The 144,179-nt window shown below is 36.0% G+C and overlaps 4 protein-coding genes across 4 annotated transcripts; all 4 read right to left on the bottom strand.

The window, feature by feature from the left end:
• Positions 1-6,755: 6,755 nt before the first annotated feature.
• Positions 6,756-8,211, bottom strand: LOC149420637 (uncharacterized). Its single transcript, XM_089636251.1, has 2 exons — positions 8,127-8,211; positions 6,756-7,993 (listed from the first exon to the last, which is right to left on the bottom strand). The coding sequence occupies exons 1-2, from the start codon at positions 8,166-8,168 to the stop codon at positions 7,154-7,156; spliced, it is 882 nt and encodes a 293-aa protein (XP_089492377.1). The 5' UTR covers positions 8,169-8,211; the 3' UTR covers positions 6,756-7,153.
• A 4,135-nt stretch (positions 8,212-12,346) lies between these two features.
• On the bottom strand, positions 12,347-14,348 carry LOC149420636 (uncharacterized). Its single transcript, XM_089636250.1, has 2 exons — positions 14,267-14,348; positions 12,347-13,393 (listed from the first exon to the last, which is right to left on the bottom strand). The coding sequence occupies exons 1-2, from the start codon at positions 14,306-14,308 to the stop codon at positions 12,554-12,556; spliced, it is 882 nt and encodes a 293-aa protein (XP_089492376.1). The 5' UTR covers positions 14,309-14,348; the 3' UTR covers positions 12,347-12,553.
• Positions 14,349-51,534: 37,186 nt separating this feature from the next.
• Positions 51,535-54,359, bottom strand: LOC149420635 (uncharacterized). Its single transcript, XM_089636248.1, has 2 exons — positions 54,291-54,359; positions 51,535-53,170 (listed from the first exon to the last, which is right to left on the bottom strand). The coding sequence occupies exons 1-2, from the start codon at positions 54,339-54,341 to the stop codon at positions 52,325-52,327; spliced, it is 897 nt and encodes a 298-aa protein (XP_089492374.1). The 5' UTR covers positions 54,342-54,359; the 3' UTR covers positions 51,535-52,324.
• A 5,968-nt stretch (positions 54,360-60,327) lies between these two features.
• Positions 60,328-114,915, bottom strand: LOC149420634 (uncharacterized). Its single transcript, XM_089636397.1, has 6 exons — positions 114,897-114,915; positions 73,852-74,006; positions 72,561-72,717; positions 66,815-66,973; positions 64,697-64,843; positions 60,328-64,020 (listed from the first exon to the last, which is right to left on the bottom strand). The coding sequence occupies exons 1-6, from the start codon at positions 114,913-114,915 to the stop codon at positions 62,309-62,311; spliced, it is 2,349 nt and encodes a 782-aa protein (XP_089492523.1). The 3' UTR covers positions 60,328-62,308.
• Between the last annotated feature and the right edge of the window lie 29,264 nt (positions 114,916-144,179).

The raw sequence follows: 144,179 nt of genomic DNA, 5'->3' as shown, positions 1-144,179 counted from the left end.
AAGTCAAATTATAAAGATAGATTATATGAATTTTTAAGTTTATAGAAATATTCCACATTCCACAACTGGAATTGAACCCTCAGTGCTAATGTTTAGTAGGAGATTAAAATCAACCTTTAGTAGCCTTTTACCTAAAAGTTTTGAAGGAAACGTAGCAACCTCGACAGAGAATTTAGCGAATGCGAATATTAATAGAGGTCAAGAAAATCAGTTTAGGAATTTCGGTGGGGTTGTTTGTAGAAGTTTTCAGATAGGTCAGAAGTGTTTAGCGAGAGACTTCAGACAAGTGAATAAATGTTCTTGGGCAAAAGGAATTGTTGAAAAAAGACTGGGAAAAAAACTGTATATTATTAAAATTGTGGGGACACAGATGTCGTGGAAAAGGCATATTGATCAACTGAGAGGATGTCCGCAGCATAGAGAGGAAGAGGCAGAGAGTGAACCTTTCGCGTCTGATATGACGAAATGCTGGGCAGATGAGGTTGACACGTCACTCCTTTTGAGAGATTTTAACCGGAGTTCTCTTGATTTCAGGTCTCCAGGGAGAAACAGAAGCCCACCACAAAATGAACCAGCACCATGGGCGGGACGACTTCGTCCCAGACGTCTTTGAAATGACCTCCAGGGAAAGAATCAGCTACTTATAGAGTCAACATCTTTTTGGAGTAGAGTCAGTGCTTGATGAATTATTTAATTTTGTGTGTAATGATATATTTTCAAATATTTAGTTCTTGATTTTAATAATATTGATTTTAGTGACATCTGTTTGCGATTGTATAGATTCGTGATTTTAAAAATAATACTGTAACAATGAAATATTGTAGACAGGTTTCTAGTTAACAGGGGGAAGATGTTGTGTATAAAGCTTCGGGCTTTTAGACACAGATGGCAGTGCTCTTAGTTTTAGCCTCCGACGACAGAGGGCGTCTCAGCTTCAGGTTAGGTTTCATTTGGAATCCCTCTGGCAGACCGAATCTAGCTAGTTCCGATAAAGGTTGACCAACGCGGTTGTATTGTACACGCGATATATTGAATAAACCAGTTAATAACAAGTAACCTATCTTATTATATCTTCCATCCAAGGAGTGTTGGAAGTACGTGGCAAGAAGTCCACGGCTGACTACCCTGAAGGGTAGAACATCACAAAATGTAAACTACTAAAACAAATATTTTTAATAGAAATGTATGAACGCGTAAAGGAAACAACTTTAAAAATTATAGTATTATAGCTAAGATTATTTGTAACAGTTTCACTTGATTAACTTTTTTGCTTTCTTACAAAATTATTTACAAAATAAATAAAAACCAGTTTTGTGCTTCAAATCGAACGATTCTAGACTCCGTTTGTCAAGCGATTTTAATGCCTATTACATACAATTTGGTAGGCGGGAATGGGTACCGCCGCCCTGGGAACCATTTATTGGATGACCAACACCTCTGCCACAGGTCACCCCAAGTGGTTCGCTACGTTTGGTGACTTAGCAGGGGTGCCCGGGTTCATGGGTTAAGGTTTGCCTAGGTCTTGGTGGCGGGTGCGTCGGCCCACCTTCTGCGTGGCGGGCCGGTTGGGAGATGCTGGTTGAGGGAGACCCTTTACAACCGGTTACCGCTGTCCGGGCCGCTCGATAGTACAGGGGCCCGACCCGCAGGCTCACGACTAAGGGTGGGCTGCCCCATCAGCGAGTGTAAAAACCCCGCCACTGCTGTTGTGCCGGTTCGTGACCGGAGGGGACCCAGCAGCAGCGTTTGGGGCGCATTGGATGCCCTCTCCAGCCGGACTCTCCCAGCCTATCGCCTAGCACCGCAGTGGGTGGGCTGGAACCAAACGCTCATCACTCCTGGACAGCCTGAACCCCATATTCCTACCCACCCCTCACACCTTTCCATTCCAGACCTTCCTTTCACTTCATACCCTTAAAAAAAAAAAAACAAAAAAAAAAAAAAATTAAAATCATGAATATACATAAAAACAAACATAACATCTTTACAGCGGCGAGTAGCAGGCGTCCCCGGTGCGGGCCAAAACTGTTGGTAAATTTTGCCAACATTCGCGGCCTGCACACAAATTTAAATTCCGTCCATCACCATCTTTTGTCCCAACGTCCCAACCTTCTTTTCCTATCCGAAACTCAGATAGCCGAGCCGCCAGACTCCTCCTATCTGGACTGCCCGGGCTTTACCCTCGCAAGCAAATTCCGACTGAAAGGAGGAGTCTGCCTCTATAGTCGAGCTGACGTCAACTGTGTGCGACTATTGAGTCTGGAAAACTCCAGATTCGACGTAATGTGGGTGCGCGTCAATCTTGCCAGTACGGCAAGATTCTACGCATGTCTATACCGCTCACCGAACCATAGCGAATCAGACACTTCCGAGCTCTTCAAACATTTGAGCGATACTATTGATGATCTCTTGCCCCGCTACCCTTCGGCCGAGTTTATTGTTCTGGGGGACTTCAACGTTCATAACGAACCATGGTTGAAGTTCTCAGGCCCAACGGACTCGGCTGGCCGACAGGCGGAATCCTTTGCCATTTGCTACGGATTAGAGCAATTGGTTCAGGAGCCTACAAGGGTTCCTGATGTCCAGACTCACCGCTCCAATCTGTTAGACCTATTCTTAACTACTGTGCCACACGGTTATAAGATTGACGTCACAGCGCCTCTGGGATCATCTGACCACTGCCTAGTGACGACATCAATCCCCGTTAGCCTCAGACCAACCAATGAGAGGCTGAGGAGAAAAGTGTGGCACTATAGGTCAGCAGATTGGTTCGGTATGCGGGCCCATTTCAATGCTTTTCCGTGGTCAGCTGTTTGTTTTCGGACTTCGGACCCTTCAAGATGTGCCCAGGAGATTGGTGAAGTCATCAAATCGGCGATGGATGGCTTCATACAATCGACTACTAAAGAAACTGGTGTGGGCTCAAAGCCGTGGTTCAGTCGACAATGCTCCGAAGCAGTTCGACGAAAAAACGCGGCTTACCGAGCCTACAACACATCTCGAACGCCCGAAAGCAGATCAGCATACAACAAATCGGCAAAGGAATGCAAGAGAATCATCAATAGGTCAAAATTCGAACACGACCTGCAGATCAGCAAAAAGCTGGCTGCCTGCCCGCATGGCAGCAGAGCATTCTGGTCGCTTGCGGGCTCAATAGGTCGAAATTTTTGCAAACCCAGTTTGCCACCTCTTACCAGACCTGACGGCTCACTAGCAAACACCGCCACCGAAAAGGCAAACCTTTTAGGGAAAATGTTTGCGGAAAACTCGACCCTCGACGACGGGGGTGCTGTTCCGCCGTCGGTTCCTCACTGCGGCTTCTATATGAAAAAGCTGAGGATCCGGCATCGGGATGTACTCCACGTCATACGGGGGCTCGATGTTAACAAAGCTAGTGGACCTGATGGAATACCTGCCCTGGTATTGCAGAGGTGTGCTGCGGAAATAGTTCCAGTTTTGACAAAGCTCTTCAAAATGTCCCTGAAGTGTGGCACTGTGCCCTCTGGTTGGAAAAAAGCGGTAATTCACCCTATTCCCAAGAAAGGTGACCGCTCCAACCCGGCCAACTACCGCCCCATAGCGATCACATCAGTTCTGTCCAAAGTGATGGAACGTGTGATCAACGACAAACTGCTCACATACCTCGAGATAAACAAAATTATCAACGACCGTCAATACGGATTCCGGCGGAACCGCTCGTGCGGTGATCTTCTCGCTTATGTGACGCATGTTTGGGGGCGGTGCCTGGAACGTCACGGTGAGACCCAAACGGTCGCACTAGACATATCCAAGGCCTTTGACCGGGTCTGGCACCGAGGACTTGTCAACAAATTGCATTCTTACGGACTTCCCGCATCCCTGTGTACGTGGATTGCTGATTTTTTAAGGGATAGGTCGATTCAGGCGGTTGCTGACGGTTTCACCTCTTCCTCGCACTCCATAAATGCTGGCGTCCCACAGGGATCGGTTCTGTCTCCGACTTTGTTTTTGTTGCACATCAATGACCTTTTGACATGTGCACCGATTCACTGTTACGCGGATGACAGTACAGTTCATGATAGCTTTTTGTTTGACAAGCCCCCAAAGGGCACACAAACTCCAACGGCTCGGAGGGCTTTGAAGCAGAGAATGGACGGTTATCTCGAGAGTATTTCCTCCTGGGGTAAAAATAATCTCGTCGAATTTAATGTTTCAAAGACCCAATCCTGTCTGATTACGTCTAAAAGGGATCCAAATGATAATCTAGTCTCCTTCAACGGAAGCAATCTTCCGAACAGGCCTTCCATTGATATGCTTGGTGTAACTATAAGTGACCAGCTCAGGTACGGGGGCTCCATCGAAGCTAGAGTAAAGTTCGCCTCTCAGAAGCTGGGCGTACTGTACAGGGCCCGCAGATACTTTAATAGTACACAACTGCTCACCCTGTACAAATCGCAAGTGCGCCCTACTGTCGAATTTGGCAGCCATCTCTGGTCTGGAGCCCCAAAATACCTGAAAAAAACCCTTGACTCTGTGCAGAAACGGGCGGTCCGTTTGATAGATTCCCCAATCTTAACAAACGGACTGCAATCTTTAGAGCACAGGCGTCAGGTAGGTATGCTGTCCTTGTTCTATCGGTATTACAATGGAAGATGCTCTGAGGAACTAGCGTCATTGATCCCTTCGGCACCGGTGCGTAGTCGGGATACACGCCAAACGCGCGCCCAACATTTGTACACAGTTGACACTTGTCACATGAGAACGGGTCGCTTCTACGATTCGTTCTTAAGTTCAACAGCTCGGCTGTGGAACGAACTGCCGGCCTCTGTGTTTCCTCCCTCCTACAACATGGGACTCTTCAAGACCCATGTTCACTCCTTCCTCTCCACAAAAAGACCCTCCACACAGCATCCCCAAAGATGACATAGGCCCTGAGGGAAATTATTTTCTTCAGGGCCTCCTGTGTGGAGTAAATATAAAAAAAAAAAAAAAAAAAAAAATACAATATAAGGTATACCAAGAATATACACATTATTTGTAGCTTCCTCTTAATCTCAAATGACCTATCTGGTAAGTATGGTACTGTATATTATCTGCATATTTTTTTTTATTTTATTTTTTTTTAAGAAAGACAAACATTCTCGGGTTACGAATAACCTGACAATATTTGAAAATCTCCTACTACCACCACAGTAAGCTGAAAATGTTGCTTGTGTTGTGATGGAGGACTTAGCCAGCCGAGGAATTGAACACACTACGCCTGGGTGGGACCCAAACGCGATGTCAACTCGGCCACCGACCAGTCAAGCTAGTAATAACATAGATCTCTATAGAAATGTATTATATTTTTGCATAGCAACCTTGGGGTGATTTTTCACGAAAACAGCGCTATGCAAATCATCCAAATACCATTAAATATTATTATTAATCGGAAAAAAATTTTATCAGTTCTTGACTCGTTTATTCCTAGAAATTTCGTGGAAGAAAATAATGATATACCTATATAGTTTGTTTACAACAAAAGACAATGTCAAACAATGTAAAACAAAGTCAAATTAATAAAAAAAAAAACAATAATATAGATGACTTTCATTTAATAGTTTAATTAAAATATGCTTTTTGCAAGTTATTCTTTACTATATTAAGACGAATTATTTATTTGCGTCCGTACATCGCAATATGGACATGAATATATGGTTTTGTTTATATAAAAAATCAATTGTTTGAAGAAAGGCACACAAATACAATACTGGATTGAATCATCGGTATAATTTTTATTTTACACACAAGCCTAACTTTATTATAATGGTACATCTTATGTCTAAAAATTTTCTATAAGTTTTGTAACATTATTTTTTTTAACAACCAAAAAAAACATATTGACTCTTTTAAATTTGACGGAGAAGTGAGAAAACATAAGTTTACCAGTTCTAAATCTCAATATATTGAAAAAATATATTGTAAAATTATTACATGTTTATTGCTATACAAATTGATTTGTGATTGATTGATTTTTGTTGGTTCAATGTGTGTTTTCTTTTCACATCTGGTTAAAGTATTGTTTTTTTTTCATAATTATCGTGATTGTACTTTCAGATTGCCTCTGCATTAAATTTATTTAAAATACTATAGGAATGAAATTTGTTGTTATAAATAAAATACTATTATTTTTATATAATGTTTGTATGTGCGGCCCTTGGGAAAATTTCAGGCCGTCAATGCGGCCCGGAGTGCACTCTGGATTGGCCAGACCTGATCTAGACAGTTAACGCTTTGTGCAAAGTTCAAAAACTAAAATAACTAACTAACCATCACGCCGTTTCCCCGCAGGGGTAGGCAGAGAGGACGGACCGCCAAATAACTCGGTCTTGGCACACACTTCTTGCCTCATTCACATTCATACAACGTCTCATACATACTCTTCTATTATTCTGACTCTTGACATGGCCCGACTCGAGTATCTGATTCACTTGATCGTGCCACGTCTTCCTCGTACGTCCCCGACTTCTGTTACCATTCGCATTTGCATCGTATATCCTCCTTACACTCCTATCTTCGCTCATTCGCTCTATATGCCCAAACCATCTTAGGGTCCCTTTCTTAATCACAGTTCAAATATCTGATAAATACGCGTTGTGCCAAAACCGTTTTGAAAGTTCGTGTAAGAATGAAAAATTTAAAAAAATAACATTGTTTCTTTTAGTGATTTGTAATTTTTTTAATGACGTTGTATAATATTATGACGTGTGTGATATGGATAAAATAAAACGAAAATATTTCAGAGAATTTTTATAATTATATTTATTTTTAAATGTTTTATCATTGAAGAAGAAGATAATACTAATAAATCTAAGCGAAACGTTAAACCGATCAATACAAATAAACGAACTGGTATAATTATAATTTTAAATCATAGAGGTGTTTTTTTAATATTGTACTATTTTTTTTTGTCAACGTCTGCGCAAGTGTACTCCACACAAGTGGATGTTTTCGATCGAAGTATGTTCAAGTGGCGCATCATCTTTGAATTGCGGTGGCATTGACCATAGAACAGTATTTTATTTTTCCATGTCTGCGCAAGTGTACTCCACAAAATTGGATATTTTCGGATTGAAGTATGTTCAAATGGCGCATGATCTTTGAACTGCGGTGGCATCAACCATAACACAGTATTTTATTTGTCGACGTCTGCGCAAGTGTACTCCACACAAGTGGATGTTTTTGGATTGAAGTATGTTCCAGAGGCACATGATTTTTGAACTGCGGTGGCATTAACCATAACACAGTATTTGTAACCAGAACATCCGATGGGATCTGCAAACTGTCCCACTGCAATGCACCTACCGTCTGTATCCGTGCCTGAGATTGGAGTTGGGTCGACGCACCTTCCAAGGATCACGTCGTATTCAAAATTGTTGAGGCAAGCAAAAATCTGGGGAAAGCTCTCTCCCGGAACAACTGGATCTCCACTGAGACAGATGTAGTACAGAGCGGGGTTGCTGGCAATGACTCCGCGGTCCCCTACAGCATTGCAAGTGCCAGTCACATCGGGACAAGTTCCGTTTATCAGTTTCTTACGGCAGAGGGTCGTTTTGGAGTCATAATAAAAGTCGCCTAAACAGGAGTATGGTAGAGATTTGATAAGTACGTCACCTGGCACACCTGTGGCGGGGTTTGGTGGAGCGCACACGTGATATGCTTGGCAATCGAATGGATCAGGGAACACGCCGACTTGGTGGCAATCAAATGTGTAGTTACTGTTCGGCGGGGTAATAGTGCAGGGTGGGTTTGGGCCGGCTGTGCACGCTCCAGTAGAATTCACACATGTCGTGTCTGCCGGACAAGGGCTCGAAGGGACCTCTAAGTAATCCGTACCGCCGATGTCTATACACTCAACTCTTTCGTAACAATCTACACACACGGTTCCTGGTCTGTCGCAGTAGGGTGCAAAAGGGTTGATGGCTAATTGTTTTGAAGATTGATTGAAGTCATATAATTCATCGCAGATAGCAATCTGGAACAAAATTTTGATTTAAAATTAACGTTAAAGCTGAACACTGAATAACGATAATATATGTCTAAACCATAAAAAACCAACTATAAAAAATCAACAACAAGTTTACATTATAAAATATACAATAACTTACAGAGAATAAAGAAATAACCAAACAAACAATTGATTTGAACATCTTGATTTTACTGTATCGTCAAGGCGAACGCAAAAAACAGTTTGTATCAATTTTTAGTTAGTATTGCATTTTATCCAGTATTTAAACGATATAAGTAATCATTTCATTATCCAGAAAACCAGATTAAATAAAAGCAATAATTAATGACATTGATTTGATTGATAACTTTTATCGGTAAGCGTTACTAAGCAACGTGACGTTTTTAAAATGATGTAATTCAACAAAAAAATGAAATATGTATTTAACTAATTGCATGAAGTGAGTGGCGAATGATTAACAATGTAGAAAATACAATGCCACCATGATCCATGAACCGTCAACGATCTGCCCAGCTCTTCTTCTTCTTTCATATTGTCAGGGGGTCAGATTGGGTCATTGGGTCTGCGTGCCAGTCTAGGGCCTCAGATGTCTAGTAAACTTCGCCTTGTGGGCCTTATTAACTTCGCCGGGGAATGAATGCAGCGGGCAATTGTCGACCATTTGTTCAGTGGTCTAAACCGCACCGCATTCACAAATCTCTGTCTCTCAAGGCCCTACCTAAGCATCACGTAGGCATAGCGGCTGTAGAGCATCCAATTGATGGAGAACCAAAGTTTACGAGACAGTCAGAGTACCCAGGCTGTCTCTTAGTGGGGTCATATTCCAGCCATCCAATGGGAATCACTTAATATCGAGGAATAATTAAATATATCTATAGATTTTTATAATCAGAACTGTGAAACATGAATATTTTAGCGAATGAACTATTTACAATCTGCAGAATTAAACATTTACAATGTGCAGAGTGAACCATTTACATTCTAAATATTGAAGACAATATTAGTAATTTCTAAACGAAAATCTGAAACAGAAAAATCAGAAAAGGAAACGGTCACATCTGGGACTCGAACCCAGGACCCTTGTCTTTCCGTGACAGTGCTCTACCAACTGAGCTAATGGGACCCTATTCCCATTGAAGTAGAAGATAAAACAATTAAATCGCAATGTGACATGATATAGAACTAGATAAAGAAAATAAGAAGATAACGGCCACAACTAGGAATAGAAACCCAGGATCTCTTGTCTTACCGGAACAGCGTCTTAACCACTTGTCCATTGGGACCTAATTATTAATATTAATCATATTTGTCGACCTCATATTAAAATATTATTTATTTAGGAGCGTCGCTTAGGAGCTACTGCATATATTATTTATTTAGGAGCATCGCGTAGGAGCTACTGCATATATTATTATTTTGGAGCATCGCGTAGGAGCTACTGCATATATTATTATTTTGGAGCATCGCGTAGGAGCTACTGCATATATTATTTATTTAGGAGCATCGCGTAGGAGCTACTGCATATATTACTATTTTGGAGCATCGCGTAGGAGCTACTGCATATATTATTATTTTGGAGCATCGCGTAGGAGCTACTGCATATATTATTATTTTGGAACATCGCGTAGGAGCATCTGCATATATTATTTATTTAGGAGCATCACGTAGGAGCTACTGCATATGTTATTATTTAGGAGCATCGCGTAGGAGCTACTGCATATATTATTATTTTGGAGCATCGCGTAGGAGCTACTGCATATATTATTATTTTGGAACATCGCGAAGGAGCTACTGCATATATTATTTATTTAGGAGCATCGCGTAGGAGCTACTGCATATATTATTATTTTGGAGCATCGCGTAGGAGCAACTGCATATATTATTATTTTGGAGCATCGCGTAGGAGCTACTGCATATATTATTATTTTGGAGTATCGCGTAGGAGCTACTGCATATATTATTTATTTAGGAGCATCGCGTAGGAGCTACTGCATATATTACTATTTTGGAGCATCGCGTAGGAGCTACTGCATATATTATTATTTTGGAGCATCGCGTAGGAGCTACTGCATATATTATTTATTTAGGAGCATCGCGTAGGAGCTACTGCATATATTTTTATTTTGGAGCATCGCGTAGGAGCTACTGCATATATTATTATTTTGGAACATCGCGTAGGAGCATCTGCATATATTATTTATTTAGGAGCATCACGTAGGAGCTACTGCATATGTTATTATTTAGGAGCATCGCGTAGGAGCTACTGCATATATTATTATTTTGGAGCATCGCGTAAGAGCTACTGCATATATTATTATTTTGGAACATCGCGAAAGAGCTACTGCATATATTATTTATTTAGGAGCATCGCGTAGGAGCTACTGCATATATTATTATTTTGGAGCATCGCGTAGGAGCTACTGCATATATTATTATTTTGGAGCATCGCGTAGGAGCTACTGCATATATTATTTATTTAGGAGCATCGCGTACGAGCTACTGCATATATTATTTATTTAGGAGCATCGCGTTGGAGCTACTGCATATATTATTTATTTAGGAGCATCGCGTAGGACCTACTGCATATATCATTATTTTGGAGCATCGCGTAGGAGCTACTGCATATATTATTATTTTGGAACATCGCGTAGGAGCTACTGCATATATTATTTATTTAGGTGCATCGCGTAGGAGCTACTGCATATATTATTATTTTGGAGCATCGCGTAGGAGCTACTGCATATATTATTATTTTAGAGCATCGAGCAAGGAGCTACTGCATATATTATTTATTTAGGAGCATCGCTTACGAGCTACTGCAAATATTATTTATTTAGGAGCATCGCGTAGGAGCTACTGCATATATTATTTATTTAGGAGCATCGCGTAGGAGCTACTGCATATATTATTATTTTGGAGCATCGCGTAGGAGCTACTGCATATATTATTATTTTGGAGCATCGCGTAGGGCTACTGCATATATTATTTATTATGGAGCATCGCGTAGGAGCTACTGCATATATTATTATTTAAGAGCATTGCGTAGAAGCTACTGCGTATATTATTATTTAGGAGCATCGCGTAGAAGCTACTGCATATATTATTATTTTGGAGCATCGCGTAGGAGCTACTGAATATATTATTATTTAGGAGCATCGCGTAGGAGCTACTGCATATATATATATTTTATATATTATTCTTTTTATTAATTTATAAATTATGTATTACGAACCCATATTATTATTTTTATATCACCTGCAAATTAAAAACTGGCTATTTTTTTTACAATTGCTACACTCAGGAGGCCCTGAGGACAAAAATTCCCTCAGTTCCTTTTATATCTTTGGGGACGTTGTGTGGAGGGTCTTGTTAGAGAAGGGAAATAAAGTACTTTCTAGGAAGTAAAAAGGTATGAGGGATGAGTAGGAATCTGGGGGTCCATGTGTCCAGGAGTGACGGGCGTATGAATCCATCCCTCCCACTGCGGTGAATGGTGGAGAAAGAGTCCCGCTGGATTGGTCAAAGAGTCTCCCTTAACCAGTCTATCCCGATCCGACCAGGCACGTAGAACGTGAGCAAACGCATCACAATAACGATGGATTACGTTTTGTTTTCAGCTTTGAGTTTTGAGGTTGAGCTTTGCGTTTTGAGCCTAAAGCTTTGAGCTATTAACTTTTAGCTTTTAGCTTTGATAGCTTTGAGCTTTTAGCTTTGAGCTTTAAATTTGCAAAGAAAGTCCATTCATCATTACTGTCTCCAGATGGACCTCATAATTTGAACATCCAGTGTGTAAAATTCATCACGAAATAACAAAACTCTGCTGTAAGGGGTAGTTGTTTGAAATCTTATGTAAACAGTGGCCTTCCTCTTGGTTTGAAGGTCAAGTGTGCAGAAATTCATGGGACTATGAATAAGATTTTAGATTTGTTCAAACTAGAAAGCCATACCGGGACACTTCTTAATATATAAAGATTAATAATATATAGCTGAAGTCTCCGGCGTTGCCCAGACTTTACCTAAAGTTTTTCGAATTCAGATTTAGACTATAATTTTGAACGTCAAGTGTGTAAAATCTCACCAAAATGTATAAAAATACTGCTTTATGGAGTAGGGATAAGGATGGGGGTGGTTTTACGAAATTGCATAATTTATATCATACAATTAAAAAATAACACTGTTACAAAATAAAACATAAAACACTTGCGTAATAGGTAGTAATGTGATACGAATTAAATAAAACAGTTACATAATACGCAGTTTTGTTTTACAAATAAAATAAAACAGCATAATAGGTAGTTATGTGATACGAATAAAATAAAATGACAACAGTTTTAAATACTTTTATAACATTATAATTATTTTTAAATATTTTATAATTGAAGAAGAAGATAATATTGATAAATCTAAACTAAACATGAAACAGAAAGCAACTGGTAAAATTATAATTTATAGGGGTGAGTTTTTATAAGATAGAAGTTTTTTTTCGTATTGCGTTCGTCCGCAAGTGTACTCCACTCCAGTATATGTCTTCAGATTGAGCGAGTTTTTTTTTTAAATTTAAATATATTATTTGTCCACGTCTGCGCAAGTGTACTCCACACAAGTAGATTTCATCGGATTGAAGTATGTTCTGGTAGCGCATGATCTTAGAATTGCAGTGGCATTAACAGCAGAGCATTCTTTGTAGTAAGAACATCCGCTGGGATCTGCAAACTGTCCCACTGCAATGCACCTACCGTTGGCACCTATGCCTGAGATCGGAGTTGGGTCTACGCACCTTCTAAGGTTCAAGTCGTATTCAAAATTGTTGAGGCAAGCAAAGATTTGGGGAAAGCTCTCTCCCTGAACAACTGGATCTCCACTGAGACAGATGTAGTACAGAGCGGGGTTGCCGGCAATGACTCCGACATCTCCCACAGCATTGCAAGTGCCAGTCACATCGGGACAAGTTCCGTTTATCAGTTTCTTACGACAGAGAGACGTTCTGGAGTCATAATAGAGGTCACCTGTACAGGAGTATTCTATAGATTTAGCGAGTACTGTATCTGGCGGAGATGTGGGCGGGTTCGTTGGTGCGCACATGTGATATTTTTGGCAATCGAAGGGATCCGGAAACACGCCGGCTTGGTGGCATTGAAATTCGTAGTTTTCGCTAGGCGGTTCAATATGGCAGGGTGGGTTTGGGCTGGCTGTGCAAGCTCCAGTAGAATTCACACATGTAGTGCCTGTCGGACAAGGGCTCGAAGGGACCTCTAAGTAATCCGTACCGCCGATGTCTATACACTCAACTCTTTCGTAACAATCTACACACACGGTTCCTGGCCTGTTGCATTGGGTTGCAAAAGGGTTGATGGCTAATTGTTTTGTAGATGGACTGAAGTCATATAATTCATCGGAGATCGCAATCTGGAAGAATAGAATAAAATTTCGATTTAAAATTAACGTTTAAGCTGAACACTGAATTACTATTTTCGTCGAAACCATAAAAATCGAACTATAAAAAATTTAAAAAAAACAAGTGTTCATTATAAAATTTACAATAACCTACTTAACAAAATAAGAAAATTATTTTTTAACAATTTTAAAATGTTAAATAAACAATTGATCATCAACAAAGGTTGTTAAATAATTAGCCAACTCACCCAAATCTAAATTTTAAATTATCTAAGCCCATTATTCTTACCAATACCAATCTGATTTAATTTTGTCAAATATTTTTACTTCAAACTTCCTCAAACATGTAGGAATTAAATTTATCTTTCAAATGTACCTGATAATTATTAAAATAGAATATTTGTAAAGTAGTCTCAACACACGATATCCATAGTGAGACAGCCACAGTAAAAACATATGTGTTAACCTTATTTTCAAAGTCGTACTTATTTATTTGATAATATAGAAATAAATTATAAAAATAAAGTGAACTAAAATCAATAATTGTTTTGTTGCTAATTAAATTGCTTGCGCCCTTGAAACCCAACAAGCCCTGGACAGAGCATTAATGCGATTTTGTACGAATGGAATTTGTTATACCTGCAAGTCGCTGAGCCCTAATTTTTACTAAAGTGTGGCCTTTCAAAATTCCGAATTTTCTGGTTGCAAAGGGATAAGAAAAGGTTTTAAAAATATTTAATAAAGAATTCATAGAGATTTAAAAAAAATTTAAATGAAATTTTTTTTTTTACTCAAAAAAATTTAAAAAAAAACTTTTAATAATTGACGTTGTTGGCTTTAAAAATAATATAAGTAGAAAATTTTTGATAGCAAAACAGTACTTACAGCGAATAAAGAAAGAACTAAACAAATAATATATTTCAGCATTTTGATTTGATTGTATCAAGTCGAACGCAAAAAACAGTCTGAATAATTTTTAATTAGGTTTGCATTTTATTTTATAAATGTATATTGTTTTGATATAATCTAGGAAAATTGATGTTTATCAGTGGCAATTAATTGATGAATTTAGTTTGACTGATAACTTTTATCGGCAGGTGCAATTAATCGACATTTTGCAAAAAGATGTTATCCAACAACAAAATTAAAAAAAAAAAAAATTCAATGATGAGCTAAAAATGTGGAAAAACGCGCAAATTACATATTCCGGGCTGAACTCTTTTACAATCTTCGCAATAAACAATTATTTTATATATTCCGGGCTGAACTCTTTTACAATCTGCGCAATAAACAATTATTTAATATATTCCGGGCTGAACTCTTGTAGAAACTCCGCAATAAGCAATTATTTTACATATTCCGGACAGAACTCTTGTACAATCTGCGCAATAAGCAATTGTTTTACATATTCCGGGCTGAACTCTTTTACAATCTGCGCAATAAGGAATTAGTTTACATATTCTGGGCTGAACTCTTTTACAATCTGCGCAATAAACAATTATTTTCAATCTGAATATCTCCTCACTAGTGTACAAATTCACGATAATGAATTTTATCATTAACTAGTTGACGTGTACTCGGCGTTGCTCTGGGTTTTGAATAATTTGGAGATAAGTTTTGAGGTTATGAATTCTAGGATAAAAATCGACGTTTGTCTACTGTCTATAAATAAAATATGTATTATATATATTAACCTTCCGGGATTTTTTTTTAAATGACAGTGAAAATCCTATCAAAATCCTTTTGCGTAGTTTAGAAAAACTAACCGCACAAACAGACAGACGTAGATTATGACTTTATTTTATACCATTTAGAGATTTGGTACTGGTCTTTAAATTATTAATCGTCCTCCGAAAAATTTTGTATTGTCGTTAAAAATAATATAAAATAAACGATTCATTAGGTTTATTTATTTTTGGGGTATTATGCCGTTTTTTGCTACCTTCTTATTTAGTCAACATTTCTGTTAGCATAACAGTGTCCACCATCAGGGCAGATGTCTGAAATAAATATATCACTTTAATACTTTTGGCCGTAAAAAATCAAATCAAATCTAAAGAATTAAATTTAAAAAATTCATGAAAATGGTAAATAAAACTTTTATTCGTTTTGCAGAAAACAGGTACCCGCTGTTTATAATAACATCTTTTTAATTCTTGATCATATACCAAGATACTAAATTTAAAAAAAAACAGATGAACAAAAATCTGTTTTGTTCATCATTCAAGGCCGAGTTGATAAATTAATATCAAGTATGATAATAATTAGCATTTCTGAAATTAAATATTTTTATCTTTTCTTTCTTATCGTCAATAGGTATGTCAAGGGGAACCCAAGTTAATGGTAAACAAAATATTTTAAACAAATTATTAAAATAAATTATTTACTCGCCTGAAATACCCATACAAATTGAAATTATCTCCCTGAAGCTAAATATTGCCCACACTCAAACAATGCATAAAATACAATAATATATTTTCAGACGCCGATATTTTTCGTTTGTTCTTAGTTCAGTTTACTAAAAACATAATTAAATCAAATTGTTAATTACGTACCCCCTCCCCTGCGGTGTGTAAGATATCTCTGTTATTTTCATTAGGTGTTTTTATTAAGGTGTGTAAGATATCTATTATATCTCAGTTATTTTCATTAAGGTGTTTTTATGTGTGTAAGATATCTCAGTTGTTTTCATTGTGGTTTGTAAGATATCTATGATATCTCAGTTATTTTCATTACGGTGTGTAAGATATCTAAGATATCTAAGATATCTCTGTTATTCTCATTGGGGAGTTTTTATTAAGGTGTGTAAGATATCTAAGATATCTCAGTTATTTTCATTATGGTATGTAAGATATCTACGATATCTCTGTATTTTCATTAAGGTGTGTAAGGTTTCTAAGATATCTCAGTTATTTTCATTAAGATGTTTTTTATGTTTTTTTGTTTATTTATATATTTTTTGCACTTTTCACATATCTACTGTGCAAAAAATATCTATATCTATATGGGACGTGTGGGATTGCACTAACCTCCCCACATCCTGTTATTATTATTATTATGTTTTTTTTCTGTAGGAAACGTGAATTTTTTGTGGAAACTGGTTAATGCAACATGTAAACTGTAATTATCTATATAAAGCTGTAATATATAAACGGTTTGTTTCCCCAACGCACTAAAATAAAATATATATAAAATAATTGAAGCTATTTCATTCAATAATTATTGCTCATTATAATGTGTTATCCTTTGTGCTATGCAAAAAAAAACTTGTCTTATAAACATTAGTTTATCATTAAAAATAAATATGTTATTGATTATCATTGAAGAAAAATCTTTCAGTCGCACCTCTTCTCAAGCCATATTTTTGAAAGGCTGCTACGTAGAGTAGTTGCTATGGTTACTTACTACGTGCAGCCTACAATACTCACCAGACATTTTAGGTTATAATAATGAATGTGGAATCACAAACTTTATCCAGTACTGGAAGCGCCAATTCTTGAGGGTTTGATACCCACAAGAATGTTTGTGATCCCAGGGTTCTCAGGGGGTTGGGTTCGAAACCAGAAATGTGTCAGGTTACAAAGTGTAATTTAGAGTCAAGGAAAGAAGGTTTAGAGTAACATTAATGTATATTATTTCGAATACAATATAAGTCTATACACTCTACCGTGTGAGTTATAACGAAAACAATATAATAAAAGTTAGATATAAGCTTACCCCCAAGGTTCCGACCACGCTTTATCTATCTAGCTAATTAAGTAACATCCTACTCGAGCTGGAGCAGCACCTCATCAGGCTGAGCTCCAGGAGGCTCCAGACGGAGCAAGAGGAAGAGTGTTCCGCCTCCTGGCGACTCTCCGTGGCAGGAAACTGGTAATCTGGCGACTGAGGAAGAGGTGTCTGGTGCCCGCGGTCGCATCCGTGTATCCTGGCGAGGATTCCCTTTATGTAAGGAAAAATAGGCCTCCCTACGGCCCTGGTGAAAATGCGGTCGGCGTAGTGCCTAAACGCGAGAAAGAATACTATCCTTAGGTTTCCGGTAACCGGGCACAATATTTTAAGCCACTGGCTTCTTCATCCCATAAAGGATGGGTCGGATTCAAGCAGATCACACGTCTGACTCCGTTTGCGATTCATGATGCCGCGTGGTTACAATATTCGAACGAGCCACGGAACTAATTCCACTATGGAACTTCGTATTTTACACCATTTATACGATTTTATTATGCAATCTCCGCGTATAAAATTTGACTTCGCCACTCCGATTAAAGGGAAACCATTCCCAAACAATTTCACTCCGGAAAACTGTGACTGTCGTCTGCCGAGAGATCAGGCCCACCCTCTGGTTTCTCTGCAGAAGGAAGTGTTTTTGTTTTTTTTCTGTTTCCGCCCGGTACAGATTTTAAATTTTAAATTATGATTCGAAATTTTACCAAAACCAATACCCGCGACAATCGCCCAGTTCCTAACTAGGTTAGAGAATCGGCGAGGATAAATGTGATGATGCAGAATAAATGAATAAATAAAATATTAAAACAAAAGGAGTCTAGCCCTGCATCATAACAAGGCAGAGCGGCAAACAACGACAAATTTAGGTATTTCAATTAAAATACAAACGCCTGTATTACTAAAAATATAGGTATAATGAAAAAAATGTACTTCAAAGAAAAAAATTTGGGATTTCAATAAAAATTTTGACATATCAATAAAAAATAAAAGCATTTCAATAAAAATTTTGATATATCAATAAAAAATAAAGCATTTCAATAAAAATATAGGTATTTCATAAAAATAAAAGTGTTTCGGTATAATTAAAGGTATTTTAATAATAAAATATAGGTGTTTCATCCAAAATGTGTATTTCAATAAGAACCTATATGTATTTCAAAAAAAAAATTGAAAAAATACAGGTATTCCAACAAAAAATATAGGTTTTTACAATAATAATAAAAATAATTCAATAAAAATAAACATATTTAAAAAAAAAAGGTTTTCAAATTAAAAAAAATGTATTTCTATAAAAAATCAGGAATTTCAATAAAATATATGTATTTTAATAAAAATATTAATTTGTTTTAAAAAAAAATACTTCATCAAAAAAATCTCACGAAAAAGTGACTTAGAAAGTATAGGTAAATATAACATTACACAAGTTAATTCATGTATCGTTCTTGTAACGAGTGAAAACATGAAATGAACAAAACGAACGTATCACTGGATGTCAGTTTCAGAAGGCGACAAAAGCATAAATGGAACACCAGCTTTTAAGGCGATGTATACGACGTGTCATATTTTAAATTGAGCCGCTATCAATAACAGCCCTTACATAGATGGCGATAAGGTTTAAATTCCCGCTTAACACCATCCGCCTGTTTTGATTTATGCAAGAAAAAATCATGGCCAAAAAGTGCCTTTTATTTTATTTTGTGGATGTTCAGGCATAAATATTTAATTTTATTCCGATCATTTTATAATTAACTTAATTTGCCACATTATACAATAAAATCACCGAAAATGTGTTCGTAAGTAGAAGACTTTGAACTTTAAAGCAGTTTTCATAGGCCTAGACATTATTTTCTTTTGGGCTCATAAAATACTCCATTATTTCAAAGGTCAAAATGTATTCTACTCATAGTATTTAATTAAGGCATTTGAAACATTTCTAGGCGTCCAAATTTTCAAACCAAAAACACATGATTTTGCATTACTACGTATGGCATCGCCTTAAAAAGCAATCACTTTCTTGACCTCTAACTTCATTTATAGTTGTAGGGTTTTCGGTCTTATCTTTCAACAATTAAATAAAATTATCACTAATGAACTCAAAGTAATGAGGTGGTTTTTTACAAAAAACAGCACTCCACAAATGATCCAATTATTTATATTAGACATGAAGTTTTCCAAATTTTTTAAATTTTGATTTTCTAAAAGTACACGCACACGACACATTTACTACAATGCATCCTTCACAAAATTGTAGAAAACATTTTAACCTAGGTATCAAAGTGTGCTCAAAATTTAAAAGTAAATAAAATTTATATGTCTGATGAGTTTTATCGGGAATAACAGGTTGTCGACATTTCGGTTTAGGTAATCAGTTTAAGATTTGGATTGTAGGTTAACCTTGTGATGTACCAAGGTCTTTTCCAAGGTAAATGGTATAAACTGTCATAGTAGAGACATCTATCGGGACAGTCGCGTATGAATTAAAGGGAACTGCATACATGGCTAGGGATTTTCTATCAGGGATTATCAGAAGAATTGAATTGCCCAATCGGATTACAGAGAGAAAGAAGGAGGTACGACTTTTGACAGGACAAAGGATATCTTAAGAGAGGGGTGAAGTATGGCTTTGATTTATATGACATCGACCTTGAAAATATTCCCACCAAATGATTAGGTTAACGCACTAGCAGAAGCCACTCAGAATTCAAGGTTGATTAACTTGACATTTTGTCACATGGGACGACGCAAGATAGGGTTGCAACAGATCTGTTACTCGAGAAAAAAGGTTTCCGATTTCTTTAAAATTCAAGTGGAAAGATTTAACAGAATTTTTGTCTAAAGTACCCACTAGATTTTACATGGTGGGTATAGGAGGAAGAAAATCCATTAAAATTAATGGCCAGAGATAAAATAAATTTACAGCTTTTTTTGTTATCATTTTCAAGCGATTTTTGGTACATTATAACTTATTTATGTCTTTTTCGTGAATGAAAGAGACAAAAACAAAGGTACACCCCCGAATAAATGAAAAAACACGCCCAAAAGAAGGAGCGTACTAGAATATTTGGCAATAAAATAACGTACAATCAGGAAAAAAATCGAAAGTTGGAGACAAAAAAATCGCGGAAGAATGATGGGTTCACGTAGAAAAGGGATGGGAAAGTGAGTCATCGAAATATACCATTCCTAAGAGAAAGTCCAGTCCAGTTATATTCAATTTTCCAATCGTGTCCTAAATCCTGTATCTAAATTTCGCTAATTAACAATTATATAATGTTAATTGAGTGTTAATCTCAAGTGACCTACCTGGTAAGTGTTGTGGTGTATATTGTCTCCATAAATAGTTAAATAATGACGTAGATCACTGTAGAGATGTATTATAGGTTTGTACAGCGCCCTTGAGGGGAATTTGCACAGGAACGGCGCTGTGCAAGTCATCCAATTATTGTTATTATTATCAGAGGCAAATTGAAGATGATCAAATCTAGGCTCGTGAAAGCGTTAAAAATAAAGCGTACCACATCATAAATAACTGTAGACGGTAGGGGATACTGCTGCAAGTCTACGTTAGATTGTGACATCAGTCAAGGATGATTGCAGTGAGCATTTCTCGGGTTGGACTGGTTAGTATAAAGAGACATTCGTCTATCAGGGTGGCAAACGGCAGTCATTAAAGCAATTTTGCGGACACAAAAGCATTTTAAAATAAAAAGTCCGGAATTGACACTTCAAAAAACAGCTTTCACTAAAGCATTATATTGAAAGCGCCCTATGGGTATCGGAACTCGCTTTTCCAGTCCACGCCTGATCGTTTGATCACATGAGACGGGTTCCAGGGTGTTAACCTTTTTGAAATAACCAGAATGGCCTAATTAGCATGATGCGACTATGACCTAAATAGAAAAGAACATACGAGTCAATAAAGGTTAGAATAGCATATTTTTAACGTGATTAATGGGAAAATACAGTTATAAATAGTCCGGATTTAGAAAAAATGGGAACAGTTTTTTGACAATTTTTGGAGAGTTAGTTGCAGATTAAGTGCGTCGCGAGATTTTTAAACAAAAGTGCTCAAATTAATTTAAACAGTTTTACACAGTTTTGGAAAGCTTCAATAGTTTTTGAGAATTTTTGGGGAGTTAGTTGCAGAGTAAGTGCGTCGCGAGATTTTAAACAAAAGTGCTCAAATTAATTTAAACAGTTTTACACAGCTTGGAAAGTATCGCGAATTCGCAGAGTAAATACGTCGCGGTAATTTAAATAATTAAATTCAGACTTGGGAGAGTTGGAACTCAGTTGGAACTCAGATACCTCAAGATAAAAATCTCAAATCAAAGTAGTAAAGTATTCTGCTTAAATTTAAAGAGTTTTAGAAGTTTCGCGGAGTTTTGATCAGAACGTGTAATTACGACGCGTGTTTTCGAGCATAAATTGTTGTTTAGTAAAAGACAGTCCGCAGGTTTTTTTGATTTTTGATAAAGTCACGGGTTAAGAATAAAATTATAATTAAAAATAATAAACCCCAAAAAGCTTTTCTCTGATAAAATAAAACGCAATTGTTATGATTTTAATAACGTCACGGATTATAAATAAATTTATAATTAAAATAATATGCAAAAAAGTCTTTCTCGAACAAAATAAAACGCAAGTGTTAAGATCTCCCTTTAGGATTTTGATAAAGTCTCGGATACCTAAATGTCTTCTTGAACTGTATAGGAGCGCGAGCGTTAGGCTCGATCAAAGCCGTATTATAAATAAATTTATGATAAACAAAATAATATCCCCGAAGTCTTCTCAAACATAATAAAAGACATAGCTGTTGGGTTGTTTATTTTACAATTATGGGGTTGACTCTATAGGCAATTCAAATATAGATTAGTGGAGGGTGGAAAGTTCGAAGTACATTCATTACGGTGGGTAGTGTGGATAACACAACCAAATTAGGAAAATAAGATTGTAGATATCTCGGATTAAAATTAAATATAAAATACTAATAAAAAAAAAGATATAAAATTTTAGGTTACCATCTCAGGATAAATCTAGTAGTAATTGCGGGGCGCTCCACCCAAGAGCAATGGTCGTGTGATTCCCGACAGGATGTTGCTATTTAGCGGGTAGGAGCTTGGTAAGTGTTTTCCGTTTCCAATAGAGGTGTTCCAGTTTAACTTAGAACGAGCGATACTGACATCTGTCGACTAACAATTACCACTAATCCATTTCAATATGTATATAAAACCAACATGTCAATTTTTCAGGATTCCTCAACAAGTCCGATATTACCTCGGTAGTATCATTCGCAAACTTTTACCTCATTCCCGAATTTAAACCTCGATTAAACTTCATAGTTGGTTTGACAGATAGTGACGCTGTAACAACGTATCCAACAAATACGGACCAATCAGAAGGATTTTTTTTCTCACGCTATTATGTGATAGGGGTTGCCATCGTGGACGGAGCGGACTAACGGGATGTTGAAAACTATTCCCTCTGACGGGACCATGTTGCGTGAGAGGCCTGAGAGAGGAATGAAAAATTGTGATGCCGCCTTGTAATATATTATTATTTAGGAGCATCGCGTAAGAACTACTGCATATATTATTATTTAGGAGCATCGCGTAGAAGCTACAGCATATATTATTGTTTAGGAGCATTGCGTAGGAGCTACTTCATATATGTTTTTTAATATTATTATTTTTATTCATTTATAAACTATGTATTTTGAACCCATATTATTATTTTTATACCACCTGCAAATTGAAAACTGGTTAATTTTTTTACAATTGCTACACGCAGGAGGCCCTGAGGACAAAAATTCCCTCAGTTCCTTCTATATCTTTGGGGACGTTGTGTGGAGGGTCTTTTTAGAGAAAGGAAAGAGATTATTTTCTAGGAAGTATAAAGGTATGAGGGATGAGTAGGAATCTGGGGGTCCATGTGTCCAGGAGTGACGAGCGTATGAATCCATCCCTCCCACTGCGGTGAATGGTGGAGAAAGAGTCCCGCTGGATTGGTCAAAGAGTCTCCCTTAACCAGTCTATCCCGATCCGACGCATCAACGCATAAACACGCATAAACGCATAAACGCATCACAATAACGTTGGATTACGTTTTGTTTTCAGCTTTGAGCTTTGAGGTTGAACTTTGCGTTTTGAGCCTAAAGCTTTGAGCTATTAGCTTTTAGCTCTTAGCATTCAGCTTTTAGCTTGAAGCTGTTAGCTTTGAGCGTTTAGTCTTGAGCTTTAAATTTGCCAAGAAAGTCCATTCACAATTACTGTCTTCAGATGGACTTCATAATTTGAACATCCAGTGTGTAAAATTGATCACGAAATATCAAATTTCTGCTGTAAGGGTGTTATGATTGGCGTATTTTACCACAATGTTATGATGATTGAAAAGTGGGTGGCCAAGTTTGACTTTATTGGTCTTAGAAAGCCCAAACGCACCAGAGTCCCTTCCAGTGGTTAAACTGGAAAAGAACTCGCCAAACCGACCAACCGACGGTAGAGCACAATTCTCCATTCAGGGCGGGAAAAATATAGCCCATCTACATGATGTTTGAAAGGAAGTTGCAAGGTTATAAAATGAAAGTATTCTGGTTGAACTTTGAACTGGCCGTAACAAGTTATATTTTGATAAATTTCACAGAGATATACAAAAATGTGAAAACTTACCCCCATCTACCAGAAAGTAGAATCTATCTACCCTGTCTAAAATAATATGAACGTATATAGTTATGAGGAACGAACACTGAGTGCCGCGAATGGCGGACTAGATGAATCAGCCAAGTAGCTAGAGGACGACGGCTTCAGATGTGACTGGTATCGGCCCAGTGAGTACCAGCCAGGATGAGAAGTAGACGTCAGCATCAGAATGTGGCTGGCCAACGGCCCAGTGAGGTCCAGCCATGTGCCGGTTCCACGGATAACCCGTAAATTGCCCTTCCATGAGGCAAGGTGGGACTTAAAAATACTCCGAATCAAAATGCTCACGGCGAAAACAGTCTATCGGCAGAAATAACCACCGATCACTTGGATAAGCTCTGATAACTTCCACGGCCGCACATGGCGAAATACGTTTTCATTATCCACGCCACCCGGGGCGAATTCCACTCGCGGGAAATATTATTAAACTTCTAAACTTGAAGCACAAACTGAACATTTCGGTATTAATCACAAATCCATGAAATATCTTTCGATCAGATCCTCAGACTTCCAGAAATAATAATTGACCCCCGACCGGACGTTCTCACTCCCCTCTCCGTCCGGCCGGGAAGTGACGCCATCTTCAATTTTAGTCACTTCCTGTTATTGCCAGAGCATAAACAATAGACAATACAAATCACAGATTTGACAGGTTCTTACTTACTGTAATAAGCCTATGTTATTTTCATAACAAGGGGTAGTTTTTTGAAATCTTATCTAAACAGTGGCCTTCCTCTTGGTTTGAAGGTCAAGTGTGCAGAAATTCATAGGACTGTGAATAAGATTTTAGATTTGTTCAAACAAGAAAGCCACACCGGGACACTTCTTAATATATAAAGATTAATAATATATAGCTGAAGTCTTCGGCGTTGCCCGGACTATACCCAAATAAAACTGTACATTTGTACAGCCGGTCATGATTTCGAGAAGTGCCCCAAGAAGGCACAGGCCGCTATCTGCGCAACTTGTACCAAGTTTCAGAAACCAGCCGATCATTGTACTGGTGACCGAGCCTGCCCCGCAAACAGAGCTGCGATCGAGGCTCAAGTTCGCATGACCGATTATGGCCGCCGCTAATCCCCTCTCCATAGACCAGATCAACCTGCAGCGGTCTCGGATAGCCACCCTTGAGGCCCAGCGGGTCATGACCGACCTTGGGATCGACATTCTGCTCATTCAGGAACAATACGTTTGGCAAGGGAAAACACCTGGTATCATTAGTCCAGGGGCGGTACTTGAAGTAGGCAGCTCTCCCGGGGCGGGTGTTCTGGTCAATACTTCGTTGATTAGCCCCCTCCTTCTCGAGGGACTGTCGAACGAATACCAAACCTGTGTTTCCTTTAAATTTGGCGATACTGAGATCATCGTGATATCAGTATATTTTAAATATGGTAATTTAGTTGAACCGCATATTTTGAGCCTCACGCGTGCCTTGCATAAATTAAAAGGCCGAAACATAATTATTGGAGGTGACTTCAATGCGCGCTCGCCTCTCTGGTTTGACTTTAACGGAAATCGAACGGAAAGATCCTATGCCGTCGAAGATCTTATCTCAGCGCAAGGTCTGTTCATCCTCAATGAACCAGGTACGTTTTCAACATTTTCAGGAACCGGTGGCGAAAGCAACATTGATCTCACTCTTTGCTCTGGATCTGTTGCGTCAAAATTATCAAAGTGGACGGTTCATGAGTGTGCGATAGTTTCTGATCATAGATTGATAACTTTTTCAGTGGGAATTACAAAGACAGAAGCTCCACAATCATCTTGGAACTTCAGAACCACTAGGGCGAATTGGGATAGCTTTGGGGATGCGCTGCGTCAATCTTTAAGGGGTTTTCATGACGTAGCCGCTAGGGAACCGGACAACTTGGGGAATTTCTTCAACGCGGCGGTGGTATCAGCCGCTGAAACTTCTTTGGGCAGATCAAACCCAAAGAAGTTAATTAGGACGCCGTGGTGGACACAAGAGCTTACTTTGCTGAAAGGGGCCTACAAAAGAGCCTATAGGGGCCTGGTAGTGGTTAAGCGGAGTATATGCTCGCCTGAAGAAGCGGCTGCACTTCAGGCCCGTTTTAGGGCTTCCCGTGGCGCCTATCGTTCGGCCGTCCTCTCAGCAAAACGAGCTGCATGGCATAGTTGGGTAGATGAAGTGGGTAACGCCAACCCGTGGGAAATCCACAGCGCTCTTGAAAACTCGGGAAAAGGATCAGAACGATACTTATCGAGCGTTGTGCTCGGTAATAGCGAAGGGAACGCAGAGAGTGTTGACATAGTCTCCACTCTTGAGACACTTCTGGGCAAGTTAGTTCCTCTAGACTCAGTTAATGGGGAAAGTGTTCACCATCAACAGGTAAGAAACCTGTCACGGCTTCCACCTAGAGACCTCGCCCAGGGGGACGGCGTACCACCATTAAGTCGAGCAGAGGTTGAAATCATAATTAAGGGTTTGGGTCCGAAGAAGGCACCGGGATTTGACAGATTGAACGGCATAATAGCGAAGAATGTTTGGATCCACGCTAAAGAGGAGCTTTATCAAGTGTTGGAAACGTGCTTGCGTAGAGGAGTATTCCCTACAGAATGGAAGAAAGGCGTGCTCCGGATTATACCAAAGGGGAACAACAAGCCGAGAACAGATATCGGAGCCTACAGACCCATCACTTTTCTTCCAATCTTAGGTAAAATACTGGAAAAAATCATCAAACATAGGCTCCGTCTCACCCTGTCTCCACCCTGCGGCCGCCAATTTGGGTTCATCCCCGGTAAGTCCACTGAGCACGCCATTAAGTATGCGCTTGAATGGGTGAGGGTTTGTACCAAGAAGTATGTAATTGGAATATTTTTGGACATCTCGGGTGCCTTCGATCATGCGTGGTGGCCGATGATTTTAACTAAGTTGAAAAGTCGTAATTGCCCGCCTTTACTGTTCAATATTATTAGTGATTATTTACGTAACAGAAAGTTTATTGTGATGTATGGTGATTTCTTCATCATACGTGACGTTAACATGGGCTGTCCACAAGGGTCAGTCCTCGGGCCTGACCTGTGGAACATCCTTTTTGACGACTCCTCTAGGTTACCCTTGCCTGAAGGATGCATATCGGTCGACTACGCAGATGATAAGTTTCTTTTGGTCTCAGGGGACAGCAGAAAGGAAGTGGAGAGTAAAGCAGAAGAGGGTCTGCGTGAAATTCTTGAATGGGGTAAGAGAAACAGGCTGAACTTCGCTCCCCATAAGACCGTGGGACTCTTGATGAAGGGTATGCTCAGTCGTGCCAGAAACCCTACCATCAGAATGGGAGGCTCCACTATTCGTTTTGTTGAAAGCACCAGGTATTTAGGCGTCACTTTAGATAGATCTTCTTCGTTCCTAGCGCACGTCAAGAGCGTTTCTAGCAGGGCCCAGGCCCTATTCTTGAAATTGAGAAGGCTCTCAACGGCTGAGTGGGGATTGCGGACTCCGGCACTTCGCCTCATATATAGGGGTGTTTACGTGACGCATGTCTCGTATGCAGCTTCTGTGTGGGAGCACCGGCTGGATAATGCATTGATCCACTTGGCCCTCAAGCGGGGCCAACGGACTCCCCTGTTGGCTCTTTCGGGCGCATATAGGACTGTGGCTAATGATGCATTACCGGTTCTGGCTGGTACACTGCCGATTGACTTGGAAATAAGGGAAGTTTTGACAAAAAAGGCATTGACAAGAGGTAAGGCCGCTGTCCACCTAGGAGTCGAACTGACACCCGGTGGAGCGGTGTCCCTTCCTGACTTATTGAAAGCCATGCGAGATAGAACGCTGAGTGTATGGCAAGAGCGATGGGATAGGTCGACGAAGGGTAGATGGACTTTCTCTTTCTTCCCTTCAGTTAAAAGCAGAATGGAAGGGGCGCACATAAAACTGGATCACTATATGACGCAATTGGTGTCCGGTCATGGGGAGCTCAGGGGGCGGCTACATAGTCTCGCCTTGTCTCCTCATCCGAACTGTTCATGTGGTGACACTAACCAGACAGCCGAGCACATTCTGTGGCACTGCGAGTTGATGAAGGATGCCCGAGAGGAAATGTTGGATGGCTTGAGAGGGATTACAAGACCGGCATGGAATGCCGATCTCATGTTGAACAGAGAAAATTTTGAATGCTTCAAAAAGTTTGTAAAGTCCTGGGTAGAGAGATGGCCTGTGCTTAGAGTTGCTGATTTAGATTAAAATCATCTTTGTTTCAGGTGCCAAGCGTATTGTTCCTGTCACTCCACGGTTACTCCTCTTATAACAAATTTAATATTGTTTATGCGCGATTGCTTTATGTTTTATTTTTATTTTTATATACTCATTGGTTTTACTTTCTTTGTCTTATGGCATGATCGCAATGCATTTATTATTTTATTTGTTTGTTTTATTATTTCTTATTCATTTATTGTGTTTACTGGCTTTTTACACCGTTTTTGCCAATTCTTTACACTGTTTTTTTTTTAATGCACATTCTTCCTTTTACTTTTGAATTTGGGCCTTATTTATTTATTAGGAACGCGTTGATAATGATAATACTGTTTCTTTTTGTGTTTTAGCTCTTTAATACTATGTAAATCTTTTTTTTCCCTTCTTTTTTTTCTATTATGAACGGTCAATTTGTTGTTGATCACAACTTATTTTCTACGTTTGTTATTTGCCTTTTTATTTGTTACTAACAAATTGGTTTATGAATAGGTTGTCGAACTGAACTCTACCGTACTGTATTGTTCATTTCCCCACCACGGGGGCGGATAGACCCTGTTCCTGCATCCAGTAAGGTGACATTAATCCGGGGCGGCTGTCCCACGAACCACGGGTGCCTCCCCCGGCATCATGAGCGGGCCTGGGGAATGTTTGCGCGAGCCCGGTCCCCTTCCGTCCTGCCTCCGGTGACCTGAGGCTCACTTCATTCCCTAGGGTCTTTGGGAGTATCTCCCCCCCCCCCCCCTCCCCCCATTTACATTTCTTCGAGGGTACTCTCGGAAAACTGGCTAAGGGACGCGGGTGCTTGGGATCGTTGTGGCCAGGCCGCTTGCCACGCTCATTCTTGCCGGGACCGCCCCGTGATAGTGGGGTAAACTGCCCTCGATACGCGGCTTGTATATTTTTATGTTTCAATCATACTTCCACTTATAAAATTTGTGCTCCTTATTTATTTTTTAATTTTAGATGCCAAACCACCAGGCGAACACATTTCATTTTAATAATTCAGTAATTCAGTGCCGGCAACCCGGGCGTTTATTTATTATTAGTTATGTACATACATGATTTTTCTCCTTACCCTCCTCACTAGACAAAGTCTGTTCTGAGGCTGGTAACTAACAATTTCTAATTACATAAAAACAAATAAGTGGTTAAAAAAGAAAAAAAAACAAATGTAAATATTATAGTAAAAATAATAATAATAAAATAAGAGGAAAATCAGAAATTAGAAACAGAGTAGAAAAAAGAAAATATATAATTTTAGATATTAAGAATATTACTTATCTCTCTTCTTTCTTTGACATTCAACCAGTTTAAAAATCTTTTGAATACCCAATTCAAATTATTAGATGCGACATAGGTCTTTGTTTGGGCTACAAACTTATTGAATATATGTGGTGCCAAGTAAGATTCATGTTTTTTGGCAAAATTTGATTTGATATATGGTACTTGTAATTGATTGTGTGTGTTTGCTCTTGTGTTTTGCGAGTGAGTTATGAAGTGTGGTGATATTTTTATGCAGTTTTTGTAGATGATCTTCTTTATGAATAGTTTATTTATGTCTAATAGGTTATTGTTGATCATTAGCTGTTCTGTCGGATGTTGATAAGGCTTTCTGAACATAATTCTGATTATTGTTTTATGATTAATTTTAAGTGATTTGAGATGAGTCTCTGCTGCTGCTCCCCATACTGAAATACCATACATAAGAATACTTTGACAGAGTGCAAAATATATATTTTTTAGCTGAGGTAGTGACATAATGTTTCGAATTGTTTTGAAGATGTAAGAGAGTTTCCGTATTTTTTTTGTAATTAGGTTGATTTGGAGATCCCATTTTAAGTTATTGTCAACAGTTAAACCGAGATATTTAATATTTTGCGCATAATCAATTTTGTCACAAACACAGCGTGAGTTAGTTAATGAGGTAACTGTGCAGGGGTGAAGATGAAGTTGTGGGTGACTATCTGGCTGACCAGCTAATGTTTTACTGAAAGTTAAGTATTTAGTTTTAGAAATATTTAGTGTCAGTAGATTATTTATTAGCCATCTATTTACTTCAGTCATCCCTGTTTCCGTGTGTTTGAAGACGTTTTCCCATGATTGGGCTTTGAATAAAATTACAGTGTCATCTGCATAACTGATTACTTTGTACTCTATGTTCCCTAGGCTTATCTCAGTTAGACTGTTAATGTAGATGAGAAACAGTATGGGACCCAAGACGCTGCCTTGGGGTACTCCATACCTGTTGCCTACTTTGTCACTTTCTTGATTATTTATTTTTACAATTTGTTGTCTATTTTCAATGTAGCTAATGAACCATTTTAGTGGTGGACCTGTTATGCCAATGTTTTTGAGTTTTTGTTGGAGTAATTTGTGTGAGATGGTGTCGAAAGCTTTTGCTAGGTCTAAGAACACTCCTAACACCTTTGAACCGCCATCTAGGTTTTTCACTATGTAGGTGGTTAGTTCCGATAAGGCGTCTTCTGTTCCCATTTTCGCTCTAAACCCGAATTGACGGGTGGAGATCAGTTTGTGTTTATCAAGGTATGCGAGCAGTCTTTTTTTCATAGTTTTTTCTAGTAGTTTCGATAGCGAATTTAGCAGAGTGATTGGTCTGTAATTTAAGATAAGCGTTTTGTCTCCCGATTTATGTATTGGAGTAATACAACCTATTTTTAGGTGATCGGGGACAATGCCGAGGCTGAAACTTTGGTTGAAAATATGTTGAAGTGGTATAAGTATATGTTCTCGGAGACTAATCAGTATATGATTGGAGAGGTTATCTGGGCCCACAGCGCAATTTGGTTTGAGAGAAATAATTAAATCTGAGATTTCCTTTTTAGTTATTTTGTGAGCATAAAACGAATGATTTGGTTGTATGGTAGAGGATAGTTTGGTTAAAGAGTCTTCTGTTGTGCCGTTTTTTAGAAGAATTTTTTCAGCTAAGTTAGATCCGACTTTTGCAAATTGGGAGTTAATAAAATTAGCTATTTTACCAGGTTCATTTTTTGTAAGGGTTTTGTTTCCATTTATTAACAGTACTTTGATCTTCGAGTCTTTTTTCGGATTGGAGAAAGTAATATCTTTGACGATTTTCCAGATTTTTTTGGGATCGTTTTTGGCGGATTTTATTTCTTTTTTGTAGTACTTGTATTTGGCTTGTTTGATTAATTTATTACAAAGGTTTCTATATAGCAGGTAATTATTTTTTAGTTTGTCGTCATATTTGTGTTCTTATTTTGTGTTACTATTAATGTAAGTATGCATACATTATTTCGTACTAACAATCATGCATGCAGGGACATTGGAGGGTCTAGATTCATTTTAAAATAAATGTAGCTTCTTTTTACAAAATTAGAGTCCTGACGTGTGCGGCTAAGGAGGTTAAACAATCAGTTTCCTCACACAGCCGTCGGGAAAGGGTGGGTCCCCTCCAATGTACATTTGTTTAACAAAAAAGCCACACCGGGACACTTCTTAATACATAAAGATTAATGATATATATAGCTGAAGTCTCCAGCGTTTCCCAGACTTTACCTAAAGTTTTTCGAATTCAGATTTAGACTGTAATTTTTAACGTCAATTGTGTAAAATCTCACCAAAATGTATCAAAATTCTGCTTTAAGGAGTAGGGATTAGGATGGGGTTGGTTTTACGAAATTGCATAATTCATATCAGACATTTAAAAAATAAAAGTGTTACAAAATAAAACATAAAACACTGGCGTAATAGGTAGTTTTGGGATACGAATAAAATAAAACATTTGCATAATAAGCAGTTTTGTTTTACAAATAAAATCAAACAGCATAATTTATTTATTTATATATAATTTGTACATTTATTTATAACAATTACAGGTAATAAAGCCTAAGACGTTATAATTGTACCATTTATGCAATGTATATGCAATGCCAAAAATCTCGCAAATGCGCTATAGGACACAAAAAATAAATCTAATTTCTTATCTACCGCATTCAAAAAGCACGTAGCTCTCCCCACAGGTGAGTTCGTTAGTAAATAAGTGCGGCTTACTCTACTATATAGAAGATTGTGATGACGTCCTCGAGAGTGAGACTCTGGTACAAAAAAATTTAATTGGGCCAGTATCTCATTATTAGATAAGTGACCGTTTATTAGTTGGAAAAAATATTTAAGCAAAGCAATACCTCTACGTGTCTCTAGGGAGTGGTAATTGGTCATGCCTAATATATAAATCGATGGGTAAAGCCAAGGGTAACGTCCATAGAGCCGCGAGAATAAAAACCTTAAAAAATTTTTATGGACTCTTTCAATGCGTAAAGTGTATGTTAATTCATGTGGAGCCCAGATGATCGAGTTTGATTCAAGTACACTTAGGACTAGTGTGTTAAATAATAACGTCAGTGTTTTTGTGTTACGAAACGGATATGAGTTTCTAATTACGAAGCCGAGAAGCCTGTATCCTCTGCTTATTAAATCATCGATGTGTTGGTGAAAGGTTAGTTTGCTGTCGTAAATAACTCCTAGATCTTTGATTTGATTTAGGTGTTGGAGAATAATTTCATTGATTGTATATTCAAATACATGCGGTTTCTTTGATCTTGTATACGAGACGATATTGCACTTGGGTGTACTGAAGTTCAAGCCATTTATTTTGGCCCAGTTTGAGACGCAGTCGATATCACGTTGAAGGAGAATACAGTCAAGATGGTTTTTTATTGAACAATATAGTTTCAAGTCATCTGCAAATAGTTAATACAGCGAATGTGTGATGACTGAACCAATATCGTTGATAAAAATCAGAAACAGAAGTGGTCCAAGGATAGACCCCTGAGGAACTCCAGAAAAAACTGTGAATTCCAAAGAACTGGAACCCTTATAATAAACAAACTGTCTACGATTTCGAAAATATGAAGCAAAAAAACAGATTAGTCTTTTGGAAAAACCAAATGAAGCTAGCTTATTTAGAAGAATGTCGATGTCAACCTTGTCGAATGCTTTTTCCAGGTCGAAATAAGCAACATCCACCTGTCCCCGATTGTCGAGAGTTTGTGATAAGAAATCTGAGATGCATAAGAGGTTTGATGTTACTGACATCTGGGGTCTAAAACCATATTGACGGTCATCAAGAATTGGATTAACGTGATTAAGTATATATTTATGTAGAATTTTCTCGAATATTTTCATGATGGAACATAGAACGGCAACTGGTCGATAATTCCGGATATCGCGTTTGTCTCCCTTCTTGTAGATAGGGGTTATTTTAGTTAATCTCCAGATGTCTGGGAGAATCCCGTTTTTTAGGCAAACATTGAAGAGATGACATAATGGTGGTATTAAAAGGTCGGAACAACCCTTTAGTATAAATGTTGGAATATTGTCAGGACCGATGGAGTGAGGTTTCTTTAAATTTGAGAGTGCCTCCTTAACATCTTTTTCTGAAATACTGACCAGGTCGAATGAGGGCCCAATCTGTACAGTGTGAAGGGTAGAGTCAATATTGAGAGTTGGTTGGACATTTTTGTAAACAGATGAAAAAAAGGTCGCAAAACTATTTGCGATTTTATCATCAGTAGTCAATTCCTCTCCGTCAAGAATCATAGACTTAAATGAGTTGTTGGATTTTTTTAGATCCTTAATGTACTTCCAAAACTGTTTGGGATCGATAGATAATTTTTCTTCCATTGAAGTTAAATGATTTTTAAAAGCTTCACTGATTTCATGTTTTACGATGGAGCGATAGGCTGAAAAACTAGCATAGTCCAAGTTGTGACGTGTTTTTTTCCATCGCTTATGAAAAATATGTTTAATTTTAATATTTGAAATAATACTATTGGTGTACCACTTAGGATATACTCTGTGTGCCGTAGTGCGAGGTGTGGAAATGGGTATACACTTGTCGAATATATTGTAAATTGAATTGTAAAAATTTGTACATAATGCATTTATATCTGTTGAACTTTGGCAGACCGGTTGCCATGAGCATTCAGAAAGCAATTCATATAATAAGTGGAAATTTCCTTTGTTGATAGGTAATTATGTGATACGAATAAAATAAAATATCAACAGTTTTGATTACTTTTATAACATTATAATTATTTTATAATTGAAGAAGAAGATAATATTAATAAATCTAAACGAAACATGAAACAGAAAGCAACTGGTAAAATTATAATTTATTGATGTGAGTTTTTATAACATTTTTTTCGTATTGCGTCAGTGCGCAAGTGTACTCCACTCCAGTATATGTCTTCAGATTGAGTGAGTTTTTATAAAATAAAAATATATTATTTGTCCACGTCTGCGCAAGTGTACTCCACACAAGTAGATTTCATCGGATTGAAGTATGTTCTGGTAGCGCATGATCTTAGAATTGCAGTGGCATTAACAGCAGAGCATTCTTTGTAGAAAGAACATCCGCTGGGATCTGCGAACTGTCCCACTGCAATGCACCTACCGTTAGCACCTATGCCTGAGATCGGAGTTGGGTCTACGCACCTTCTAAGGTTCAAGTCGTATTCAAAATTGTTGAGGCAAGCAAAGATTTGGGGAAAGATCTCTCCCGGAACAACTGGATCTCCACTGAGACAGATGTAGTACAGAGCGGGGTTGCCGGCAATGACTCCGACATCTCCTACAGCATTGCAAGTGCCAGTCACATCAGGACAAGTTCCGTTTATCAGTTTCTTACGGCAGAGTGACGTTCTGGAGTCATAATAGAGGTCACCTGTACAGGAGTATTCTATAGATTCAGCGCGTACTTCATCTGGCGGTGATGTGGGCGGGTTCGTTGGTGCGCACAAGTGATATTTTTGGCAATCGAAGGGATCAGGAAACACGCCGGCTTGGCGGCATACAAATTTGTAGTTATCGCTCGGCGGTTCAATATCGCAGGGTGGGTTTGGACTGGCTGTGCAAGCTCCAGTAGAATTCACACACGTGGTGCCTGCCGGGCAAGGGGTCGAGGGGTATGATGCGTAGTCACCTTCGCCGATTTCAACACATACGATTCTATTAGTACAATCTGTGCACACGAGTCCTGCTCTGTAGCAATCTTCCTCTTCAAAAGGGTTGCCGACTGAACCGAAGGTATACAATTCATTGGAGATAGCAACCTTGAACAAACGATACAAAACGGTAAATTAAAATTATTTCTGCAAAGCTTACAACTTTTTTTTTTAATTTGGGCTTTCATTTTCGATTAAATCGTATCCGATTTTGGAATTTTCGGGATAAATTTGAAAAAAAAACATTCGTTGGTGGGTAAGGTAAATATCAGCTATTTAATAGCATACAATTTTTTGGGGTTTTCTTTGTGAACTTTATTTATCAAATCGATATAAACTATCTGTGTCAAAAACAAAATTTAAGAGCTCTGGCGGTGGTGTTCAATTACTAAACGGCCCTGTATAAAATAATCAATAATTAAAAAATAGCAATATATCCATATATATTAATATCGTCTTTTATAAAATATATTCAATTTGTGGCTTGCCATAATTACAGGTATATAATAGCGTTTAATCTGAAACTAACATTTTAACTGTATTTATTTGAATAAATATTAGATAAGAATTATCGAATTGTCCAGAAACGTAACTTTTATTAATATTGATCAATAATATTTTTATAACTTTAGTGAAAATATATTTCTATTGTTTTACCTACGAATGTATTATCATTGAAAACGTGGGAATTAAATTATTTTACAACTCTTTAAAACTTGCTCCATACGAGCGTGTGTTGAATTGTAAAAATCCTAACAGAAAATATATCTGTTTCTGGGAAAATGGGGGAGGGTACAATTACAAGCACGTGTTTCAACCATAAACCTAAAAGCAAAAATTCCAGGACAGAGCATTAATGCAATTTTGTATGAACGGCATTGAAGCCAAATCTAGGGTGAGGGGAAAGTGCCTGGCAGCTATCTTGAATGACATTTTGTTTTATTTGTATGCAAAGTGGTGCATAATTAACTATTATACTTCTATTTGTGTGTTTTTGATGGAGTTTTAACGGCTAAAATTAAAATAGTTCATTATGCACCACTTTGAATACAAATCATTTAAAATTTTCTCATTCAAGATGGCTGCCAGGCAATTTCTCACCTTAGCTTTAGCTTCAATGCCATTCATACGAAATCACATTAATTCTCTGTTCAGGGATTTTTAGGTTCATGGTTTCAACCAGCAAGTCGCTCATTTCTAATCAAAACTAAAGTGTGACCCTTCACAATACTGATTTCGCTGGTTGCAAAATGATAAGAAAAGGTTTTCAAATCAAAAAATTAAATATAGAATTCATAGAGATTTAATAGTATATTAAAGTATAAGTGGATAAACAGGTCTTTAAAACACGCGCGATTTTTCGCGCAAGCAAATTTTTCGAAATAAAGCAAGTGTTTTAAAGACCAGTTATCCACGAATACTTTACACTATTTTTTTTATTGGTACACTTTGAAAACATAAATATTGTTATTATTATTAAAAATTTGGAAATAAGAACTATTAATGAATTCGTGATGTGACATCACAATATCTTGTTGTCATGGAAATGAAAAACACAAACATTAATTTGAAATCTGTCACATAAGATTAATAGTTGGATTTATAGTTGAAAGTTGACATTTAGACTTCACATTTTGTTGATTTGTTGATGTTGCCATGGTAATTTTAAAAAACGCGCGTTCCATAAAGTGCGATTTAAACACGCTAGAGCGTACTTTAAATGAGTAAAAAAGGGCACCAATAAAAAAAAAAAATTTGTTACTGAAAAAAATTCTTAATAATTGACGTTGTTGGCTTTCAAAATAATATGAGTAAAAAATATTTGATAGCAAAATAATACTTACAGTGAATAAAGAAAGAACTAAACAAATAATATATTTCAGCATTTTGATTTGATTGTATCAAGTCGAACGCAAAAAACAGTCTGAATAAATTTTTAATTTTTTTTTACATTTTATTTTATAAATGTTGATTGTTTTAGTATAATCTAGGAAAATGGAGATTAATCAGGGGCAATTAATTGATGAATTTAGTTTGATTGATAACTTTTATCGGCAGGTGCAATTAACATTTTGCAAAAAGATGTTTTCCAACAACAAAATTTTAAAATAAGAAATTCAATGATGAGCTTTAAAAAATGTGGAAAAACGCGCAAAATACATATTCCGGGCTGAACTCTTTTACAATCTTCGCAATAAACAATTATTTTATATATTCCGGGTTGAACTCTTTTACAATCTGCTCAATAAACAATTATTTTACATATTCCGGACTGAACTCTTGTACAATCTGCGCAATAAACAATTGTTTTACATATTCCGGGCTGAACTCTTTTACAATCTGCGCAATAAACAATTAGTTTACATATTCCGGGCTCAACTCTTTTACAATCTACGCAATAAACAATTATTTTACATATTCCGGGCTCAACTCTTTTACAATCTGCGCAATAAGCAATTATTTTCAATCTGAAAATCTTCTCACTAGCGTACAAATTCACGTAAAAGTACTATGAAATCATAAAAAAACGTTTTCATCTTAAATCTAGATTTCACAATTCTTTTAGGTGAATTTTATCATTAACTAGTTAACGTGTAACCGGCGTTGCTCAGGGTTGTGAATGATTTGGAGTAAAGTTTTGAGATTGTGAATTCTAGAAAGAAAGAAACTTTCTAAATGATAGTGAAAATCTTATCAAAATCCGAAGCGTAGTTTGAAAAAACTAACCGCACAAACAGACAGACGTGGATTACGACTTTATTTTATACTATTTAGATATTTGGAAAGCCATTAACATGGGTCAAAGTGTTTTCGTACTGGTCTTTAAATTATTAATCGACCTACCAAATTTTTTGTACTGTCGTTAAAAATTTATATAAAATAAACAATTCATTAAGGTTATTTATTTATGGGGTATTATGCCATTTTTTGCTACCCTCTTTTGGCCGTGAAAATCTCAAAGCAAATCTAAAGAATTAAATTTAAAAAATACATGAAAATGGTAAATAAAACTATTATGCGTTTTGCAGAAAACAGGTAACCGCTGTTAATAGTAAAATCTTTTTAATTCTTGATCATAGATAGATATGGAATTTAAAAAAAAAACAGATTTACAAAAATCATTTTTGTACACCATTCAAGGCCGAGTTGATAAATATCACGAATGATAATACTTAGCATTTCTGAAATTACATATTTTTTATCTTTTCTCTCTTATCGTCAATAGGTATGTCAAGGGGAACCCAAGTTAATGGTAAACAAACATGTACAGCAGTCGAAAACCAAATTAATAACAATATATTTTAAACAAATTATTAAAAGCAATTATTACTCGCCTGAAATACCCATACAAATTGAAAATATCTCCCTGAAGCTAAATATTGCCTACACTCAAACAATGCATAAAATACAATTATATATTTTCAGACGCCGATATTTTTCATTTGTTCCTAGTTCAGTTTACTAAATACATAATTAAATCAATTTTTTTTTTTTTTTTTTTTTTTTTTTTTTTTTCGTAGGAAGCAATCACTTTGTGGTTCGACATTTTATATTAAATCAAATAAAACACTTTGTTTATTAACCACGACTTTATTATTATTACATCTACCGGTTTCGTTTTTCGTTACCATTTTCCCAGTGGAATGGGATATGTTTGACGATAAAGTCAGATACTTTGCATCCTTAAAAGTTTTTAAAAAACGTGAAATTTTAGAAAACAAACTAAAAAATTTGTGCCTCGTAGATAATATCCACAATAACATACCTGTTGATACAAACCACCAGTTCTTTGATCGAGTGCAGAACCTGTCGTCTACACAATTTGTTCCAGATGAACTGGCCCTTCTGTCGAAAGGCCTAAAATATAATTTAAACTATAACAAAACCAGTTTCAACGACGCAGTTGAAAATGTTGCCGTCGACATAGAGACCGCCCTGCATAACAGTCCAAACCCGTTCTTTTATAAAAGTGCTGATTTATTAAAAAATCTAATACCGAAATTTAAACCCATGCCTAATCCAGAAACACGCCACTTGTTAAACATTCGTAAAAAGTTAGAGAAAGACCAATTAATTCTAACTAAAGCCGATAAAGGAAATACTGTTATTATTATGAATAAATGTGATTATCATTCAAAAATGGGTGATTTCATTAATAATGGTAATGTGGAGACCCTATCACAAGATCCAACAAATAAATTCCTCAATAATGTTAAAAATGCTTTAAAATCATGTAAAACTCCAATCTTTATAGATAACTCACATAACCAAGTAAAATTTTTGACAAAAAACCCTAAAGTCCCCAAGTTATATGGAGTTCTAAAAATCCATAAAGCTAACACCCCTATTAGACCTGTGGTTTCTTCCTGTGAGTCACCAAATTTTAAATTAGCATCATTTATTACTAATGTGTTCAATAATTCTAAAGTGTTTTCCCCAAAACATACTATTAAAAATTCATTAGAACTAATTAACGACTTAAAAGACCTAACTATTCCTAGTAACAGTAAACTCATTTCTTTTGATGTAGTGAACTTGTTCCCTAATATCCCAACAACAGAATGTAAATCTTTAATTAGTGAATTACTGTCTAACTCTAAATTACCATGTGACTTTAGTAATGACCTCTCTCGTTTGTTTAATGTCTGCTTAAATCAAAATTATTTTAAATTTAATAACATCATCTATAACCAGACTACGATTGGCGATGGGTTCTCCAACTTCACCCTTAATCGCGGATTTATTTATGGATAATTTAGAAAATAAAATTTTTACTTGTAAATCGCCGCTCCTTAAAAAATGTGCAAATATGGAAAAGATATGTTGACGACATATTTTGTATTTGGTCAGGTACGGATCGACAGTTAAATATCTTCCTCCAGCTTTTAAATTCTTTCCATACCCAAATTCAGTTTACCCTAGAAGTAGGTGTCAATGCTTCTCTAAATTTTCTAGACCTCACGCTCACCCTGATAAATAATAGAATTGAATTTAACATATACCGAAAACCGACCTACACTATAACCATCCACAATACTTCTAATCATCCCATCTCCCATAAACATGCAGCGTTCCATTCAATGATACATAGGTTAATTTCCGTCCCTCTATCTACCAATAATTTCTCAAATGAATTATCAATAATAAAACAAATAGCAGCAAATAATGGCTATGATTCGGCCTTAATTGATAAAATTCTTAATAAAAAACAAAAACATATTTCCACAAACAAATTTCTATATAGCAGTATTCCGCCAATTAATATCAACACCCCTATTCACCACTGGCGTAGGATTTTATTTATAAATAATTTTTCAAATCAAAGCGTCAGGAACCTTCCTTTAGATATTAAACCTGCCTTTTATACAAACAATACCCTAGGAAAATTTTTGATTAATACTAAAGACAAGGATGACATACTAAGCCATTCGGGTATTTATAAACTCAACTGTAGTGATTGTCCCGCCTTTTACATAGGTAAAACATCGCGCAATGTAAACACCAGAGTGAAGGAACATGTACGTTGTTTAAATGGTAAAGGTTTTTCGGAACTCGCCAACCACTTAATATCAGCAGACCATAGATTTGATAAAATAACAGGTACTAGCCTCTTACATAAAAATAGTATAGGCATTAGGTTAGACAATTTAGAATCATTAGAAATCAGGAAATCTATAAACAGTAACTTATCAGACCATTTATTAAATACACAAGTTAATTTATCTAATCAAAAAAACACATTCTATAGTCCTATATTTAACTTGTTTCCCAGAATCCTTTCCACTCTTAAATAATAAGTTTATGCTTTTTCTTATGTCTTTAAAATGTATTATTATATGTATAATTCATGTAAAAATGTTAATTGTTATTATATATCTTCATTTCACTATGCCTATGTAATATTTGACTCCTCCCACTTTTATAATGTATTATATTCTGTCTCCCTCTGTTTTCCTATAAATACGCATCACCTCTGTCTTAGTGTTTAGTTATATTTCACATCCTGATGAAGCTCGACCGTAGCGAAACCGGTAGATGTAATAATAATAAAGTCGTGGTTAATAAACAAAGTGTTTTATTTGATTTAATATTAAATCAAATTGTTAATTACGTACCCTCTCCCCTGCGGTGTGTAAAATGTCTCTGTTATTTTCATTAAGGAGTTTTTATGTGTGTAAGATATCTAAGATATCTCAGTTGTTTTCATTACGGTGTGTAAGATATCTAAGATATCTCAGTTATTTTCATTAATTTGTGTAAGATATCTCAGTTATTTTCATTATGGTGTTTTTATTAAGGTGTGTAAGATATCTAAGAAATGTCAGTTGTTTTGATTACGGTGGGTAAGATATTTATCTATTATATCTCAGTTATTTTCATTATGGTGTTTTCATTAAGGTGTGTAAGATATCTAAGATATCTCAGTTATTTTCATTATGCTTTTTTCATTAAGGTGTATAAGATATCTAAGATATCTCAGTTATTTACATTAAGATGTGTAAGATATCTAAGATATCTCACTTATTTTCAAGGTGTGTAAGATATCTAAGATATCTCTGTTATTTCTGTCAGTGTCACTGAAGGCGACAAAACCATAAATGGAACACAAGCTTTTAAAAAGCAATCACATTCTTGACCTCTAACTTCATTTATAATTGTAAGGTTTTCAGTCTTATCTTTCAACAATTAAATAAAATTATCACTAATGCACTCAAAGTAATGAGGTGGTTATTTACAAAATAAACAGCACTCTACAAATGATCCAAGTTTTCCAAATGTTTTAAATTTTGATTTTCTAATAATACACGCACACGATATATTTACTACATAGCATCCTTCACAAAATTGTAGAAAACATTTTAACCTAGGTACCAAAGTGTGCTCAAAAGATTCATGTGCCGTTTAAATGGATGAAAATAAAATTAATATGTTTGATGAGTTTTATCGCGAATCACAGGTGGTCGACATTTCTTAGGTAATCAGTTTAATCCAAAGAGATATACTTAAAAACACCCGCGATAACATCAAAACATTTTTTTTTGATTAATTGTTAGAATTACACGTGTAGTGATAATTTCCGTATTAACTAGAAGGTCCAAAAGGACAACAGTACCTAATAATGGCTTAAGGCGAAGCTTATTGCTAAATCGCTAATTTGATTAATCTTTATAACGAATTGGTATACATAGTGAACACCAAAAAATATGCTGTAGATAAATTGAAGGTTATACTATCGCTTCGCTTGAGTAGAATACAAATAATAAAATAAATTACTCAATTAAAAATATAAACGTAAACTACTAAAAAAAACATTTTTCAATAGAAATGTATGAACGCCTAAAGGCAACAATTTTAAAAAATACAGTATTATAGCTAAGTTTTTTGTGACAGTTTCACTTGATTAACTTTTTTTCTTTCTTACAAAGTTATTTACAAAATAAATAAAAACCAGTTTTTGGCTTGAAAGCGAACATTTCTAGACTCCGTTTGTCAAGCGATTTTAATGCCTATTACCTACAATATTAGTTATACCAAGAATTTACACATTTTTGGCTTGTAGCTTCCCATAATTCCCTGGTTTAACCCTTCTGGCTTTAAATTATTCATTATTCGCAGCGATACGGTGAAATGGAATTTCGGAGTATTTTAAATGTGCTAAATATTTCTTGGTTTTAAAGAAATCTTCAAAACAAATACCATTTAAAAAAACTGATTATAATTATCTTGGAAATGTTTGTAATTGAAATAAACATTAGTATTTCTAAATAATAATATTTTAATTTCAAACATGAAAATTTTAGCAAAAAACTTTCAGTTGAAACATCCATAATTTTGAAAGAATTCGATATATAGAAAACTCATTCCTTTTGTATGGGGAATTAGTAAGAAAACTTTTATTTCACTCTTTGTGCTATTTGTATAATAAAAAACGTAAAAATATAACTTTAACTTTCAACCGTTAATGAAAAAATCCCACCAATTCTAATCATACTCTTTGAAAATGTTTTGGATTTTATTTGTGGAATTAACTTTACATATTTAAAATAAACTGAGAAGAATAATAAGTTCTATTTCCAGGGATGAACAAATCACATTTATCACATTATAGAAAAAAGGTTTAGTAAGAATTATTTTACAAGCAATAATTATTCGCCTGAAACACTCATCCACATTGAAAAATCTCCTGATAAAAGATACATGACGCCAACGGGACTCGAACCCGTACTAACTTATTATGTGTGGACGCCCAAGTCAGATCTGTTCTTGAGAGGTTCTAATTGAATATGATGTTTGTGGCTAGTAATGTACTTCCGAGGATTGAGAGGTTAATGACTGCGCGGCTTTTTTTAAAACAATACTTAATTTTGAATAATTAGTGGATTTAAAAAAAAACGAAGAATCGAATTCTTTGATGACGAAAAAGGTCAAGCAGTCGTTCCTCTTAAGAAATAAATGTGAACAATTTACAGAATTATTGGCTGTGCAAAATATGAACATTGTCACTGAAGCGACTTTTACTCCATAAACACGATATCCAGAAAATCGTGGTACAAGCGGGAAACTTGTGAATCTGTATCATAATATAGAGAACCCTTTTTTCGATCTAAGCTTTTCGATTTTTTTCTTCTTTTTTTACGGTTAAAAGAGGTTAGAAAACTTTTGCGGCCGAGTCTGCGTATCAACACATTATTAAAGACAGATGGTATTAAACCCCGAGTGAACGATTTTTTATTCAAATTGACCTAAAACATTGAAAATTTAGACTCGATTTACTCAAAAACGAAAGCTCAAATCAAAAAAGTTATACTACATAGTCGACTCCAACTATTAAGCTTTACCACGAGTTCCTGGACACTGTGTACAGCTTGCTTTGCTGTCTATATGACAAATTTAAAATAAACATTTCTTAACACTTAATTTTGTCTCGTACCAACTTTTTTCCACATCTGCGCCGGTGAACTCAGCACAAGTCGATGTCTTGGGGTCGAATTATTTCCTTGTGGGACATACCATTGAAATGGCAATAGCATCGATATTTGAACATATATGGGTACCGCCGCCCTGAGAACCATTTATTGGATGACCAACACCTCTGCCACAGGTCACCCCAAGTGGTTCGCTACGTTTGGTGACTTAGCAGGGGTGCCTGGGTTCATGGGTTAAGGTTTGCCCGGGTCTTGGTGGCGGGTGCGTCGGCCCACCTTCTGCGTGGCGGGCCGGTTGGGAGATGCTGGTTGAGGGAGACCCTTTACAACCGGTTACCGCTGTCCGGGCCGCTCGATAGTACAGGGGCCCGACCCTCAGGCTCACGACTAAGGGTGGGCTGCCCCATCAGCGAGTGAAAAAACCCCGCCACTGCTGTTGTGCCGGTTCGTGACCGGAGGGGACCCAGCAGCAGCGTTTGGGGCGCATTGGATGCCCTCTCCAGCCGGACTCTCCCAGCCTATCGCCTAGCACCGCAGTGGGTGGGCTGGAACCAAACGCTCATCACTCCTGGACAGCCTGAACCCCAGATTCCTACCCACCCCTCATACTTTTCCTTTCCAGACCTTTCCTTTCACCTCCTACCCTTACAAAAAAAAAAAAAAACTTTAAATTCATGAACATACAACACAACAATTGTAACATCGTTACAGCGGCGAGTAGCAGGCGTCCCCGGTGCGGGCCAAAACTGTTGGTAAATTTTGCCAACATTCGCGGCCTGCACACAAATTTAAATTCCGTCCATCACCATCTTTTGTCCCAATGTCCCAACCTTCTTTTCCTATCCGAAACTCAGATAGCCGAGCCGCCAGACTCCTCCTATCTGGACTGCACGGGCTTTAACCTCGCAAGCAAATTCCGACTCAAAAGAGGAGTCTGCCTCTATAGTCGAGCTGACGTCAACTGTATACGACTATTGAGTCTGGAAAACTCCAGATTCGACGTAATGTGGGTGCGCGTCAATCTTGCCAGTACGGAAAAATTCTACGCATGTCTATACCGCTCACCGAAGCATAGACAGCATCAGACACTTCCGAGCTCTTCAAACATTTGAGCGATACTATTGATGATCTCTTGCCCCGCTACCCTTCGGCCGAGTTTGTTGTTTTGGGGGACTTCAATGTTCATAACGAACCATGGTTGAAGTTCTCAGGCCCAACGGACTCGGCTGGCCGACAGGCGGAATCCTTTGCCATTTGCTACGGATTAGAGCAATTGGTTCAGGAGCTTACAAGGGTTCCTGATGTCCAGACTCACCGCTCCAATCTGTTAGACCTATTCTTAACTACTGTGCCACACGGTTATAAGATTGACGTCACAGCGCCTCTGGGATCATCTGACCACTGCCTAGTGACGACATCAATCCCCGTTTGCCTTAGACCAACCAATGAGAGGCTGAGGAGAAAAGTGTGGCACTATAGGTCAGCAGATTGGTTCGGTATGCGGGCCCATTTCAATGTTTTTCCGTGGTCAGCTGTTTGTTTTCGGACTTCGGACCCTTCAAGATGTGCCCAGGAGATTGGTGAAGACATCAAATCGGCGATGGATGGCTTCATACAATCGACTACTAAAGAAACTGGTGTGGGCTCAAAGCCGTGGTTCAGTCGACAATGCTCCGAAGCAGTACGATGAAAAAACGCGGCTTACCGAGCCTACAACACATCTCGAACGCCCGAAAGCAGATCAGCATACAACAAATCGGCAAAGGAATGCAATAGAATCATTAATAGGTCAAATTCGAACACGACCTGCAGATCAGCAAAAAGCTGGCTGCCTGCCCGCATGGCAGCAGAGCATTCTGGTCGCTTGCGGGCTCAATAGGTCGAAATTTTTGCAAACCCAGTTTGCCACCTCTTACCAGACCTGACGGCTCACTAGCAAACACCGCCACCGAAAAGGCTAACCTATTAGGGAAAATGTTTGCGGAAAACTCGACCCTCGACGACGGAGGTGCTGTTCCGCCGTCGGTTCCTCACTGCGGCTTCTATATGAAAAAGCTGAGGATCCGGCATCGGGATGTACTCCAAGTAATACGGGGGCTCGATGTTAACAAAGCTAGTGGACCTGATGGAATACCTGCCCTGGTATTGCAGAGGTGTGCTGCGGAAATAGTTCCAGTTTTGACAAAGCTCTTCAAAATGTCCCTGAAGTGTGGCACTGTGCCCTCTGGTTGGAAAAAAGCGGTAATTCACCCTATTCCCAAGAAAGGTGACCGCTCCAACCCGGCCAACTACCGCCCCATAGCGATCACATCAGTTCTGTCCAAAGTGATGGAACGTGTTATCAACGACAAACTGCAAACATACCTCGAGAAGAACAAAATTATCAACGACCGTCAATACGGATTCCGGCGGAACCGCTCGTGCGGTGATCTTCTCGCGTATGTGACGCATGTTTGGGGGCGGTGCCTGGAACGTCACGGTGAGACCCAAACGGTCGCACTAGACATATCCAAGGCCTTTGACCGGGTCTGGCACCGAGGACTTGTCAACAAATTGCATTCTTACGGACTTCCCGCATCCCTGTGTACGTGGATTGCTGACTTTTTAAGGGATAGGTCGATTCAGGCGGTTGCTGACGGTTTCACCTCTTCCTCGCACTCCATAAATGCTGGCGTCCCACAGGGATCGGTTCTGTCTCCGACTTTGTTTTTGTTGCACATAAATGACCTTTTGACATGTGCACCGATTCATTGTTACGCGGATGACAGTACAGTTCATGATAGCTTTTTGTTTGACAAGCCCCCAAAGGGCACACAAACTCCAACGGCTCGGAGGGCTTTGAAGCAGAGAATGGACGGTTTGAATGGATCTCGAGAGTATTTCCTCCTGGGGTAAAAATAATCTCGTCGAATTTAATGTTTCAAAGACCCAATCCTGTCTGATTACGTCTAAAAGGGATCCAAATGATAATTTAGTCTCCTTCAACGGAAGCAATCTTCCGAACAGGCCTTCCATTGATATGCTTGGTGTAACTATAAGTGACCAGCTCAGGTACGGGGGCTCCATCGAAGCCAGAGTAAAGTTGGCCTCTCAGAAGCTGGGCGTACTGTACAGGGCCCGCAGATACTTTAATAGTACACAACTGCTGACCCTGTACAAATCGCAAGTGCGCCCTATTGTCGAATTTGGCAGCTATCTCTGGTCTGGAGCCCCAAAATACCTGAAAAAAACCCTTGACTCTGTGCAGAAACGGGCGGTCCGTTTGATAGATTCCCCAATCTTAACAAACGGACTGCAATCTTTAGAGCACAGGCGTCAGGTAGGTATGCTGTCCTTGTTCTATCGGTATTACAATGGAAGATGCTCTGAGGAACTAGCGTCATTGATCCCTTCGGCACCGGTGCGTAGTCGGGATACACGCCAAACGCGCGCCCAACATTTGTACACAGTTGACACTTGTCACATGAGAACGGGTCGTATCTACGATTCGTTCTTAATTTCAACAGCTCCGCTGTGGAACGAATTGCCGGCCTCTGTGTTTCCTCCCTCCTACAACATGGGACTCTTCAAGACCCGTGTTCACTCCTTCCTCTCCACAAAAAGACCCTCCACACAGCATCCCCAAAGATGACATAGGCCCCGAGGGAAATTATTTTCTTCAGGGCCTCCTGTGTGGAGTAAATATAAAAAATAAAAAATAAATCCATGTAGTGTGTACAGTCACTAGAGTCCGCGAACTTCCACGCTGCGAGGCATGTCTTTCCATCCGGCCCTGTACCCGAAATTGGTGTTAGGTTAGGTTAGGTTAGACAAACAAAGATCTGTGGAAAAATCTCATCATCGTTAGGAGTGTCTCCATTGATAGAGACGTAGTAGAGAGCGAAGTTGCTGGCTAGTACTCCAACATCTCCTGCAGCCTTGCAAAGGTCAGTTACAGAAAGGCAAATTTCATTAACCATTTTTTGCGACAGAGATTCGTTCTTGGATCAAAGTAGAAGCCACCACCGCAATGGAATTCATAAGATATAATATTTATAGCACGTAAACCCTCGGTATTGGAATCAAATGTCATAAACATGGTTGTAATATCCGTTGATTGAACAAATGATATCGATGAACTTCCTGAATCTGTTACGCTATCTGTCGTAGTGATTATAGATAATGTGGAGTTCCCAGATACGGTTGAACTCTGTACGATTGGAACATTTGTCGTTGTGTTATAAGATATCATTGAGCTCCCTGAATCCAGTGTGTTATCTATTGTTGGAACATCTGGCACGGTTGAGCTCCCTGAATCCAGTGTGTTATCTATTTTTGGAACATCTGGCACGGTTGAGCTCCCTGAATCCAGTGTGTTATCTATTTTTGGAACATCTGGCACGGTTGAGCTACCTGAATCCAGTGTGTTATCTATTGTTGGAACATCTGGCACGGTTGAGCTCCCTGAATCCAGTGTGTTATCTATTTTTGGAACATCTGGCACGGTTGAGCTCCCTGAATCCAGTGTGTTATCTATTGTTGGAACATCTGGCACGGTTGAGCTCCCTGAATCCAGTGTGTTATCTATTGTTGGAACATCTGGCACGGTTGAGCTCCCTAAATCCAGTGTGTTATCTATTGTTGGAACATCTGGCACGGTTGAGCTCCCTGAATCTAGTGTGTTATCTATTTTTGGAACATCTGTCACGGTTGAGCTCCCTGAATCCAGTGTGTTATCTATTGTTGGAACATCTGGCACGGTTGAGCTCCCTGAATCCAGTGTGTTATCTATTGTTGGAACATCTGGCACGGTTGAGCTCCCTGAATCCAGTGTGTTATCTATTGTTGGAACATCTGGCACGGTTGAGCTCCCTGAATCCAGTGTGCTATCTTTTGTTGGAACATCTGACATGGATGAGCTCACTAAATCTTGTGTGCTATCAATTGTCGAGACGAAACGTTTGAGCTTCCGAAATCCACAGTGGTATATATTGGTGGAACATTCAATACTGTGTAGCTCCATGAATAGTGCGCTGTCTATTGTTTGAACAACTGACACCGTTGAGCTACCTGAATCCAGTGTGCTGGCAATTATTGAAACAACTGATACGGTTGAGCTTTCAAAATCCACATTGGTATATATCGTTGCAACATTTCATACTCCCTAAATCCAGTGTACTGTCTATTGTTGGAATATCTGGCACGGTTGAACTCCCTGAATCCAGTGTACTGTCAATTTTTGGTACAACTGTTACGGTTGAGCTTCCAAAATTCACAGTGGTATCTATCGTTGGAACACCTGATACTGTTGAGCTTATCTGTAGTAGATATATATAAAAAAAACTCCCTGATTCCGGTGTGCTATCTATCGTTCAAGTATCAGGCGTCGTTGTAATCCCAGGGTCAACTATATCCTCGGGAACGCACAAGTGATATATTTGGCAGTCGAGAGGAAGCCGGGAACAGACTACTTGGTAGCATTTAAATTTGTATCCATAACTAGGTGGAGTATTGCAATCTGGATTTGGATTGGCCATACATGTTCTAGAACTACACGTGGTGCCATTAGGGCAAGGTCCCAATGGGACCATGGCTTATTCATTAATCTTATGAATTTCTTATCACAGCATATTGGTCCTGATGAGATGCAATCTATCGGACCAATGGCAAAGTTCAATCCTTCATATTGTAGTCTATCAATTCTTTTGAATCAATATACATAATTGTTTCACGGTGGAAAATATTAACTTTTCGCACCAAAAAATAGACCATTCTTTGTTAAAAAAATCTGGTGGCTTAAGCCAATTATTTCATTAACATACTTTGGTTTGCCAGCAATGTGATTCACTTCTTGTTAACATTCATTTAAATGGAACACAAACAAACAAAAAAGTTCATAGATCTGAGTGTAAACACTGGATCGTGATTTTCCATGTTTTTTTTCCATAAATCAACAAATAGATAATAGTAATCGCTGAAAACAACATAAACAATATAAACATTAACAAATTGATTTATGTGGAGTAAATTTCCAGCAGTTAGTTCAAAACAGAAAATATATTTATGCATTTTTTTGTCATTGCAGTATAAGTTCTCAATACAATCTGACCGTAAAACTATAGATTTTCATTTGTATATGTCGCATGATAACTTATTGAGTTAAACAAAAGTAAGTTATAAATAATCGAGATTTGGCTCACTTTTAGATCTTGTCCGCATAAACAAAATTATATTTCATCGGACTTAAAGAAAAAGGAACTTAAGTTCTAAAAAAAATCTAGATTAAAACATAATCGGTTTTTTTACACAATCAAGAAAACAATTTTGAAAAAGGTTTAAAAAATGACTTTAACGTATCCTCCCAACAAGTCCCTTGAATTCCTGCCTTTGTAGCGTTAGCAATCCGATGGCCTTCATCCGTTCGAAATGGATTGATGTCATTTAGCGCAAATGGGTCTAGTGACTAAAAAGCCTTAACTTAGACAAAATATTAATAAAATGGTTTATAACATAATGAATAATGTCCCCAAACGTTATCCTTACCATATCCTTTTCATCCCTACATCCTTCATCTGCTGGCTTTACTGGCTCTGAGCAATTGTGATTCTAGTGCGGAAATCACTTTGAAGTTTAAAATGTTACATTTAACTAGACTGAAAAGTCTATAATTTAAAAAGTTTATTTATTTATAACAACAATTTATAAAGTCAACGAATCTCTCCAAACAATTGTAGCCTTAAAAAGCTTAAAAAACAACTCTCTTATTTAAAATGTAAAGACACGAGAGTATATAACACCTGTACTCCGGTTCGTTTAAACCCCATTACGAAGACGGACCGCCAAACTCGGTATTCGCAAACACTCCTTGCCCCATTCAAATTCATATACCTTCTCATGCGTCGACTCTTAACATGACTTGACTCAAATATCTGATTCACTTGATCGTGCCATGTCTTCCTCTGGCGTCCCCGACTTCTGCTACCATTCACATTTGCGTATATACTCGTTACATTTCTTTCTTCGTTCATTTGCTCTACATGACCAAACCATCTCAGAGTCCCTTTCTTAATCTTCCTCATTACGCTTTCATCAGCTTTGAATTATTTGATGAAGTACACATTTCTCTCACGAGCATTCATGGTTTTACCACACATACGCCTCAGGGATCTCATGTCTACAGGTTTCAGTCTATTTTCATCCTTCCTCTACCAGTTCCATGCCTAACTGCCACACTTCAGGGTAGGTACCCGGTAGTGGACCGCTTACTTCGCGTCTTTGGATTTTCCTTTTGTTAGCGCCAACCGCTTTCAGTCCTCCATTAATGGAATTACCTGAATTTAACCTTATTTCAATATCTTTCAGGCTTCCCATATTTCGAATGCGTAGATACCAACATTTTGACATTTCAGACATCCTTGAGCGTTGAGCAACCAACATTAAAATATCGTAGACAGCGCCGATGTTATTTTCATGTGATTTCTATCTACAATTTACGTAACGTGTATTACAGGATTATTAGTAATCACTAAACCTATCATCTTCTCGCTTATAAAGATTACACTGATTGGTAAAGTTGTATTTTGGCCAATTTAAGGTATTAAATGGAAACAAAGAATTCTGGAAACTTGGTATTTACTGTGATTTATTTTTAGAAAGTGTAATGATAAAAAAACTTCCATTTTTGATGATTAATGAGGACAGGACTCAAGAAAAAAATGGTTGATGTTTATACCGGTGTCCAGAAACTAGTACCTAGTACAAGCGAGAATCTTCGCCACATAGAAAACCAAAAAAAAAATATGCTTCTATCTACGCATGTATATTATTATTATCGTTTACCTTTGATTCTATTACTTGGAAATCTGTGTACATTTCTACGCATTTTACAAAAGATTAAACAGCTGGTATCAATTACGGGATTGCGGCCGTTTTTTTTTTTTTTAAATATATCGTCTTTAAAAATTAAAACTTCGGACAGGATTAACTTGAAAACGAAAGCTGATGTCAAAAAGTTATACCAAAAAATCGACTCCGAGTGTGATGTGGATTCACTAGTTAGTCCGCTTGTACTGCGAGTTTTAAAAAACCGTGTATAATAAGATAGGTAAAGCAAGGTATAGTGAGGTTTTAAAGCGCCCCTGAGGTGATTTTGATACAAGAACGGCGCAATAGAAATAATCCATACTATAGGACTATTTACTTTAAGTAAATCTGTGATTATAGGTATACCTCAATTATGTTGAGTTTTTTCAACAAATTTTGTAGTCTCTTTCAATTCATATTGTATATTACTCTATAGAACACAACAATAGTTTATCAAACGAAATAAATTAAACCGGAATATTTTTTTAATATTATTTAGATAATTTTTAAACCTAAATTTTTCAGATATCTAAACGCAGTTACATGGTCTATTTATCTACATCGTTGCAAGTGAAGTCGATGCATGTCTTAGTAACAGAATCAAAGTGCATCTTAGGTTCGCAAGGCTGTGGTACTGGACTATTCCCAGCTGCATCGCAAACGTAGCTATTGAAGCAATTGGCGGGGTCGTAGAAGGTGCCCGCAGCCTTGCAATTGCCGTCCGAACCTGTAGCAGCAGTTGGCGTTGGGTCCACACACGCCCTCTGAGCAACACTGTACACCTGATTATTGGCGCAAACGAAGATCTGCGGGTGGTTAGAAGTGCTGCCACCCTCCCTGGCACAGATGTAGTACAGCGCCGGGTTGCTGGCTAGTACCCCGACCTCTCCGGAAGACTTACAAGCGGGCGCGGGGTCTGGACAGTCACCGCCGACGAACTGTTTGCGGCAAAGCGTGGTCCTTGCATCGTAGTAAAAATCTTTTTCGCATTTCATCGGGATGGATATCGGCTCTACGCCAGTCGCTCCTGGAACGCACATGTGATACAGCTGGCAGTTGAACGCGTCGGGGAATAGGCCAGGCTGACGACAGACAAATTTATACCCGATGATGTCTTCGTCACAATCAGGGTTGTGGTTTGTGGTGCAGGACCCAGTGGCTTGGAGACAAGAGGTGTCCTGTGGACAGTCATCCAGTGCTATTATGATGAAGCCGTCTCCGATCTGGATGCACTCGTAAACTTTGGCGCAGCCGTCGCAGATTTTACCTGGTTTGGTGCAATTTTCGGCTTCCAAGCGAAGCAGGGATCGGCTGTTAAGATCAAACTCGTAAGTGATTCCTTTTTCTAATTCTTCTGGTACGACATATTTCAAGAAGTCTCTGGTTTCGGCTACCTGTGAACAAAATAATAAAATGGTGATAACCACAAATTTTGATTCATCGTAACGTCATACGAAAAGCAAACGATTCTTTTTTTATGTGAAAGTGCTCCCAACTTTCTGGAGCCAGTGAGACTATGGCATCCATAATTGGGGTAGGTTGTAAGACAGAAGGTGGCCGTCCCCGACTTCTCCTACCATTCATATTTGTGTCATATATTCTCCACACACTCCTGTCTTTGTTCATTTGCTCTACATGCCCAAACCATCTGAGAGTCACTTTCTGAATCTTACTTATTACGCTTAAGTCAGCCTTCCATTATTTGCGGATCTCCACATTCTCACATGATCATACACTGTTTTACCCCACATAAGCCTCAGGGATCTCATTTCTACAGCATTCAGACTAATTTCTTCCTTCCTCTGCCAGTTCCATGCCTCACTGCCATACATTAGGGTAGGTAGCACCACTCCATTGTGGACTGCTAGCTTCCCTTCTTTGGACATTTTTTTGTTAGCGCCAACCGCGTTCAGTCCTTCATTAATGGAGTTACCTGCAGTTACCCTTGTTTCAATATCTCTATCAGCCTTCTTCCCATCTCTCGTACTTATACATAAACATAAATTTACTTATATATAAACATAATAATATAAAATTAACTACGAAAACAATATTGATTTCTTTAAATTGTTACCCAATAAACCTTTTACGAAATGTATGCATTTGGTTCTAGAGTTCTACAAAAACATTTAATAAACCAACCAAATGCGTTGATTTATTTTTTTAAAAGAAATTCAACATTCAATCTGACAATAATTAAAAACACTAATCATCATTATTATAAGCGGAAAATATATTGTGCTATGAAAGAGGACGTAGCCAGCTGTAGAAATGATCTCGCAATGCCTGGGTGGAAAACCAACGCATTTGCCAACTCAGCCACTGACCGTTTTATTGTATGTATTTAGTTACGCCATTTAGGACTTTTACGCAAACAAACATTTGCGTATAAAAAAATACATTATCAAATAATTAGTTTATTATTGATCAAGGATTTAGTAAAAAGTGTGGGGTAGTTTGAATTTCAGCGAAATAGTTTATTTAATTTAAAAAATTGTTAAAATGTTTACTTACAACAGCCGAGACCGAGAGAGCCAGCAATACCAGACAAAGAGTATGACACATTTTCACTTTCCAACTCGAATTTTTTTTTGATTAATTTGATGCAACACTGTGCACTATTTATACGAAACAGATTATCTAACGGAATCCAGAGTCCAATAAAGTGGTTGCCAATCAATGTTTATGCTTTCTCCTTAAAAGTTTTCTTTAAAAAATAAGTCTAATTCTTGCAATTTGCATTGTCTTTCAAAATACCTTTAAGTTGTTGTATTTATACAAATATAAATACAACAACCCAGGGAGATTCATGGCTTCTTTCGGAAAATACCTCAACTCCTGCTGTTCTCCTGTTAGATTCAGTTTCTTTTGCCCGAGTTCCGCTATTAGGTAACGCTAGCGGGTCACGTGATACGCACTCCACCTCGTTCAAAAACAAAAGAAGGAGGCCGGTAAAAGTGATTTTCCGTTTGGTAAAGGATTTCGGTATTTGAAAATGTAAGAAAAAATGTACTAATTTAGGAACTCAAATGACCCCACAACAGACTTCTATCGGTATATCTCTTCAGAAGAAACATGACACTTGACTGACAAAAATACGTTATTTCGTCACCTCATCATAAAATTAATCACACTTTTTTTCCTTCGATACATAGTTAAGCAAATGAATATGCCAATGGTGGCAAATGTTTTTAATGTAACAAATTCGCTATTTAAAACCATTTTTATGTCAAGATATTATTTTTAATAATTTCAGTAAATAATATTTGGCTAATTTATAAAGTGCCGTTTTCGTGAGAAATCACCTCAATGGCGATTTTTTATCCAATTTTAAACCACTGTAAAATCTAAGAAATCATTTTTGCAACCATTGTTTATAATCCATAACAAATTTACTAATTATTTATATATATTACATAATTTATTAAAGATATTAACTCAAAAATTATATAAATAATTCAGGCTACGTATTTAATAACCCCTGCGCGTTATTTCACTACTTTGAAAAATAAAACTGATAAAGCAGATCTTTATCATCAATTTCAATAACATCACTTTTGCATTAACTTAGTAACCGAAGATAAATTCACTAGAAAAAACTCTACAAATTTGAAATCTGATAACTTATCTATCAAACTATCTCATTAAATTTTCGTGTCCTTGAGGTTTTTTTCCAGAAAATTTTGTCGTTGTATTCTTTAGATGTATGTTGATACTGTAATCTGCATTGGGATTTAAACAAGTAGAGAAGTGATTCGTATTTATTGATTGGTCTATTTATTTTACGTGCAAAAAAATACGAAAACAAAATTAGTCACCCATATCTTGTATGTATATACTAGGTAATATGTATAAAAATTGTCTCGGAACTAACGGGAAACCACGCGGCGGATAAATGCATTACAAAGAATTTATCTGCGTAATATTATTTTCTACGTAAGTTTATAAAGATAATATTTGTTTTTCGTTGATAAATAAACAGATAATTTTTTTTTATAATTTAGGATAGGTTGATTCACAGAATTTAAAAAATCCATCAAATTTCAGAGTTAAAATTCAAGTTCTGTGCAAGTTCTTTTCAAGTTTCAAAGTACTTGGATTGTAACAGAACTTGAATAGGACTTTCACAGAACTTGAATATTAACTTTGAAAGAGGATGGATTGTTCAATTTCTTTGAAACAACGCATCCTTAGATTCTCATTTCAAATATGAAATCGTCGTGTTTCTATTTTTTTTCTTATTTGCTTTTTTTCAATATTGTGGTACCTGCGCGAAAATAAAAAATAAAAATTTATGTGACTTTGATAAATGATCCGCAAATTAACGTTAAAATTATTATTAAATAACGACCATACTTTCGATATTAATTCAGGTTTTAAAATACTACATTCTGGTTACAAGGTATCTCAAATCAATAATTTTGAAATCTTAGAAATAAGAAAACACGTGAATATGAAAGCAGATATTATTAATAAACAAAAAAAAATTATAAACCCCATTTTAAATATTTTCCCAATTACCCGGTCTTTCCCGTCTAATGACATTTTAATTCCCACTTTGAATAACCCTCCCCCACTCTTACCCCTCCCTACTCCTTCTACCTCTTCTTTCTAGACCTAATTTTAATTATAACTTTAGTATACTTGTGCTCCTAATGATGTGAACTTGGTTCACGAAACATGTTGAGATTTTGTATCGAAATAAAGTGATGTAAACTAAGTTATTTGTGTTTTAATAAAAAATTCTAATATCTCTTAGGGTTTTAATAAAATCAATTATTCGATTTTGTTGTTTAACTTTTATGATTTGAATTTTTTTTTTCAAAAGTTTGAATTATTAAAAATATTTTTGGGCACTTACATTTCTTTGTTATTTATCAAAATAATGTACTACGGAATTGCATATCTTCAAAAGGCCTAGAGAAAAGTCCATGATGGGATATGTCCATATTGTCTATCTTCTAAGGTACACGTCAGCCAGTATGGGATAAACGGATAAAGCTACATGGATTAATTGGCTTTAAACCGCAGTATATGTTCATATGTTTCAATACGAATATTTTGAAAAATGATATTTCTTAAATAGTGTGCTAAATGTATGGTAACCGGATAAATCATCACAATGATAATTCATCACATCTTTAAAAAGTTATATAAAGACATGGAAAGTGATGAAACAAAAACTTTATTGATTGGGTTATGTAGGTTAGGTTAGGTTAGGTTTTAAAAAAAATTCATCGTTTTTAATACTTTATATCACTTTTTAAAATTGTGTTGAATTGTCACTGTGTTGAGTTATCATGGAACCTAAATGTATACATATATACAACAAATCGCTCGTGTGAAGACAACGCGCGCGGTTTCATTGAACTAGGTCCAGTGGACATACTTTATTGGCAATATACCTATTTCATTTGCACGCACATATTCTTTGAATGATCATATATATCCTTTATATAAGCCGTACTACATTTTCAGCGATTATTATTATATATTTTTTTTTATTATTGCAACAACCGAACATTTATTTCCGTTACAGTACAATTTTACATCACATCAGCATTTAGCTAAGTGACTCTTGAATAACTGTTTTAGGTCATTTAGAGAACAGTCACTTAAATGCAAATTCTTTGCTAGTTCGTTCAACAGCACCACTCCCCTCGTCATGCTATGCTTTGCCAGGACGTCGGTTTTGCCTTTTGGTACTCTGAATAAGTCATGGTATCGACTTCGGCTGTAGTGGTCTGGTACATATAAATCATAGCATCCCAAGAGGAATGGACTATCGATAAAATTAAGTTTTTAGATTCTCACGGCCAAAAGCATTTTTGTTGTTTGTTTTTGGGGTGTTATGCCGTGTTGCGCTAACTCCTTCTTTAGCCGACGTTTCGTACAGCGTTGCAGTGTCCATCATCAGGGCAGATCCGGTAGATCCGAAGATATCTACCGGATCTGCCCTGATGATGGACACTGCAGCGCTGTCCGAAACGTCGGCTAAAGAAGGAGTTAGCGCAACACGGCATAACACCCCAAAAACAAACAACAAAAATATCGATAAAATTGTTCCAAATTTTGAAAGACATAATAGCTAGACTTGCTTTCCGCCTAGTTTCCAGACTCACAGAATTAGTTTCCTCAAGTAAGTCGATATGGTGCATGAACCTAGGATAGGTTCCATGCGTCCGCATATAGACATACCTAAGGAATTTCTTCTGGATTTGCTCTATCATATCAATGTACTTCTGGTGGTACGGTGCCCAAACATCGCTCGTATACTCCAGCTTGCTTCTCAGTAGGCCATCGAACAATGCTAACATTATTATGTGTTAACGTGTCGCGTATTTTTATAATGTAATTTATAGTGTAATTGTAAAGACTTTTGACCAAATTTGTGATCATCTGAACTGTTATGACAAAGTATTGCTTATACAAGAACTTCTCAACTGAAACGCACCTTTGATAATAATTCAAAACACGATAAATTAATTTCATGTAACTGTTACATTTGATTTTTCGCAAGGCACCCCAACCTATTTAAGTAATTTGTGACAACATGTTAAAAAAAGAAGGTATGTTTTTTATCCATGTCTGATAATTATTTGGGATCACAATTATGAAAATAAAACGAGTAGTTTCGAAAATTGTTAAAAACAAAAATGTATTTATCTAAAGAAAAAATGAACACAACACAATATTACAATAATGCCTACTTTAACATAAGATCATAGGACAGATGTTGATATTTACAAGACTTACTCTAGATTATTAATACTAAAAGACGGTGTATGAGTGTGAATATTTCCTAAACTTAATTTATAATTTATCTTCTATCATAATATTATATAACTAAAGCATTCAAATGTAACTAAAACAAACAACCATAGAAAATCAGTAAAGATAACAAAATGAGAATTTGACCGAAACGCTCTTAAAAAACAGAACAAACAAATATATTATAAATTTAATTTCCTATTTATTTAGAAAAAGATATTTTATATAAAACAATTGATCCAATAAAGATACGAAAAACAGCTATACATATAAAAATAGATAAATTGCTACGATGGCTAAATTCAGTGCTGTCCATTAACGGGTTTCCTGAAATAAATTATTCAAAATTTTCATTGTATGTATAATAAATAGAATTTGTATGGAAGTAAGGCATGGAACTGGCAAAGAAAGGATGAAAGTAGATTGAATGCTGTTGAAATGAGATCCATGAGGCGTATGTGTGGTAAAACCATGTATGATCGTGTGAGGAATGTGGAGATCCGCAAAGAGTGCAACGCTGATGTAAGCGTAATGAGTAAGATCAAGAAAGGGACGCTTAGATGGTTTGGGTATATAGAGCGAATGAGCGAAGAAAATAGTGTAAGGAGAATATACGATGCAAATGTGAATGATAGCAGAAGTCGGGGACGCCCGAGGAAGACATGGCACGACCAAGTGAATCAAGTGAACTTGAGTCGGGCCATTTCAAGAGTCAGAATAATAGAAGAGCATGTATGAGACGATGTATGAATGTGAATGAGGCAAGAAGTGTGTGCCAAAACCGAGTTGTTTAGCGGTCCGTCCTCTCTGCATACCCCTGCAGGGAAACGGGGTGATGGTTAGTTAGTTAGTTAGAATTTTTGTAGAGATATTTCTAAGTAAAAATAAATTCAAATAAGTTTCGTGTTCTTGCATGAACCTAAAAAGAAGAAAAAAATGGAGCTATTCCAGAACTATTTGAAGCCGCTGGGTGGGGGGAAGATGATAAATATGATAAACGCCAAAAAGCTGTTAATTTTTTTAATGACGTTGCGCTCCTTGTCTCATCAAATACCCAAAAAATCAGAAGCCGTTAATAACTGCATTAACAATAAACAGATAAAATTATAATATTTCACTATGCACCGCTTTACATACAAACTGGACACTATGCATACAAACCATTTCGAAAGATTGTCGTACAAGATGGTTGACAGCTCTCACACTAGATTCGGCTTCAATGCCGTTCGTATAACATCGCACTAATGCTCTGTCAGGGAAGCAAGATCGGGAATGTTCAAATTCTTTATCTGTATTATTACCATAGAAACAACTAGTTGTAATGAGCTTTATTATTTCTCTTAATTTTATGGAAATATGATGTCAAAATTATGAAAAAATACGTTGTGTACTCATTAATTGTAAATTTCACATGAATGTTTACAAAATAATCAGCAGGTAAAACAATGTTTGTTCTTAAAACTCTCTAGGAAAATTTTAAGCAGGAAACCCATTGTTGGAAATTGTTTGTCACCACTGACTGTTATTAAATTTGTACTACTTTTAAATTATGTAAACTATGAACACTATCAAATAATATAAAGGAAACCAACAATTGTAAAACAATAAACACGTGGTATCATTAAAAGATTCTTAACGGAGAAGATTTAAAAAATTGAGTGGTGTCCAAAAGGTGCAAAAATAGAAAGTCGCCTATAAACATTACCACATTTTCAAAACAAGGAAATACCCATTGAGGTAAACAGATAGAGTCTATATTCGTTGCACAATCAGCGTAAATTTTTGTTTCTATGCGTAAATGACCTAGTTGTAAATGACCTTTATTATTTCTCTTAATTTTATGGAAATATGATGTCAAAATTATGAAAAAATACGTTGTGTACTCATTAATTGTAAATTTCACATGAATGTTTACAAAATAATCAGCAGGTAAAACAATGTTTGTTCTTAAAACTCTCTTGGAAAATTTTAAGCAGGAAACCCATTGTTGGAAATTGTTTGTCACCACTGACTGTTATTAAATTTGTACTACTTTTAAATTATGTAAACCATGAACACTATCAAATAATATAAAGGAAACCAACAATTGTAAAACAATAAACACGTGGTATCATTAAAAGATTCTTAAAGGAGAAGATTTAAAAAATTGAGTGGTGTCCAAAAGGTCCAAAAATAGAAAATCGCCTATAAACATTACCACATTTTCAAAACAAGGAAATACCCATTGAGGTAAACAGATAGAGTCTATATTCGTTGCACAATCAGCGTAAATTTTTGTTTCTATGCGGGAAGTAGGAAAGAGGGGATGTGGCGGTTCTCGATGTCGCCCGAATCCTTCCGACTAGCGGACGAACTCAACGAAAGGAATCGACGATGACCGGCCGCCGCGCCACCGTCCGGACTATTTGGGTTACCGGCGCGGCAACTTCAACGCTCCTTGAGTTTTTTTTAAACATTAAAAGCTAATTTACACGACCATTAATTACGGTAAAACCCTGTTTACCGATGAAAGGTAAGAGAATTGCTTTACCTATATTTTTGAGTACGACTTGTACAATACATTGTACATGCATGTCGGCATTTTGAAGTTATCGCCGGAGACCTGTACCGGACGAGCGCTTGTAACCGACTGAAGCCCGTGATAACTCACAGCGGACAATGAACCGATGTTTGTGGCCTATACTTCGAAAGCCAATGTTGACTCTACCTTTATACCTCAATGGATATATCAGATGCCGATTCTTCCAATACAAACAATATTTCTTGTGTCATGCTTTAACGCTTTTCTTAAGTTAAAAACATTTTCTTCGATTTTATTAACATTGGTGTTATTTGTCAACTTTTTCATTGCAGTTCCTTTTCACGTAATAAATTAAAACAAAACAAACAACAATGTAAAAACTTAACAAAGGTTGAAAAATTGAACTATTAAGGTACCAGAAACAATCATAAAATCAAAAATAAACACAAAACATGGAAAAATTCAATAGAACGTATTACTATCAACACTAATCAAAATCTGAAAGAGTCTTTCTTTTACTATCAAATACAGTATTTATTGTTGGGATTTATTCATTGACTCGAAATATCAGGGTAAAATTAAGTTGAATACATTGTTTTGGGTTGTTTTTAGCAAAATTCAAGGTTTTTTTTATGTTCCTTGTTCAGACTTTACTGAACTGACCTGATAAATTCTAAATTCTTTAAGGTCTTTAATGTGTAAATAATACAGAATTTATCACTTAATATAATTGGACAGTTTTTGAAGGGATGAAACTAACCTAACGCCTAAATGTGACGGCTCATATCAGACTTAGAATTTCCTAAGCTCGACATAAAACACAATGTACAGGTCATTTAAGATTTACGTGGTGTCTAAATTTTTACTTCTATATCGACAGTACGGAAAATAATGATCAAGATATCATTGACCCATTTTGATTTTTTTATGTGGCAGAGAATCTACCATCTAAACGGAACGATGAATATCTATATTTTTTAAACATAACTGATTTAAAAAAAAAAATTGCAATAAATCAAAAGCAAAATTGTTTTGTACATAAATGAAATTATTTTCATTATCACACTACAATGCTCAAAAGTGCTAAAGGCTTTATTCTATTGGTAGATCTGGAGTAAACGTCCGATCATTTGTAGGAAAATATTAGAACACTCATTTATCTTTTAAACACATCAAATAGTCAATCAAGCCATTGGCAAATCCATAGAACACAGAGATGATTAAAACTTAAAGAAGATTGTCAGTACAGCTGATATTTCCACATGGACAGGGGTCTTTTGAAGACGTTAACGTGTCCATGTTCCTTGCCACCAATAACAAACACATACAGAGGTATCACAACATCGGAAGTAAAGCAGGTCATGTCATGAGCTTCGTCTTCGGCCATTATTTCCTTAGACTTTTGTCTTTCAGCTCTACTGGCACTTTTGGCTCTTGATTTGATCACGTTGTCTTTGGTTATGTACGGGCTGCAGGGAGATTCGATAGTCAACGATCGTGGAGGAAATCTTCCTTCATGGTGATTTTGCAATCTGGATTCCTCATTCTGTCCAAATTTCATTTTGTTTCCAAGGTCTTGCATTTCAACCATGTCATCCATCATGAACAATGAGCGACTCTCACTTCTGCTATCTGTTATTCCACTATCCGGAGTGTTTAACATTTTGCAAAACTGTATACTATCATCATTCGTAGACGTGTCTTGCTGAAGAGTCTGATTCTTGTTGTTGGATAGTATCGTCTGAATATCTGGACCGAGATAATTTGGATTGCAGAATCCGAAAGCTGTGTCTGAATGCTTCATGCCTGATTTGCTCAAAGGACTCAACTCATTGATGGTGTTCTCTTCTAAAGGTGTGAAGCTCTGCCTAGTAGACATGCTGTAAGTGCTATTGGAAGATATTTTGTTCACGCCTTCGATGCTGGCGTAGTCGGAAGTTGAAATATTTTCATCAGACGCCTCTTCCAAGTCCGGGTAGTTTTGGAAGCGCACGGATGTTGATTTTGGGATGACGCTACATTTTGGCACATTTTCATAAGTATGACTTTCAGCGTAGGAAGATAAATGAGAACTATAGCTATCGTCTCTGACTTGCGGTTGAAACTTTTTATGAACAATGGCAAAATCACATGGTGTCGGTGCTGGGAGCACTTGAACAATATCGTGGTCGTCAACTGTCGGCTCAAACACGTCGTTATTGTATCCCTCTTCTTCTTCAGAATCCAAATAAACTAATCTAGCGGCTTCGACAGGAGTCAGAACCGGCGTAAGTAAGGTTAAATCACTGAAGTTCGGGACAGATATGGGTTCTCTTGTCATTTCTTTTCTTCTCCATTCATTTATTGAAGACTGTTGGCGACTTCCGTGGGATTTGGTATTCGTGAAGCTACCGATTTCAGGTATGACTGGTGATATGAGACCGCTCATGATGACTTTTCTCCTGTTGATGACGTGCGCACTCTGGGACTTAACCATCGAATGTTTGTTGGTCGGAGGTTCAACCCAGTCCTCTTCTTGTTGAGCCGCGGTCTGCTGCTGGTGAAGCAAACTCTCCGTAGAGTCAGTATTACTAATCAGGACACTATAACTACACTTATTGTGACCTAGTCTAGAAATATTTATTTGTGATAGTTTTGTGATTTCTTTGAGAAAGCTGCCGCCTGCGTTTGGCGGGGAGCTAATTGTTTTAGGTTCTTCCAGCTGTGCGGGACTGCCGTCGACATAGTTTTGGTTAGAGGCTTTGAACACGTAGGTTTTTTCACAGGGGGAGACTTTGTTGTTGGGGAGGTAGGATGAATGCCTCGCGCGGCCGCGGCCCCTCTGGCCATGGTGGGAGGGGGTGGGACAGGGGTCCCCCTGCAGCTGGAGCTCCGATATGGCGATGGCCACACTCTCCGAGCGGGGTTGTGGCTTCACTCCAGATACGTGGATTTTTTCCCAGGACTCCGTACCTGAAATTTAAAATAATTATTTTAAGCTCAGTTAACCCCATTTTGGACAAAAATCTGCTGTGAATTCTTGTTTCATCAGTTGCAGTTTAAATGCTTCATATTGATGTAAGATGCTAACAAACTTCTTTGGCAGTTTAGCGGGTGTTTGTTTATATTCAAGAATAAAAAAATTAAAAATAATGTTGTGAAGTACGCAGATTTTTTAACCCTAAATAAATAAACCCATTCAATAAATTTTCAACTACGAACGACACTTCCATCCGAACTATGGCGCTTTTAAAAACGTCTAAATACACAAAAAGACATTGTCATGTCGTTTGGTTCATAATTTTTAATTTTTAATAAGAAATTAAAGTGTTTTAACTCAAGTGAGTCAGGTCGTAATTGAAATACAATAATGAAATTTCAGTATTTAATTTAAGAATTTAGGTTCAAAATGCATCACTACAGGACAATTTTTTGTATTGTTATTAGCTCGACACAGGAGGCCCTGATTTACAAAAACTCAGGGCTTTCGTCATTTTAGGGATGCTGTATGGGGGACTTTTCTGGGAAAGGAAGGAGAGGTACGAGGGGTGGCTAGGAATCTGGGGTCAATGTGTCCAGGAGTGACGGACGTATGAATCCATCCATCTCACTGTTTTTTTTTTTTTATTTAATAAAAAAAGAGACTTACCAAAGTGAAATCTCCAGATGTCATTAGAGGGCTGGCCGTTGCACTCCCCTCCGAAGAGCAGCATGTAACCGGGTAGGCGGCAAGCGGCGTGCGAGTGTCGAGGGCCGGGGGAAAATTTGCACTTTAGCTGGAGCCACTGGCTGGAGACTGAAAATTATTATTTTTTTTAAATTGTCACATAATGGAAGTCATGGATTGGCCCAGGCAGATTATGATACGATCATGTGTAAGGTATTGCTGAGAGTCAGTAGTTAAATTTGTAGCCCGGTCATTTTAAGATTTGGTATTAATTAATTTTGTTGTTGAACTCAATAAAGAGTCACAGAAACGAACAGTTCTCACGTGACAAACGTCAACCGTGTACAAGTGTTAACCATCAATTTCCGCACAGTCAGTTCTTTCAAGTATTTTGATAGACGATATGGAAAGTGGTCGAGTTAAAACAGGAGATCCCTACGCTCAGTCAAATTTATATTTAAAAATTAAGTTTATAAGAGTATTCTACTGGAAAACTATTATATTAATATTATTTTGTTGACTAATTCCATGCAAACGCCCAAAAAAGGCGTGAATTAAAAAATATATTAATAAATAGTGACAATCGCTATTATGTCATATAATATTCATGTTTCATCATGTTTAGACTTATCACATGTCATAGCTTCTCAAAAACTTCAACTGGCTCAAATGTTCTGAAAGAATCCAGTTCGAGCTCTGCTGAATGGTGTTTAAATCACTTAACAGAATGACTCCGACTAAATTATCAGAAATGTGTATTCTGGAAAATACCTATTCACAACAGTCAACCCTTAGGTCAGCAGCGTCATCAGCTATCGGAAGGTCGAAGGAACCAAAGCGCACACCAGATACTAAGTTAGGTGAGCGTGCGAGTGTCAGGACCTAAAGTCTGAAATGGACTGCCACACGATTTAAGAACGATCACAGACTCAACAGAATTTAGAGCTAAACTTAAAACTCACCTTTTCAGACATATCCATTTACCTTTCACTTTCACAATTCGCCTTATTTCAATAACTAAATATAAAAAACTAAAAATTTGTAAGCTTTTTGAGATAATTTCATAAAAATTCTCCATTCCTAAAGAGTCCCAAATTCTTTAATCTTTTAAAATAAATATCATCTCCACTTTTGCCCCTAATCTTCTAATAAATGTAATATCAATAGTAATGGAGGGCAAAATAGCAAACGCAAAATCATGAAATACCCTATGTTGTGCGTGCAGAGTCGTAACTTCTCCAAGCTTCAACTTAACCTAATAATTGTGTTTATCTGAAATAGTGACCTGCCAGGTAGGTATGCTTTATTTATGTGTTTGTAAATAATAAATGTAGATCAAGCCTAGGAATACATAATAAGTTGTACACCGCCCTTGAGGTGATTTTTCACAAAAGCGGCGCAATGCAAATTATTCAATTAGAATTATGTGAAGCTACGCGTGACGGGTAATTAGCGGGTATTGAACGTATGATTAATTATGTGAAGCGACGCGTGACGGGTAATTAGCGGGTATTGAACGTGTGAAAAATTATGTGAAGCGACGCGTGACGGGTAATCAGCGGGTAATTAGTGGGTATTGAACATGTGAAAAATTATGTGAAGCGACGCGTGACGAGTAATTAGAGGGTATTGAATGTGTGATTAAATTAAAGTAAAGGGACATTGAAGAAGTCGAAAAACCATCGACATATTAACTCGAGATATGGCGTGTAATACAAATTCTGTCGAATAATTCTGCCCACCAACGAGTAATTTTACAACCCATCTGATTCCGTCGTCTCGCTTCGAAAGGATAATATCTTGGGAGACAAATTTGGTCCTCACAGACCAACAAAAGATTTTTAAAAAAACAATTTTTCTTATCTGCGAATCCAGCGAAATAATGTGCTTTCTTTTCGATAAATGTTTTCGTAGCCTAATTTTTGGAACCAATAATTTTGATTTCGGTGTCATTTTTAACATTCACACGCCCTGCCTAGACTTTGTTGGTCGATGTGAAAATCCTAAATCTGCCAGCAAAACGATCCCTGTAACAGTAAGCTTCTAATTATCACCTTAGGGTTCGATTTTCAGGTACATATATGTAATTTTTGGACAAACCTGTATCCCACTTCCAGCAATCTGCCCTCTCATGCAGGTCCTGCATGCCGCCGTATACCCACATGACGCCGCCCTGGATCACCGCCGAGTGCTTGTGCCGCCCTGGGGGGAGCACGCCCCCGCCCGTGCTGGAAGACAGCAGGTGCCAGGACTCCGTGTCTGAAAGGGTTAAAAGTTATAGGGTCAGGGCATGTGAACACTTTTATTCATACTACTATTGTTTGTGTGTATTCCGAATAAGAGTATGAACTTCCTAAGAAAAATAATTTTCCTCACAAGGGCAACTAAAGTACAAGTCAGTACTGTTTTAGAGTAAACTTCACTATTAAAAGTATAATCACTCATATTTTTTTAAATATGCCTGATGCGGTAAAATAACGCACAAATCAGCGGTAACAACAATCAGTTGTTAAGTAACTTGAGTATCATTGATAATAATCAACAACAATCGCCGACATTTGCAAATTGTCTCATAGCCGAGCCTTGAATTATGGGAAAGGAACGAACCAACAGCAAGCGGTCTTTGGCGCAATTTGATATTGTTTCGTGCCTTTCCCATAATTCGAGACTCGTTTCGCGTTTCGACTCCGTGGGTATCGATTCTCCAATCCAGGCCGTTGAAAGTACTTGATACTTTGGTAGAATTTCTTATTCTTGAATCTCGTCAAAGGTACATACTTACATACACCAAACGTCAAAAGTCATTCCACTCGAACAACGAGCGGGTCAAACCACTCGTTTTTCGAGTGTTTGTTTTGTTTCTATCGGGACAGATGTCATATTATTTGGGGATGGTGCGTGGCGGGTTTTTTCGAGGAAATCAATGGGAAAATCTGGGTTTTGCACTTATGCATGTTTTAGGAAGGAGTAAACACAGAGGCCAACAGGTCGCTGCCGAGTTATTCTCATGGGGTAAATGTTAACAGTGTACAAATGGCGCGCGATTGGCAGCTTTCCCGGCTATGCACCGGTACCGAAGGGATCAATAGGATAAAATAAGAAAGCATTTCAACCTGTATATGATCCAAAGAATGCAATCCGTTGGTTAAGAAAGGTTAATCTATTCGATTTTTCAAGAATTTATCCAGAATTTCATGTTTTACATATTTTATGTTAAGCATTGTAAGAATAATTAAAAAATCTTCTGCCTTTAAAATCACTAATTCGGTCGTCCTACGGGTCGGTAAAGAATAGACAAAAACCGATTGCTGCAAAGACGCGGGAACTGTTGCGTGATGTATGTTGCATGGACTCTGCACACGACAGATCAGCTTGGAGCTCAGTAAACTGTAAATTTCTGTTGTCGGTATTGAAGATTTCTGTTTACAGCTTTACGGTGATGTCATCTTATCATCTGTCTGTAGTATGTAATTATACATATAAATATTCTGAACAACAGAATAAGGAAACTAACATATATATTTAGATGTTTAAGAGATATTTTAAACGAAAAATTACTTAGAACCACATACTTCGCTTTCTGTCAATCAATTATACAATACGGCATTATAGGCTGGGGCGGTACATATAAAAATCAAACTCAAACAATTTAATATTTCTATTTTTGAGACCGATAATTCGTGGTGGAATTCCATTATAATATATTATAATAAAACAAATAAAAAACTTTATTCCACTTAATTTTATTTTGACCGTAACCGGTTTCAGCTCGTCAAAGCCATCTTCAGACTGGTACACAAAATTCTTAGTCTACGGTTTATATACACAACATATGGGGGAGGGGGGAGAGGGGTAGTTTATAGGGTTTTAATCAATTTTATTTGTTACTAAGTCGTTTAAGATTGTTGAATTTCTAAATATTTGGTAATTCCAGTAAGCTAATTACCTTGGGTTTGTAGCTTATTTCAATATTTATTAGGGAAAAAACCTCACAGGTAATATGCATTATTAATGACCTAATTTTATTGTCAAATCATTATTTATGATGGGATTATATTTTCTTTTTGAAAAGATACATGTTTACATTTGAGAAATTATTATAAGAATTAAGAAAGTAGGGACTTAGCAACTGATACTAATAGCTTATTAATTACAAAGTTACTTATTGAAGGGGTACATGTTTACATTGAAATAGGGATGGTCTAACCTAACTACTTATTTTAATGTCGAAATTATTATGAAAATTACAATGGATACAAGAGCGGAGACTTGGCAAATGATTCTAATTGTTTATTCATTACAAAGTTAGGGTCTATTTTATTAATTAAGCGAGTAATTTCTAAAGATTCTAGTCTATCAAGTTTGTGGCCTTTATTGCAAGTATGGAGGACTTTAACATCTCTGTCTTTATCAAACGAGTGTTTGTTTTCTAATAAATGTGATGCTACATTTGACAATTCGCCTTTATTATTTACCCAATTTGTAAAATGCTCTTTAATACGGGTTTTGAAAGATCTCCCTGTTTGACCAACGTAATATGCTGGGCAGTTAGCGCAGTTCACTTGGTAAACGCCCGAGTTCTCGAGTTTATCTCTCTTATCTTTGTTGTTAATTAAAATTCTACCTAGAGAGTTTACATTATAAAAAGCTGTTTTGCATTTATCATTATTGGTTAATCTAGATATTTTTGTTAGAAATTACTCGCTTAATTAATAAAATAGACCCTAACTTTGTAATGAATAAACAATTAGAATCATTTGCCAAGTCTCCGCTCTTGTATCTATTGTAATTTTCATAATAATTTCGACATTAAAATAAGTAGTTAGGTTAGACCATCCCTATTTCAATGTAAACATGTACCCCTTCAATAAGTAACTTTGTAATTAATAAGCTATTAGTATCAGTTGCTAAGTCCCTACTTTCTTAATTCTTATAATAATTTCTCAAATGTAAACATGTATCTTTTCAAAAAGAAAATATAATCCCATCATAAATAATGATTTGACAATAAAATTAGGTAATTAATAATGCATATTACCTGTGAGGTTTTTTCCCTAATAAATATTGAAATAAGCTACAAACCCAAGGTAATTAGCTTACTGGAATTACCAAATATTTAGAAATTCAACAATCTTAAACGACTTAGTAACAAATAAAATTGATTAAAACCCTATAAACTACCCCTCTCCCCCCTCCCCCATATGTTGTGTATATAAACCGTAGACTAAGAATTTTGTGTACCAGTCTGAAGATGGCTTTGACGAGCTGAAACCGGTTACGGTCAAAATAAAATTAAGTGGAATAAAGTTTTTTATTTGTTTTATTATAATATATCAAACAATTTACATTACATATTTATTTTAAGACCCTCCACACAGCATCCCCAAAGATGACATAGGCCCCGAGGGAAATTATTTTCTTCAGGGCCTCCTGTGTGGAGTAAATATTTAAAAAAAAAAAAACATATCACAAAAACTAATAATAAAAACCATATTAAAAAAAAAAAAAAAACATATCACAAAAACTAATAATAAAAACCATATTAAAAAAACCCTATTCATATTCGTCCGAACTTTTATTCAAACAATTTAAGGTCAGAAAATTAAGTGCATTATACTTCTACCATGCAACATTACAAATTTATAAAAACTATATTCAAAATAAAATTGCACCCTTTAAAAATAACAGAAATCTTAGACAAATGTCAATACTTCCTACTCCTAAATGTAAAAAAACAATAGGACAGTTCAACTATGAATATCTCGGAGTTAAATTTTTTAACTCATTACCAGAAAAAATTAGAAACATGAATGCAAATATAAACGAATTCAAAAGCCACCTTAAAAAGTATTCCGAACAGTTGAACTGAATCGTACCAAATATAACAACACCCCCATACACACAAGCCCTGCTTATTTATGGGGGTACATCGAATACTTATATTATGTAATTAATAACCTACTATATTGTGTAATTATATTATGTAATTGTTATATTATGTAATTCGTGTATCTTTTTTTTACTAATAAAAAAAAAATAAAAAATAAAAAATAAAATAAAAAAATAAAAAATACAAGCATTGACGACAAGGTTGTGGAATTTTCGTGACAGAATTAATGTACCTGAAAAATAAATTATTAAGAATTTTTTAAAATTATTTATTATGCTTTATACTTTAAGATTAAACGCGGATTGGAAAATGTAGCGTGCTTAAGATTGGATTGAATTATGGACACATTATTGTATTTTTATGCCTGTTTCGGAAGTATTGAGTTTTTAAACGAACAAAACTATTTATTCATGTTCACATTGCGTATGTACAGGCGCAAACAAATAATTTGTCTTAATATTATAAAGCAATACCTTACAAAAAGCGTATTTTAATCAAATAAATTAATTAAAACCATCTATGAACACGTAGAATAAAACGATCGTCGCGTTTAACCTTAACCATTTAAATGTTATAATCTACTATAAAACCCATGTACAGGCTTACAATGAATTTTTATTTTAATAATTATTCAATGCTGTATCAAAACATTAATAAAAAATACAAAAAAAAATATTTAAGAAACTAAATAAATTTTATTGGTAAAAATGATAATTAGAATTGATATCGGCGGTGCTGAGATAAATATCAAGCACCCACTAAAACTTGGTACCGCTATCGCATTGCTCGCTCTCGCTTCCCGACCCGTTTGCACTGTTTGTAGGAATCAATACAAATAGATGGATCGATGGGCTATCAGTATACCGCACCTGGTTTTTGTGGATTCTTTACCGACCCATGGGAAGGCGGCTTAAGTTAGCAAACTTACACTGAAAGCTCCGGAAGAGTTGATTTGACGTCATACCATTATTTTTGTAATTTACGTATTTTCTAAAACATTTTATAAAAAGCAATCAACAAACACTTACACGCAAGCTTTTAAAAGCATGCAATGTCTAACACTGGAGAGTGTAGCGTGCTTGAAGCTTACAATGCTATTGTCTTTTATTTCGAGCACACGTGAGATTATTTTGATCGTTGTGTTAACTACTAAAAATGATATTATTCTATTTTTGAAAATTTTATTATTTTTGTAGTTCGTTGAATAAACCGCAGAAATAATAATAATGCACTTAACAATTACGAAGGGTAGCACAATCATAGTTCCATGGGTAGCACGAACAGAAAAACAGACTTCAAAATACCCGCACAGAATATGAAATCTATTGTCACAATTATTTTATCAGTAAATTGGTTTAACCGGTAATAAATCATTTTAAATTGGGAGGGGGTAAAATAGAATCATATTAATAGGTCGTCTAAACGTGGCTAAAACCACAGTTGAAAATGGCCCTGAAAGCCGAAAAAGCTGTAACAATAACAAAACCAAAAAATACTTGCAGAACTTAATAATTATACTATTAAATTTATTTTAATTAAATTAAAAAAATTAAAAATTACATTTTTTAAAACAAGACAAAACAATAAAATTTCAAATAACTTATGCAGAGCGCTCGTGTAGCCATCTTGAATCCATGTATTTTAGTATCGCCGCTATCCAATAGCATTTAAACTAAATAATTTACTTGCAAGTGCGAGATATTTTCAAATGTTTAAAATTTACCTTCCCTCTCTGCATATTTTGAAATGATGGCCTAGAACACCCTCGAAGGGTGAAAGCCTGAAAGGTGTCTTCAAGACTCGAACTAATAAATCCCTTCCTGCATCCCATACCTTAGCCCATCTCACAAACCCGCCCAACTGGGTGGCGATATAGTTCCCTTGAATTTACACCCTGCAAACAGGGGCGTTCTTATGAAGTGTAAATTTTTTGTTTTAAATATGAGTTTTCCTTACCAAAGTAAAAGGCCCAGAGGTCGTTGAGGGACCCCTTGAGATCCTGGTAGCCTCCGTAGACCAGCATGGCTCCCTGATGCACCAGAGCCGTGTGGCCACGCCTGCCCCGGGGCACAGTGGCCCCCCTCCGGGTGGATATTTTACGCCAATGGTTAGCCTGTGGAGAAAAATTATAATACAGAACCATGGCAATGCTGGTTCAATTTAAAGTTAGTTCTCCATCACTACACAACAACATTTTCCGCTTTTTAAGTAATGATCGTAGTAGGAAGAAATTAAAAATGGTCAGGTTATTAGTAACATCTTTAAATGGTATAAAACAAAGTTGCTATCCGCTTCTGTCTGTTTGTGCGCTTAGTTCTTCTAACCTACCCAACTGATTTTGGGAGTGTTTTCCCTATCATTTAAAAAATTTCTTCCGGGTGGTTTATAAATATAATACATGCATATTATATTTGTAGAAAGTAGAGAAAAGTCGATGTTTTGTAATCACGTCGTAAAAATATATTTTCGGGCACTAGGACACATCTGCCCTGATGATGGACACTGTAACGTTGGCTAAGGAAAGAGTTGTAGAAGAATGCGCAACTCGGCATAACAACTCAAAAACAAATAACAAAAAAGGTATATATTAGCTAAAATACAAGAAGTGTATTATCAAGAATAATACATAAAAAAAACATGAGCGACTCTGAAGTTATGGAAATGATAGTAATTAAATCTCGGGTTCGTGCGCCGGGTCCGAAGGAGCACCAGCATGTTGAAAATTTACATTGAAGCATAAAGATCGTAATTGTGACGTTTACAAACATGTTAAACTGACTTTGGTTATTATAGGGCGCCAGTGAGAATCGGAAAGTTCTCACATAATTTAAAAGGTAAACTAGGCACAATGTCTAGTATTAAAAATTATTAATCGAAACTACGAATACTCGAAATCCATGTCGCCATGAGGTTCACCCGTCAGAGGTCTACCAATATGATTTCCGTTTCAGCTGGCCGCCCGTTGAGAACTGACATACTAACATCTTCTTCTTTTGATCTCCAACAATCGAGTGGCACAAACATCGTAGTGTGTGTGGACAGTCGAAGTCAAGTAACAGTTGTTGCATATATAATTGCTGGGGTGGAAAATATAACTGATAAACATTAATTCTTAAGTAAAATACGGAGCCAAGTAGTCTGACTCCTACAGTGGTGACCCCGACAAGATATACTCCTATATTACTAAGTCGTATTTAATTAAAGCATTTCTTGTGAATTACACTCATAAAAGAATACAGTGACTGACCTTTACATCGTAGACCCACAGAGGCGTCTCGGTGCCTGAGAAGCCTACCTCCCCCCCGAACACGTAGATAGAGCCAGCGTGCCCCACAGCACTGTGTTCCTGCAAACTGGGCGGACGGTCGCCCGTGGGTTGCAGGAGCTGCCAGCGTCCTTCACCTGGAACAACATATAAAGTTAATAGTAAATCTTCCATGGGGGTGTTGAATGTGCCGAGAAATGTTACACGCGAACGATCGTGTCGATAATATGCAATTGCGGGTGGCGAACCTTATGGAGTTTCTGTTTTAAGTCATCATTTAGCGGTGTCTTTAATTTAATAACTAGGATGGAAAGGTTTCGATAATAGTTTCGGTTTGTTCAAAGATATAGCCACCCGCATTAAAATGTAAACTGAGGTCCTGCGTGTTTATAAATGTTCATTAGTTGGGCGTCAGGACAATGTTCAATCTGTTCAACAAGAAGAAAATCACTAACATACATTAGAAATATGTGTGCGATTCTTTTCTTTATTCCATATTGTTTATATGTTTTTAGTTTATTTATTTATTTATTTATTACACGCCCTAGTGGGCTTTTCTTTAAAAAAAATACAAGCATTTTGTATCAGAGTAAACACTTAAAAATTAATACAATAAAGAAGAATGTAAACATAATGGCAAAAATGAATCCTCACGCATATAACTGAGTTTAAAAGATTCAACAAAACAAAATAGTAGAAGCGGAGAAGTTATATGGGCACATAGGTCTATTTGTGTCTAGAAGAATAAAAGTGATAGAATATACAACATTTATACTGATTAGTTTTCAAATGAAATATATCACCCAGATCAGAATATTTGTTTCCGAGATTGTGAAGTCTCGGAATCGGAGAATTTTGGTAAGCTTGTGTCCTGGTGTTATTGAAGTAAAAAGGTAAGAAATGTCGGCATGATTTTTTGGGAACATGGATATTGATACATTGAAGTAATTCGGGACAGTCAATTTTTAAATGTTGTATTCTCTGTAACAGTATTAAATCTGTGCTTATTCTTATTTCTGAAAGTTTCAATAGAGACATTTTATCCAAGAGGTAATTGTCATTTATGTTTTGTATGGGAATATGCAATTTATAATTTATAAACCTTAGAAACTTCCGTTGAATCTTTTCAATGTTATCTGAATGAATATTGAAAAATGGAGACCATAACGTAGAGTTATACTCAAGTTGGCATCTGACAAGGGTTTTATATAACTTAATAAATGTTCCTAAATTATTGAAATCTTTTGCAGCTCTCAAAACAAAGCCAAGAGTCTTTATGGCCTTGTTGATAATATTATTAATATGACATACAAAGGTGAGTTTACTGTCGAACATAATGCCTAGATCAATAATTTTATTATCACAAATTAAATTTTCATCATTTAATGAATATTGAAAAAAAATAGGATTACTTATTTTGGAAAAATGAATGAACTGGCATTTATTTATGTTTAATGCTAATTTGTTGATTGAGCACCATTCAAAAGGATATCTCAAGTTAGTTTGAAGTGTAATACAATCATTAATGTGGTTAATCTCTTTGTAAAGTTTCATGTCATCGGCAAACAGTAGAACGTTTATATCAGTAAATACATCAACAATGTCGTTTATGAATATTATTAACAAAATGGGCCCTAGTTGGGATTCTTGCGGCACTCCACTTATCGCCATAAAGTTAAGTTAAAGTTAGTAGTTACATAAATAATTACTAGCAAAATATTAGTACTTTAATGCTTCGCCCGAATTTCTATAATAACTAAAATATTAATATTATCTTCAATGATTAAAAATAAAAGTTTGAGGTTTTACTAGTTACGTTATACCGCTACAAAAAAAAAAATTTTTTTCTACTAGAAAAATATTGAAAAATAAAATGTCTGTTCATTGCAACAATAACATTTGGCTGTCATCAGTTGTTTTGTTTTGCTCTATCTAAAATTAAATTTTTACCATTCCTTTTTGTTTTCTGGCAAAAAAAAAGTGTAATGTGTTGTGCCTTGAGGTTTCTTCTCCCTCCTGATCTTCCAGGAGTCACTTTTCGCTGCTGATTTCCAGATATTTATAAACTTTTTTTACTTCTGTCATTTTCCATACTATTATTGTAGTTGTTTACTGTTGTGAATAATGGAGGAAGATTTCCCTCCTGGACCCCCTACAAAGCCCCCAGATCCCTCTCCAGACCCCCCAGACGGGGAAAATGGAGAAATTTCTAACAGTGATTCTGTCATTTTGACTTCTACCAAAAAAAGGAAATTTACTCCTTCTTCCCCAATAAAACTTGACTCTCCTTCGACTTCACAGTCCCCACCAGCACTTTCTCAACTTCCTCCAACAAACTTTTATTCTCCTCATTCCCGTGGCCCATTCATAGTATACGCCCAAAAAACTGAGCAAGGAAAAACCATCCACCCTCTTGAATTTGGCAAATTCCTATCAAATAGCAAGAATCTTTCAATCAAGCCTGGAGGTGTAAAAGCCGAGGGTCGCTTCCGAATCTCCGTCGAATTCCTCTCAGGGTCAGCTGCCAACAGTTTCATCAAAAATATCTTCATTTCATCTAATTCAAAGTTCAAGGCATATATCCCTACTTTCAATGTCACTCGCATGGGCCTGGTCAGAGGTATCTCGACCGATCTGTCCATCGAAGAAATTCTGTCTTCACTTTCAACCCCCCAACACATTGGCAATCTCATTAAAGCCAGGAGGCTAAATTACAAGGACTCCTCTGAGGGTATAATTTCCTGGAAGCCCTCCTAATCAGTAGTTATCACCTTTGAAGGTCAATCTCTTCCCTCCCATATATATTTATTCTTCAACTCATTACCAGTTGAAATGTATACTCTTCCCACCACTCAATGTTTCAATTGCTGCCGTTTTGGTCATACCAAAGCTACATGCAGATCTCAACCCAGATGTTTTAAATGTGGAGAAAACCACGCAGCTGACAAATGTCCTTCTTCCTCCTCACCCAAATGTTTTAACTGCTCAGGCTCACATACAGCTATCAACACTTCTTGCCCAGAACAATCTCGCCAAAAAAATATTAAAATTTCTATGGCCTCTCAGAACTTGTCTTTTCTGCAGGCTTCTAAACTATTCCCGCCTGTCAAAAAATCATTTGCTGAGGCTTTATCCAGCAACTCCTCATCAAACCCTCTTCCCTCTTCTACAACAACTTCTTCTCGTTCATCTAAATTCACATACAAAAACGCTATCTCTAAACCGGCTCATGGATACGATCAGCTCACTGCTCTTAAATCTCAATGGTTCATCTCTTTCAAATGCCACAAATGGGTGTGCAAATAATTATAATCCGTCCTCAATGAACTCTCTAAAGCTTTCTGAAAAACTCTCCCAAGACAATTTTTCATTTATCCAAACTCTCATTATGCTTCTAATTGACCTTATTTCTTCTCAAACTAATCTACCGTCCAACGCTGCTACTATTATTTCCACATTTAAATCATTTATTCAAAATGACTCTTCAAGATTTCAAAATACTTCAGTGGAATAGCCGAAGTGCTATTTCTAACAAATCTGATCTCCTTAACCTATTAAATTCCAACTTTATTTCTTTGGCTGCTATCTCGGAGACTTGGTTTACTCCATCCATGCAGCTAAAATAAAGGACACATCCTTTATTTCAGTCTATCTTCCCCCAACAGCCCACTTCAATAAACAAGTTTGGTTGCAAATTGTAAGTCAACTAAGCCCTCCTTTCTTTATATTAGGCGATTTTAATGCCCATTCCCCTGTCTGGGGTTCTGCTTTCTCCGACCGAGATGGTCGAAGTGTGATGGATTTCCTAGATCAATCCAACCTTTTCCTTTTGAATGACGGATCTCCTACTAGGATCTCTCGCCCCAGCACAAACCCCAGAGCAGTGGATCTCTCGATATGTTCTACTAGTCTGGGTTCTCTCTCCTCTTGGGTAGTGTCCCCCGACCCTTGCTCCAGTGATCATTTCCCGATCACCATTACTTATCAAACTTCTTTCCAATCGGACAAGTCTCATACTTCGACAAAGATTAAAACGAAACACACCAAATGGGATGAATTGAACTCTCATATGGACACGTTCCTACTAAATTTACCCGCCACCGATATATTTTCCGTCAAAGATGATTATAATAACTTCAAATCAATGCTCATAACTGCAATAAAGAAATCAAATCCTCCCCCTAAAACTAAATATCTTTTAAAAAAACTCCCTCCAACTCCCTGGTGCGATGAGGAATGTTCCAAAGTAGTAAGAATTCGGAAAGCTAAATCTCTTTCCTATCGTCACAATATGACTATGGAGAACTATCTTATATACAAAAACGCTGAAACCAATGCCAAAAGGGTATTGAGGTCAAAAAAAAGATCTGGGTGGTACAACTTCTGCGGTTCAGTATCTCCGAACACTCCAATTTCGGAAGTTTGGTCTATGATCCGAAGATTTCGATCCTCCTTCAGTTCACCATCTCCTCGAGCGTCTCATTCTAAATGGATAGATGAATTCTTGGACAAAATTGCCCCCCCTTCTGTACCTAACTTAGATTAAATAACGCCAATCTATAATACTCCTATGTCTAATCATTGGCTAGACTCACCATTCACCTTAATTGAGCTAAAAAATTGTTTATCGATAGTCAAGGACTCATCTCCAGGCAGAGATGGTATACCCTACAGCATAATCAAAAATAGTAATGATAATGTTCTAACCCACTTCTTAAGCATCTTAAACAAAATCTTCCAGACTGGTATAATGCCTGATGACTGGAGTTCTCAAATAATCATCCCTATTTTAAAAACAAACAAATCACCAAATTCTGGATCCAACTACAGGCCAATCGCTCTTTCATCCACCCTCAGTAAACTTTATGAAAAATTAATTAAAAACCGATTAGAATTTTTTGTCGAGAGTAAACAGCTTCTCTCTCCATCTCAATTTGGATTTAGGAAAAAAAATCCACTCAAGATAACCTTGCTATCATCAGCACTGATATTAATTTATCAATTTCTAAACAGGAAGTTTGTCTTGCCGTCTTTATAGATATAGAAGGCGCCTTTGACAATGTTTCAATCCCAATCTTGAAAAAAAACTTCTAGGTCTTGGCCTTCCCCCCATGTTTGTCCAATCTATTATTAATCTATTTCTAGATAGAAAAATTTTCATTGAACTTCCAGATATTTCTCCTCAAAGTAGGTCTGTTTGGAAGGGTTTACCACAAGGCGATGTATTGTCCCCCTTACTGTATAATATATACACATATTATATGCATGTCACTATTCCCCCACAAGTAAAAGTTATTGAGTTCGCAGATGACATAGCTTTCTTCTTATCATCCAAAATCATCCCTCTCGCCGTCAAATATCTTAACGAAGCCATGAATGCCCTTTGCACATGGCTCACGTTAAATGGTCTTGAACTTTCAATCCAAAAGACTCAGTGTGTCACCTTCTCAAACCGCCATAAAAACCCCCCCGTTCAAATTTTATTTAAAAATTCTCCAATCCCCAACGCTTCTGAAGTAAAATTTTTGGGAGTAACATTTGATAGGAAACTTAAATGGTCTTCCCATATTAATAATTTAGTTACTAAATGCGAAAAAAATTTAAATATCATCAGATCATTATCTGGCGTTTGGTGGGGAGCTCACCCTACTTGAATTAAGTTGCTTTACAACGCACTTATTCGAAGCCATCTCGATTATGCCTGCCCACTTTTTAGTACTGCCTCAAAAATGTACTTGATAAATTAGACAAAATTCAATCTAAATCTTTGCGAATTATAACTGGAGCGATGCAATCGTCACCCATCAATTCCCTCCAAGTAGAATGTTCTGATCCTCCTCTTTATTTAAGGCGTCAACTATTTGCTGACAAATTTGTTCTTAAATGTTTAAATTCTAAATGTCATCAGGTTATCCCCAGCGTCTCGTTGTTCATTGACTCAACCCATTCATCTACAATCAGAGCTTCAACTAAACCTCTTCCTGACATCTGTAAAAATTTTAAGTCTCTCTCAGAGCTTCACATCATCCAAAATGATCTACTTCCCTTATACAAATTTATTTAATATCAACGGTATTAATATACCATAAACAATGATAACATGTCACAGTTAAAATCGTAGATATAGTCACGTCACCCTATCCCCAACAATAATAGAAGGGATCGGAATCCTTAAAAGTCATTCCAATCTCCCGGCCCGAACTGTCAATAATATGTTCAATGACATTATTTCATCTAAATGGCCCAACTTTTCTCTTTTATTTACTGATGGATCCAAATCTCCCGACTCTCCTAACTGTGGTATAGGTATTAACGTTTACCACAATAATTCTAATGACAGAATATTTCATTCAATTTCAAATCAATTTTCAATATTTTCAGCCGAGTGCATTGCAATAATAGAATCTCTCAAATATATAATCAAAAATAATTTTGAACATTCCCTCGTTCTCTCTGACTCTCTCAGTTCCCTCCAAAAACTTAAATCCAGTCCTCTTCTTCATCCTGATGATCACTTTGTATGCCTTATTCGAGAGATGATAGCCTCCATTCAAAGCTTTGGTAAAACTGTAACTCTGATTTGGATTCCTGAACATGTTGGTATCATGGGTAATGATATTGCGGATGCCTTGGCAAAACAAGGAGCGTCCAACCCATTTGTTACCCTCGTAAACCACATTCCCCTATCTGACATTTTTTCCATCATCAAAGATAGATCCCGCAATGTTTGGTCGGAGTATTGGCACATTGCTAGTCAATTCAAGGGAGCCTGCTATGCCTCAATACAAAGGACTATTCCATCAAAACCGTGGTTTCAGCAATTCCCTCATTTTTCCAAAAAAGAAATTTCTTCACTCATTCGAATGAGAATCGGACATTGTTCCGTTCCTTCCCATCTTTTTAAAATTCACGTCGTTGACTTCTCAGATTGTACATTCTGTGGTCTAGAAGTGGGAACTTTAGATCACATATTTTTTGGTTGTCCCTCTCTAAACAAATATCCTCTCTTCTATCAAGCCTTATCTAAAATTGCCTCCGCTCCATTCAACATCTCATCTCTTCTAAGTCTGAACTCGACTCCAATTTTCATTATAATTTTGAAATTTGCCCATTTAAATAAAATTAATATTTAAATTCACCTTTCATTTCTCAATAATTTTAAATGATGGCCAAGAACACCCTTGAAGGGTGAAAGCCAGAAATAATGTTAAAAAAAAAAAAAAACTGTTTTTTTAACAAATTTATCTGTATTTTAAAGCATCTAATCTCAAGAAGAAAATGACATAACGTGCTGAAAAGCGTTGCGTTTATTTACACATTCCAGAGAAAAAAAAGGCTGAGAGAATATTTAGAAAACAAATTTATGCAAATAAAAAAAACCTCTAACATTTTTTAATAAATACAGAAAATGTATCTTTATATTTATTTATTTACGAGGCTGTCAATAAGGGAATTAATGATTTTAAAAATAAAATTGAGATCAGATAATAAGCTTCTGTAGATTATTATTTGTTTCATAATTTCGTTAGAGATGGATATTAAAATTAATGTAAAGAAAGATAAGCCCCTAGATTTGGTTATTCAAATTAGCGGCAAAGTACTAGCACGGTTTTTATCCATCTAAAATAATCTTAAGTTAAATCTTTATTTAGATCATAAAGCTCCCGGCCTCGGGTTTTGCTGTCTGTTTTTAGAGGAAAATTCTGTTCCAAAGTGTGTTTTTATGCTAATTATATCTTGTTCTAAGCTAAGAAAAGGCGGGCTTAAAATTAACTACAAATAGGCGATATGAAAACGAATCATTATTTTTAATAAATCCAAAACAGCGATGATAATAGTAGTAATTTTCTATTAATTCAATATATTGCCAAATCTTGACAAAAACAGAACACATTCAATAATAATAATAATTTGGCTGAAATAACAAAAAAAAATAAAAGTTTACCCAGCAAAATTTATAAATCCCCGAGCAACGGTGGTAACGTCAACTAGTAAATAATAAAAACAGTATCATCATTAGCAAATCTAAGACCGATTACACTTGGATTAGTAGTGTGATGTATGGTAAAAAGTTGGGTATTCAAGCGATAGATGGCACTAGTCAGAAAGCTTATTCCAGAGTCCGACAGATGTCGCTAAAGTGTAGCAATTGCCTGTGGGGTATCCTTGTCAGACTTCAAGCTTCTAGAAACAGATAATTACCAACCCTTGGGTAATGAACAGTGTAGCTAAATCCAGACATATTTATAGTAACGTAAATAAACGTAATTATAGTAAAAGAACCTAATACTATATCAAGAGTTCCCAACACAGAAATCTGCAAGTAAAGGCAGAGATACAACAAATAGCAAATACAGGTGAAAAGTACAAATGATTAGTGAACAAAGTGTAAACGGACGCGTCAAGTGATTAATGACAAGTACGAGTGATTAGAAACGTGTTGTGTTCCCACAAACAGTACTTCTACTCGTTGTAGAAGGAGATTTTATAGAATAAGTTCTTAGCATTAAATCAGGGATTTATTCAATTCTTCGCGTATCACAAGGGTGACTTTGATGGTCGACCTAACTAGGAGCTGGATAAATGAGATCTGCAAACACCAAGTTTGTCTGGAAGCAGCCTAACTGGTCCTGGCGACTACTGGCTACTAGCTGCCATCTTGCGGACTTCCAAACAAGCTCTTTGCACTGCCCTCCATGAGTGCATCTGTGAAGCTCTCAGCTAACTCACTTCTTAACAAAACGCAATCTAATATTGGTGTTTAGTAGCCTGTCAAGTGCATAGTGGGGATAATCGTTAAGTGGACGGTCTATTGATTTCCATTATTATTATTTTTTTTTTTATGTGACACCTCACAAGAGTGTCCCTGCCTGTGCAGTGTACAGACAGGGGAACTATGTCACCACCGGTTGGGCGGCGTTGTGAGGCGGAATAAGGTAGGGGCTGTAGGAAGGGATTTGTTAATACGGGCCTTGAAGAAGCTCGGATTATAGGAGGGAGGAAAAACAGATGCTGGTAGCTCGTTCCACATACGAGCCGACTTACACAAAAACGAGTCGTAAAAACGGCCCGTTCTCATGAAGCCAACGTCAACCGTGAACGGGTGTTCAGTTCGTGTCCGTCGAGTTTCGCGCACGTGCACCGGTGCATCAGGAATCAATGCTGCTAGCTCCTTGGAGCAGGCTCCATTGAAATACCTGTAAAACAGACACAGCATGCCTACATTGCGTCTATGCATTAGAGAAGGCAATCGGTCTGTTAACAACGGATTGTCAATCAGACGGATCGCTCTCCTTTGCACAGATTCAAGCAGGTTTATCAAGTATTTTGGGGCACCAGCCCAAAGGTGGCTCCCAAATTCAATAGTTGGGCGGACTTGAGACTTGTATAGGGTCAGCAGCTGGTCACTGTTGAAGAATCTCCTAGCCCTGTACAAGACGCACAACTTTTTGGAGGCCTGATTTACTCGGGCTTCTATGGATCCCCGATACTTGAGCTGGTCTGATATAGTAACTCCAAGCATTTCAATGGAGTCTTTATTGGGGAGAGTGCTCCTATCAAATTGCACCAGACAGTCATTGATCTCCGTCTTTGCCGAAATCAGACACGCTTGGGTTTTTGAGACGTTGAAACTGACCAAGTTGGCCTTACCCCAGGCACGAACCATCTCGAGGTGGTGGTCAATTTTTTTATAATTTTAAAATTCATATTTTGTATTTCTAATGCGATGACATATCAATACAATATATTTTATTGCTTCTCGTAATTCTAAGAGCTCATTTTTGGTGTTTTGAGAAATCAGGGACCAAAGATAATAGTGCAACCATTAATTAAAAAACGAGCGCACTTTACAAAATAGTAGATTTGTGTTTTTTTTTCGTTTTTATTCTGAGACTGATTAAATTTTGAACCCTTGACCTTCAAAACAAGAGAAAGATTCGTGTTTAAAATTGACTTATAAAAACCACCCTATTCCCTTTTTCCCATCCCTTAATGCAGAATTTTGATACTATAGGATGAAATTTTGCAAACTTGTTTAAAATAAAATTAGTATCTATATCTGATTTTGAAAAATGCTGCCTAAGATTCAGGCAACGCCGAAGTACAAAATAGTACGGAACGATCGAATCAAATGATGTGGAAATGCTATCAAAGGACGAACGTGTGAATTTCTATATATTACGTGACCGATTTAGAAATAGGGGAATACAAAAAGGCAATCGGGAAGCTATTCGGCATACTGATTGTCGATTAAAGATCTTACTTCAGTAAGAAATATCACTGAAAGAGCAACTTGAACCATAAATAATATACAGACGATCAATAGAATTAGACAGAACAGGACTTTTTTTTGAAAATTCAAAATCTTTAAATGTTTGATGAGTAGCCAAAATTATTCACAAAATTTTATTAACCTACGATAACATCTTCAGGCGGCGTCGGTTAACTTTAAATATATTATTTTGTACGTAGAGCTCCTTACATTACGCAATTCGAGTAACTTTTATTAATATTATTAATGGAAATTTTTCTTGCTGTTGCTTTTTTTCGAGTGATTTCCGTTAGAACAAAGTGGCCAATTTTCTTAAACGCCAAGCGCATGAAATTTAAAAACACACCAGTGCAACGATTTCTTGATGACACACTTATTTACTAAAAACACATAAAAAAATCATGGCCTGCGTTTGATGAAATAAAACAGTTTAAATACAGAGCTCTGGTAAAAAAAATAGTTTATATAAAAATTAATAATATAAGGTTAACGTGTCACCTGGAAATGTCATCACACGTCAATAAATGTTTGTGTTTTTTTCTGGTGTAGTGTTGGGTCATAAATTACACGTATAGATATTTCTAAATTCTTAAAATAAAATAAAAATAAAAATCACTTATTAGATAAGTCTAGAAGTTCATTAATACAATAATAATATTTAATCTTCGTAAATGAAATTTTCTTTTTAAAAGAATACTGTGCAAAAGAAGAGTTCCAACTGTTCAGAGACAGTGGGATTAATGCATCACCATAGGGGTGACATTAATCTATATTCAGATTTGGTCACTAGTCATATTGTGAAAATAAAGTGAAATAGCACCTACTTATAAATAGTATGTGGTGCAATAATTGTGTTTATTTTCTCATCGAATTCGCATATCAATGTGCATCAATGAGTCGTTGTAACATCCTATTATTTCGTAGATTTTTGTATAGATAGATCCAACAAATATCTATAAATTTAAAAAAATGTATGACGTTTAACAGACAAAAAATGTGAAAATACGAGTATACAAGAAATAAAATGAAAAAAAATCCAATATTTTGTCATATTCTGAGGAATGATAAAACAACTTATACGAATCATAATCCAGGGAAATATTAGTTATTTTGCAAACTGGTACGAGTGCCTTTTGAGAGGCGGGTATGGGTACCGCCGCCCCGGTAACCATTTATTGGATGGAATGATTGGTACCTCTGCCATAATCAACCCCAAGTGATTCGCTACGTTTGGTGACTTAGCAGGGGTGACCGGGTTCATTGGGTGAGGTGTGTCCGGGTCTTGGCGGCGAATGCGTCCACCCACCAACTGAGGGGCAGGCCAGACCGGGAGAGAATGGTCGATGGAGACCTTTTGACCTCTTCAGCAAGACTCTCTCAGAACATCGTCTTGCACGGCAGTGGGAGAGATCAAGTCCGTCGCTCTTGGATACACTTACCCCAGATTCCAACCAACCCCGCACAATTTTGTTTCCTTCCTAGAACCTCCCGTCTTTCATTTTATAAAAAATACACATAAAATATGACACTGGCCCCGAGGAAAAATATTTTCCACAGGAAAAGGCCCTGTGTGGTGATTATGCTAAAAAAAGTTCCGGGGAGTTATTCCAAGTTGCAGCTTGCATGATGGAGATTTCGCTGCTGATATTCAATATAATATGTGAGGGTATCAGAAGAAGAATAAGTCCATTCTGATGTGTTTGCAACGAACAAAAAAGCGAAATTATTAAATAATATTGATCTTAATAAGTTGCCTGGTCGGTGGATGAGTTAACATCGCGTTTTGTGACATCGTGTATTCAATTCCTCGGCTGGCTAAGTCCTACATCACAACACAAGCAAAATTTTCCGCTTACTGTGGTGGTAGTAGGAGATTTTCAAATATTGTCAGGTTATTCGTAACCCGGGAATGTTTGTCTTTCTTTTTAAAAATACATATACATCTTAATATCTTATTCTTATTATTGAAAAGATAAAAATACCACAAACGTATTTTAGATTATAAAATATCCTTGGTTGAAAATCAAAGTACGTTTAAGATTATTAAGAAGTCTTCCGTGAAAGCAGCGATGCGGAAACTAAATAATGAATATCACCGATAAAAGATGAAAAGACGACAAAGAAAAATGAAGATTTCAAGTGACCTCACTCTACGTGACATCAACGAGCCTCTCTCCTCTTCTTTATCACGGTTCTAGCGGCTTAGTGCCACTCGACAAAATCCCTGACAAGGAAAGTGGGGTGGACGTGAGACTGACGATTTGTTTATGAATCGCAAATAGGTTACACGTAGAAGCATTGTATTTCCTATTAGCTGACATACCCGGCGTTGGTGGAGTCACCATTAGGAGATAGACATATACCGTCAAGGATTTTACTGTAGGCCTTTTTAAGTTTTACAATAGGCCACTTGCATCATATTTTTAAAAAAAAAATTCCGGTTAAGAAAAATATTCTAAGACATTCTGTATTATTATTATTATTTTTTTTTAATCGTATTTTTGAAACCCTGGGGATTTTTTGAAAATTTCAATCCGAAAAATCAGACCTTTTTTTATAAACCGGAAAGACGGGACATAATTTTATAGGTGAGAAAAAACAATGATTACATAGCCGAAAATCATTTTTAAAAAAAGAACGTTTTCCACACGAATGACACAGCAGAATAACGAGGCATACCAAAAATATTACATCTCATAAATATGTTTTTCCTTGATCCATCTTATTGATCATAAATCATTATAATGTACAACGTCTATATTAATAAATCCAATGTAATATACTTGTACTTGTAAATTATAATAATAATAAGAATATTATAAAATTTGATTTTGATAAAATCAGCACCATAACCATTATACCTCTAAAACACGTACCGACATCTAAATTGTACGGGGTTCTCTTCACATCTGTCAAAAATTCAAACCAAATGAAAAGTTCGCAGAGAACAAACAATAAATCTAGTGAACGAATTCAAAAATTCGCCTGAAATCAAAGTGATGCCATATAAAAAAATTAAATCAGTGTGGAATTTTACAAAATTAATAGGAACATTTTCAGTAGACGGGACATTTTCATGTAGTGACGACACGAGCCCAAATAATGGATTTATTTATTTAAAAATAAAAATAAATGTACATTTCTACAAAATTTTACTAACATTTTCGTAATCTTAGTAAAAAGATCTATCCACACGATTTTTTCCAAGTCGTTATGAAATCCATGCAAGTGGCCTATTCCGTAGTACATTATTTTGATGTATCTTGTAAGGTTTAGAAAGCGTTGGCAATGTCAGCGCCCGAAAATATTTTTTTACGACTTGATTTCAAAACATCGACTGTTATCTACTTTCAATAATTGTAATATGCGTGTATTATATTTATTTTTTTATTGTTGATACATTATTTTACAGTATTTCATATTCTTATTCAGTTATGTTGGCCTCACTGGGTTGTTTACCCGTGCTGAGGCCCCCATTTTATAATATAAGAATTTATACATTTAAAAAAAAAAACAACATTAAAATAAAGATAAATTTAAACTTAAAATAAAGATTAAAAATTAAAATATAATTATCACACTAAAAAAAAAATATTAAAAGAGAATGGAAATCGGCATTTATAATGATTTATGTGTTTGTGCGTGTTGCGTGTTTTATATATTTTTTTGTGTTGCGTGTATATGTTTTATTCTTTTATGTTATAGAATTTTGGTAATATTGTCTTTTTTGTTCTTTAATCCATTTTTTGATTTTGTGTTGGAATTAATTTTTATTTTCCTCAATTTTTGTTTCAAGTGGAAGACTGTTGAATGCTTTAATAGCGTGGTATTTATGGTGTCTTTGTCCAAAGGTAGTGTTTACCGTCGGAGTTTTTATGTTTTCTTTGTACGCTTGTCTGACCGGTCTATTAGTGATATTTTGTGTTTGTTGGGATTTGTTTTTTTGGTCGAAAATGTAGTTTAGTAGTGTTTTAACATATAATTGGCGTATATCAAGTACGTCACAGCTTTTAAATATTTGGTTTGTGTCGGTTAGTTTATGTTTTTGAGTATTACCTTTAATATCGTTTTCTGTGCGATTTCTATTTGAGCGATAGCTGCGTTTGTTGCTCCTCCCCAAGCAATTATTCCATATTCTATTATTGATTGGCATAGTGCAAAATATATTGTTTTCAATTGTTTTATTTTATATATGTTTCTTATATTTAGGAAAATGTGTATTGTTCTGAGGAGTCTATTTGTGATTTGTTTGATGTGATGTGTCCATCTAAGATTATGGTCAATTACGATTCCTAGATACTTTATTTGTTCTGTTTTTTCTAGAGGGGGGCAATCGCAGATGTTGGTGTTTATGCATTCGTGTATTTTTATGGTGTTTGTATTGTTTTTTGGCTGTCCTGTGTTAGTTATGCTGTACGTGTTAGTTATGCTGTACGTTGTGAATTTTGTTTTCGTTATGTTTAGTGTAAGTGTATTTGAGTCCAACCATTTTTTCACTTGTGAGTCCTAGATTCGCTATGTTATATACCTTATTCCAATCCTTAGATTTAAATAGTAAAACTATATTTATAAACCATCAGGAATAAATTTTCTAAATGATAGTGAAAACCCTATAAAAATCCGTTGCGTATTTTAGTAAAACTAAGCGCACAAACAGACAAACACCGAAAGCGACTTGATTTTATACTATTTAGAGATGCTGTTTCTTACGATATCCATTAGACCTTTTTTAAATTTAACTAATTTACTATGTTTTGTTCTTACTGAGTAACATTAAAAAATAACTATTTACGAACCGATAGCATATTTTGCTAAGCAAAAGAAGTGTCATGGCAGAAAAATAAATGCATTCACAAGTGTGCAGACAACGCTTCTAGGGGTCTAGTACAGTGAAATCGATAAATTTACAATGTCGAATCGATAGGCGTAACTATATATGATTTTATACCGATTTTTCGAGCACGGTTCCGCTGTTGATATCTAGACTAATATTGATGATTTAATCATTCGGAATTCAATGTACGCTGGAGCACTGGCGCATCTCTCTATGAATTGACATTTCTAAACGTCAGACGGCTACGTAAAAGTTAAAAATACTAATAAATTGACAATGTTTAATAGAAATATTAACTTAAATATACATTGACATTCCGCATGTACTTTTTGACAGTAAAAAAGTACACATCTGCCCTGATGATGGACACTGTAACGTTGTCCGAAACGTTGGCTAAAGAAGGAGTTAGCGCAACACGTCATAACACCCCAAAAACAAATAACAAAAATACTTTTGGCCGTGATAATCTTAATCATATTAGTAAAAAAGGAGTTCATTTGTTCATGAGGTCTTTAGTCATAACACTCATAACTCATAACTAACAACTTTTGTTTCTCGAAGCTGGAACGGAATATAGTGATCGCGTCTTAGATAAATTGATTAATAATAATAATAATAATCATAATAATTTATTGTCTTCTTTTCTTAGTAACATATAGAGATAATGATATCCTCACTGGGATCTCCCGTGCTGAGGATTTCATTTACATATTTTAATTTAATTATAAGAAAATAATAGTAACATATGAATTTAATTATAAACATATATCATGTAGTATAATTTTTTTTTAAATAATTTAACAAATTTTCGTTTTCAAACACGGCAAATGAATAGGTACTATCACATAACGTCTCGTTAACGCTTTACATAGGGTCGAATCGAAGATATATCGGCAGTGTGAAGTCATATCTGTCGTTTTTCAAAATATTTCCGTATATTTGTCCGTTTTGGAAAAGATCTATCGTGTTTTAACAGTCTCATACCCGTATGGAGTCTGAATTTGAAAAACATTTCTAAATTTTGAAAAACTTACTTACGGCTGTGTTTTTTACTAAAAAAAACTTGTCACGCACGTCTGCGAGGGTAATTAGTCGCGTTATCGGCCTTGATTAGTAATTTTAATGATTCAAAATAAAAATAATTTATAAAAATACCGAGCGACTCTACCGGCTCGATTTGTAAGCTATATTTTGACGAAAATATCATATAGTCAAAATATCTAAAAGCCGCAGCACGAGAGCATTTTATCACTTTTCCTCGTATTAAAAAAATCAAAAAAGAAAAAAAAATCAGTTAAAGCGGGGATCGAACCTCGGTTCTTCACGACGAGAGTCGGGCGCTCTGCCTCTAGACTGGGAAGCTGAGTTTGGAGAGTGACCTAAACTAGGTATATAATATTAGCTAGGCTCCTATAGCGAAATGATCACGGTTTTTCGTGACGGTAATGAGTCGGTTTTACCCCGGTCCTCGAAAATGCATAACGCGCGTAAAGAAGTTTCACTTCAAAAAACATATAGCTGCCTTTAATAATTACTACCAACATTTATTGTTTTTTTGCATTAATTAGGTTTTACATAAATTTAAACATCTTAATTTTATATACAAATGTGTAATAAAATATTTGCTTTTGAATCAAGATAGCACATTTAATTGTTGTCTTTATTATTTGCTTTTGCAAGGCATTTTTCTTAGTAAATTGTTCTAATGTTTTCCGGAAGGCTCTTGAAGTAATTTCTCCCCAAATCTGTATATTATGTTTTTGTAGTGTGCGTTTTTTTTTAATCCATTAGATTGGGTTAAATTATGTAGATGTTTACTCCAAAGAAGAAGAAAAGCATTTAATAAGGTCCCCAAAGTAATCCACCTTCCTTTATTTTATTTAAATACTGAATTTGGGTTCAGGATTCTACAGCCGGAAGTCGCGATGCGGCGGGGACCGGAAGCTCTCTCCATAAAGTAGGCCTGAGCCTGCCGGCCATTTCCGGTTCCGCTTCCTTATTACCATGAGGAACGGTCGATGCGGTACCGAAAGGAACAGTAGAACATCGTGTATTTAGAATGAATGTGTGATATTTAAATAGCACAAACAATAATAAAAAGGATTTTTTAACATTTTATTTAAATGTGGGTTAATATTGTAGTGGATATGATGTCTACTTACAAATGGATCGCCACTAGATTCTTGGTCGCGAGGTAAAAAAGAAAAGAAACAAGTATTTGGAATCACTTGAATTTATTACGCAATTACAAAATGTACGACACATGATTTATCAGAAGGATTTTATGAGGAATTGAGAACTAGTTTTATTAACACCGTGTTAACCTAACAGATCGCTCAGCCAGAATCATAAATGAACCACTCACTAGATCAATATCTTCGGGTTTTTAGTACTGAGCCCATGGGTCCTAATGTTTGCCATAGATAAAAGTCTGTAACTGAAAAATATACGTCACTACTACACATACTCACCATCGACTAGGATAGAAACTATAAAAAAGGCGTAACCATAGACAGTATAATTCTCATTCGGAGCCAACCCATTGGCTAGCCAAAAATCGGCCAATGACAGCGGCCTATAAACATGCATGAAGTTCGTATTGGTTTGTGGAAAATATACGTCACAAGTCACCCATAGAGATTACCGTTTCTTTTTTTCTGACCCACTTTTTTCTCGGAGTTATACCCCCCTGGCCAGAATGATCCGAGTTTCTTCGCGGGCAAGTGGTTGGAGTCCGTTGTGACATGAAGCGGTGTTGCCAGGAAATGAATGTTGCACTCGAGAAAAAATAAATTTAGTCGATTTTTTGTAGTTCTTTCTCAATTCCCCATAATATTCACGAGACCATTATTTATTTATTTATTCACACCATGAAGGCTTTTACATGCAAACAATGTTTAATGTGAGAAGATCAGGAGTGCAATAATGAGGGTATATTACATAACATAATAGGCCGAGTACGGACAATATAAGCAGGTACAACTGTTACTTTATGTTATAAAAGGGCCTTATCTTTAAGTATAAAGCATAAATATATAAGTTTTTTCAGTCTGGTATCTATAGACGAACGTAACGAGTATTTTAATTTAAAAAAATATGATTTACTTATTGAAGATTTACACTTACTTCATTGTAGTATTAATATAATATCAAACATACTAATATCAGTTGTCTGTGATTGTAACTCTGGTTCAATGAACGCGAATTTGTTTTGATTTTAACTGTCGTTTTCAAAAGGGGAACTGATTGTATCCAGAATTCCGAGAAGCAATAAATTACCTACCTACAATATAATATTTGAACAGAAAATTATTTTAATAAAATAAAATACTTTTTGTTTTAAAACCACGAGTTTATAAAACAAAAAGTATTTTATTTTATTTTATTAAATATGTCAAACCACAAAGTGATTGCTTTCTACAATAATAGAAAATTATTTTAACTGTCATTTTCAAAATTAGAACTGATTTGTCAAGAATTTAGATAAAATGAAAGTGAATTGCAGCCACCGAGAAGAAAACCAATGAATGCGTTCGATCGATTTTTTCTTATTTCGATTGAAAGTCAACAACACAATTTTCAAATTTCTAAATTCTTTCTAGAACAGATAAACATTTTCATGGGCTTGTCTGGGGTCTTATGTACGTTGACAACTTCTGATCACTGATCACAAGTCGAAAGGTCTTATGGTCATTGGGAATTTCTGATCACTGACTACAAGTCAAAAGGTCTTATGTACATTGGGAACTTCTGATCTATGATCACAAGTCGAAAGGTCTTATGTACACTGGGAATTTCTCATCACTGACTACAAGTCAAAAGGTCTTATGTACATTGGGAACATCTGATCAATGATCGCAAGTCGAACGGTCTTATGTATACTGGTAAATTCTGATCACTGATTACAAGTTGAAAGGTGCTATGTACAGTGGCAAATTCTGACGACTGATCGCAAGCCGAAAGGAATTTAATTCGTCTGTCTCGACACAGGTGTACCCTACTGAGACAGATGTCGATAAATACACGTAAAAAACTTTATATTGATAGATAAATAAATAAAAATAAATAAAAAATAAAATGTACATTGGAAAATTCTGAACAATTATCATAAGTCTAGGGATTATTTGTTGTGTGACTTCATATTTAAATAAATAAATTATAATTAAATACAGTCACAAGTAAATAAATATGTAAATATTTAAAAAAAATAGCAATTGGTAGACATATTGTAGAAATCTATAGGTACAAATAAACATGTTAATATTCGTTTGTTCAAAATCTTAAATCTTCGAAAGTTCTTCAACGATTACTTTGAAATTTTGATACAACGTTGCATTCGAATATTCGTTTGTTTTTATATACCTATATTATAAAGATGTTACCTGTGTAAAGTAAAAAAAAAAAAAAAAAAAACAGCGACATCTGTTGGACGTAAGGGGAAAACGCGGTATTGTTTCTCTATCTGCATAGACAGACTGAGCCACAGTCACGCATGGCGGGGTAAAGCTAGGAATCAATAAACGGATTTACCAAAATGTGAACTTCCCGTCTTTGATATTATTTTACATTCTCAGTTATTCGCCTTGCTGAGCCGCACGTCTCGTCTGCTTCTCTAATATTACTTTCAGGGACGGAATGTTATAGAATCTGTTTTAACTATTACCAAGACTATTTCAGTTTGCCTTATTTTTCTAGTTTAAAACCGCAGGAAAAATATTCACAGTTTGACCGACAAAAAACCGAAAAATAGCAAAATAAAGTAATCGAACTAATTTTGGATTTCTCTAGCAATGAACTTTAATTATTCCTGCTTAAAATTCTTCACTTTCATTGGAATCAAATTTGCTTTGAATTGTTGTGTTATGTGTGAAGAACAATTATTCAGTCAAGCTATAAAGTAGAGACCAAAACTATTTTATTTTAATTAATAATAATTCTGTACTTCAAATGTGTATTCATGACCAGTCTGTTTAGAAAACATGGGCAGTGTAGACGTTAAGTGTCCCCTCAGTGCGTTTAATTAGGATTTGTTGTGGAATCTTGTGCAGCGATTACCACGCGGTGTCCCTCAAATCCATAATATCGATCGAAAAGACCAAGAAATAACTCTTTCTTTCAAATTCTAAATGTTAACCACAGGTATCCCGATAATTGTGTCAAACATTGATTACAGTTCACCATAAAACCACAAACTGATTCGCATAAAATATTGCGACTACACGCCCACGGAGCATTTCTTGTCTTCTTGTTTATTCTATGCTAAACTAAGAATCTTTATTCTATGCTAAGCAATGAGAAATATTTTCACTGTCAGCAGTAAAAATATTTTAAATATAGGTACCAAAATATGAAACTAAAAAAATTCAGTAGATCGAAGTAGAGACCAGGAAATTTCTGATTGAATTGATAGCTATATATTTTCAATGGAAATAACAGAAACTGTATTCAGGATTACTGATAGAGGCAGTATTTTCAATTAAATTAATATAAGGAATAATTAGTCGCCTGAAATATCAACACAAATTGAAAATATCTCCCTAGTAAAAATAAATGTCGCCGACGGGATTTTCAATTTGTATAGATATTTCAGGCGACTAATTATTGCTTATAATAATTTGTTATCGTTTGTGCTATGCATAAAACCTTGTCTTATAAACATTAGTTTATCGTTAAAAAATAATAGTATTAATAACAGTAGATCGAATTTGGGAGGTGGTCAATGGGTACCGCCGCCCCGGGAACCATACTCTGGGTTACCAACACCTCTGCCACAGGTGACCTGAAGTGGTTCGCTACGTTTGTTGACTTAGCAGGGGTGCCCGGGCTCATGGAGGGTTGTGCGTTCTGGATCGCACTGATGAATGGGTCGGCCTACTTACTGCGGGGCGGGCCGGGCTGGGAGAGGCCGCTGGATAGTACAGGGGCCCGACCCTTGGGCTCACGACCAAGGGTGGGCTGCCCCATCAGCCAGCGAAAAAACCCTGCCGCTGATGTTGTGCCGGTTCGTGACCGGTGAGGACCCAGCATCCAGCGTTTTGGGCGCACTGGACGACCTCCACAGCCGGACTCTCCTGCCCATTGCCTGGAACCGCAGTCAGAAGAACATACCTTACATTTGGTGTATCCAGTTGCTCCACTCTCCAACTCCCCACCCAACCTTTTTAACCTAATCCTTCCCAACCCATCTTAAATCCCACAAACAAATAAAACAAACTTAAAAACTATGAATTCACAACCAATTAATATAAACTCAGCGACAGCGAACAGTAGAAGTCCTCAGTGTGGACCGAGGATGAAGGTGAATTTCGCTAACATTCGCGGTCTGCACACCAACCTAACTCCCATCCACCACCACCTTCTCTCACAAAATCCCCATCTCCTCTTCCTTACGGAAACACAGATTGCCGAGCCCCCAGATACCTCCTATCTGAACTGCCCAGGATATCATCTGGAAAGCCTTTTCAGGCCAAAAGGAGGTGTCTGCCTTTACAGCCGTGCTGACATCAGCTGCGCTCGTCTCGCAAATATTGAGAGCGCAAAACACGAAGTGTTATGGGTACGTGTGGATCTCACCGGTATGATGAGAATTTATGCGTGCCTATATCGCTCACCAAACCTTGCCGAATCAGACATTGTTGAGTTGTTTAAATACTTGAGTGACACTGTAGATATTCTCTTGCCCCGTTACCCATCGGCCGAGTTTGTAATCCTGGGGGACTTCAATGTTCATAATGAACAATGGCTGAAGTTCTCGGGCCCAACAAACTCTGCCTGTAGATCAGCGGAATCCTTTGCTCTTATCCATGGACTAAGCCAACTCGTAGAATCTCCGACTAGAATACCAGACATCCCATCACATCGAGCCAACCTACTCGATTTGTTTCTCACTAGTGAGCCACTCGGGTACAGAGTGGAGGTGACAGCGCCCTTAGGATCCTCTGACCAATGCCTGATTACCACCTCTGTCCCATCCTCTATGAACCTTCAACCCGACAAACATGTAAAGAGGAAGGTATGGCACTACAGGGCAGCAAAATGGGACGGCATGCGGTCTTTCTTCGGCGCCTTTCCTTGGAGTACTGTATGCTTTAGCTCCGAGGACCCTTCAACTTGTGCACGCGAGGTAGGAGAAGTAATCACATCAGCAATGGATTGCTACATTCCCTTCTCCGTCAAATCCTCTGGAGCGGGCACAAAACCGTGGTTTGACCATCGCTGTGCTGAAGCTGTTAGACTCAAAAATACGGCTTTTAATGCACTCCGGAAGATTAGCTCCATGAATAACCTTTCGGAATACCGAAAACGGGCAAGGGATTGTAAGAGAGTTCTAAATAGAGCTAAGAGCGATCACGACCAGAGAATTGCGAAAAAGCTGGCTGACTGCCCCACTGGTAGCCGTGCTTTCTGGTCGCTCGCTAGCTCGATCGGAAGAAATTTCTGCAGAACCACTTTCCCACCTCTGACCAAGCCTGATGGTCGGCTGGCTAACTCGGCCCGCGAGAAAGCTGAATTATTAGGCAAAATTTTCGCGGAAAACTCAACTCTTCAAGATAACGGAGAGACTCCCCCTTCCATTCCGCACTGCGGTTTTCAAATGAAGGAACCGAAAATCCGGAACAGAGAGGTTCTCCGAGTCTTGAATGAGCTGAAAGTCGACAAAGCCAGTGGGCCGGACGGAATACCTGCCTTGGTCCTCAAGAGGTGTTCTGCAGAAATGACTCCAGTGCTCGCGAAATTATTTAGGCTCTCTCTCAAAGGTGGAAAGGTGCCAGATCTTTGGAAAAAGGCAATCGTCCACCCAATCCCAAAAAGGGGGACCGCTCCGACCCTTCTAACTACCGCCCCATAGCCATCACTTCCATACTCTCGATGGTATTAGAAAGGGTGGTTAATAACAAATTGCTCACATATCTCGAGAATAACAATATCCTAAGCGATCGACAATATGGATTTCGTCAAAACCGATCGTGTGGCGATCTACTCGGATATGTGACGCATATTTGGGGGCGGTACATGGAACGTTTTGGTGAAACTCAAACCTTTGGGTTGGATATCTCCAAAGCCTTTGACAGAGTCTGGCACCGGGCGCTTATCAGGAAGTTACCATCGTATGGGATCCACCCAACCCTGCATAGTTGGATTGCAGACTTTCTGAGGGGAAGAACAATTCAAACCGTGGTTGACGGCTCTTCTTCCTCACCGCACCAAATCAATGTGGGGGTGCCACAAGGATCTGTGCTGTCTCTGACGCTGTTTTTATTGCACATCAACGATCTCGTTGAATGTGCACCAATTCATTGCTACGCTGATGACAGCACCGTTCACGAGGGTTATCTTTTTGACAGGCCCCCTTCCACCTATGATGTCCGATCAGCTCGGGAAGTTTTGAAGCAAAAAATTGACCACCACCTCGAGATGGTTCGTGCCTGGGGTAAGGCCAACTTGGTCAGTTTCAACGTCTCAAAAACCCAAGCGTGTCTGATTTCGGCAAAAAGGGAGATCAATGACTGTCTGGTGCAATTTGATGGGAGCACTCTCCCCAATAAAGACTCCATTGAAATGCTTGGAGTTACTATATCAGACCAGCTCAAGTATCGGGGATCCATAGAAGCACGAGTAAATCAGGCCTCCAAAAAGTTGGGCGTCTTGTACAGGGCTAGGAGATTCTTCAACAGTGACCCTGTACAAGTCTCAAGTCCGCCCAACTATTGAATTTGGGAGCCACCTTTGGGCTGGTGCCCCAAAATACTTGATAAACCTGCTTGAATCTGTGCAAAGGAGAGCGATCCGTCTGATTGACAATCAGTTGTTAACAGACCGATTGCCTTCTCTAATGCATAGACGCAATATAGGCATGCTGTGTCTGTTTTACAGGTATTTCAATGGAGCCTGCTCCAAGGAGCTAGCAGCATTGATTCATGATGCACCGGTGCACGTGCGCGAAACTCGACGGACACGAACTGAACACCCGTTCACGGTTGACGTTGGCTTCATGAGAACGGGCCGTTTTTACGACTCGTTTTTGTGTAAGTCGGCTCGTATATGGAACGAGCTACCGGCATCTGTTTTTCCTCCCTCCTATAATCCGAGCCTCTTCAAGGCCCGCATTAACAAATCCCTTCCTACAGCCCCTACCTTATTCCGCCTCACAACGCCACCCAACCGGGTGGTGACATAGTTTCCCTGTCTGTACTCTGCACAGGCAGGGCCACTCTTGTGAGGTGTCACATAAAAAAATAAAAATAAAAAAAAGATCGAAGTAGAGACCAGAAAATTTCTGATTGAATTGATAGCTATTTATTTTCAATGGAAATAACAGAATCTGTAGTCAGGAATACTGATAGAGGCAGTATTTCATTGGTTTTCTTGCCCCAAATACAGAATAAGAAAAGGTAAAATCTGGAGCAATCGCGATATCTTGAGCTATAAATTCTGTTCCCAGTGACGTGTTTACTCATCCTTCAAGAATAAAGGGATGAACATAAATAAAATGGGACCCATAGACATGGATAATACTGGATTGTCCCTGTGATGTTAAATAATTGGATGGAAATAAATATGTAACGCTTCTGCAATGATTATTGTAAATTCAGTTGGTGGCATCTCTTGATCAATGTTTCGTTCAATTTCATGTCCAATTCAACCTATAGGATGTGACTTAAATGCGCAATATACCATGTTATGTAGGTAATACAGTATGTCCAGGGGAAAATGCATTAACTTCGCGAGGTGATTCTACATGATGCTAGAAGTAAAAAAGATAATTAACTTTTTTCAAAAGTTAGTGCACTTTTCCCCTGACACCTTGTATATTTTTTACCCGAATAAAACATATAAACGTAGGTATAATTGGAACTGGTATATATGAATTTCTCAATAAATTCGCTGTTCGTACAGGGCGTAGTGTTTGTATTTCACTGTATAATGAATATAGTACCTAATTATCAATTACAAAGTTAATAGCTTTCGAAGAAAACCTTAACTAAAAGCTAGAAAACAGAAAATCCACTTATCCCAAGGAGAGTATTTTGTGTGAATACTGCACAAGAGCCCCAACTTTTCCTTAACGCGTGGAGCCAGTACGACTATAGAATTAATAATTGACTGGTCGGTGGCTGAGTTGACTGCGTTTGGGTCCCGCCCAAGCATAGTGTGTTAAATTCCTCGGCTGGCTAAGTCCTCCATCACAACACCAATCATCATTTTCCGCTTACTGTGGTGTTAGTAGGAGATTTTCAAATATTTTCAGGTTATTCGTAACCCGGGAGTGTTTGTCTTTATTTAAAAAAAGTGGAATTTCGTAAGGCAGTGGGGAGGGGAATGAGATTGGTAATTATGAATACATGGAGTCGTTCCTTTATGTTCCGGACATATTTAGCGGACCTAAATCTACTGTATTTTATGTCTAATGCCAGGCACCGGACACAATATTATACCGATAGTAAATACGAGTATATGGGATATGAATTTTGTTATCTTTTTGCCACCATCCCTTTCAGGTTTTCTTCCTGCTGATGGATTGGGGTAATTTTGTGGAATATCTGCAGGTTTATTAGATGTCTAAGGCCTGAGGTGAGTTTTTTGTGAGGAATATTGGGATATACGACGTCGCTCGCTGTGAGAAAGGAAGATGAATTTTTGATAAGTTGGAAAATCCAACCCCTTGATTCGTCGCATACAGATTGAATGTCCCGTGAAAGAAAAATCCTCCCTAAAGAAAATATAAATTTTAACTAACGATTTTTTTTATACAAGGTAAATTATAATTTTTTTATTTAATTTTTAGAAGCTAGTGGAGATAGCATCCTTAATTTTAATATGAAAAGAAAGGCTTAAAGGGATGGTAAGTACCCGATTGTTCAAAATCAAGTCTCTAAATAAAACTACACCTATTTCAAGCACCTTTTGGCCGGTGCCAGGCGAGGTGCAGATATGGAATATATTGATTAAGTTTTTGTGAAGGTATATTTTTTAAATTCTTAATGCGAATGAAACCAAAACCTCTGCGTCTAGAGTCAAAGAGGGCGGGGAAAGGCCACAAGTGGACACGAGGTGAAATGCTGAAATGGATGTCAGAGGGATTAAAAAAAAAAACAAAACATTTTAAATTCAAATAAGTCGTACCTACATCATTGCAAGAATCATACTTATGAACCGTTCAATCAGTGATTAGGTGCTATTGAAAATATAATTGTTTTTTGTTTGGTGTTTTATTAAATCCTTAAAATAATGTATAAATAACTGAAAATAGTTTTTTTTATTTATTCAGGAAGACAGCATTCTTGGGATACAATTTTTTTCAGAATATTGAAAATTCACCCAATCCCATCATTATACTGAGAAAATGTTCCTTGTGCAATGATGGAGGACAAAAGACAGTAGAGGATCGAACACCAAACTCGCTACCAACCGGTTAGTTGCTCAGGCTAATTTTTTCGGTTTTGGGAACAGCTTATATGCTCTCACAGAAATCGCTGTGTGTCCCTCTGTCATGGTGGGATATATATATTTTTTACAGAAAAACCAACATTTTTGGGTTACAAATAACGTGACAATGGTTGAAAATCTCCTATTACCACCACAGTAACCGGAAAATGTTGCTTATGTTGTGATGGAGGACTTAGTCAGCCGAGGAATTGAAGACACTACGCTTGGGTGGGACCCAAACGCGATTTCAACTCAGCCACCGACAGGTCAATATGATCAAAATGGTGCGGTGTTAGAAAGAGAAAACATTACGCTTTATATTCAAATAGAAGTTAACTACAAAAAAAAAAAAAATATACCCCTCTTTAAATCCAAACGTAATTTGAGAATAATTTATGAATTTTTCATTATTAATTTTTATATGAAATGACAAAGTGATTTATGAAAAATAATAATGATTAAATTACATTTATCTGATAAAGTTTGTGTTTTTTCGCTATCAACAATTCTACATCGGTGTTTAGACATAAAAACGTAAAATCAGCTCTTTTTTTTGCATTCAAAATATTTCGAAATTTTTTTTTTTTTTTTTGAAAGCCTATTAAATATGCGTAGCAATAAAATTTGAAAGCGTATTTCACCAACTCAAAAACTGTTTTAAGTTTTCGGTTACGTCCAGAAATATTTCATTATTTGGATTTTATTTTAAAGCGGAAATACTTTGAACTTCTGACAGAATGGAGGTCTGAGGATTAACAAAACCATGCATTGAAAGATGGAAATATTTGAGTGTCTGTAAAATTACATCTTTGGAATATTTACTTTAGATTATCTCAAGATTGCTTGAAAATATTGAGTTATTTTAATGGGTAAGTAAAATAACCATTAATTCTGTCAACTGTTAATTCACCTCATGTCAATTGTTTTTTCAAACTTTCTTCAGGCAGGAGAAGGTACCACAATCTTTATTGAACTGTTAAAAGGGCCATCATTTTGAAACGCAGACGGAACGTACAATAAAATTTACAGATATATAAAATGCAAAACGGTCGATTTAGGTCGAGAAAACAGGAAACCTCCGTGGTCGAGGGGAGAGTCTCTTGACCAGCAATCCAGAGGTCGCAGGTTCAAATCCCGGCGTGCGCAATAATTTTTATTTGATTAATTTGTGTTATTTCACAATTTACTCGTTTAAAATAATAAATTTATTTCGGCATGATCCAGAGTGGAAGATACTCTCAGTATCGCCCTGGTGTAAGATCACCATTAAGAATTGAAACGTTGCTTGAAATGGCTTAAGTTTGTGTTTGGTGACCAGATCTGAATATTCGAATACTTCTACGTTTTTCCTCTTCCCTCTTACCTATCTCCTTCCCCTCCCCATTTCATTTAGCCTCACAACATACCCAAATTGGAAATGCCACAGTCTATCTGGCTCCAGACAGTTGGGAGCAGTTGGGACTCTTGTGCAGTTTCACATAAAAAAGGACTTCGCTACGCTCAGTCAATTATTCAATAACTAATCAATTATTGGAAGTTAAGGCGACCATATCCGTCATAAAAAAGATAACTGAAATTATTTTTTAATTTTTAAGTCAATTTGAAAAAATTCTAAAAATCTTTTATTGTATTACACAGCCATCAGTCATAAATTTATATCCAAATAAAGCTTTATTTTCAAAGTGTTCAATCTTGAAAAAAAACAGTCCAATGTTTATATCTAAAAAATAATATTTCAATATATTTTATTTTCATGTAAGCTTATGTTTTATCGTAAGGTGCTCGGTACCATAAGACAAAACTAACTTTCAACCCGAGAGGCTTGTATTTTACGTACCTGTCCCAAATAAGGGTTGAAGTTACAAGAAGGGTAGGTGGTTTGAGTGATAGAGATCTACCCTCGTTAAGATAAGCGAAACTGACTTCTGACCTCGTTCTCCGCCCAATCAATAAAATCCCCAAAAAGTCCTGAATACCCTCCGCCAATACACGCAATGCAATCAAGGGTCTAATTTTAGATGCCCGAAGCGGCAGAAAGTCAAAGTATTAGAAGTAGTATAAAAAACTTCGATATAAAAGTCCCAATACTTGTGACCTGATTAATTCCGGTGGTAACGAAATAAAAGGGATGTTCAAAAATATTTTCAATTGAAATAGATTCTTTTAAATACAAAAATACATATATTTGTATATTTGGGTATTATCTCCGAAAATAGGTCATTTTCATAAAATGTAGATCGGATAGCGACAGTCACAATATAATTGACAGCACTTTTTTGTCAACGTTAAAGACAAAACAAAGCCCTGTTTTAACTCGACCGTTATGCATTTATCTGTCTGTAAATTTGTTTGTACGTTCCGTTTCCGTTTCAATATGGTGGTCGTTTTAATGATTCATTAAGTTTATTTTTTCAAATCTGAAATATTATGGTACCTAGTACCTAAATAAATCTGTAATATTATGGTACCTAGTACCTACCTGCCTAAAAAAGTTTGAAAAAAGAATTATCATTGAGATATTGAAGTTTCTTTGGATAAATTGTGTAATTTCTTAAAAATTGAATAAATTAAGTGTGTAGATATTTGAGTATCTACAAACAAATGTTTTCAGAGGAAATTATGAATTTGATTCAAAATAAGAGAATGTAAAGAACATATTTCTTTTGACGCGAGGTCCGCTGTTCACAAAACTACTGAACATAGCTTTTTACTAAAATATAAAAAAGCACATTCAAAAAAAATATTTTTAAAAACAGTGTATAACAAATTCACCGAAGAAAATAAAAACAACGTGGTTTAAGAAAGATTGTATATTTTCCCTTTTTTATAATGCATTACAAATACGGACAAAACATTAATATTTTCAAAAAAAAACTTTTGGTAGCCTCCGAACGTGAGAGTTCCGCACACGCACCAAATTAAGTCATCAACGACGAACTAGAAGAACACGTAATTCCATATATTTTTTTTAGAAACTTGTTGAGATGTCTAGGACTACCTTCATTATGATGCAGGTAAACGTGAACAAAAAACTTGTACTAAAAATAAAAATTCTTGTAAACGTGAACAAAAAATTTGTACTAAAAATAAAAATGTTTGGTTTTTATTTTATCTATTTTCTTCGGCATAATTTGTAAATTTTGAAATAAATCATTGTTCTGATATTATTTATCTTTTGGATATTATGCCGTGTTTCCCATTGAGATTCTACTATTTTATTTTGAGTTTTCTCCTTCTTTTGTCAACGTTTATGTACACATCTGCCCCGATGATGAACTAGTGCTGTCCAAAACGTTGACTAAAAAAGGAAGAAGCGCATAATATCCCAAAAAATCGTGGTTGTAGGTTGTTGGCCGTAAAATCCTCAAATCATGCAAGTTTAGTGTTTTCATATTGATTTAAATTCATTCGGAGTGAAAAACCACCTCACATTGATATCGAAGTAATCTCATGTGAAAGAATGATTAATAATGGCAGAAAAAGATAGGATATGTAGTGGTACGCAACTACTTCATTCGAACGAAATTCTAGAAGTCTCGATTTTTCCAAACAAGCTTCTTGGATGTTCTTTTATTTATTTGTTTGGAAAATTCTACATAGCATACAAATTGTTCCAGAAGCTTCTTCACCTTTTAAAAGCGATAGCATGAAGAATCTAGTCAGTCATCAATCCGCCATCAGTTAACAAGGTGCTCAACGTGAGATAATCCGCGCACTTCACTTGCGCGAAGGACATTCTTCCCGGCTCTGCTCATGGACTCCATCGGGACATCATCATAGCGCTTTGACCCAGATCGCCGTCCCTGGCCAACGATACATGGATTACAGCGCCCTGGTTCCAGCGTCTCTGACCAGCGCTTCATCCACGCTCTATGACCACCACGAGGACACGCAGCATCCTCACTGGTCTGTTCAACTCCCGCTCAACCGCCTACAAGGTCCACCGCACCTTCGGCCTTCCCGTCAGCACTGGAGTACTGATTGCCAAGATCGCCAGTGCCTGACAGACAACGAGTCCGGTCACCAGCGCCCGGCGTCGACTCACAGACCCGCGCTTGACCTGCCATCACCGCCTGCATCCGGAGGATACCACACCTGTCCAACGTCATCTCATCACGGCTGCCTGACTCATCAAATAAACACTCTGACCTTCACCACAACATCTTTCATTCCGTGCCTCCTCACCAGATCCAAAAATTACAATAAAATAAACCACAACATAAAGAGGCATGATAGAGAGATAAATGGCAGAAATATGAGCAAGTCAAAAGTTCTGGCACTTGGAACCACAGAAGACCAATGGAAACACAACGTCATCAGAAACTGCTCATAGTTGGCAAAGGGAAGAAGACTTCATCAACAATGATATGAGCTCACGACTCTAAAAGAACTGCCAGCTTCTGGTAGATGATGGCTGCAAAGAATGGATAAAACTAGATATATTTAAGACGGACCAAAATTGTAAGTTAGACGCCATAAAGCTTGTGAATAACTTACAAAATACGAACAACCTTTTTAGATACAACAATGCGTACAAATGGCACGGAATAACAGAAACGAGAAATTTAAAAGCAATATCGAATCAAGAAAATAGAGAAACTCGATTAAACTTTACAGAGATTAATTATACAAAATTTTCCAATAATAGCATAGATTATTTCAGTTTTGATTGATGAAGTTAAAGATTCGTTTGATAACGTTTCCAAAGTTTCCTCCGTCATTAGCAAAGTTTAATTACGTATTCTTCCATTGCTAAAAACTTTCCATTCATGAACAAACACAAATATCCAGACAAAATACATCAAGATTCTGCTTTTGGAATCACAACTTAATTCGAAATATTTGTAGACACTCGAACATTTCTTAATTTTTATTTCATTATTAAAATCCGCGAAATTCTTTAGGTAAAATGTGTCAGTTTATTTGATAATAACAATGATTTAGTTACTATTTAAAATTACAAACTTTTATTTGAACAAGTCAGTAAAATTCTATAAATTTAAACGTCTCGTGGAATGTTCTACATATTACCTTAGTAGGTACTGGAGAACTACGGTTTTCTCTTATTTATATAAACTTTTTAATTTTTTTTACTTACCCTAGATGTAGAAAACCTCATGTGGTTATTATTGGTTTTGTTTTATTCTCAAAAAATTAGAGAGAGGATAATAAAGGCATTCCGTTTAATTTTAATGTTGTTGAGCCATTTTTGATTAGTTGCCAAAATTACGTGTTCATTTTTGTTCGTGAATATGGCATTGTATACGTCACACCGGCCAACGTTAGTGACAACCGTATTACTAGCCAGTATCGTTTTAAACTTCATAACTTCCACGTTGTAGCCAGATCAAGCCGTTCGGTACGAATGTTCGGTTTTAGATCGTTTTTAAAATCATTGATTACTTTTGAAAAAATTTAAAATACACATTTTTAAAGTGATCAGAATTAGAAAAAAATATTTAAAACGTCCATACATTTTAATGGTGGCCATGGTTTGTGAAAATACCCCATTAATTTTAACTAACTGACCATATAGCCATTTCTAGGGTAGGCAGAGAGTTTTGACAGCGGAACATACTTTTGTTATTATAGACATGCGATACAAGAATTTTGTTTATCTTCTTGAGGCTTCACAAATATCTTCTACCACCCACTTAACACATTAGATAAGCTTCTGACATTTTCCTCTCACAAGATCTACAAGTATAAAGCATCCCTTCATCTCATGTTATGCATTGTATTACACTGCCTAGTTTTTCTTTGAAGTTACCAGACACCTGCATCAGTCTATCCTAAAAACACAATCATTGAAGTTTCTTTTTCGTTTACAGAAAATTGGTCACGCAACTTCCTTGCGGCCACAAATCCGTTGGGCGGAGCAGGAAACTAATCGCTAATGGGACAAATAGGCCTAACGGATCCTTTCGACGAATCGCAGTCATTAATAACCAAGTTCATGACACGACCAAGCAACAAATCTTTTAGAAAATTGCTTCTGGTTTTGTTTACTTGGAAAGCCACCTTAAAATACGTACCTGGAAGGCTGGTGGTTTATATCAAAGCCAGCAGTCGAGGAATTTGTTGCAGGATACCATTTCTTAGTGGGTTCCATGTAAAATGACACACATGTAAAAGAAGTTAATATAATTATTTTTATCATATTAGTAAATCTCACGAGGGAGAAAATATGATTCCTACGACTTCCGCTAATCGGGTAAATACTCTTACTCTAAATAAGTAAGCAATTCTAGCAAACCTCTGATCTACCATGATCTTCAAATACCTACAGACAGTTATTTTTTAATTTATAACGCTGCTTTAAGTTCAAAGATGAGAAGAAAATAATTTTTATGCTTCTATGTCTACAGTTAAAATAAATTTACAAGTCTCTATTCAAAACCCGTTTACACTAGGTGAATAAGAAAAAATTCTAACAAAGGCAAAGAACCGATCATCTTACCCATTCTCAAAATATACAATATAATATAGCAGCACACCAGCACCTTATAAAAAGCAAAATAATTATTTTTGGGGGAGCATAGCAAAGTCTTGTTTTAAATCTACCGTTTGAAATTTCATCTGTCTGTAAATGTGTTTCTACAATCCATTTCCGGTTTAGAAAATCTGCTTCGTCCACTATATTATTCAAGCAAGCCTTACTATTACTAAATATCTGTGATGTGTGGTAATAAGTTGGGTATTCAAGCGATAGATGGCACTAGTCATAAAGTTTACTCCTGAGTCCGACAGATGTCGCTAGAGTGTAGCAATTGCCTGTGGGATATTATTGATAGACAACAATCTTCTAGAAACAGAGAATTACCAACCCTCGGGTAATGAACAGTGTAGCTAAATCTAGAGCTATTTATTGTGCGTAAATAAACACAATTACAAGTAGAACCTTTTACTTTTACTTTGACTAGTTGGCTAACTTAGAATGAGTTATTATGTTACTTACCTACCGGAAGAAAGTTTGAAAAAGAATTTTCATTGAGATAGTTACATTTCTTTGTAATAAATGTATAATTCCTTATTTACTAACTTATTTAAATTACATAAAATTTATGGTTTATAATTTAGTAGGTATGTATTTAACTTATGTTTTCAACCGGTCAGTGGTTGAGTGGGCATAGCGCTTGGGTCTCACCCGAGCGTCGCGTGTTCGATTCCTCGGCTGGCTAAGTCCTCCATCACAACACAAGCAACATTTTCGGCTTTCTGTGGTGGTAGTAGGAGATTTTCAAACATTGTTGGGTTATTCGTGACCCGGGAATGTTTTTCTTTCTTTTTTAAAAAAAAATTATGATTTTGATTTATTAAATTGGAGATAATTAGAATTACGTACTTTTTTGGACGCGATGTGTACTGTTCACAGAACTACTAGTTTTAGTCTGAATACTCAGTATAAATTGTATATTAAATCAGGTAGATAATATAATGGGTATTCAAAATAAATAAAATAAAAATATAGTTACGGAATTTAAACCAATGGGATAATACAGTGAAAACTCGTTAATTTTATTGTTATTTTCTTAAATTCCTATTGTCAGCACAAATAGGTATAATTTATTAACCAACATATTTATTTTCTTGTTTATTGTTGAAAATTTATAAAACCCTCGAAATTATTGTAAAACATTCGTAACATACCCGATTAAAGCAACCACTGAAAAATAATTATTAACAACATTATATTTATGTTTACAAAATGACATTTCATAAATCGATATTAAAATATCTTTAAATGCCACCAAACACTCTTGGCTAGCTAGAACCGAAATGTATGATCCTCTCTGGGTGTTAAACCGTGTCACTTTTTCCCCTCTTGGGACAAAGTCCTCGGTCAGCCTTCGGGTAAATTTGTAGTAAATATAATATGGAAGTTGTGTGCTGATCCGTGTATCGATGATACCGTATCATACCCCTCCTTGTTGATTTGGGTTACACGGGTAACTACTATATACTTGAATATTGGTATACTGGAATACTAGTCCTGCCCTCAAACTCAGTAAATTGTATCTAAACAACAGATTCCAATATGTCAGCTTATATAACAAATAAACAGTCAACAAAATAACTTAAGCTACGGAGTTCCTCAAAGATATATATTAGGGCCACCCTTATTTCAAATAAATATAAATTATATCTGTAAATCAAACCTAAATAGCTAAATCTTTAAAAAACATAGGCAATGAGGGTGTACACATTTACAATCTTTTTTCCGATAGCTTGCGAACAGAATAAATAAACATTTTTAGAAAAAAACTGAAAAAATGTATACCCTTTAAATCTATTGTACCAAGAAATATTTTAAATTAGGTGCTTATAAAATGCAGGAGATAGGGGCTTTCAAAATTTGGATCTGTTGTTCAACGAGCATTCTCAAAATATCCCGGAAATAATATTATATGTTGTGGCGAAAAAAAGTTCCAACGTGACTGGTACGCGTGCAGCTCCTTTGTTGGTTAGATTTGCAAGGTGAAAAATTTCCTTAAGGAGACAGAAGTGATATCGACAATCGTCCCATACTTTGAAAGACTCAACGATGGAGCATTACATTTCAAGCGTTGCCTAAAGAACGAGAAAAAAGATATAAACAGGAAATAACTACCTGAAAAGTGAACAGTAAACAGGAAAATAACTAACTATCACGCCGTTTCCTCGCAGGGGTAGGCAGAGAGGACGGACCGCCAAACAACTCGGTCTTGTCACACACTTCTTGCCTAATTTACATTCACACATCGTCTCATACATACTCTTTTATTATTCTGACTCTTGACATGGCACGACTCGAGTATCTGATTCACTTGATCGTGCTATATCTTCCTCGGGCGTCCCCCACTTCTGCTGCCATTCGCATTTGCATTATATATCCTCCTTACACTCCAATCTTCGCTCATTCGCTCTACATGGCCAAAACATCTAAGCGTCGCTTTCTTAATTTTAATCGCTACGCTTACATCAGCCTGGCACTCTTTGCGGATCTTCACATTCCTCACACGATCAAACATGGTTTTACCACATATAAGACTTAGGGATCTTATTTCAAAAGCATTCAATCTACTTTCATCTTTTCTTTGCCAGTTCCATGCCTCAGTTCCATACATCAGGGTAGGTACCAGCACTCCGTTGTGGACTGCTAACTTCGCTTCTTTGAACGATTTTTTGCTAGCGCCAACTGCGTTCAGTCCTCTATTAATGGAGTTACCTGCATTTATCTTTCTATAACAGGAAAATAACAACACACTTATATGGAATTCAAATAAATGCCTACTTTTTTGTATGTAGATATATTTGTTCTCTTTTGTATTCTTTAAAGGGTATTAATAATAATAATAATAATTGGATAGTTTGTACAGCGCCGTTTTAGTGAAAAATCACCTCAAGGGCGCTCTACAAATATGACTTGCAAGGATTAATCTTCGTATGTACAGATACAGAATAATTCTTACTCCAACATAATTATTGCTTTGAAAAATTTCAACATTTTTCTACCAGTATAGCAGTAGATAGGCCCATTATTTCCGCGCTAGTGGATGAAATTATAAATGAGTAATGCCATAGAGATCCTAATTAATAGACTTGCCCTTACATGAAATCCAGAGATTTGAGAAAGCTTTGTATAATCTACGACATCAGTCGTACGTTGAACGCTGAATAGCGCACATTGAAAAAACCAGACTCTGCCCAGAAAAGTAAATTTCGCTAAAGTATGGCAACGGTTTGCAGCGCAGGCCATTTTGGGACTTTTCTGCGCAGGATCGAAATGATCGTAAAAAAACCGATCCGCCTTCAAATCAGGTTGCGTAGCGACGCTAAAAATGAGTGAATTGGGTAAATCATAACACATCTGTAAAAGTGTTCTAAAAATTTGGGATTTGTAGTAAAGTTTTTACGCAATTTGCGCGCCATTGTAAAAAGCATTAGTAATTTGTAGGCAGATTTTCTTTCCGCAGATCAAATGGTGATATTACAATGATAAATGTCTCTATACTGTTAAGTTCATTTATTGACAAATTACATAAAGGGAGACGATCACGCCTCCCTCAGCGCTCCTCGCAACTTGGTTTGTTCCCATTTCCCTCATGGGCAAGTCTATCAATGTGAATGTCTATGGTAGATACTAACCGGCTTAGCTATGTAAATTAGGTCACTGGTCACTGTACTGTACCATTTATGGATACGATTCTCTGAAGAGATTTGTAGAATTTCAATTTGGGAGATGGTTATGGGTACCGCTAGCCCCGGAAACCTTTCATTGGATAGCCAACACCTCTGACATAGATCACCTCACGTAGTTAGCTACGCTTGAAGACTTAGCAGGGGTGCCGGGTTCATGAAGTGATGTTTGACCTTTTGTCCTCCCAAGCCGGACTATCTCAAACCGAACGCCTTGCATCATAGTGGGAGGGATGGATTTATAAGTCACCCCTTTACACACTGACCCCAGACTCCTCCTCACCCCTTAAACATTTTTCCTTCCCAGAACTTCTTTCGTCCCTTAAAAATACCCTCCGCACCGCATCTCCGAATATGATACTCTTGTGTAGAGCAATAAATAAAATTAAAATGTATTGGTTTATTTATTTATCAGTCAAATTTAAACCATATTATGTAAATCTATTAGGTCTATACGTTATTTTTTTTAAATTAAAATTGTATATTTTGTGTATAAGCAAAAGATATTAGGATTCCAAAAATAAATTTAAAAAAAACCTCAATCTTGTTTAAAACAAATTAACCTATTAAGCATGTAATCAAGTGTATTTATATATGTAGGCGTATCAACTTTGAAATCATTTTTTATCAGATTAATGTATATTACGCTACTGGAAAGAACGATTACGATCAAAGCACGTGCTGGCATAAAATATACACTTCGCAATAAGCCCCTGGTACCATGGAAATATCCAGCACGCAATAATCATCCGTCTAATATCCTCGTGAAAATATAAATTACATACAAATTGGCAAAGTAATAACTAAGGTAGTGGTTCTCAACCTAGCAAGGAATACTCAAGACAGGTTGTTTAGGAGAATTTGAACAATTCTTCAAATTTCAAAGTTAATTTCCAAGTTCTTTGAAAGATTTTTCAATTGCTATTATTATTTCAGTTCTCTCAAGCAAGTAATCTAAAATGATATAATAACAGGACTTTCTCAGAACCCGAAAATGAACGTTGAAATTTGTTGAATTTGTTAAAATTCTCCGAAACAACTCGTCCTAAGAGTAATCATTATTCATAAAATCATTTTCGGAACATCGAAAAAACAAAGCTATAAAAATTACTAAAACCATTTAATTTCGTTTTAAAAATATAACATTATCTATCTCTATTTTTATTACAATAGGTAAGCCTAATTTGTCGAAACCGGTTGGCTTGCCGTTATAAAAATAAAGTGTTTATATAATGTTCAATCGCAATGTTTGTAGGATCGTAATATGTCTGTATTATCTAGGAACTACTTTTTTATGTAACATCTCATAAGAGCGCCTCTGACTGCAAAGTGTTAAGGCATGGGAGCAATATCGCCACCCCCACAGCGCTGTGAGGTGGGTAATACTTGAAATTAACATAAAATGAAATTATGTGAAATTCAAAAGTAGGTAGGTATTGTGTTTCCAAGAACTGTCCCTAAAATAATTCGTATTCTATCGAAATCATTCAAAATTATAAAGTCTTTTTGTAGGCTTTTGCAGATGTCAGCAATACCAGGTCAATATGTCATTAAGTGATGTTGATATATTAAAGATGATCATTTTGTTTGTTTATATTATATTGGGAAGTCGTAACACACAATTTCACCTGAAAATGTAAGCTTATGCGATTCGGGGAACACTTATGACAAGTTCACGGAACTCTTGTGACATGTTCACGAAACTCTTGTGACAAGATCAATGAACTTTGTGACAAGTCCACGGAACTCTTGTGACAAGTTCACGGAACTTTTGCAATAAGTTCACGGAAAACTAGTGTTCGGAACATTTGTGTTGTAACAACGGTAAAGAACCACTGATCCAAGGCAAGCGGGGTAAATACACCAAATTGTAAATAGTACCGTAGTTACGTAAGTAGTGAGTTTAGTCCTACCAACTAGTGAACGAGATAATTGAATATTTTAATATTCCGCATTGTAAATTATTTTTAAAATAAATAAATGCATCCGAATTAAGCTGATAAAAGAAGTGAAAAAACTATTGAACAGAAAAAACACTCTAGAAGTGTGAATCCATATTCTATTTACAAAAGACCTATCGGCTGATAGGCGTCAGACGCGTCAAGGAAGTTGGTTATCTGCTAAAAAAATAAATTCTGTATCAAACTAAATGTTAAAAAAATGTGAACCACCGTTGTTTAAAAATCCAATACCGTTTTTAGAAACTGTTGCATTGATTCATTAAATAAATTGAAATTACCTACCAAAGTTCTTAAAATAAAACAACAATATTTTGTAACGAGTCAAACGCAGGCTTTCGTTGGGAGTGCTCTTCCCACCCAGGCAGGTAATGGAGCAATTCAAAATTTAAATTGCAATTTGACGCGAAGCCTTCAAGCGAGTCACGTGACTAGATTATGCACTTAGGGGTGAATTAGAAAACGGTTTCGTTTCGTACCAAACCGCTCATAAATTATATAAGCGATTTTTAACGCTCTTAAAACACCGAATTTACGGGGCAGATTATTTTTTTTTAATTTTGCTTCTAGATCGTGTATTTAGGGGTGAATTAAGGAATAGTTTCACCTAAAAGCAGACAGCTCATAAATTATGTAAGCGATTTTATCAGTATAAGACCATTGAATTTGTGGGGAGGAGATTTTTCAATTTATCTGTCTTGATCGTGTATTTAAGGGTGAATTGCGAAATAGTTTTATAACAAACGAGACTGTCTATATATTATGTGACAGTTATTTTACGCAATAAAAACTTCGAAGTTATGGAGGAGAAGGATCTTTCAATTTGTCTTCTTTGATGGTGTGGGGGTGAATTAAGAAATAGTTTGAATTAATGCAATAACTGAAAACAGTTTTGCTTTAGGAACGTCAACAGTGGGGGCAAAATTTTTATAAAAATTTTCTATAAACATACTCTCATGATTCAGGCATGCGTTGAAGGATTTTTAAATGGTTTCATTGGTGAACTTAGATTCGGGAAGACTAAACCACCATAAGGGTGGTTTTGAGGAAGTTAGCTACAATGAATTATCTTATTTTTCCGGGTGCGCCAAAGTGATTTTAAAAGGTCCTTATTCAAAGAGAGAATATTACTGTTACAACTTTACTGTAACGTCAGCTAAATTATATTTCTTTTGATAAACTGGAATCGTTAGTGCGGTATGTGTGAATATCCTACCGGCTGCGCCAATGTGATTTTCGTAGGATCTACTCCAAAGAAAGAGTATTACTGTTACAACTTATATTGTGTGGCGGAAGCCGGATAAAAAATAGCGGGTGAAATATCCATGTATACACCTTGTATATATCACTGCAGGCATTTACGTGTTGCTTTCGCATTACGCATAGCTTGCACGCCACAGTATAAAACATAAACACTAAAGTATACGTTGTATATATTTTTGCGTGATACTATGCAAGATTCCGACAGAAGCTAGTGGAAAAACGGTAATTTATTATTGATAGGGATAGACAGAAAAACAGATAGCACGGTTTATCAAGTCGCTGAGTTTCTAGATCGAGAAACGTATTGCCGAGGCGACCCCGACAATTACTTACATACACTGCGCGTTATACAGGATTTTCCAATAAGAGGTGTTATTTTGAATAGCCTGCTGTTTCGGTAGATGGTACTGTTGAAGCTGTCATTTTTTGACATTTGACAAGTAGAAACTACGTTTTTAATAAAAATGGAACGATACACGCTTCAACAACGCATTCAAATTATTAAAATTTATTTGAGTGAATCAAATGCAAATCATCTTGAGTGATGAGGCCCATTTCCACCTCGGTGGCTTCTTTAATAAGCAAAATTGTCGCATCTGAGGGTCGGAAAACCCAAGAGTTAATGTTGAAAAGCCTCTCTATCCTTAATGTGTGACTGTTTGGTGCCGTTTATGGTCCGGCGGAGTCATTGGACTTTACTTTTTATAAAATGAGGCTGGAGCAACAGTTACGGTTAATGGATCGCTATCGAGAGATGATTAATGTTTTTTATGGCCAGAATTGGATGGTATTGATCTGGATAACGTTTACTTTCAACAAGACGGCGCTATGTGCCACACAAGCAACGAAACCATTGATCTTTTACGATTTAATATCAAAATAACACCTCTTATTGGAAAACCCTGTATTACATTACTGTCTCCTCCCATCCACTTTAGATGTTTCAACCATCTTAGTGTTCCCTTGGAAACCTCGTTCATAATTTTCTCACTAGCCTTACGATCCTCTTGATCTTATTTATCATTTATATGGTATATTATCACGCATATGCCACAGGAAATTTTTTACTAACATCAGCTGATTCTGTACTTACCATTGGGTACCACAGCCATTTTAAGGAACTTTTTGCATTGGAACTTGGAGTATCTTCAACTGAATGACACGTCCTTTTCATTGCTTGTGTTTTCGGCAAATTTTCGAAATTTGAATTTTTTGTGGCAGTTTCAAATTTTGCACTGCATCTACAGATTGAACATGTAAACAAGAATATTTTAACTTGATGTTTTAACATTAAGGATGTGAGGAAGCAAAGGTGGTGATTGAAAAGATGCTGTCTCTTCAAATATGGCATCCGAGAATGTACATGATTCCTTAAAGGTATTTAAATTCGATAATTCAATAAAATAAAGTTAATTTTTAATTTCCCTGGAGGAGTTTCAAACCAAGGAGCTCAATAGAATTTAAATGGCACACAGCGTCTCATTTATTTCACTCCAAAACGCCAATAAAATCAATGGCACAGTTTTGAAGTAAGTACGTTTCCAATCCATCGCTCTCTCACCCTTAGAAGATATGATATAACGATCATTATAATAAATTTAAATTTTCTTGGAGCAGTGAAAAATTGCGAGATTCAAAAAAGGTTATGAATTGATTTTAATTTTAATATAAAGCACATTATTGCGTAATGATTAAGGATTTTTGTTGTGTCAATCCAACGGACAGTTATTGAGTTTTCGTTTATATATATATACATATAAATATTAAAGGAAAATTTACGCTAACCCAAATAAAAAAAGAAATGATAAAATATGTTGTTGACATGCTCGGCTTTTCTATTATGTTATAATTAATGTACCTTTCATGTTGTATGAAAACGAAAAAGACAGAAGATACTACAACAAAAACGTCACGTACGACCTTCATCTGGGACTGCTTTACTAAATCTTTGTATGTATGTAGGTAGGTAGATAAATAGATAAGTAAGGCTGTTCGGAACTAGAAAACTTTGTTTTTTTATAGAACCAGTAGAAATCAGATTGTAGAAAGTTGGAAGGCGTAACCCGAATAAAAAAATCTTGTCGAAGGCCACAACGGCAATATACCCAAGGCAATATCGCACCAAACAATTCAACAAAAACTGAAAACTACTATTTTGGTATTGGATTAAGTTCAAAGGTTTGCAAAGAAAAGCAAATATCGTTGGCTTCTAACAAAGCAAATATTTTGCTCAGGGGACATAAAAACAGATTATTTATTTGTTCGGAAATTTCGTTTGTTGAAATGTTTCTTCAGATTGTTTTTTAACCAATTTCCATTATGTGGATAAGTACACGTTGAATACACCATTTATATTCTGAGAAAGTTTCATACAATATTCTACTCAAATCTTAAAAATATATTTTGTGATTGTGATTTCGAATAAAAAGTTTTGTTTTTAAATACACAGCTATAATATAGAGAAGGTACAAATTTTCTGGAATAAATGTCCTTGAATTTAATAATAATAAAAGATCTGTCAAAAAATTTGTATGTAAAAATGCAAAAACCAGTCATTTTAAATACATGTAGGATTACGAAAGAATTTTTAAATATTTATATTGAGGGATCAGTAGGATTTGTTGGTACAATTAGAAGTTCTACCGAGCCGAACCCTCTGATATGAAAATATCTGGAGTCGGTGAATTATTTTCCCATTTGATCTCTGGTGAGTTGACGGGTTGTTCTTGTATTATTTTGTATTTATTATGCTTATATAATGCACTTGCATAGTGTGGATAGACTAGATGATCATTTGTGAAAAAGTGTGTGGAAGGGTTTAGTTTCTGTGCAATGCAATACATTCCATATTTGAAATAATACACATAATTAGATTAAGAAGAATAATAATAATACATGAGTGTTTCCGATAGGCAAAAAAAAACGGAATTTAAGTGAAAAAAGATAAAATGTAAACACAAAAATGAGTGTAAGCAGCCGTTTATGGAGGATATTTCGACATCAACAGAGGGTCATCAGATTAAAGACCATTTTTATGCTGCGTATTACGTTGGCAAAGTCGATGAAAATATCAAATGGTCAACGACACTTGGAAGTGTACCTACTTCATGACAAATAACACGCAACTGTGGCATTAGAGGTTTTCACTTACGTCGTTCAGATTTCCACTTTATTTTAGAGTTATGTGTCGTCTTAAGACGAAGTGAGCCGACTGAAGTAATTCAATTCAATTAGTTTATTCCTATAAAAACATTACAACATTATAATTTATTTCATTTTTAAGTACATTTGTAAAATGGTATTACATAATAAGTAAGCGGTGTATAAACTATACCAGCATCAATAGAGCTTGCCTTTTAAAGGCAGCTTCGCCTTCAGCTAAATATGTCGATATCCGAATTAATTCTGTTCAACAACAAGACTGCTCTCCCCACCGGCATGACCTGCAGGCGAGTTAGTCCTGTAGGCCGGGAGATAAAACAGTCTATGCTGTCGGTGACGGAGATAACCATCACGAACATAGAGACTAATACTCTCCATGATAGTCGGATTTTCAAACCATCCTTTAAACAATTCGCTACTATCGAGGGTCGTTCATGTGAATATGGCTCGCTACTCACTAGCAAATAGTAAATCAGTCAGTACTCACTCAGGGCGTACTTCCACATGTCCTTGAGCGGGACGTTTCCGTTCCGTCCGCCCAGCAGGTAGACGCTGCCGCCCAACAGCGTGGCCGAGTGCTTGGTGCGTGCGGGCGGCCAGGGCGGCTCCACTGCGGCACCGGACACGGCAGTCACCGGACTCCACATCGCTAAAACAAACAAAAAAATATCAATTAAAAAAATAAAAACATTATAAAAAAGTGAAAACATACTGTCTTCTGTGGAAAACAGAAAAAAACAGTGATCAAATTTTTTCATTTCACAAAATTTTCAATTGATAACATTTTTTTATTGTGTGGTGGCTTGCCCGTGCTGAAGCCTTCATTTTATAATATGAAAATATAAACTACATAATACATTGAAAGAGAAAAATTATACATTTAAAATTAAAAATACATAATAATATATTTAAAATTAAAAAATAGTACATTGAAAATAATCCTGTGTGTTTGTGAGTGATGTGTGTTTATATTGGTTTTGTGTGTTACGTGTAGGTTTTATTTTTATTTTATGCTATGAAATTTTGGTAAAAATTTGTCTTTTTTGTTCTTTAATCCATTTTGTAATTTTGTGTGTGAATTTTATTTTTATTTTCATCAATTTTAATTTCAAGTTTTAAAATATATTTATATTTTACATTACATTTATTACATCAGTTGAGAAGAAGCCTTTGTGTTAAAAAAATGTTTATCGCAATCTTGAAGTCACTGAAGATTAACTGAAAAATGTCTTCTTCAGAAAATAGGTGGCTATAAAAGTTGGAACACCCACACGGAGAAAACTTACTGTCATGAAGTATTGTTGATTTATTAAATTTCTGGTAAAATTATTCGTTTTCCTGTTAAAAACGGGACTGTCGGCCTGTTACAAATGAATTGACAAATTTCATAAAAAACTATCAGTAAAGTATGCATAAGTTTTTTATTTATTTATTTATTATACGCCCATCAGCGCTTTTACAAACATTTGAACATAACAATTCAGTGAAACAGTAATCAATATTAAAATTTGCATTTAAAATTACACAGAACCCATACATAAGAATGGTACTATGCTAAACTTAATTGTTATTATTACTGAGGTATTTGATTCTTATAGCCTTCTTGTAACTATATTCCGTGCAGTTGAACACATCTACAATTTCTAAGAAAACATTGCCAACTGCATGCAATCTAGGCATAAACGAGAATCTAAATGACTCAGTCCTGATATTTGTACTGTAATTAAAAAGAGTTTTGGATCTATTAGTTCTTATAAGTATGTGGAAGGTAATTAGACTAAGGACGGGTTGTTTCGGAGAATCTGAACAATTCATCAAATTTCAACGTTCATTTTCAAGTTCTGTGAAAGATTTTTTCAAGTTCTGTTTTTATTTCAGTTTTTTCAAGCAACTAGTCTACAATGATATAAAAACAGAACTTGAATAAGTCTTTCACAGAACCCGAAAATGAACGTTGAAATTTGATGAATTGTTCAGATTCTCCGAAACAACCCGTCCTTAATAATTCAGGTCTGTCTATAATACCATTAACAATTTTAAAAATAAAAATCAATTGGGAAACAAGTATTCTATCTGAGAGTTTGAAAAAGTTTAGTTCTTTCATCAAGTGATTGTAGTTTATTGTGAAGAAGTCGGAACACGTGTTCTTAAAAATTATAATATTTTCGCATCTCGTCCATTATATTTATTGGATTCAGGCTATCTGCGTGAACACGTGTTCAGATTTATTCTGAATTACTTATATTTTATAATGAAATTTTTATTTAAAAAAAGCGGTACTCATTTTTCTCCGTGCACCAGCATTCTCCTCTTAGCCCTCAAAATGGCCAAAAACCATAGACATATGAATATTATGAGCGGTTCATAATATTCATATTATGTCTGTGCCAAAAACACTGGGTGCGTGGAGACGTTTAAAATTAAGACTCGCAATTAATGCTTGTGTCAGACCACACTATACGTGACCATTGGTATCAAAACTGGTCAACTCCACTTTAGGTGAATTTTCAGGAAACACCAAAACAAGTGCTGGATTTGACTATTTTTCATACCACAGCCGCTTTTTAAACCGGTTTCTCTTACAAAATATGCGAATTACTTTTTTGGCTTGGCCTATTTAAATTTATCGTTCGCCCACGTGCTATAATAGGCCAGACAATTTGTTTCATTCTTCAGTTTCATAACAAAAAAGAGCATCCAGAACACCACTACATAAGCAAGGGTCTCTGTAAAATGATATACTGGACAATATTTAATTATTCTTAGCCCACAAAAGTTTTAGCATAATGCTCAAATGATGAAAATATACGCGATATTTATCACAAATCTAAATCATGAATCAAAGTAGTTATTGAATAGGTCCAATCAAACCACTGCATAGTCCAGTGGTAACGCATTGGACTGCCATGCCGAAGGTCGCGGGTTCGAACCCGGCGTGCGCAAATAAATTTTATTTGATTAATTTGTGTTATTTCACAATTAATTAATTAAAATAATATATAGTATATTTGCGGCACGTTCCAGAGTGGAAGATACTACCAGTATCGCCCTGGTGTAAGACCACCATTCAGAATTGAAACGTTGCTCCAAATGGCTTTAGCCGTGTTTAGTGACTAGATCTGAATAGCCAGGTACTTCCCCACCTTCCTCTTTCCCTTCCCCACTTACCTTCAGCCTCACAACATCCCCCAATTGGGGATGCCATAGTCTCACTGGCTCCAGACGGGAGCAGTTGGGACTCTTGTGAGGTATTCACAATAAAAAAAAAATAAAAAAACTGTTTCATTTCTTTTATAACGGTGAGATGTGATTGTTTTATATTACAAAACTTTCAGAGTTTATTGTGATAACTTGGCAGCATCAATTTATGGGAACAAGGAACAAACAACTTTTATTGTCCAAATAAAGTAAGGAAAACAGAGAAAGGAAAAAAAACATCGAAAGCAAAATGAATATAAATGGTAGGGTCTGTTGTTCGTGCTGTTAGGTGAGCACCAGGAAGTTTTGACGCCAAGGAGATTGCTAATATTAGAATAAATAAAAAAAATTAACTGTAAGAGCCAAAGCCTTTAAGAATTTTACCGTTCCAAGTTAAGAGTCACATTCGCAGACATTACATTGTTTTGTATGCAACACTGAAGCAGTAAACAATTGAATTTCTCCCCGGAAGAAGGATCTTTGAAAGACACGATGCTTAAAATAAACCAGACACACACACTATTATTATAAAATAATTCCTGATATTAAAAAAATGTATAATTTATTTGTTTATTATTCCGCTTGCAAAATTTAGGGGTCTTTTCTGCTGTTACTTACACTTTTCCTTTTTTTGGAGTTAAAAGAAACTTCCTTAATACACATTTCACTTTTTTAACTTCAAAGTACACATTCAAAATAAAAATCCAAATATTATTGTTTACCACGTGATCTCTAAATACCGGCAACTACCTTTTATTACCTGTAACTACCTGTAAACTACCTGTTACTACCTGTAACTACCTGTAACTACCTGTAACTACCTGTAACAACCTCTAACTACATGTAACTTATATAATTACATTTTAATTTAGCTCGCTGATCTCATATATTCATTGAATTGAGCTTTTTCTTATACATATTCATTCAATTTGCTGATGTCAAGCTATTGGGAAGGAGATTGTATATGTGTACACCGTCGTTTATATTACCACTTTCGGTCCTTGCTGAATGTGTGTGAGTGTATTATGTTGTATTGTGTAGTGTTCATGTACTTGTGATGTTTTTATAAATATTGTGTTCGTGTGTATAAATCCATATTGGATTTTGTAGATTAATAAGCATATGTTATATTAGTTCTAAAATATTCTTCCCCGCAGTTCCTCTTAAGCTAATGAACATTACCCTTCCAGTTTCCTATATTGGACATCCGTTTTTCCTTTCGTTTAGGGCTAGCCAGAGATGACAGTTCAACCTTGAGATGGTCCGCCATCTTGGGTAACAAAGAAATTATACGCAGATATAACAAAACTCAACCACATATATTAATCACAGCAGTGTTTAAAAAAAAGACTATTAAAGAATTGATCTAGAAAAGGGGGTGCGTGGTTAGTTCGGCTCTCTTTTTTATTTGGCTCCCTTCACACAATAAACGTTGTACTAGTAAGACTTTTTCTTGGGATAAATATATCCTACAAACGTAACATTGGCGCAGCCAGTTGAATATTCACGTATATAGCACTAACGATTTCAAATTTTCAACGGGAATATATAATGTAACTTTAGTACAGAGTTTAACAACAAAACACTGAAATTCGGAAACGTTATTTAAACTAAAATATATTCAAGCACCTTCCGCCGGCAGCAGACCGCTCATTTCGATGTGTATCTTTATCTTTATCAATCTTAATGATACAAATAACAAATACAATGCTTAAAGTTTTTTTAAATAATAACAATGTGTTTCACCTTTTTTTAGAGCAACACTCGTCTTAAAAAGACAGAGAAACATTCGTAAAAAACGCATCATTTTATTTTTTTCAGAAACAACAAGCGAGCAAAAATAATAGATATGATAAGAGGAAAGAAAAAAGAAGAAGAGAAAAAAGGGATTATATTATAATTACCGAGAAATATAATAATATATTACAAAGTACAATGATTGAGAAATACTATTAAAATACCAATGTAAAATTGTACTTATTAACTTCCATCTAAGTATTGTAAGTTGTTCTCGTCCTACAATGAGTTTTGTAACTCAGCGGGATTGCTCTAGCAAGAAATAAATAAAAAATTAAAAAAAGACATTTTGACTGTACTTTTTTAAAATGTTTCCAATCTTATATTAACGGGAAATCGGTTAAATCATTTCACTCCAATATATTTTATAATATGTACACAACAAATATTTTTTAAACGTAAATACCCAACGACTAAATAAAGTATCTAAGACTGATTACCGCACTGGAGTCACAACTGCTTCCAAACGTCTGTACAAGTAAGACTGTCATCCTCATTTTGGGTATGTTGTGAGGTTAAAGGTAGTGGAGAGAGAAAGGAGGTGAAGCAGAGGAAGGTGAAGAAGTACCTTTATATTCAGACCTAAACACCAAACGTGGCTAAAGCAATTTCAAGCAACGTTTCTATTCTGAATAGTGGTCTTTTACCATGGTGATACTGATTTTACTCCTAACATATATTATTTATATTTAATTATTTGTGAAACAGTAAAATACATAAATATTTATATTTGCGAACGCCGGGAATAAAACTCGCGACCTCCGAAAAGCTATCGAGTCTACGATAACTAATAACTCTAATTATAATTTATAATATTATTGATATGAATAAATTATAACCCGTTGTTACCTGCGGAAGTAAATAGTTTATGACTAAGGCAGCCACTAACTTTCTTACATTCGAGTTTTCTAACAAGTCAAGTGATGAAGAAAGGTGGTATGAAATAGGAAATTGTGAAAAAGGGATAAAAGAATGGAAGATTTACAAAGCTAATGTGGTAAGGATGAGACACAGAGGAGGAATATTTTATATGTACTTTATATTTTAATTCATGGCTAGTATATTACCTTGACAGTTGCCAGGATAACAGAAAATTCCTGCCCATGAATACTGAACGGAATTTGCTCCTCCATTCTACTAGAATATTTGTTGAAATAAGGTGGAGGTGAAACTAAGGACACCCAAAAATCGTAGCCAGGATAAAGTGCGTAGTTCCTGCTTTTCCTTCGACGCACTTATATAAGTAATAGCCACCAATTTCAATTTAAGTTACATAAATTGTAATATGATAAACACGTAAACAAATAAGTTACGTACAAGAACAGTATAAACATATATTTTGTATTAAAAAGCTTAACATTTTGTACAGGGCTGTACGATTCTTCAGCAGTAATTCTTCAATTGACAAGTTGGTGACCATTCTCACGTGTTCAGCTCTCGAGTACTTTTTTGAATTGTTGATTTTGGTAGTAACTAGTAACTGTAGTAACCTTTGGGCGTGATTTATAAAATTCACAAGACGTTTATGAAAAATATGGCGAAGTTATAATTTTGGTATTAGCAGTTAGCATAATATCTATTTAAAACAAAAAAATAATGTTTCTTTGTTTGTCCAGTACGCGATCTTATATCATTGGTTCAATTTCGCTGAAAATTTCAAAGTTTGTTTTTGCCGGGAGTACCTTTGGGCGTGATTTATAAAATTCACAAGACGTTTATGAAAAATATGGCGAAGTTATAATTTTGGTATTAGCAGTTAGCATAATATCTATTTAAAACAAAAAAATAATGTTTCTTTGTTTGTCCAGTACGCGATCTTATATCATTGGTTCAATTTCGCTGAAAATTTCAAAGTTTGTTTTTGCCGGGAGTGCCGTGAGTTAGTGAGTGTTTAAATAGTATAAGTCGAAGACGCTCGAGAAAGACTTAAAGCACTATCTCTGCTCTAGAATGAGATACGGATTCAAATTAAAGTCAAAATAAAAATGAAAGTAAGCGTGAATGGTAGTATAAGTCGGGGATACCCGGAGACGACATGAACCAAATAATTATTTGTTGTAAAATGAGACGTAACTGATAAACGAAAAAACAGATGTGAGGATAATGTATGACTTGAAAGTGAATGGCTGAAGAGGGCGAAGACGCTCGAGGAAGACATGGCACGATCAAGTAAAACAAATACTTAATACAATACAATAATTATTTCTTTATGATAAACTAATGTTTATAAGACAAGGTTTTTATGCGTAGCACAAAGGATAATAAATTATTATAAGCAATAATTAGTCGCCTGAAATATCAATACAAATTGAAAATATCTCCCGAGTAAAAATAAACGCCGCCGACGGGAATTAAACCCTCGCCTTCTGATGTCCGGTCAGACGCTCTGAACCACTGAGCCACGTCGGCTTATTTCCAACCCGCCAAATGATTCAATATGTACCTGTACTTCAAACTGAACGGACATCAGAAGGCGCGCGTTCAATTCCCGTCGGCGGCATTTATTTTTACTCGGGAGATGTTTTCAATTTGTATTGATATTACAGGCGACTAATTATTGCTTATAATAATGTTATTTCCACCTTAAAAATGCGTCTAGTTTTCATGTACTCTAGAATTCACAACCCAAATCATTTATAAGTCCCCGAGCAACTCCGGGTAAACGTCAGCCAGTATTATATAAATAAGGTTAGCTTTATAGAATAGCCCTGCCGTCGAGAGCTCCGTCGTACCCTCTATTTCGGTTAAATACGTTGTGTGTGACAAAGAGGGAAAGTTTTCAACGGATTTATCGGCGGTATGTCGATATAAAATATATAAATACGATTAGCGTTTGAAAAATATCCCCCTGAATGGAAACCGAGCACTCAGCAACATTCCGGAAATCCTCGGAGCAATTATAATAATTTATTGGAATACCCTTTTGAAATCCATTGCAAATCTAAATAGAATATGCATTAAGGGTTCGTCCCTCCCCCTCCCTTCTCCTAACCGGATCAGGGAGGGAGGGAGGGACAAAGGGATAGAATAGACCGGAGGCTGTAGGAATATAAGTAAGTGATCGCCAACCTTGGAATTGCAATCAAATAAAAAAAAATTGGAAAACCGTTGTCTTGAATTATCATAGCCGACTAGGTAAACGATGTGTCAATTTCAATACTAGCAAATCATATTTTTACAATATTGATGCCTCGCTAGTATTGAATTTAGAATTATCCTTCCAGTTTTAGCACAATTGAACGATTTTTGTATCATTTAATTTTAAACTAACCACTAAATAACCATCAAGCCGTTACAACAGGGGTAAACAGAGAGGATAGACGGCTACACAACTTTGTCTCAGCACAAACACGAAAGAAAAATGATTATGGCTTTTTTGTCAAGATAATGTTAAAAATGTGACTGCATGATAATTACAAAAGAAAATTTTAGTCATTCAGAATATATCTGAACACGTGTCCACGCAGGTACCTAAATCTGTCAATGAATAACAAAGCGATGAAATATTTTTACTGTAAAATTCCTGTCACCTACCTCAGTACAGGCCACACCTAATAAGTGGGGTAGATAATGTAAAACACACAATTAAATTATACAGGCTCTCCGGGGGTAAACTGCACAAGTTTCGGAATGTGATTGTACGTGACAGTTTAATAACTTTTTTCCGAAATTTCAATGTTCTAAGTAAGTTTTCAGGTACAAAAGTTGAATTGTTTGTATGGAGAAAATAATATTCTCGTATGGAAAAAAAACAACGGAATTTCGAAAACTTTTTTTACTTCCACCATCATGTATAATCACCTCCCGAAGTTTGTGCACCTTACCCCCGGAAACCCTGTATAGAAAATTAATTATGGTAACTATTAAGATTGTTAATTATGGTAAATACGATTTATCGACACTGGACTAAATTAAAATTCACTATTCGACAGCAAAATACTCTACAATTATTCTGATTCTTGACATGTCAAATTTAATTTAACACTGTTTGACAGCGAAATATTTTCAAGTGGTGATTAAAAAGAACAGTAAAAATATTTTAAAATTAGGTTGAGAATCCCTGATGTCGGCTGAAAGAAAGATGGTAAAGAAACGGACTCATGGAGGAAGCAGAATGAGTACTACCTTTTGAATCAAAGCTCTGGGGAGGTTTTCTCCTAAAATCTAAAGAATATTCAGGGGCTGCAGAACGTTTTCATGTTTTATTTACGATAATTTTCGTTCGCTTCTGACAGAATTTCCGCAAGCGCGGAGTCTGTATGGATTAAAGCTAAATTCAGAAAACCCTTATCATATCACGATGGTTTTATAATAACGAGATTTTTTTGAATAATTTGATTCTTAAATGTCGTTTTAGTAAATAATAAGCTCAAGGCAGTGGTGAGATCGCATTACCATGATAAGACCCTTTAAGGCGAACCATTACGAAATAATGCAAAAACATGGGTTTTTGGTTTAAAAATTTGATTGCTTAGAAATACTTAACCCTTCAGGCCTCTGAAGGGCATTATTAATAGCCACAAACATTATTTTCCTATATCCTCTGAAGGACAGATCTGACCGGGGCGTCAATGCATTATAAAAGTATTTATACTTTTTTTTCTATAATGCGTAAATATGTGATATGTTCGTCATTGGAAAGATAAATAATTGTTCTTCACAGTTTGTATCAAATATTTATACATTATAACATGGATAAAATTTATAAAAATTATCAAAGTGCGTGATTACGAATTTCGGCATTTTTTCATTGACAGTAGAAAGTTAAAAAAATATTTTAAAAAATTTATTGTATCAATGGGATAAAAAGCGAAGTTACATTTTTTATTTCTTATTACCTACACAAAAGGAATATGTTTTACAAATATCGAATCCTTTCAAAATTATGGACGTTCCGAGTCAAAATTTCCTGGTAAGTTTTTTTTGTACATTTTCATGAAAGATATTAAAAAAATATTTTTCAGAAAGGTCATTTTTTTTTTCAAATGTAAAATATTTCAAAGATAATTTAATTAAGTTTCTAAAATAGTATTTCTTTTAAAGACAACTTCAAAAATAAGTAATATGTAGCATATTTTAGATACCTTAGAAAAATTACGGAATTCCAAGAAAATTCACCATGTCGTTGGGACTTCTTGGTAAAAATATTTAAAAACCTGAAGGGTTAAGATGCTTTAATTAAATACTACGACTAGAACAAACCTTGACTTTTGAATTAATCGAGCATGCTTTTGATTGTCTTTTTATAAGCCAAGAAAAGATAATGTATCGGCATTTAAAAACCGCTTTAAAGTTCAAAAAGAGGCAAATGAAGTTTTTAAATGTTTGTTCCTGAAGTTATGGCGAGCGATATGCTGAAATAGGCCAAGCCACGATTCGTATAACGTAATGTGTCTCCACCCAATCGATGTGTACCTTATACTACCGATCAGCAAGCATACTACAAAATAGTAAAACACGCGTAATTACTACACAAATAGTAATTAATGTTAGAAGAAAATAGAAGATGATTTTGGTTGCATTTTCGGTATCGCGTATTTACATCATATTTGTAAAATGCGATATTATTTGAACGATTATTTTATAAATTAAACTTAAAATAGACCCACTTTATGAAAATCGTTGCATAGTTAAGAAGAACTAAGCGCACAAACAGACGCAGATAACGACTTTGTTTTATAATATTTAGAGATTTACACTTATTTTTAATACTTATTGAACAAATTTTTTTTTTCAAATGTCCAATCTAGGTACATTTAACTTTCACTGAGACCTAAACTTGATTTTTTCAATCTTTTTAGTCGAATTTTTTTTCTCTGTCTTGTTTGGTGTGTGTGGAAGTCTTTGTTATAATGTAGTTTGTCTGTAAAATAACTTAAATCGTTCAAAACTTGGTACATTAAAATGTAAAAGTAATAGAAACTTCTTTGTTTAACAATCATTGCATTCTAATTCTTTAAGCCTTTTTCTTTGATTAATATTTATTACACTTTAAAATTTGTCTCTTTGCTATATTCTGAATTATTTTTATTTTTAAGTTGAGAATGCGAGAACAACTGTAGTCTTTGTGTGGTACAACAATTGTTTTATAAATTATTAAACTTGGTTCTTAATCGATTTTTCCTTTCAGGTTTACGTTTTTTTGGTAGTTGTGAATTATTCAATAATTTGGGTCACGTTGGAAGTGATGGACGCCGGCAGATAACACAAAGATATTTTACAAGCTCTGAAAGCCGTTTACGAGATATAACTACAAACATTCTGGTCCCGACAGCCCTTTGTTAAAATAAAATTGTCAACATGAAGTTAGTCAATATGAGAACATATCCGGTAGCCTTTATAGAGGGATAAAAGAATATCACAAATATGGAAAAGATTACTTGTTTAACCGTATATATTATGCTTTTGACATTGAGTAGGCAGATAGCGACCTTTATTCACACTGCAATGAAAAAACATATTCAAATTTGGAAATGAATTTTAAGTGCTTCATCCCAATGAAATTATAAAATTATATAAGACACGTTACTTTCATGTTAATCGAAATAAAAATAAAGCACGTTCTTGTTGTTAATTTTAAATATAACAACAAAACGCATAAGAAAAGGGTAGTTTTTGGGTAGCTGAAAGCCGTTTGAATAATTGTGTTTCACTGAAATAATAAGTGATTGTGTTTATTTACGAATAGAAAGAAAGTCATCTGTTTTTGGCTCTCTAATAATTTTTGCAAATCTCACAAAAGCAAAGTAAGGCCATTTTTTCACAAAAAAAAAACAAAAGCGACGCATTCGTGGCAGCTGGTGACAGTGTGTCTAACAAACTAACTTATACTCGATACTAAACGAAGTAAATCTTAAGTATATCCACAGCACCTAGTTCAGTGAAACCACGCGCGTTGTCTCAGTAACAAATCTTCTATTTTAATTCCTCTAAGCCTTACCCTATCGAAGGTAACCACCTGTCACGGTGATCTCAAAAATGGTAAGACCTAAAAATGCCTTCTTTTCCCCGAGTCACTGATTTATCTTTCTCCTATAAAATTATCGAAATGGCAGATAGTTGTTCAGATTCGAATAACAACAATAACATTATCCACAAAAGTGATCTCACGCCTGAATTGTTAGTAAGGTTTTTGGAATAAAAAGCAATTAATAAACCAACCACAAACAAGTTTCCAAACATGATTTAAGATTTTCACGGCCAAAAGTATTTTTGTTATTTGTTTTTGGGGTATTATGCCGTGTTGCGCTAACTCCTTCTTTAGCCAACGTTTCGGACAGCATTGCAGTGTCCATCATCAGGGCAGATGTCTTATTTGAGGTTGTGTTAAAATGTGAGCTTAAGTATGAGGTTGTGATACCGTGTTGCCAGCTCCAACCCTCTGAGCTAACATTAACGTATCATTTTTTTTATTTAAAGTGGTTTTCTTCGTTTAGCTCTGGTGTATCCGTCAATTACCGGATACCAAGAACTATTAAGCTTAGCTCCATCGTCTCTATTAATGTTTACGGGATTTTTATGAATTTCAATGGCCTCCGTAATCAGCCGTGCTCTATAAGTTTTCGGTCTCCCCAGGATTTCAGGAACAAATCCAAAGTAATGCCCGGTGTCAATCAAATGCTCGGCAATTGCCGATTTGTCAGGGTGGCCGAGTTTACAAGCTCTGAAGTGTTCCGAAATTCTTTTGGAGATAGTCCGCTCTGTCTGGCCTACATAGACCTTGTCACATCCGGAACAGCTGAGTTTATACACTCCATCTGTTTCCAGAGGAAACTTAGTCTTTGCAGACCTCAGTAAGTCCTGTATCTTTGTTGTTGTTCCGAAGACAGTCTTGATATTTTCCTTTCTCAAAAGCTTGGCAATTTTGTCTGTCACATTGTGCACATAAGGCAGGAAGGCACAGCCTTTCGACTCTTGTTCAACTCTGTCTTCGTTTGGTGCAGATTTGGCTCTTATGATTTGCCTTGTCTGACTTGCTGGGTAGCCGTTACGCTCCAGTGCATCGGTCAGCTTCGTAAGTTCCGCTCCGATTTTATGTTCTTCGCATATTCTGGTCGCTCGGGTCACCAATGTATGGATAAGTCCTCTCTTCTGCGCTGGGTGGTGGTGCGAATCAGCGTGTAAGTGCAAAGACTCTGCAAAGACTAAGTTTCCTCTGGAAACAGATGGAGTCTATAAACTCAGCTGTTCCGGATGTGACAAGGTCTATGTAGGCCAGACAGAGCGGACTATCTCCAAAAGAATTTCGGAACACTTCAGAGCTTGTAAACTCGGCCACCCTGACAAATCGGCAATTGCCGAGCATTTGATTGACACCGGGCATTACTTTGGATTTGTTCCTGAAATCCTGGGGAGACCGAAAACTTATAGAGCACGGCTGATTACGGAGGCCATTGAAATTCATAAAAATCCCGTAAACATTAATAGAGACGATGGAGCTAAGCTTAATAGTTCTTGGTATCCGGTAATTGACGGATACACCAGAGCTAAACGAAGAAAACCACTTTAAATAAAAAAAAATGATACGTTAATGTTAGCTCAGAGGGTTGGAGCTGGCAACACGGTATCACAACCTCATACTTAAGCTCACATTTTAACACAACCTCAAATAAGACATCTGCCCTGATGATGGACACTGCAATGCTGTCCGAAACGTTGGCTAAAGAAGGAGTTAGCGCAACACGGCATAATACCCCAAAAACAAATAACAAAAAAAAGTTTCCAAACTTCTACTTAAACAAACCCTCGGATTCAAATTGAACCGCTGTAACCGCTACAAAGTACCAACTCATCTCGTGGCTTTCACGTGCTTCGTTATTTAAAGTGGTATTCATTTGATGCCCCTTCAGATTGTTGTATATAGTTCTGAAATAATCATCTAACTCTAGTATGTCTAAAGTATTTGTACGGAAAGCAGGAAAAGGTTTAACATTACACGTATGATGTTTAATCAAGCGACAATTAAATAGTCAACTGATATATTTTATTACAATAAAAGAAATGCGAGAGGGCATGATTGCACAAGAAGAATTGTAATACTTAATCCCAAGACCCAACCTCCCCCATAAAAATGAAAATGGTTACTTACAGTGTTTTGTTGTTAAATTGCTCTCGATCTGTTACTCCCTTGGGCACCTTTTAATTTTACGATTTGTCACTGGGAGCAAAGTGAACAGCGAGCAGCCAACAGCGAACAGCGTAATGGTGCTGCCACACGCAAAGCTCACATCAACAGATAATATAAAGCACAATAGCGCTCGCCATACAATCCCATACAGACCCGACACACGTAAAAAGATAACGCGCTATAAGTGTGGTTCTGAACTTCGCTAACCGAATTTATTTTACGTAACCGCTCCCGACGCGATATTTGAAAAGTTATGCGTCCCCCTCTCCGCCGTAAAAGGAGAGGGGGTCATTTTAATTACGGAGCTACCGACTAAGTTCCGTGTTCCCTTTGACAGCCATGACATAAGCAGCCTAATAATGCATTTCTTATTTATTATGTTAGCTCATATCGTCATGTGTGCTAGTAAATTTAGAAACATAAAAAAAACTTTATTTGGCAAACATACTTAACATATATTTAAAATATAAATATAATCAATATTTGAATTTGAAGTAAACAAATTTTCGCCCTTTCAAAATTAATCATATTTTTAACTCAGTATGTTTATATGGTAATATCATTCGGTTTTTTGATAAAGTTGGACGGCCTGATACCTACATAGAGAAGCTTCTAGTTTGTTCGTTTGTTGATTGTTTTCAATTGTTTTCCTGGGTAATCTGGTTTGCTCTCGTCAGCTCTCGTGCTCTCTTCTCGGTCCCTGCCCTGGTGTTGGTCCTTGCCGCCTTTGCCTTCGACATTTTTGGAAATCGCATGAGCTTATTTTACAATAATTTATTATATGTCGCTTTCGTCGATCGGCGTGCGAACTGCGAATTTCCTGATTCGACGGAGAGGTTATGTCAGGTTATGTGAAAATGCGCTATTTACGCGCAGATTGTTTAAAATCTAAAAAGTTTATAAATAGCATTTATAATTATATAGTTGGGGGCATCATCATCAGAGGATGAGCTGTCCAACAGATCCAGCAATAGGCGACAAGTATCATCCATTTCGAAAACGTGCTCAAGCTGTCAGTAAGTAAAGTTGTCACTTTGACAGATGAAATTATGTTCCTCGGCCGCTCTCGAATTCAACTGACCCCCTCTCCTACCATAGGAAGAAATATTTGATAGCGTCGTGTGTCGGTAGAAAAGATGATGCGCTGTACATTAACTTTTGATGTGAGCTTTGCGTGTGGCAGCAGCCTAAAGCGTACAGCGAACACGAAAGGCGGGCAATTCATCCGTTTCTGGGGGTGATTATTGTGATTCTACCGGTGGGCCAGAAAAACTACAAAGGTCCCAACCAGATTATATTTATATACATATTTGAGTGAAGTTGCAGTAAGAACACTTAACGATATCTAGCGATGTTCTAGCTTACCAAATATATAGTCAAAAACACAAACCTCTGCACAAACATTACACATTTTGGTTTTTTATACATTAATTCTACACAGGTGGCCTTAAGAAAAATATTGCCCTCACGGCTTATGTCACCTTTGGATATGCCGAAGTTGTTAAGATTGCTCAATTTTTAGTTGAGTTTTCTTGGTGTGAAATCGTATATCATCTAAGTTGATGGTATAGTGTCTTGTGCAAAATAGTGGGAATGAATGATCAGAATGTGTGAGGTGTGACCAGTGAAAGATTCGTGCAGATATCTCTCTTTCTACTACCTCGAGAGAAACCTAGTATGCCCAAAATGATGACGCTTTACTGATACTTTTCATTGTTGTTCTACAACCTCTACTGTGTAAAGCTATAGATGTTACCGAATTTACACAGCGGAATGAGATGGGATTGCAGTAAGCCGCAAAGTAAACAATATCATATTTTTAAAATTAAAAACGGGTACTAGGTAGTAGTACTAGGCAAAGCAGATAGCATCTCGGGTCGGGGAGTTTAAAACTGCTGAGTAGAAATTGATTAAAATTAAGGAAATGAGGGGAAAACAAGTCATAAAGAAGCTGTGCTGATCAAAGGTATTTATTTTAGCTAGTCAAAAGAAGAGAATTCTTCTCGTACAGTTAATACATTTCAGTACCTACATGGTATAAAATATAAAACCAGTATTATCTTTATAAATAAAAATGTTAATGTTCGTTTGTTTAAATTTAAGATTTTCGAAACTAACATAATGATAATAAAAATAACAATGTTTTATAGCATTATGAGCATATCATCAAAGTATATTAAAAATACTTTAAAAAAAGGTAGGAACAAAATGAATTAACGTAATACACATCAATACAACAAATACAAAAAGAGAAATCAGAGATAACAGGTATTAATACTGCCTGGAGTAAAAAACAAAAATCAACATAAAAGAAAAGTAAATTATAAGATAAATATTTACTTAGAAAGATTATTTAATATGCGAAACAAAATATTAGAAATTTCTGATTGAAATTTTAGTAAAATGGAATAAATGAAAATATCAACGGAACTTAATTTATTTCCAAGCTTTTGTAGCCTTCGGACTCGGGAATTAATAAAATAGTTGGTTTTAGGTGAATGAACAAAGAACAACTCGGGAAGTTTCACCGATTGCTTTCAAATATTGACATAACCTTACATTCGAATATGCGTGTGTTTTTATATAACTATATTATTTAGATGTCACCTGTGACAGGTATAAACGTACTTTTTTTAAATATCGCCATCTGTTGGACGTAAAAGAAACACGCGCAATGTTTCTCTATCTGCACAGATAGACTGAGTCAGAGCAATGCGAGGCGGGTGAATAGCTAATAATGAAATATAGTTATTTTATAAGCAATAATTATTAGCCTGAAACACTCATCCACATTGAAAAATCTCCTGATAAAAGATACAACCGCCAACGGGTCCTTTCGATTTCCGGTCGACAGCTCTGACCACTGAGCTATGGCGGCTTATCTCTTATCCGCGAAATAATTCAATATATACTAGGGTTCATTCAACAATTACTGCTTATTACATTTTTTCACCTGAAACAACCAACTTTGGCGTCATGTATCTTTTATCAGGAGATTTTTCAATGTAGATGAGTGTTTCAGGCCAATAATTATTGCTTATAAAATAATTGTTACCCTTTGTGCTTTGCATAAAAAATCTTGTCTTAAACATTAGTTTACCAAAAAAATAATAATGAAATATAGGCTTAACTATATTTCACCACAATTTTATATATATATGCATTCAATTCATTAAAGCACATTTATGCTTATTATTGTAAAATAAGTCATAATACGTAGATTGATTGATTGATATGAATTTAGGGTTCGTAGATAGATTGTGTTTGACAGAAGAGAACTGCAAATCGGTCATGGTGACAGGGGGATATAAAAGGTTTATCGATCACTTTTGTGTCTAGTCGACGTGAACTTATCGGCGGGATAATCATAACACTCGAATATTTGTATTAGGCAAACACATTCGTACACTGACTCCATAAAGAAAATACAAAACAGGGTAATATGCTATAATATCAATTTAATTCTAACTACGAAACGCCTTTCCTGTACAACCTCAGTATATTTTATAACAGATTATCATCCGGGCAATATATATAAGCAATAATAAGCAATAAAGTTTCATCGGGGCACTATATAAACTCAAATAAGCGACACGGTTTCATCAGGGCACTATGTAAACTCATTCAAGCATCATAGTTTCATCAGGGCACTATAAACTAAGTATAAACTCAAATAAGCGACACGGTTTCATTAGGGCACTATGTAAACTCATTCAAGCATCATAGTTTCATCAGGGCACTATATAAATTCAACTAAGTAACAAAGTTTCATCAAGGCATTATTTAAACTTAAGTAAGCAACAAAGTTTCATCAGGGCACTATATAAATTCAAGTTAGCCACAAAAACTCATCAGGGAACTATATAAACTCAAATAAGCCACAAAGTTTCATCAGGGCACTATAAAAACTCAATTAAGCCTCACAGTTTCAGCAGAGCACTATATAAAATCAATTTAGCCACAAAGATTCATCAGGGCACTATATAAATTCAAGTTATACACAAAAATTCATCAGGGCACTTTATAAACTCAATTAAGCCTTACAGTTTCACCAGGGCCCTATATAAACTCAAGTTAGCCCCAAAATTTCATCAGGGCACTATATAAACTCAAGTTAGCCACAAAGTTTCATCAGGCTACTGTATAAACACAAGTAAGCCACAAAGTTTCACCAGGGCACTGTATTAACTCAAGTAAGCAACAAAGTTTTATCAGGGCAATATGCATCAACTCAACTTTGGTGAAGGAAGTTGAAGCAGCATTATATACATACATATATACGAGTATATATTGCCAATTGGCGAAAAAAAATCTAATGATTTCAAACGAAGCAATCGTATTATTACATTAGCATGAACTATTTAATATAATGTTTGCTTAAGCTAATAAGTTTGGCAGGTTATCTAATAAATATGCAACATATTGAATATTGACACTATCATATCGCTTATCTCAATCCAAATGGTACTAACGTCGATGCTTAGGGTGTCTATTATCAAAAACACTGATTTAGTATGTGCGTCCTGCATAACTCTGATTCAATGAACTCGAATTTGCTGTGTCACATTTTTAAACTTGGAACTAATTGTGAGAAGAATTCATACAAGTATCCTTATTACTTATTGCGTTAGTCCTTCGTAAATCTGGTTCGATGAATTCAAAGTTTCTTTGAATTTGATTTTTATTTTCAAAATGGAACCGATTGTGTGACGGATTCAGAGAAGCCATAAAGTACCTACCTGTTACAATAAAATATTTTAAGTGAAAATTATTTTTATTGTCATTTTCAAAATTGTAATTAGGTATAATATCCCATAATTTTTCACGGGTCTGCGCTGGCTACTTAAGGGCGCGCAGGAGCGCCGAGAAATTTTAATGAATTTAATGAATGAATTAATTTTATTTGTAAAAATTATTTCTATTTCGTTCATCTCAGCGGGGACAGCAAAAGCGCTATAGGTGTATTGGTGAACCCCAATGCGTGTGTGTGCGTGGCTGCAGGTGTTGGAAGCACGAATCGTCGCGCCGCGTCCGATAGCGACTTCGCGTCATATTATCGCGATCAGTTCTTATTATTTCATTTACTGTTATTCATTTATTCCAAAAATTAAGTAGGTGCCTAGGTACATATTCGTAATAAAATAGCGAGGTCTACATTATTTAATATTGTATTGTACTTAACTTTATTATTATTATTACTTACTACAAATATGTACGTAGATACATTTATTTTGACTCCGTGGTTGAGAGGTAAGGCTCTCGACTTCGAGTCCGGAGGTCTCGGATTCAAATCAAGGCGTGCGCTAGTAAATTGATTTTAATTAATTTATGTTGTTTCACAATATTAAAAATAATATTCATTAAAAAGAATATTAATTAAATATAATATAAAATAATTGTCTGGAGAAATAATGATACACGCGGCGACTTAGTTACGGCCAAATCAGCTATCAGCTTACAGGGTTTTGTAATACTAGTCCAATTAAGTCGCCAATTGGGGAATCCACAGTGTCACTTCTCCAGACGGGAGCAGTTCGGACTCTTGTGCGGTATTCACATAAAAAAGTCACGTCGCAACTCGCAACTAGAGCGCCTGCTGTTCGCTCATCACCTCAGTCACATTATAGTACAAAAAATAGAGTGCAAAAATCACTTACTCCGCAATTTTTGCAACAAAATGAAAGCACTTGGAAAAAAAACCAACAACGCTAAAGGCTTTGTACCAGTTCATATAAGGAAAAAAGGTTGAAGCAAACGTTTTACGCATGAGAAGAGCTGTAGTTGGAGCAGTAAATTACAGGAAAGAGTAAGAAAACACAGTACAAAGTGATAAAATAAAAAATTTGAAAATGGACATAAAAAATACCGCAAATCATGTGTTTGGTGATCATAAAAATTGTGCATCGTACTATTGCAAGCCGGAGAAGTATACTGATGATCCAAATTTAGTAAGCGATCTTCGAGATGTTACAACGTTAACAACGTTATCGCCAAATTTATAGGTGGAAAAAGGGTAAATTTTACTACAAGAGGATCTTAGAAAGCAAGATTTTTTGGAGCAGTAGCTTCGTGGAAGAGTGAATTGGCAACCCATTCAAGAATAAAAAATAAAATCCAAGGCCACAGTCCCGGCAAATACACGAAGCACTTTATAGAGAGAAAACGACGTTCGAAGGAGAATACACAAATGTTTCGAAAAAAAAAACTAAAGTATAATGAAAATACGACAGAAAAAAGAAAAAAAGTTACAGGGCCCGATGAAAATTATGGTCAATTGGAATTAGAACCAGATATGCCACCTGAAATATTTGAAACGAAAAAAGAGGAATTTCTCAAAGAATTATCTTCAACGAATAAGGAAGAGCTCGAACGGAATACGGTAGGCCAAAGCAATAACAATCTGTGGGCAATTGAAAGAAGTAAGCGGATAACGGCGTCTAACTTTGGAAAAATATATAAGCTTCGGCAAAAAACTTCAGTTACGGGAGTATTAAACTCTGTACTGTACTCACAATTCAAAGGAACTATGGCCACAAATTATGGAAAAGAAAATGAAAGCCTAGCAATAGAGCAATTTAAAAAAAAAACAAGTTTGCAGGTATCCTCTTGTGGGCTATTTATCGATAAAACCAAAAACTTTTTAGCGGCAAGTCCGGATGGCCTTATCGGTGAGGATTCTATAATTGAAATTAAATGCCCTTATAGTATAGCAAATATGTCACCAGAAGAGGGAATTGCACAAAAGATAATTGATTACTGTAAATTGGAAGACCATTCTTTAACATTAAAACGGAATCATAATTACTTCTACCAAGTACAAGGCCAGTTACATATTACTCGTCGTAATTATTGTTATTTTGTTGTGTGGAGTCCAAAAGGTTTGCTGTATTAAAAAAATTGAGAGGGACAATGAAATCTGGCAAAAAATCGTTCCACTGTTAGAAAATTTCTACCACCAATGCCTTTTACCAGAAATAATTGACGGTCGCATACCAAGAAATTTACCGGCGAGGGAAAGGTCTGGACCATAAATTGTTTTAATTTCATTGTGTAGATGTTAAACAGTAATTTTTTTTACAATAAAGCGTTTAAAAACAAAAAATATTAGATCATTGAAGAAGATTGAAAATGTCAAGTGATGTAGGAGGTATTCCCAAAAGTGCATTTTTCTGTAATAATATAACGTATTAAAAAAGTTAAATAAAAACTAAACTAGTTATGTGTATGTACCTAATATGTAGCACAATAAACAATATGGTGCCTCTTATACATAGATTTCAATATTCATTTGTATAATATGATATTATAATAACATAATCGATTCAACAGATGCATGTACCACTGAACATACGCTGTACCAGCATTCCATCAAACGATCAGTGGTGTATGTACTTACCATCACACATTTTCTTGTAAAATATAATTTTTTTTAAAAATCTAGAACAATATATTTAGTCAAATATAAAAATTTTTTTTGGTTCGGTAGTTGTATCTTTAAAAAAGTGTCCTATAAAGGGATAATATTATGTTGAGTACAACCTTCAAAAGTTATAAAAAATATTTTAATTAATTTTTGTGTTCCATATCCAACTCGGCAATACGGAACGGAATCATCTCGGGGTCTGTCTGTAACAGGTGTTTTTTTTTTCAATTTTTTTTACATTAATTTATTTGACGTAAACAAATTAAATTTGTCACAATAACTTTAGTAAATAAGCTCGGTAAGTATTGGCACACTCAAGATAAGTCACCAAACAGAATTTTTTTTTTAAAAAAACACCGATAACTCGGGACATGACAACACTAGTGGACTAGTGTATCGATATAATTATTGAGAATGTCACATCACTTCGTTGACTGTATACGTATTCAACAAAACCCTCTCCGCCCCCCCTCACCGCCGAATACTGAGAGGAAGGGACACATGCACCTCAGCCTGATAATACCTAAATAAAATTGTCAAAATCGAGGTTTTGTAGTCCTCATTTTTCTACTCCAAAACTGAACCGATTTCCAAGATTTTTTTTACCAAATGTATTGGAAGAAAACATTCTATGTCTGTATTTTTTGTTTTTTTTTAAAATACATCGTCTTTTTTGTATACTGAACGTTTGTTGATGGCGTTAAAAAAGGCAATTTTAACAATTTTTGAAGGGTTATAACTCCTATAAAAAGTAACTTATCAAAAAAATCAAAACGTACCGACACGCTTGCGGTCAATATTCATATTATGTAAAAAAAATATTTTCTCTAGTGTCAAAATCCAGAGAGGGAAATGAGGAATACGTTTGTATGGAAAAAACACCACCCGGTTTCCTCTTAATAATATTGACAGTTTCCTCTATTAATCAACCCACACATCAATATACTTTGATACGAAACCGGTATGGGCAAACAAAATTGTACCAATATATAGGATTTTCCCATAAGAGGTGTTATTTTATTATGTATATAAATTAAATTTTTATTTATTTTATAAACATAAACACACACTTGCCACAAACTATACATCACTTCTTATTACATATTACTTTTTTATCACTTCTTTCATTTTATTATGTTTATAAATTAAAAATGACAGCTTCAAAAGTAACATCTACCGATATAGCGGGCTATCCAAAATAACATCTCTAATTGGAAAACCCTATATTACGGAGAAGATCACAAATTTGAGATAAATGTAAGTATAAAAGTCACGGGGGCAGTTTTACTACTTTGTGACATACGTCAAAAGATAGTTGCTGAACTGTCAGTAAGTGACGTTGAAAATGTCGATGGTCAATGCAGAATCAGTTGAGTCGCTCTGTTGATTGGCACCTTCTGATAGACAGAAGTCCTCGCTTTCGGAGTATAAAAAAGTGCATGTGATTTTCCGTATATAATTGAACGTAGTTATGCAGAAAGCATCCAGTCCACAATTTTGCCAAAAATAAGGTATTATTGTCACCCGATGGAGAAAGGTGAATCCTATGTTATACTTAAACCAGCCATAATCTTTCATAGTATTCAAATGTGAAAATGTGCAGAAAGCGCCCACGGCACTGAAAACCCTTATGTGGCAGCCAGAGTCAACTGGTCTATTTCAGCAAAATGCCCAACATTCGAACACTGACATTTAACAGTAGAAAACGTTCACGGCGCTTGTATTTATACAGGGTGTCCGGGAGTAAAGTGCGCCAACTTCAGGAGGTGATTCTACACGATGCCGATGGTAGAAGTGAAAAAGATAAATAACTTTTTTTGAAATTTTAATGATTATTTTCTATACAATTTGTTTCCATAGAAGAACACTTATTTTCCCACTTTTCTAACAATTCAACTTTTTTTCTAATAACTACCTTAAAACATTGGTATTTCTAAAAAAGTGATTGATCTTTTTTACTTCTAATATCATCCTCTGAAGTGAGAGCACTTTACCCAAGGATACCTTGTATTTTTATTTTTATTTATTTTTTTAACATTTTCATAATGGATAACTTTATTTTATTTATTATTTATTAACGCCCTATCGGGCTTTTACATAGTAAGTTGACAGTATATGTATATAAGTGTAACATGTACATATTGTACATGGATAAAATAGCTAAATATAATTTACTCATAAGGTAATTAGAAAATAATATGGTAAAGTAAATCAAAGTATGAAGGCAAGACCTTTTTTTAAAGCTTATAAATAAGCTAATAAGTTTACAATATTTGTTTGCAAGGTGATGAATTCTTGGAATTTGTGAATACATAGAGTAGTTAGTATTGAGGTTATTGTTACATTTAAAAGTGTCTATGCTTCGAGTTTGTCTGGCAGGTACATTCATATAAATTAATTCCAATAATTCAGGGCTGTCAATGAGAGATTTGATAATATTGAATAAAAATAATATATCAGTTTGAACCCTTCTATCCGATAGTTTAAGAAGTCTGGTTTCGGTACGTAAGTTATTATAATTTATAAATTCGATGGAAATATTCATAAGCATTATTCCTGTATACGGCCTTACTAATAAATGTGGTGTAAATATTATAAAAAGTGCTTTTATCTCAGTTTTAGTTGTCTGAGGCTGGCTGCTTTATGCATAACTCCGTTCAATAATTAGAAGGAGAACAAAAAAAATAAAAATCGGTTCTGACATATCTCCATACTTAAATAAAACTGAAAATTTCGGGCAGCAAATAACAAATTAATAGCGTTTTAAAATTTTGAATCACAATTTTTTAAACCACACAAAATCCATTAACAAGTAAATGGTTATAAACAGACAAAATTAAACAAATAAAGCGATGGAAATTTACAAGATATAATAAGATGCTACACTATTCTAAATGTATTGGGAACTTAAAGCATTAAATCTCACAAAAACGGCGCTATACAAATTGTCCACTAAATAAATTCGTGAGCTGAAAGCTGCAAAGCTCTCTGAATGAGAGCTTTGCAGCTATTTATTTCTTTTATTTTTTTTTATTTAGTAAAAGATTACATTTATATATTATTTAAGAAATTTTTTTACTGTCCAACTAGGAGGATTCCCGTTTTAGGACAGTCAAAGTAGTATGAGTATTAACATTTTGATAAGTATAGTATTAAAATAATAATGAAATAATAGGTATATGTACTTTTAACTGGTGCCTTAGCCTACTAACATATTTTGTATAAATATGAATAACAAAGAGAAGAAATAGAATAAAATAAAATATCCAATTATACATAAGATTAACTGCTGCTTTGGTAGCATTCTAATTTAAAAGTACTAGGTAGGTACATTATATATACACATAATGAATTCTTTATTCTATGTTTTTAAGCGACAAAAAACCTGTATCGTTGTCCTATAATTATTTGTTAAAATGTTCATTGAGAAACACTAGTAATTCAATTAAGGTGATACCAGATACCTATTTCATATTAAATAAAATACCAAAACTTCGTAAATCAAAAGGCCGGGACATGCAACCAAATCAGCCTTCTGACTTAAGGTTTTGGTAATACAGTATGAAACTGATTTGCTTAAATAGAATTCGGCAATGTATACAATGCAGAAAGCCGCGTATTTAATGTAAATATAAACTGTTGCAATTTCTGACTTATTCGAAAAAAATCAGTAATTCACATGCTATTTTTATTACGTAAATACCACACGAAATTCCCAGCTGGCCGGAGCCATTGCGACTATACCATCCCCAAATGGATGAATCACCAAAGACAGCTCAATCCATTTAAAGCTAAGTTTCAATTCCAAACGGTCGCCCTTAACTAAGACGATACTGAGAATATTTACCACTTCCAATTAATCGGTTAATCAAAAAAATATATAATTATACTACCACGAGATAACATTTTTTACAGTACTTATTCTGCCCCCATCGAAGAAACTTCAAGAAAAATGCTCCTGTTTTGTATTCCTAAGGGATCATGGTGACGACATGTGTTTATGCAAGTGATGCAGCGATGGTTGGGGATGCAATGAGTTGAGTTGCAGGAAAATCTAGGAGTGATGTGTTCTGGGGATATTCTGTATTTATGTGGTAAGGGAAGTCGGATCATCTAGACAGGACCGAACCTTGGATGTTTAAAGTTCGTTAAGGCGATGCACTACGTCGTGTAATATTTTTAATTGAGCTGCTATCAATAACAACCCTTACGTAGATGGTGATAAGGTTTAAATTCCCGCTTAACACCATCCGCCTGTTTTGATTTATGCAAGAAAAAAACATGGCCAAAAAGTGCCTTTTATTTTATTTTGTGGATGTTCAGGCATAATTATTTAATTTTTTTCCGACCATTTTATAAATAACTTAATTTTACACATTATACAATAAAATCATAACCGAAAATAGGTTCGTAAGTAGGAGATTTTGAACTTTAAAGCAGTTTTCATAGGCTTCCTACATTATTTTTTTCAGGGCTTATAAAAAGACTTATCTTAAAAACACTCGATTATTTCAAAGGTCAAAATGTATTCTACTTGCAGTATTTAATTAAAGCATCTGAAACATTTCTAGGCGAGTAAATTTTCAAACCAAAACACATGATTTTGGATTACTACGTATGGCATCGCCTTAAGTGTAGATAATGAAATTATAAATGGTGTCTGGCGCGTTTTTAAATGATGCCTCTGTGCATTGTGCCCCATTGCTAGAATAAATGGCGTCGGGTGAATGTATAAATGGGGCCTCGGTAAGTATTAATGGCACCCGGTGTAAGTATAAATGGCGCCTGGTGCCAACATAAATGGCGCCTGGTGCCAGTATAAATGGCGCCTGGTGCCAACATAAATGGCACCTGGTGCCAGTATAAATGGCACCTGGTACCAGTATAAATGGCGCCCGGTGAAATAAATAGTGCTTCTAAAATTTTGAATTCAAAAAAACAATTTTATAAATGTGCCGTAATTTTTATTTCCTTCCATTCAGAAGTTACATTCAACTAGCTATAGGTTTATATTTATAATACAAGAGCGCAAATTGTTCACTTTTTGAAGACTACAAACTGTGATTTGCTAATAACGTCATTACAAACATATGTATTAAGCTTCAATCAGAAAAAAGGAGAAAATTCCGTGGTCAAAACACGCTTGACAAATATAACTCACGTAAAAGATTTTGATTTCTGTTGCAATAATTATCAAATGAAATCAAATTTTATATGCTTACTAAGCATAAAGAAAAATAATCGTCTTCTACCGCCTTTTTACGATTGTGCCCTTGTTACGCGTTCCACCTGCACCAATGTTAGATCCGGCGCTGCTCCTAGATTGCGCACATAAATAAAGCAAATGTTCTTAACTTCTTCCCCCCCCCTCTATTTGCACGTTCGAACCGAAACACGAGCAGGTCGTTAACCGCACTAGAGACAGTAGACGAGAATGCAGCGATCTCCAAACAACGGCCCGCGAGCTGCACACGACTCGACACATTTTATTCGGCCCGCGAAAGCAAGGCTGACCAAAGTAAAACAATAATATATTTACGGCCTTTGGCGATTTTCAGTCACAGTTATTTAAAAAAACAGTTTACTAATTTTCTACCATGCGATAAACAAACACCTTCAGATACAGATCTTCATAATTTTTCACTTGAATTGTTGATGACAGAGAAGAA

The sequence above is a fragment of the Hesperophylax consimilis genome, chromosome 10 (genome assembly GCF_061612785.1).
Source record: "Hesperophylax consimilis isolate HC1 chromosome 10, BYU_Hcon_1.0, whole genome shotgun sequence".
Taxonomy (NCBI): domain Eukaryota; kingdom Metazoa; phylum Arthropoda; class Insecta; order Trichoptera; family Limnephilidae; genus Hesperophylax; species Hesperophylax consimilis.
Note: the sequence above shows the minus strand (reverse complement) of the source record. Positions and strands in the feature narration are given on the sequence as shown.

Excerpts from the sequence above, each read along its gene's own strand:
- LOC149420637 (XM_089636251.1), bottom strand. The coding sequence starts at position 8,168 with ATGTTCAAATCAATTGTTTGTTTGGTTATTTCTTTATTCTCT. Across the intron at positions 7,994-8,126 it reads TGGTTATTTCTTTATTCTCT|ATTGCTATCTGCGATGAATT; the intron begins GTAAGTTATTGT and ends ATTTTGTTCCAG.
- LOC149420636 (XM_089636250.1), bottom strand. The coding sequence starts at position 14,308 with ATGCTGAAATATATTATTTGTTTAGTTCTTTCTTTATTCGCT. Across the intron at positions 13,394-14,266 it reads TAGTTCTTTCTTTATTCGCT|ATTGCGATCTCCGATGAATT; the intron begins GTAAGTACTGTT and ends CTATTCTTCCAG.
- LOC149420635 (XM_089636248.1), bottom strand. The coding sequence starts at position 54,341 with ATGTGTCATACTCTTTGTCTGGTATTGCTGGCTCTCTCGGTCTCGGCT. Across the intron at positions 53,171-54,290 it reads CTCTCTCGGTCTCGGCTGTT|GTAGCCGAAACCAGAGACTT; the intron begins GTAAGTAAACAT and ends TTTTGTTCACAG.
- LOC149420634 (XM_089636397.1), bottom strand. Across the intron at positions 66,974-72,560 it reads CCTCTGGGCCTTTTACTTTG|ACACGGAGTCCTGGCACCTG; the intron begins GTAAGGAAAACT and ends TAACCCTTTCAG. Across the intron at positions 64,021-64,696 it reads CATCTGGAGATTTCACTTTG|GTACGGAGTCCTGGGAAAAA; the intron begins GTAAGTCTCTTT and ends TTTAAATTTCAG.